Source organism: Anomalospiza imberbis, chromosome 15, assembly GCF_031753505.1.
Source record: "Anomalospiza imberbis isolate Cuckoo-Finch-1a 21T00152 chromosome 15, ASM3175350v1, whole genome shotgun sequence".
Lineage (NCBI taxonomy): Eukaryota > Metazoa > Chordata > Aves > Passeriformes > Viduidae > Anomalospiza > Anomalospiza imberbis.
The window spans coordinates 11,092,273-11,235,746 of record NC_089695.1 but is presented as its reverse complement, the minus strand read 5'-3'; the positions used below and the strand labels follow the sequence as shown (position 1 = coordinate 11,235,746).

At 44.2% G+C, this 143,474-nt stretch overlaps 1 protein-coding gene and 2 long non-coding RNA genes across 5 annotated transcripts in view; all 3 read left to right on the top strand.

Annotated features, from left to right (window-relative positions):
• Nucleotides 1–15,145, top strand: part of LOC137483059 (uncharacterized) — a 24,815-nt gene extending 9,670 nt beyond the window's left edge. Inside the window, exon 2 of the long non-coding RNA XR_011004332.1 lies at nucleotides 13,836–15,145. This is a non-coding gene — a long non-coding RNA (uncharacterized lncRNA). The remainder of the gene's footprint in view (nucleotides 1–13,835) is intronic.
• Nucleotides 15,146–28,772: 13,627 nt separating this feature from the next.
• On the top strand, nucleotides 28,773–30,608 carry LOC137482822 (uncharacterized). The gene is made up of 2 exons (XR_011004232.1): nucleotides 28,773–29,310; nucleotides 30,172–30,608. It is a non-coding gene; the product is annotated as an uncharacterized lncRNA (long non-coding RNA).
• A 39,625-nt stretch (nucleotides 30,609–70,233) lies between these two features.
• RASGEF1C (RasGEF domain family member 1C) lies at nucleotides 70,234–141,273 on the top strand. Of its 3 annotated transcripts, XM_068205838.1 has the most exons (15): nucleotides 73,021–73,130; nucleotides 75,087–75,228; nucleotides 113,260–113,442; nucleotides 115,056–115,178; nucleotides 117,656–117,793; nucleotides 122,219–122,431; nucleotides 124,522–124,596; nucleotides 127,904–127,999; nucleotides 129,075–129,177; nucleotides 129,278–129,357; nucleotides 129,957–130,052; nucleotides 134,515–134,610; nucleotides 134,763–134,886; nucleotides 136,911–136,983; nucleotides 137,379–141,273. In XM_068205838.1, exons 3-15 carry the CDS (start codon nucleotides 113,266–113,268, stop codon nucleotides 137,401–137,403), a joined length of 1,419 nt encoding a protein of 472 aa, XP_068061939.1. In that variant the 5' UTR covers nucleotides 73,021–73,130; nucleotides 75,087–75,228; nucleotides 113,260–113,265; the 3' UTR covers nucleotides 137,404–141,273. The 3 variants fall into 3 exon arrangements, with proteins under 3 accessions (XP_068061937.1, XP_068061938.1, XP_068061939.1); XM_068205836.1 differs by lacking the exons at nucleotides 73,021–73,130; nucleotides 75,087–75,228 and adding an exon at nucleotides 70,234–70,632; XM_068205837.1 differs by lacking the exon at nucleotides 75,087–75,228 and having other exon boundaries at nucleotides 72,936–73,130.
• The last annotated feature ends 2,201 nt before the right edge of the window (nucleotides 141,274–143,474 follow it).

The following is a 143,474-nucleotide window of genomic DNA, read 5'->3' as shown; positions in this document are numbered from 1 at the left end:
TCATGATCCTTACTATTGTCATTTTCACAGGAGATCAGTCTTCTTCTGCTCCTATCCTGAAAAAATTCATTTTACCGACTTGGATGCACTTTGGTTTTCTTACACCTGGTGGGTGGGGCAGGGAACAGAGGAGTTCAGCTGTAGCACCTGGGGCACATATTGGGCATTAGAGGTGTGGGCAGGGACTGGGTTTCTTTGGTTGGATGGGAGAGTCTCATCTCGAGAAACTCTTAGGAGCAGCTGGAAAAATTTAGTCAGAAGGGTTTTCCCTGACTGACAGCCCAAGGAAAGGGTTAGGTCACTTCTCCTGGTCCTTCCCAGAGTTATTTGTCACCAGTGCTGAAGGTCCTGTGCTGTGTCAGGGTGCTGTGTTCCAGACTACTTGTTTTTTGGAGGTTTCCAGAATAAAAGTACTCCTTGCATTTCCTGGAATAAATGGCTTTTGGGAAACATATTTTGTTATGAGGGTCAGAGAGTAACACCCTTCCCAGCATCCATAGCAACCTGCCTTAAGAATCTCTGCTTGGAAATCTTGTAATCTTGCTTGGATGCTTTTTGAACAATTTCCAGGAATGTTCTCTTCTTTCCCATTCACAACTACTAAATATATGCTCTGATTGGACTGCAGACCCTAGTCTATTTTTATACTTATTTCCAGCGTATTTTAATTTTTCTACGCTGGGTAGAACAAGTTGGTCTGTTCTTAAACCCAAGACCTTGCTGCCCCCTCTCCTGCCACTGCCTGATTTTGGCATCACTTACAAGGAGTTTATTATTCTGGGGTACTTCTGTGTGGACAAGGACTGTGCCAGCTTCTGACTGACTGGAGACAGACTTAAAACCAGAAACAAAAATATGGGCAGGAAAAAAAGGAAATCAGTTGTCCCTACACAAATGAGTAAAAAAGAGCACAGAAGTATTTTATCCAGTTTGTAAATGGTTAACTGAGTTTTGGGGCAGAAAACACTGTAATAGAGCAGTGAATTCCTACTTGTGCAGCATTTCTCATTCCTCTGTCTGAAGTGGCCAAAGGTCTTCATGTGTAAGGCAGAAAACAAGTGGCTGCTTCCTTTCTTGTCCTCCCGTGTGCCCATATTTAGCAGGGCTGTACTTATTCGATTAGGTGCAAGGAATATGGGCTCATTGTTTACACTGCATGAACAAGGATGGCAAGAAAATAGATTTTAATCAGTGCTACTCTTGCCTTTGGTTGCTGCCTTGGCCTCTGGATTGTTTATTTCTGCATCTGGTGAAGATTTAAAGGTAGGGAGCATGATTTGAGAAAATATTCTGAGGCATGTGGGTAGTGAAGGACTATTCAATTTGAGCTGTGTCTTGATTAAGCTTATATATCTCCTTGTGACCTTGACATGGAAATTCCCCCTTTAAATAATGTTTATAAGTCTCCAGGGTCAAATCCAGGCTTTTGTGATGCAAAACATGACTAATGAAATGACTGTGTCCTGAGCTGACAACATCTTGCTGGGCCGTAAAAGGCTGAGCCTAAAGCAGTGCCGGGATGTCCCAGCTCTGCTGGGAACCCACCTCCAGCCTTTGGGAAGGGGTTTAAATTCAGAAATAATGATGTTTTTAAGTGTGTGTTGAAGCATTGTGAAGCCTCAGTCCCACAGGGACAGCCATGGTTCTGTCCCATTACTCCTCACTAACACCCACCACAGCAGCTGGCTTGGCTCTGCTTAGTTATTTTTCCTCCAGACAAGGACTGTGACCTTTCATAGTGACAGAGGGAAACTCTCCCAGCAATACTGGTGCTTTAGAAATGAGGGAAAAGGATCCAAGCCCTGAGTCTGTTACTACAGAAACAAAATCCTTAATCCACTAGGGCTGGACGGTGCAGCAGGAATGCTGACTGGAGTTTCCAGGAGAAAGGCAGGTGAAGGGGTTAAAGACAAAGCTGGTACTTGTTCCTCCATGGCATTATCTGTATGATTGCTTTTCATATCTTGTTTATTGTGGTTAGCAGAGCAGCTATAATATAGAGTGCTAGATGCAATAAATCTTGTCATTGCAAACAGCACACTTTTCATCAGAGCTCGAGGAATTGCAAGGTAAGCATTCAAAGGCAATCTATAAATTTAATTATATAGAAAGCCTAACTCCTGTGTAGATCTTAAAATAAATTATAACTCTGAAGACTGGATTATGTTCACTTTTATTTGTATTATGTGTATTATCCTGTTTTAGTTGTTCTGAGGACACAAGGAATGGTGTTGCCAGCACAGCCAGCATCTTCTGTGGTTTTGTATCAGCACTGAACAGCCAAGGATGCTGGTAATTTAAGGGATAAGAGTTTTTCAGCCTTTCTGACAGCTGTGTCTATAAATTCACACTCCTGAGTTTTAAAATCTTCTCAGTGCTAATTGTAGCATCAAGAAATCCCATGGGGTAAAGGAAATCATCTCTGATTTTATTTACTGAACGAGGCCTGTGACCACAAAGCAAAACACTGTGCATCAAAGTGACAGGTCCAAATTGCTCTAATCTCCACACTCCTCTTGGCTCTGGGCTGGTCACAGCCTGTCCCCACCCAAGGGACACTCTGCATGTCACCCTGCCAGGGGCAGGAGTGAGGAGGTGACTTACTCTACCAGCAAAAAACACCCACCCGAGTCCTGGGTGTTTGGAATTATAGCAGTTTCAGCAACTTTCATTTTTTCCTGACTCGTAGAACCCCCAGCCTGGTGGTGCTGACATGTGGGCCTGGGTAGGTTGGTTGGGCTGTGCTGTGGCATCCCAATGTAAGACTTTCCTCCCCCAACAGAAACTTTGTGAAGGCTGCAGGAGTGCAAGGGCTGATGTGGGATGGTTTTGCTGAGACTGGTGTTCTTGGGAGATGCCAGTTCAGTGAACTTAACAAGCTTCTGGGGGCTGAGCTGCTCTGCTTTGGGCAAGGTTCAGTGATGGTTTCCCCAGCTGAGGCCTGAGGGGGGCTGCTCTCCCTAGGAGCAGCAGAAATAGGACTGTTAGAAATGGAGAGGTGGATTTGTCATTGCCAGTCAGCCACGAGACCAAGCTGGGTGAGATCAGCTCTGTGGCAAGCAGCAGGACTTGATCCCTGGCTGGCAGAACCTGCTGTGGCTTTCCCAGCTCAGGAGCAGGGCTGGGGAGCTCCTGGGTGGTAGGGAAATGTGATGTGTCACTGAAGTGTTTCACCTGGACAGCCAGTGGTGCTTTTGGAGCACTCCTACAGACCATGAGTCAGGAGGGGGTTGCCCAACATGCCCTCAGGCTGCACGTTGCTCAGACAGGTTTGTCCAGGAAGGAGCAGCAAAAAATTCCTGCTGGAAAGAGGCAGAGCAGGCAGTGGATGTGCTCCAAATTCTCCACACCTTTCTCAACAGCAGCCCTGAGCGGGACTGGAAGGTGTTTGTGCCCATTTCACTGACTCACTGGTCACCCTGAACTTACGGTCTGCAGATGAAAACTGTAAAATTGCTGCCAGTTTATTTCATTATCTTGGGCTGTGAAGTGTGACTCAGGAGCTGCTTCACAAGGGATTTTGCTATTGGTGACACAAGGAGGCTCAGGAATGGTGCCAGGCAGGAGTGGAGGGGTCCCCACAGTACCAAAAACCAAAACAGAACTAGGTTTTGGTTCTAGTCCTGTTTTTCACTTATGGCACTACCCGAAGTCCCCTGGCTCGGCAAACTGCTGAGTTTGTCCAGTGCTTCTGTTCATTATCCTTTGTTGGACACAAGGATTTCCTCTTTCAGAGTGAGGGCTGAAAGAGAAATAATTGGTAACTGTAAAGGACTCTGTTAAATTATAAGAGCAGTGTAAATATGGCACAAAAACTAAAAAGCACATTTTCTTCCATCTCACTTTGCTGAAGTGAACCACATCTGACTAGAAAATGTCTAAAATCAATAACAGCTAAGCCTCAACAACAAAATACATGTATTTAATTAGGGGCGATGGGATAGGCAGAGCATGGCTCAGTCCCCTCCATGGCAGGAGCAGGGGGGGTCACTGCAAGGGACCACCTCGGTGGGAACTTCTGCAGTCCAGCTCTCTGCTTCCCTTGCTGTGCTTTAACTTCAGGGATTAGTTTTTTCAGCCATATTAGTATACATTTGAGGAGCAGCACCATCCCAAAAAGAAGCTCTTTTGTTTATACACACAGCAGGAGCAGAGATGTGTAATTTGTTTGTGAGGCCTGGGGAAGTCCTGTCCCATGTTGTTTTTAATGAGATGTTCTTAAAGCTGGGTTTTGTGCTGATGACAAACCTGTGATCAGAACTGGTGACAGCACCTGTGCACACAAAGACTTGCGCTTATTAATTCAACACAGGCATGTGATCATGAAGAAAAGTCCCAAAACTCTCACAGGACCTGTCTGTAACCACCTCATAAACTTCTGCAGCTCCTTTTACCTCTCCTGCTCTGGTGGGAAAAGCAAAGCATCTGCTGTGACCTTCCACCTGTCCTGGTTTTTGGCAGAGCAGGAAAATCCCTCCCCTGCAGCTCTGATACAGGTCTGGGTGTTTTCTCCCGTGCAGGATGGATAGCAGTCAGGAGCTGGGGGTTGAGCCCTGTTGCTTGCTTGCACAAACCTGCATTCTTCAAGTCTCCAGAGGAAATCTCAGCCCTCATTCATCCACACATAGATGGGGTGCTGCTGATTTACCCTAATCTCAGTTATCTTTCCAGGGGCTTCTCCAGGGCCTTAGTTTGGGATTAGACCCTGGACTGGCAGTGTCCCCGCTCCCCCTCTGAGCAGGCGTAGGGCTGGTGACAAATGGGCACAATCGTGGCACGTGTCTTGTTTCAGCATGCAGAGCTGGTTTGTAAATGGAGTGTTTTGCTAATGCAAGAGGAAATGGATGGATATTAATTGCTCTCTGGCAGTTTGTCATTTTTCCTGTTGGTTATTGATGAAATAGCAGTGGCCTGAGGGAAAACAGCAGGAGAGACACAAATGTTAGGGACAACCTGAAGTCAGAGGAAAAACCCAATGTTGGCTGGAAGCAGAAGTAGGCTGCATTTTAAACTGAACTCTTTCCAGCAGATTTACCAATATCCAAATATTTCATCAACTCTTGGCCTCACAATGCTGCTGCCTCATACCACTGCTGGAAGAAAAACTTCTTCTGAAGGTAGAAACATCCTTTCAATATTCAAAATGAGCCATTTTGACTACTCCTTCAATCACTTTGCATTCCTTTTATTATGAAAGCCACAAATTCTGGGGGGAGAAACCCCCAAAACCTAAATCCCATCCAGCCCCAGATTGAGAGCAGAGCAATATAACTTTAGTTTAGAAAGAGAGGAATGTTGTGTTGGATTCCTGAAATCCTGAAGTTTTGCAACTTCTCTTTTTTGTCTTTCAGCACATCTGCTTTCTTTTGGGGGATTGCAAATGAACTAAAATAATAATAATCATGCAATTATTTTCTCTGCTGCAGATGAATTCCTGTGTTGCAGTGGAAATGGTGGGTCCAGCAGACCGTGGAGTGGACAGAGCTTAGATGAAAAATGCTGGTGCTTTGGTGTGTGCTGAATCCAACCAAATATCATTGTGATCATCTTGGGCCAGCTCTAGGGAGGGAAATCTTAGTTACCCAGGTTAGGTTTTCATTTGTTAGCTCCTCCAATTTAGCATAATAACCCTGAAGAGGCAATGCTCCTTTGCCAGCAGTGGCACTTTGTGCTACTCCTGGTTCAGAGGGGAGCAATGAGCAGGTACAAATACTCAATGAGATTTATTAATTTCCTATAAACAGCAGAAGAAACCAAATTATTTTGCCCTTTACAGATAGAGTTACAGCTTCTTTAAAGATACAGAGCAACAACATCCCTTGGTTGGAGGAAAGTCTAGGGGAGAACAGAGTGGACTTGAATTGCTTTTGCTGTGAATGCATGGAAAGCCTGAACCAGAAAGGGAATATTAATGCTTTGCTCTGTTTGCTCGTTGCACTGCTCAGTGATGCTGCCTAGCTCTCAGCATGCTATTTCATTTATACACGCATTTCTAATAATCCTCATTCTGTGCTTTAGTCTCTTCTCTTTTTTTCTTTTTTCCCCACAGTCCCCACATTCCTGGCAGTTGGAATAGGCTGGGCTGTCCAAGAGCTGGTAGACAAAACAACACCATCTTCTCATCACCTTTAAACACTGGAAAGATAGAGGCTTGGAGAAAAGGCTTTGCTGTTCTGCATTAAGTAGCATTCCCAAAAATGAGATTCTATCCTTCTCCCTGAGAGCAAGGCTGGGAAAAACCCTAAACAGACACAGAGAAAACAGTCATTGAAATGCTTTTTTTTTTTTTCTTTCTCCTTTTCACTGCTTCCCTACCCCCCACCTCTAATGTAAACTGTTATTTGGCTGACACATGGTGCCTGCCACCTACGTCCTCCATGCCATTAACATCCTTTGCACCCACTGGGCCCCTTATCCCAGGAGGGATGGCTGCTTTGTGTGGCCCAGATATAACTGGGCAGGGGGACATTCAGATTCCCCAAAACCCAGACTAGGAGGGACGAATGGGTGGCATGGGGCTGGTTTTGCACGACCTCAAACTGAAAGTATTCATTGCAGCCAGGATTTTGTGCAGGTGCTGAGACATGGGGGGGTTGTAGGTGATAAGGAAATGCTGGAAAACCTGGAGGAATTTTTTTTTTTTAACTATATGCTTGTGTATGGAAACTGTTTTTCAGACTCTTGGAAAGAGTGGCTGGGCATGTGTGGTGTGATGCCATTAAAGAAAGCCAAGCTCAGCTGGGGTGGTGGCAGGGGCTTCTCAGACAGGGACAGACAAATACCAAAGTGGCCACACAAGTGACATCCTCTCCTTTTGGGGTGTCCTGAGGCAACCCCAGCTCACCTTTCATACCCCAAAGCAGCTGGAGTTTAGGATCTGCCCTGATGTTTCTGCAAACACTCCAGAAAAGCAGTCCAGAGGGATCTCTCCCAACCCCTGGGGTGGGACCAGGAGTCCTGTGGATGTCACTGTCACAGGTGAGAGGCACAGCACAGCCTCAGGAAGGGACCCTGTGTGCAGCCTCTGAGCTGCTGGCATGTTCCTGACTTCAAAGGCAGGAACTGAGAGCTTTCCAGAGCCTCAGCTTTGTTGTTCATCTTCTCCAATGCTCATAAATTATCAACAAACAACCTCAGCTATCAAGTCAGTGAGGAGGACTGGGTAATTATGTTTGTGGTTCAAAATGAGGGTTGTCAATTTTAATTAGGGAAATCTGAGGGCACAGGGAATTTTTAATGTTACTACCTGAACTCTCGAGTGCTGCACAGAAAATAATTGTAAATGAAAAATTAATCAGGGCTTGGTAGGGAGTGCAAGAGGTGCTCCTTTTCCTCCTATTTTATAATTTTGTTTACTTTGAATCAAATTTGGGTCTAGGGTTACAACTGCCATGAAGTTTAATTTTAATTACAATAAGGAAAATGTATAGACATGTGCCAAAGGGTGATTTCAAGGGGAATCAGGTTTTTAGAGCCCAACAATAACTAATATTTGAATATATTTCTCAGGTATGAGTTTCAGAACAAATCCACTACCTGAAGGGAGCTGCTCTCTGGGGTTCTGGTATCAGCAAGACAATTCTGAGCTGGTTCTTATGGCCCTGGCCCTCCCTGCAGGTTTCCCTTGCCCTGGTTCTCTGCCCTGGTACAGGCAGGATTTGGGCTCAGCAGCGTGCCTGGAGGAATCTCAGGACTAAACATCAGCGAGTGTCGCTCCCTGATCCTCCTAAAATCTGGGGAGTTTCATCCTTTAATGTCACCAGCAGCCAGAGGGGCTGTGTCTGTGTGACTGCAGTATCTGAAGAGCAGGCAAATGTCAGCTGATGGTGGGGAGTGTGTGCTAAGTTTTAATCAGCAGGCCAGAATCTTCTCCTAATTTATTTTCCTTCATTTAGACAGGATTTTCTGTACTGCACATGATGCTGTGAATATTTATGATGAGAATTGTTTTTCTCTTACTGTGATTAACTAATTTGGTACTTCCCAAGGAGGAGCACAGTGAAGGTTAAACTGATCAAGACCAATCCTTACCTGGTGTTATCCTCTGAGCATCAGCAGAATGGTTAGGTGTGATTTTGGAACTAAGGGTTGTTTTTCTCAGCCAGATGGCTCTGCCTTGCTTCAGCTATGCTTGGTACCAGCAGAGCTGTGTCCTAAATAGTCTCAAGACAGCAGAAAGAAGAGTTAGTGGGCTTAGATCAGCCCAAAGGGTTTCAAGGTGCCTGCCACATAGGTGGCTAAGGTCAAAAATTAAGGGAGAAAAGGAGGGGTGCTTGTGTTCCCAAACCCTCTGGGGCACTTGCACCTCCCTTGGATGCTCACTCCTTGATTCTGAAAAGCTGGGAAGTGTCTGTGGTCTGGGAGAAGAACTCAGAATATTTTTTTTTTTTTTTTTTTTTTGCCAGTCAGGGTGACCCAAACATCACTGGTGTATCATCCCAAATCATGCTCTGGAGTCAGCTGCCTTGCTGCCTTTCATTAATTTTGACTTCTCTTGCTGCAATTGCTGATTTGCAACCAGGCTTGAGGGATATTTCTATCAAGGAAGGCTGCAGCCAGGTGAGGTTGTTCTCATGGCACTGTACCTACAGTCAGCTCTTTAACTGTTTGATACTTCAGCATTTGGAGGGAAAATATGCACAAGAGAAATACATTCCTGGGAGCCTCCACATTTGGGGTGGTTTCTGCAAATTGCAGCTGATGATGTTTCAGACTTTGCTGTGGTTTGGGGCTGGGAGGTCAAAGTCTGGCAACAAAACAATTTGGCCTAAAGATTTTGGCACATGATTAAGACACTTACTTGGTTCCTATTTATTATCCTTGCTCCATACAACTCTGTATCTGAAGATCTGACCTATTTATGGGTTTCTTATGTCATGAAGAGACAAGCTGGGGGATGCTGTCCTGTAAATTGTTTGGTGCCCTCAATTATATCTCTCCAGGAGCCTTCTTTGTTCAGCTGCTTCCCAGGCGAGTGCCTGGCATTGTCTGGAGGGCAAAAAGTGCCATCGTTCATCTGCACCACGGTGGAGAGCTTGTAAAGTGTCTGGCTGCAAATGGGATAGAGGGTGGTAATTAAAATGTGCTCTCAGAACACAGAAAGAGGTTGCAGACAAGTATTTATCGTCTCCCAGGCCTTCAACGGGCTGGTAAAACATCAGAGCACATTTAAAACAACAGCTTAATTAAATGGTACTATAGTCTTAATCTTGCCTGGGAAAATAATTTGCTTATTTCCTCTAAACTGTGCTTTTAGAGAAAGGGAAGGACAAGAACATGCACAGTCAAAAACTTGCTTGTCAAAAACACCTAAAAATGCAGTCAGGGGATTCAGCATTTGGCTGGGCTTTAGGAGAATGGGACTGGTTCTGCTGATGGCAGCTTCTCTAAGTGCCCCCTGCTCTCTGGGTCTCCTTCACTCTGTCCGTGCAGGGACAAGGCTGGTTTGCAAAGAGCAGAGCTGACACTGCCCTCAGTCCCACCTGGGCAGCACTGCCTGTGCCTCAAGGCTGTGGGATGGGTTGGTCTAAAACAGGCATTATGGGGAATAAATGGCAAATGAGTGAGGCTAAACCTACAGTAAGACAGGGAGAGGGGACACGGTGCTTCAGTGACAGGCTGGTGCCACCCTGGCCTCTCCCCAGAGCCCTGCCAGGTACAATCCAAACTGTGATAAACCAATGGGCAATCACTGCTCTCCTCAGCCCTCCAGACACAGGTGACAGAGGGAAAACACAGCTTTATCAGCTGGATTTTTAAAATGCTAATGAGCTCAAATTGAGCCTGGCTTTTCTCTCTGTGTCCAGAAATGCTTCTTTTTCTCTGAGTGCTGCTCACTAGGTTGCTCTGCAGAACATCACCTTGAGCAGGGAGCTCTGTACAAACAAGTGAAGAGTCTGATCCCAGCTCCTGCAGTCTGATGTGGTTTATTTTTGGAGTTTCACACAAGTGTGGCAGTGGGCTCTGGAGCAGAGCCTGTGATGTGCAAGGAACGTGTGCTGGCCACAAGTGATGCCCAGACAGGAGCACCCCAGCAAGAGCCATGTCTCTGTGCCTGGGTGCAGTGCTTTGAGGGGTTTTGGTGCTTGTTACAAAGCTAATCCCAAAGATGACTGTAAAGAACCACAAGCGCCTTCTTCCCTGTCTGTTTGCATTTGTGGGATCTGACCTACTTCTTATTTGTAACACAAAAGCCTCCCTTGTTTTCTGGCTTGCAGTGAGCTTCTGCAGGAGTGCTCAGTGCCTAAGTCCCAGCAGCTCCAGCAGAGTCCCACTGTCTTGCAGTGCAACGAGCTTCACCTCAGAAAAACCCCTAAGGGAAGGAAGGTGGTTTTATGGGAAGCTGAGTTAAGTGCACAGGTGCTAGGACATGTCCCCAGCCTGGCATCTCTGTCCTGCCTCTCCTTGGACCCGAGCTCAGAGCCAGCCCTCCCACAGTCAGGGCTGTCAGGGTGGGGGGGTTGCTGCCTTTCTGCTCCCAAAACTCAAAAGTGCAAACCCTCAGCAATAAATCCTGCAAAATCGTACTTTGTGTGGCCACAGCCCCTCCCTGTTTCTGCAGGGACAGAGATGGCTAAACCCCCTTAGGGTGGGGGAGCTCTTCAGTCCCTGTGCAGCATCACTTGGCAAGACAGCATTGCCAGGAGGAAGGGCAGGAGTGGCTCCTGTGGCCGTGCCTCAGTGCAGGGCAGCAGCACATGCTGTTTCTGCTTTGCAGCACCAGCATGCCATGGCTCTGTGTGTCCCTGTGTCCCCATGGGGACATCAGCCTTTTTTGTGAGCACATACATTTTGTCTTCCCTGCTGGCCATCCACCAGCCCTCCCAGGCTGCCCTCTCCCTGGGGCAGAAGCAGCTGATATGAGCCAGGGAAGAGGCACACAGGATGCACTGTGGATTTTAGAACTAAGCCTGAGCAGCAAGGAAACATTAATATATGCTCTTTCCCCTTGTAAATATTTCTTCAAAAGACACTACAGATATCTGGGATGCTCCTACACAACAGCAAGTCATAAATGATGGCTTTCTTCAAGGAAAGTAGACTGGAAGTTCAGTTAAATACATCAAATTACCTGTCAAAATAATCTTCCAGGAGTTGATGAGCCCAAAGATTAAATGGCATGTTATTTCTTCCCTCTGCTTTTTTTATCTTAGCAAAAGGGATTTGCAGTATATTTCAGAATCCATATTTTAAATGAATTGCAAATAGTTTCTAGTAGACTTGGCCTATATGAAAAGATTATTACCCAAAACAACCCCTCTGTCAGGGGGAATGTAGGTTAAAGAAAAATAGGAATATAAATAAATGTAAAGCCTTACAGTGAATTCTGCAAGGGGGCATGTTTATTTTCTCATGAATCCCCAAACCTGGCTTCCTATGCAATTAAAGGCTCTAGCTCTTCATTGCAAAACATACCAGCATTTTTGTGTGTGTGTGTGTGTGATCAGTAAATATTTGGGCTGAAACTGTTTAAACATAAGCTTTCAATAATCTTTGTTTTGCTTTTTTCCCCTGTTTGCTGGCTGAGTCTTGGTGTGACTCTCCATAGACTAAAAATACATTATTTTATTGGAAGAGCTTAGGCACCTTTTTCATTTTTAGCTATTACCAGGAAAGTCCTAATCCTCCTTTGACTGATGTTCAGCGTCACGTAGTCAAACAGGGATGTGCAGTTGTTATTCTGAACCACAGTCTTCAGGTACCTGAGCCCACTGCTGACATCATTCATCTACCTCGTATTAAATTGCACCGCCCTAACAAAACCTCCTGCCACAGGCTGAGAGCAAAAATGGTACCAAATAGATGCAAAAAGGTGATAAAAGGCAGCAGTGGCACGGGTACGAGGAGGCACAGGGCACAGAGAGAGATTGGTAGCAGTCAGTCCTGATTTTCAAGGTAACAGCCTGTCTCTGAGGCACTGCTCCCACATTGTTCCTGTGTGAACACTGACAGGGAAGGATGGCATGTGCCCAACCCATGGCTTCAGCCTCAGCTGTGATGCTCATCCCTGTGTTTATGTGGAGCTCTGAATTTCATCTCCCCTTCCAGGATGTTTTATAGGCAGCAGCTAGTGATTTCTTTAATTTATTGAAAGACCTGTAGGGTAAGTAAGCAGGGAGAGGAAAAGAAATCCAAAGCTGCTGGGGGATTTCCCCATTTACTGTGCTCCTGGATGTTCATGTCCAAGTTTAAAAGTAACCTTAATTACAGGCATCTAGAAAGGGCCATAATCATCTGTCACTCGTGGTGACAGGATGACATCTCCTGTTTGGATGTTTCAGCATTACCATTCCCAAGCTCAAGAGCCCAGGCTGTGATGGTAACTATTTCTGACAAGCTCAGCAGATGAGTCGGACATTTTGGATGTGAGTGTGTGCAGGGGAGGTGGTGTGGCAGCACAGGTATGTGTTAGGGCTTTCCACAGACAAAAAGCAAACAGGTATTTTCATTATGAGCAACTTTTCATTTGGATAAAGGGGGAAATAAATACAGAAAAAAGCATGCACTGCTGGGGTCCCTTGTGTGCTCTCCATACAGCTTCTATTGCAGATTCACCACCACATCCAGAGTCCCATTAAGCCAGATGCTGTACCACCCAATGACATTAAACTCTTGCCAACACACAAAGTCTGATACGTTGTTAAAATTTGGAAGCTCAGTTGTGCATTTTATTCTTGCTCAATTTCCACATTTCTCTGGGAGCACATATGAAAACAAAGGCTGTCCTTTCCATGGACCAGGGTCACAGGCTGCCCACTGGCTCAGTGACCTGGCTAGAAGGGACCTCTGTGGAGCTTAACTTCATCCTTTGCTTCTGGAAATCTGATGGATTTTCTTGCTTGCAGTATGAGTTCCAGGAGAAATGCTTGTTTGTAAAAATAAACAAACACGAGTAGCTATTAGGAGTCGGTCTGTTTATTCCGTCCATCTATGGTGTTATGATTGCAGCTGTCATCAAAATCTTGCTTGTGAGTGCCTAAATTGAGTAAATTGGACTGGAGAGCAGCAGGGGCAGGAATACCAGACCCAAATAATGGGTTCAGCATGCTGAGCCTCCCCAGTTCAGGACTGGTGGGCACCCATGTGCAGCTGAACAGATGGCCAGAATCACATCTCTGCAGAGCAGGCCCTCAGAATGGCAGGTCTTTTTTTGTCTGGGTGGGTATTTTCCCTCCTGTCAGATATCAATCTCTTGGAGAGCTGGCATCTCACATTCCTTCCTGGCTTTGGCTTCTCTGTGTGTCTGCATAAAGTGGGTCTGCTGGCTCCTGCTCACTTCAGAGGAGTGTAGGAATTGGGAGACCCTGCCTGCATTGCTGCCTGCCCCACAAAATGTCCCTGTGTGCCCAAAATGCCACCTGTGTGCTGCTGTGGCTGATCCCTGCAGTGCACTGCAGATAGTTCTCAAGCCTGGGGTTGGTCACGTAGCTCAAGTGTGTGAGGGGTGCAGCATCTTCATCACTCTTGATTAATAATGTGTCAAGAGAGACAAGAGTCACTTACCTGTGAAATTCACTAATGATGTGTTGTATTAATAACAGCACAAATGAAGAATAAAGAACAAAACAAAAAAAAAATATCCCTGTCCAAATCCAAGTTAAATAATGGAAGGAGTGTCTCCTGTGATCATCTCACTGTAGATTAGATCAGTAACAACCTCTGGATAAAGTCATGAGGGTGGCTCTGAGCCCAGAGCTCTGCAGCACTGGCAGTATTCTCAGCCCTTATCGTGGTTTACTACAGAAATGTTTTCCCTGTGCATCACGAGGTTCCCTGGCTGGGTAATACACAGCCATTGTTGAAATAAATATTTCGCTAATTTTTTCTTGTTGGAGGAGAGATCAAGCAGTAATTCTTCACTGCCACCTGGAAAGAATATGCAAAGCCAATTCTTCAAAAGGTCAGACACTGAATATAGATTGAAAAGTAAATCAGTGCTCATTCTCCCTTTGGGTGGATGCTTGACATCACAAAGTTTGGTGTGCAAAGTATTTTTTTTATACTTATGGAATGAAATTTTTAACCTGAACTGTTGAGAAAGCTTGCAAGAACCTCTGCTGGGTCTCGACATGGCATTTCTAACTAACATGATGAATGCCTTTGTTTGCTGTGTTTATTTTCCTCCCTCAAGTGAACCAGTCTCGTAGTGTTTATTGTGTAGTTCATTATTTATACCGCAGCATTCAGCTGCCCTCATCGGATCAGCTCCCTCCGTGCAAACGCACAGTGGGAAAGTCCCTCCTCTAAAGAGCTTTAGCCATCGGTGCTAATTAGAAGACAAAGGTGCCTGCTGCTCTCCCGGACTTTGTTCTCGCTCACAATAACAGGCAGTTTGTTTTCCCTGATGTCCCAGGAGACAATGGGATTGTGCCTCCCACGGGTCCCTTGGCAGGAGTCACCGCCCCAAGGGTGCAGGTTCAGCCGTGGAGGATTTACCCATCCTGTGAACAGATGAGCATTTGCAACACACTCCTCGCCTGTAGGATGCTGACGTTCTGGCATGTCTTTGGGGGTTTTTTAACATGAAATAAAAATCCCAGCCGTGGGAGGTTATTATTCAGGTGCCTTTCTGTTAGGCAACCAGAGAAACCTGGCTTTTCCTGACAGGAATGTGGCAGAAGGTGAGGCCATGATAACACCCTCCAAACACTCTGCTTCATTTCAAGGACTCAAAAGGATTTGAGCTGCAACTTCTTCTATCTTTCTTTATCTTCAACATTTCCAGTCTCTGTTTGGGAAGATATGAAGGAATGGTTTCCCACGTTTCTGATTATTACACAAGGGGAGTGGAACATACAATGAGAGTTAAAATGATTTATAATGTAGAATGCTCCAAAAGATACACAACACAGAGAATGAGAGAACTGCTGGAACACAATCTTCTGGCAGTGCATGAAAGCCCAGTAATGATCTTGGAAATGTATTGATTCAGGGATTAGCATGAAAGGCATCCAGCAAGGGTGCTTTGTTCTGTTTTGGGTGGCATCACTGGAGACCTTGAGGAAGGTCAGCAGATCACACTGACTCTCAGTCATTCCAGCTGGAAGTTGGGCAAGAAGCAAAGACTTCATGGAGGACCAGATGCTGTATGCACACTCACTGTTCCAGGATAAATAAAATAAGAAAATGCTTTTCATTTGTTTGAGCAGCTGTTGTTCTCCAGTGAATCTTCCTCTCCATCATTTTCAAATGCAAATTGGCTAACTGTATATATTTCAAATGACAAAGATGAGAAAAAAATTTAAACACATAATTCTATTACCATTGAAATGGCATCAACCACATTTTGATACTGTAGTCAGAAGGGTTACAAGTGTAGTGACACAGAGAAGGCCAGTTGTGTTAGCCAGGCACGTCTCCTGACTGCATTACACAAGGATTTTGAGAGAGGACAGAAAAGTAACACCATGAAATAAGACCTGGAGGATCTGAAATGGTTTTCATTTTAAAGTACAGCTGCTGTGTCATTTGCATCCCCATCTCCCTCCCAGCTATTTCTGCAGTGGTGGCCACTAGATGTGGCCAGAAATGCAGACTTGGCAGCACAGATTGGGTGCAGAGTCCTCTGTATCTTAGAAGAAGATACAGCCATGCCAAGCTAGAAGCAGAAAGCTGATCTGCTGCAGTGTAACTGTCCTCTGAGCCCTGCACAGCCTCGTGGGATGGGATGGGTGATCCAGTCCTGTGGGCAGTCCTGGACAGGACACTCCTGCCTGGCAGCAGCCCTGGTCAGGACACTCCTGCCTGGCAGCAGCCCTGGACAGGACACTCCTGCCTGGCAGCAGCCCTGGACAGGACACTCCTGCCTGGCAGCAGCCCTGGTCAGGACACTCCTGCCTGGCAGCAGCCCTGGACAGGACACTCCTGCCTGGCAGCAGCCCTGGTCAGGACGCTCCTGCCTGGCAGCAGCCCTGCCCTCACCCCTGAGCTGCTCCGAGCTCAGGCTCCTGCACCTCGAGCACGAGGAGCTGCACATCCAGCACTGCTCACCTGGGGACAGCCCCGTGGGGACACCTCTGCAACTGGAGCAGCTCAGCCACTGATTTTTAGGCAGTTTTCACAATACACAAAGTCTGACTGCAAACTGTACAGCTCCTTAATTAATGACTTGCTGGCTTCCTTCCCAACTCACAGCTTCTCTATTTAGATTATTCCAGTCACATACACTCTCAAAGCAGCTTTGGCTTTTACAAAGGCAATCCAACAGATGAATAAATAACAATAATCTCCAGCTGAATGCATCCAGGAAACTTTTGATAGGAACTAATTTATTTTACTTTATTATTTAGCAAGCCAATATATAAAATTACCTATCACAACAGCAGATGAGCTGATGCACTCACTTTCTTTTAGCTTTTGGTTGCTGCTATTGAAAGGTTCAAATATATTTTTTGCAAGGCAGTTATGTAAGAAAGAGCTTTTTTAAAAAAGGCAAGATATTTCCAGTGTTTCCTGACTACTGAAATAGCCCTGCATCATCAAGCCTTTGAAGTATCTAAGCTTCATCTTGAAAAGCTTACACCCTCGACTGGTTTTAAGGAAGACATCACTGAAAACCCTTCCATAAAGATTACAGCTGACACCACCTGTCCTCAGGCAGTGTCAAACATCCCACCACATGGGTGAAGTGTTCCCAGGGGATGGCTGTGCCCCTGGGAATGGAGCACCAGCTTAGATCTCCCTGCCACAGCTCTGGAAGCAGAGCTCATTGCACTGACTCGTCTCCTCTAACATGAAAAGGCAGCAGCACGCACAGCAAGAGTGAAACCCCAAATTAAATACTACAAAAGCAAAATAGTCCTTGCACATACAGTCCTTCACTTGGGAAGATAATAGAGTGTGCATTATCTCTGCTAGCCGTGCTATCCTTGAAGGGCACTGGTGTTCCAGGCAGTTTCTGGGCTTCTCCCTCCTGCCAGAGGCTGTGGCATCGTGTTCAGGTTTGTGCGACAGAAAAACTCATCACAGACATGTGGGTAATCCTGGAAAGCAGGGGGACTAAAATGAATCTCCAGTAGCTTGGCTGTCCATGCACCACACTGACCCTGCTCTGACAACACAGTGTGGACAGACTCCCTGGAGTCAGAGGAAAACCAGACAGGGCAGTAGAAAGAGCAGCCAAATATATTCCCCTGGCTGTAAATAGCTGCTACTACATAAAACATTTTGGTGGATACAGTGAGTTTGTATTCCTGGAAAATACAGTTATAATGGTAAGGGTGAAAACTGGAAGAACAGGGAACTCATTGGTTTTGAATCCCCAAGATGTCCAGTAAAGGAAAGCAAAACCCTTCAATAATTCCAAATGTGGTAGAGGGTTTTTTTTCATCTTTAGACTTTTTCTATTGTATTCTGATCTCTCTGCTAGTCAAAAGAAACAGCTTGAAATACTTAGGCCCCATTCCTGAAAATGAGAATCAGTTAAAGGCCTCAGTACCTGAAGAAATGTGTGAGTCTTTGTAAAAGCCATAACTATATTTCTATATGGTCATATTCTCTGAAAATCTTGTTTTGTAGAAACAAAAAATCCTGAGCATGGGTAACTCTGAAAATTTTATGGTGGGTCCAGACAGTAAAGAATTATTAATGGAAATCTGTCTATGGCATACCAGGAGATACTGAAAGTTGAGTGTGTCACACGCTTGAGCTGCTTTATTTGTACAGTCATTTATTCAGCAGTCACCCTGGTAGTTTTTCTACCCCTTCAACTTTGTGAAAATGTAGAACATGACACAGTTTCTTTATAAAGCTTTGTGTGGTTATATAGAAATTAAACTCATCGTTACTTTAAAAGGCCACAATATACATGGAATTTGTTGGTATGTTTAAGAATTGGAATGACATTCTGTTCAATTTTAGAGTATTTAGCAATTAGTTCATCAAGAGATGTGTCTAATAAGTCAGTAACCAGAAGCTGAGGGTTTGTTAAAAAAAGGCAAATATACAATTCTTGGAAAGAAAATAAATTGAGAAGAAATCAAGAGCTTAGTAAAAGAAATCCATAATGGTGTATTTCCTTCTAATGTATTTAAGAAGGTGCTTAAATGGCTAAGACTTGGCAATGTGTAAAAAGGAAAGTACTCAGATATAGACGAGTCAATTTTAAGACAGGGTAGGTTAAGTGATTTTGTGTACTAACAATGTCCCCAGGGTTCAAGGGGATAAAAAGAAGAGAGAAGCATATTCAAAGTAAATAGAATATTGATTGTACTAGAAAGAGCTACCACCAATTAATTTCTGGGTTTAATGGTAATGCAGAGCAGTGTGATATGCGTCTGGGAGAACCTGTGGAAGAGAAGAATGTTTGGCAGAGAAGGGTAGTGGGGAAAAAATTCTCCTCCTCAAATGCTTGTCCATCTCTCCACATCCTTCCTAGCTCCCAAAGGCACAAATGCCAATCTGTGCCTGGCTGTCAAACTGCCTGAGTAACCAAGCAACTCCATATATATATATCTACACACACACACACACACACACATATTAAATGTCTTCCTTTCCCTCCCATATATAAATATAGGCAACAGTACCCTGGCTCGGATTCTTAAAGTGGTTTCCCATTTCCATGATTCTCTCCCTGAATATAAGCTGGATTTTTTTTTTTTTTTGTCAGTTACCAAAAAATATTTTGCTACCTTTTGTGAACAACTTTCTGTGTATTTTAGTTCTGGCCCTTGACACCATGAGCACCCCACAAGCCCTTCTTGCCACCCCAGCAAAGCCAGGCTGTAACTGAGGTGTGTCTCCTGCTCTTCAGCACAGCATATGCACTTGCAGTGACAATTCCCAAGACAATTTAGCTGTGCTTTGAGGAATTAGTTAAACCTCCAGCTCTACCTAGAGCTGAGGAGTTTGTGGGGGTGGGGATGCTGCATGAAAAGTAGGCAGCATGAGACAGATATAGAAGCTGTCAAGGGAAGCTTATTTCAAGCCTGTCCCCCAAACCCACCAGTCTATTATTCCAACCATAAATTTGTCCTTCAGTGTTTGTTTTTCTTGTCTTAAAGTCTGAAAGGCCTATTTCTAACATTGTGAAGCCTCAGCTGTCATATCTGCTTTCCTCTTATTGCAAGCTATGCGCTGAAGCACCGTGCCCTTTCATATCAAATGCATCATTAAAATAGAGCCTTTTCCCATCACAAGGAAGCTCTGGGTACAGCTATTCAAGCATTTTCTCTTGCAGCTGAGCCAATCTAAGACATTCCCACCTTCCTGACCTGTTTCTGCCCACAGGTACCGTTTTCATCCCCTCACATGTACCTCGGGGGAGGGAGTGAAGGGGGGTCCCCGTGAATATGATCCTTGTGGATTAAACCCAGTGCTCTGAAAACACATGTCTCAGCACATCAGAAGGGGGCATTGACCCCTACCATGGAGATGGGGAGTGTGTCCTTGTAACCACATCTTCAGACACAGCTAAAGGCTGTTTCTGCTGCTTACAGCAAAGCCTGAAAGCAGTGGAAAACCTGACCTGAAACCTTCATACAATTCTCCAGCAGCCAGCTAGAGACCAGAACCATTTATTTATCTTTAATGGCACTCTCTTTAGGCATTTCCCCAAACAAAATTAACACCCTTAAATCCTCAAATCAATTCATCTTGTACATTTTGCTATGATTAAGCAGCATGCTGTTATTTATTTAATCCTCTTTAGAAACAGTGGAGTTGCTGTGAAAAGAAGAGCCATATTTATTTTCAGGCATTTTAAATTCATTACAACCCTGTACTCGTAGATACATCTGAAGATTTATATCCAAACCACAATCCAGGGTGAGTCTCCAAAGCTGCACCGCAGTCTCGTATCCTCCTTGCAAACACAAACCTCCCAAAAGACTACAGCCCCCAGCATGCACCAAATCCAATGGCATTTCTGGAACCTGGGTGACAGCTTGCATGAAGAAGCAATTAACCTGCCTTGGCAAAACAGGGGGGAGTGGGAAGAATCATGGCCACAGCTGCTCCGTATTCCTGAAAATTCAGTGCAGCTGCCAGCTTGCAAGACAACCCTGCACTTTCAGCTTGTGAAAATTTGCAAGCTGTTTGATGTGCTGGTTGTCAGGAGGAAAAGGGATGCTAAAAATGACTGGTGGAGGGCTCGGTAAATGCTGTGATATCCCAGGAAGGTACTCAAAATGAAAAAAAAAGCACCTCTGTGAGCTAATGCTAGTGCTTTGGAGAAAATGCTTTAAGTTGAACTTGCAAAGGAGCAGAACAAAATCTGAACTGTGTCACAATGGGTGTTGGCATCCAGAGTGCACTAATGAGCTGTTCCACCTAATGAATGAACCCGTGTTCGGTGTTTTGGGGACAATGCCAACAAGCTGCAGCTCTGTGACACACGTGCTGACCTCCCCAAAGGGGTTTTGTGCTGCTGCCAAGCTCGGGGCCAGCCTTGCCAGCCAGCTGCCACCACAGGGCACAGTGAGTACCCCGGGAGGGAACAGGCACCTTGCCCGTCAGTTCCACACTCCTGTGGAGCTGGGTGACATCTAAGTGTGTGTGAAAGTTTAGCTTTTTGCAAACCTGAGAGTTTGGGAAGAGAAACAGCCTTGCCAGTGCTCATCCCCTCAGCAGAGGAGAGCTGGGTTAATTAGATTTGCATCACCAGTTGCATCTGCTAAATCAAGTCTTTTTAAGCCATTCCTGTTCTTTTCCCTGGGGTGAAGATGCTGGAAGAGAGGTAACTTAGCTAGGGATAAGAAATCATCTTTATTTTCACATTTTTGCAAAATCTTAAAAAATAGAAGTACCCAATTGTTTTTTCTCTAGTCCTGTTAAAGACCTGGGTGTGTATTTGTACAAGATAGATGTGTATGTCTATAAAAATCTTCACCTCCTCTTCTGCTCCCCCACACATACGGACTCACTGCGGCACTTGAAATTCTTCAGTTGCTTGCTAAAAAATGCTCTGAAGAGTGATCAAAGGTTAATGAAAAGTTCAGCCAAGGAGCAGACCCCAGCAGAGACAGCAGTTCTTTAAAGCTTTCAAACAGCTGACAAGAAACCATCAATAAGTATTTGTGGTCAGGGATAAAGAGAAACATCTTTTTGAACATATCCAAGCATGAAACCTCCATGGTAGTTACCTTATAATATTGTCCCTACATGTCAACCATGTCATTTTTATGAAGAAGACTGATTTATATATGACAGCAGCAACTTTTTGCAGCCCTCAGGCACTGTGACTTCAATAGCTAAGATCCAAGTAGTAGTAGAACTGTAGTCTACTACTCCCATACCAAATTGCAGTGGGAGGAAGATGATTGTTGTGTTTTCAATCCTGTTACCAGACTTTAAAAAATATTGCCTGCAAGTGCAGTCAATTTGCTTTCAGGGCTCAATGAAATGGATTTCATGGAGAAATTTTTTTTTTCTGTGTTTCTCATGTTTTAAAATAGAACTGTCTTAACAGTAAGTTTTTGCTTAGATGCCTGGGAAATTTTTAAGGACATTTATTTATGTTTTGCAAATGTTCATGTTATAAATGAGTGCACTTGTGTTGTTTGTGTTCCTTGAGCACTGGGAGCTCCACTCACGTGCACTGGGGTACCTCAGTGTTCTCAACAGAAAGTCACAGGAAAGAATCATCACCTCACGGGGGCTTTGGTGTGTGTTGGAACACCCTGCTCAGAGGGTGGGGGCTCAGGATGGGGGGAAGATCTTAGAGAACATGTCCTGGAGGAAAAGATTGATTCACAGTCTCTGGGGTTAATTATATGGTGGATGCTGATGGACTGGACAGAGACCTTAATATCTGTAAGGTATTTGTAATGGGAGTTTATCATTATCCTATCCTGTTATTGATTGAAATGGTAGTGACAAGACATCCAAATCCTACTGATTAATTTAGATATGTTAATTGAGTGTGTGTTCTAAACAGTGTTTGATGCACTAGTGCACTTTTTCCTTGAGTTTATTTTCCTGTCACCATGGTGCTGTATATGTAAACACTCCTTTAAAAATATCAAGTATGAAAGCAGATTCAAAGCATTTTAGAGCGTAAGTGCTGGGATCATAAAAACATGTGTGGTGTTTTGACATGAGCTGAAAATATATCCAAAGACTCCTTTCCAGCATGCTGACAAAATATATGAATTAGCCTGGCAAAGGTCTGGCTCCCACCAGAGCTCCCAGCTCCATGCAGAGCCCTGATCTAGCGGAGCAGCCAAAGCCACTGGTACGTGGTGAATAATCATTTTTCTAGCAAAGATTGTACCTGTGCTTGTCACAATAAGGACCACAGGGAAGGCAGCAGCTCACTGCCCCTAAATTCGGTGATAAATTAGGATTGCTGTGTGCCTGGCTGCTACAGGGGTGGCTGAGAAACCCCCACAGTGGCCTTGGCTATTTCACCAGTGGGAAGAGAGGGAGCAGAGTCACACCTCAGAGAGGAGCAGGGAAAGAGAGCACGTTCCAGGGAGGAGCCCTGAGCACCACATCTCATATGCACCAGCACTTCCCTCTTAAGGAGCCATTCAGTGTTTCTAATTTTAGGCCCAGCTTTACCAGCACTGAGAACCCTGGCCCTGATTACACCAAGGTCACACAAGCACCACAAGAAGGAAGTTAACATTAGGAGTGTAGTTCCTTTTAGACCATTACAGATTCTGTAATTTACACTAGTAATTCCTACAGATACTCTGCAAAAGGCCTCTTACAAGTGTTTCTCGAGCATGCTAGGACTGCTGGTGGGAAGTTCAAATTTAAAGGTAAAAATGGGTCATGTGGTCTTTAAAAGTAATTTGAAAAAAGAAAACTTCCCCTAGAGAGATCAGCTTGTTTCTCCCAGGAATTCTCTGCTCCCAGGCAGATCTGTAGTATTGATGGGACACTCATTCACATTCACATCTTGTCTGTTCTGATAGAGGCTGAAGGAAAATCTCCCAAGGGAATGTGTGTGACTGCTCTAGTTCTTGTGTTTCATCACTGCACCTGGTCTGTGCTGTCCTGCAGCCCAGGCTGGTGCACTGCTGGCAATAAAATACCAAAGATCAAGCTGGAAATCAGGTCAGCCACCGTGTCTCAGTTTCAGCTGCTCTAATTGCTGCATAGGACAGGCAGGCACAGAGACCCCCAGAAGGTTCACTTTGCCTTGAGCCCCCCTCTCCACGTTGCTGGATCTAAAGAGGGGTTACATTTTGCCTCTGAGAGCTATTAATTGGTGAATTATTCCAGGTGTGAACAATCCCTCACCTGGGTCACTCCATCTCCCTCCCAGCAGCTGGGGGTGCAGGGGGAACATCTTTTAGCTGATGAGGAGCCCTGAATCACTGCCAGCTGTGCACTGTCCCCATCCTGCCACACACCTGTCCCAGATGCTTTATAGCTTTAGTGGCCTTGCGGTTAAGGGGATGTAGCTGCTCTAATGTGTGTCTGAGGGGGATTTCTCCCCTTATTACTGCACTGTGCACTTTGTGAAGCTCTCTTACAGCATGTGTGGCTCTTCAGTCACAGGTAAGCAGCAGTTCTTGGGTTAATTTGGTGCTGAGAGCTTTCACTGAGTGTTTCACTTCTGTGAGTTTTGAAGGGGGTGAGGTCAAGTGGGTTGTTTTCCCACAGTTTGCTCCTAGGCTCATGTGAGGTCTCTGTGGCCATCTGCCAGGGAAGCATGTCTGTGTCCCAGGAAAGGTAAAAGTGGGATGGAGTTCTTCATAGATGGCTAAAAACCATGAGACTTGTGGTTACTGTTTGCTATGGTTGTATATTATCTACTGTAAAACTAAAAGCAGTTACTGTTTGTGGGTTACTTGGGCATACAATAAAGCTTAGTGACGTATGGTCAAATTAATTCATGTATTACTGGAATTTTCTTTGTCATGCTTCTACTGGCTTCTTGCCCACGATCATTGTATTTGAACTTTGATACAGTGCCTATAAAATAACGATCACTTGGGAAGTGGGTGAAGTTATGAAAGTACTTAGCAGCTCTTGGGGGGCAGGTACCTAGTGATTTTCTAGAAGTGCTCAACATCTACTGCACTGATAGATCTGAAAATACAAAATATTGAGCTGATGAAGAAAGATGTTTGATCCTGAGGTAGGGCAGTACTTGACCTTTTGTGTCTGCTGCACCCTCCTGTCACTCTGGGCTGTCTCTTGCTGCTGTAGGATGCATGAGACATTTACAAAGGACCTGTTTTACACCTGAAATAAGAAAGAGGGGTTTTGTGGCTTCTTTCCTAATATTCTGAATTTCTAAGCTATTCAGGTCTTCATTTTATTTATAACTGTTTTCTCTTGGTGGAGTTCATAGCAGTTTGTGGTAGTTTTTCCTCGAACAGACAACTTATATAGGACCAAGATGTTGGGAAAAAAAAATATTTGGAGAAGAAGCAAATCTTCACCTGCTTTGTTGTGACTCTGAGTTTCTTGTGGGGGGTCAGGGTGGGGTGTGTGGAATTGGCAGTGAAGTGTTTCTTGGTCTATAACTAGTGACTAAGGGGTGACCTGAATATTTGCTGTAGCTCTCCTTGCCTTGGGGAGGACCTCTGGCTCACAGCAGAGCTTCTCCAAGCCCCAGAGCAAAGCACTCAGTGTCTCACTGCATAGAAATTACTTTCTTCCCAGTGTCTTATCTGCATATTTCAGGTGTGGGGCAGCCAGGCAGGGGCTGCCTGGGCTCTGTGCCCGGCAACCCTGGGATTCTCACAAAGGTGGAGGACTGTCACTTAACTAACCTTAATGAAATGACATCAGAAAGTAAAAATGGAGGTCTTTGCCTAGAACCTCAAAGTTCCTTGTTTTGGTGCTAGGAATGGACCTCACTGAGATGTTCAGGCAATTCCTCTACTCGGGACAGCAGAAATCTGTGTTTGAACAACAAAGCAATATGTGATACGCACTGAAATTATTGGCCAGAAAAACACAAGTAATCCATCAGAATCAGGTACTTTGTGAGAATTCTGGACCTCAGTTAGATATGTGCATATCAAAATTCCAGCTGGCTGGTAAGGACTGTGGGAGCATCCAAAAATTTTGCCTCTTGAAACACTTGCTTTATATCAGCCTAATCTCTCTGGACAGTAAATATCTGGTGTATTCTCTGCTCTCATAATCATGTGGCTTTACCTTGGTGAAACTGAGAAGACAATCCAACCTTTGTTTCTGATGGTTACTTTTCATAAAAGATCATCTATCTTCAGCTAAACCAATTATATTCTTCCATATTACATTTCCAGTCATTTCACAGTTGTCTTTTGTACCGTGTAAATGGAGCAGAAAGCCTGTAGTGAGTGCCAATCCTGGTAAAGTGAGTCCTGTTTCAGTATATTATGGTTGATTTGCAGTGTTTCTTGCTGTTATTATACATTTCTGTCAAGGAGGAGGAGGTGGATGCTGTGTATCCAACTACTGAGCAGTTACACAGGTTTAGCATTGTTGTTTCCACTGATAGCAAATGTTGTCGTCAGGGATGCAAAATGGCTTCCATCATAAAATTCTGACTCGGTGTTCTCATCGTTAGCCTTGGGAAGAAAGTTGTTTCCAAACAGAATGAAAGCAATTATATCAAGAAAATTAATTATTTTCCCTACCACCATAATAATTAATAATATCACAAAAATTAAGACACTTCACTTTACAAATCTTCCTTGTTAACTCTACTTCCCAGTGTAGGGACCAACAGCTGAGAGAGCAGCTCTGGAGGCAGAGGTCCTGCTCCCTGCCTTCCTTCAGCTCTGAATTCATTGGAACCTGTGCTGAGCCAACTCTGGGACAATTCTGCCAAAACCAAACCAAGCAAACTAAAAACCAAACCAAAGACCACTTTTTTTTTTTTTTTTTTTTTTTTTTTTTTTTTTTTTTTTTTGAGGGGAGGTTAATTTTCACTTGGATTAACAAAAAGATTCAGCTCCAGGCAGTATCCAGAAGGCATCAGATCCAGCTCAGCACAGGTAGAGAGAGCAGGAGGGAACAGGGCACAGACCAAGCAGTCCTTTCCTGTTTGGCATCAGTGGGTTAGACTCATTATATTGTGAAATTTGCTTCAAGTCCTCTGCCCAGTTATTGAAACCTTAACTTTTCATAAACATGGGGAACTGCAACGAGATACTCTGCAAGCAGCAGAACTAAAACAGAGCAGCTTTTCACCAGTGAGCAGGAGTGACCGAGCTGCTCTGAGCCAGCATGGTCCTGCGAAGCCATCAGTATTGTCATATTCCAACTCTGCTGTACCTCTGCTAATGAGCCCCAGCAGATTCAGGCTGGCTCCACATCTGGGCCCTGGATGTCCTGGGGGTCCTTAAGGCACCCAGGACAGCAGTGTTGAAACACTGTATGGCAGCTACAGCAGCCCATACAGGGTTAGGAACCTGCAAGAGATGTGACTGAGAAGGGTGTACTTGAAAAACAGATCTCTGGCACAGGTGAACTTCTTTCAGTCCTGGGCTTCTTGATAAGATCAGGGTTTACTAGGAATGGAGCATTCCCCTTCACTATTCCCTTTGTAAAGAAGAAAGGAACCAATTTTGTTGCCCAGGGCTGCTTGGTCCCATTGGAATGGTTGCCCTGCTGAGCTGGTTGTGGGTAGTAGAAGAAGTGGTTGGATGCTTCCACACTGCTTGGTTGATGTGCCAGTTTTCATTCTATTTCTAGGGCAGCTTCCTTCACATCAGGATCTTGTTTTCACTACAGCAATCCAGAGATCAATGTTGTCTTCCCAGAGTCAAGGGCAGGGCAGAGGTAACTGAAGCAGCAGGGAGATAATTCTTAAGCAGGGGTTTGAGGGCAATGAGAGGATGAGAGTGTGGTCTGCTGCAATAGCAGGGATCAGGGTCTGTTCCTATTCTCACTGACCTGCTTTAACCCTGGGAAACTTGAGCTGCTTCAGTCCCCAATTGTAGGGAAATGCAAACATTCCTTCATCTTCACCAGTGTAGCAAATATAATAGCCCTTATCGAAGGGATTTTCTTCAATAATTCTTCTTATCCTCTTTCCTTTCAGCTCTGGCTGCACAGGCAGGCTTAAAGGAGGGAGGGGATCATCCTTGCTCCCTTCTTCCCTCTTAGTGCACCTTACCAAAGAGAGGAATCACTTTCATGAAGGCAAGGAGCTGCTGTACTGCTCTGAACGTGCTTGATCCAGAAGGGGCTTTGTTAGCTGACTCAGCTTCAGCAGCACTGAAATGAAATTAGCAGGTGTTAAGCCTGTTTTGAAATGCTGCATCACTATGACCCAATCAATAACAGCCTAACTCTTTTAAGCTGCCTCTTTGGCCTTCTTTGATTAAAATTTTGCCAATACATCATGTTGTTCCCTTGGTTTTTCTTATGCCAAAATGAAATTCACTTTATTGCATTAGCCTTGGTGGCTGGAGGATGCTTGTTATTGCAGGCAGTCAGAAATCTCTCGTCCTGGTCCTGCAGAGAGCAGAGTGTGCAGTTCCTGATGGAGCTCCATGGGTACCAGCCAGGGCTGCCCCACAGCCAGGGATGTGCAGAGCTTTGCCTTCCCCATGGCAGGAACTGACCAGTGCTAGGAACTTTATCTGGATGGTTTTGTTTGAGACTCCAGACTCAAAGCTTGTAGTACTTTCCTGGCCTGTTAAAACTGCTCCTGTTTGGAAATCAGTGCTTTGCTTGCCTCTCGTGCCTTCTGACTGACTGTGGAGGTACAGAGACCCACGAGCTCCGCTGAGCACTGTTGTGGCAAGTAGCAAACAACGCTGCATTTTTATTTTGGTTTTAATGCTCAGGGTGCCAACCTCTCATGCATTGCTCATGTAGTCTGTGTGATGCAGACTCCTGTCCATTTCTTGGCTGCAGATGCTGTTGGTAAAGCAGCTTCTGAGGAAACTACTGGATGCAACGAATTGGGACACCTATCTCAGAAGATAAGAATGGTGTCACTCCTCTTGTAACCTTCACCTTCCTGGGCTCCTATTTTCCTGCCTCAATTTGTTTATTTAGCCTGTATGTTTCCAGGGCAGGGCATGGCTTGTTTCTTCCAAGCTGCATTCGGCAGAGCTCTGATCCTCTGATAATGCAGCAATAAATCTCCTGGAGAGTTTCCTGACTTGACAATTGCATGCTGGGTCCCATCTTCAGACATTCAGGAACCCAACAGGCTCAAGTATCTTGGATGTAACCAGCAAGACAAGAATGAAAACCAGGTCAGCTTTTTGGGAACTAGTGTTTTGATACTCTGTCATCCTGCAATTACAGGAAACGAGATAACCAAATTTTCAAAATCTAGTATACTGATACTGCTGATAATCTGCCTGTTGCTTTTGCTGACCAAGTGAGGACTGACTCTCCTCACACGGTCAGGTTCCTACTTGAGTTCTGAGGTTGACTCCAGCATCTGATGTCAACAGAGATGATATTCATCCTTCTGCAGAAGGCCTATATGTCACCAGAACTGAGTTTTAATATGGTGACTGAACTTTGTCCTGTTCATTACTGCCATCTAAGCAAGCTCCTTATCCCCACATGCTTCTGAAAAATGCTATGAATCTCTGGATGGCTGAGTTGTTGAAGGGACATATCGTTTCTCTCTTTGCTAACACAGCTGGTCAGTGCAGTGCACAGACCCACAAACATGAGGAAGTCACAGCTCTGCCATATCCAGTGTGAGGGCACGCTCTGTTAGATTAAAACTGATCTAATCCCATTAAAACCCCCAAGCTGTGCAAGTTCAGACAGCCTCACTCTCTTTGGAGTTCCTGAGTACATCTCTGAACACAGGAGAAAAAAAGGCAGATATTAATTACTGACTTAAAGCACAGACTATGACGAAACTAAGATTGCACTAGAAATGTTTGTGAAGAGATTTTTTTTTCAGTAAGGAATTTCTTTGGCTTGCTGTGATTTCCTTGTTTGTGCTATTTTCATGCAGATACAAGGATTTGTTGTATAACCAGTGTTTGCACAGGTCCTGTATTTTGATACAAATTGTCTAGCACCAGAGCTATCCTAAATGGTCATCGCAGTAAACAAAGCCCAGCCAGTGTGTGTTGGGTGAAAAGAGCAGATTTGTAGTAGAACAGCTGACAGGGGAAGAGACAGTGTGAGACTGCAGCCCTGAATCATGTCACTGACTTGAGGCAATGCAGATCAGCAGGAGACAGGACTGCAGCAGATGGTCTGGGTTTGATTAATCAAATGTCCTGAATTAAAGCCTGATTGTTTTTCTTTAAAAAAAGTAGGTTAAAAAAATAAAAGCAAGCTGACTATGTAAATGCATGCACTGTCTATTGCTGTTATTAACTGCAAATAACTGAAGGCTGAAGGAATCCTTGTTTTCCTGACAGATCTCAGCACATGGAACATCAGAGTGTTTAAAGAGATTTAAAACATTGTGGAGCTTAAGCATAGGTACAGCAAATTCTGCATCCTCTGGAAAGGTTGAGTGTGATGGGCTGGGAACCTGGTACAGGACAGGCAGGACTGTGCTAAAATACACAGTCTTGGGAGCTGCTCTGGGCCTCAAAACCCTGTTCAGCCCCAGATATTCACCACCCTGTGCTTGAATTCAATGTATTTGAGGGGCTGAGCCTTCCAGTGTGACTTCCAGAGAAGAAATCCAGACCTCAGTTCCCCATGGCTGAGATTGCATGTTTATTTTTTGCTTCTAAATAATGCACATTTCATTATAATTAATCATCATAACCCAAGAAAGGGGAGAAATTACAGAAGTGGTGAAAATCATATTCAGCTGTGATTTTCTGTCTCTAAAGCAGCAAAAGCCACCCAACATTTTAGGAGTGCAGAATTGAATTAAAACTATAGATTGATCATAAGTCCTCTCGGCTCCAAGCCAAGAATGGAGCTATTAATTCGACGCAAATTAATCTATGCAAATTTGCACACTGATTTAATGAAGAGACAGACATGCAATCATTTCATTACTTCTCAGATTTTCAATTAGATTGAATTCAGTAGCTGGCCACCATCATAGTCGCAGAGTTTTGCTAAAAGGTTATTTGATGAATATTTATGAATTTGTGACTCTGCTACAGCTGGGCTTAATCGCAAGTATCATACTTTCTGAGTACATGCAAACGATTCTTCAAATATCCTAATGCAGTGATTGATTTACCTTTTTTTTGTCTTGACTGCTCTATCTTTAATGCTGGTTATTACTCTGGTGTTCTGCTTGGAGACAAATGACTAGCTTAGGGGTAAGTGACTGTTTTAAATTATTACAAACACTGTCTTGTATCATGGCCATTTCAGTGTGAGACGTGATGTTCTGAACAGCTGGAAACGTGACAAATCACACTCAGAGTGCAAACAGATAAAAATTGAGACAACCCATAATACTGCCCTGGGCAAAAAAGGTGTCATTTCTACAGATGTCTGAGATTAGAGGGATGGATTCCCTTCTCATGGAGTTCCATAATGATATTCAGCTTGCAATCACACCTAAGGATGTGTTCAGCTGGAAGTCTGAGGCTGCCCACTCCAGTGAAGCCGGTACCTGCTTAGGCATTGTCCCAGTTTGGACTGATGCTTCTGAACCTTGTCAAGCTTTTGCTGAACTTAAAAGAGATAGGAAAAAAAATCAGTGACTGGGAATAGGAGCAAGTCCAACATGTCCTATTCCTGCTTTTCATTGTTTCAAGTTCTCAATTGTTGTAAGGATCCAGATTAAAAACTGAATGCACAATGCACTCGTGTACTGCAGGACCATTTTCGAGCTAGTGGTTGTTTGGGGAACAAACCAGGTGAGGAAGCTAAAGATTTAGTGTACACATGCATTACTCCCTCAGGAGTTCAGAAATGTTCTTCTCTGGACTCATTTAAGGCCACAGATGATCTCTAGCTTTAAATCTGAAGGTCCAGACACTTAGTTCCTCCAGGCAGCTACTTATATTTTTGATAGGCTTTGGTTTTTTTCCTTTCCTTCTTTCAACCTGCCTGTTTACAAGACATTAGCTTGGAGTTGGACCAGATCTCTTCTGGAGACAGCCAGAATCAGCAAAACTTATGCAAAAATACTGACTGCTCTGAGGTGGCTTTTACATCCCAAACGATAGACAGCATGTCAGAAACTTAGAGTAGAAAACATTTCATTTGGTGACAAGTTAAACAGGGACATGAGGAAAAAGGGATTGCATCATTATGAGCACTCTGAATCTCTGTTTTTCTATGTTTATCCATGTAGGCTCTTACAAAACCTCCAAAACCAGTGTCAGAGCATCTTCCTGTAACCACTGGTGTGCAGTTTAGCATCTGGCATGAGGGACTCCGTGTGTCTCTCTGTATCTCTTCTCAGTTGTGCTGTAAATGGGATTTGCTTTGGCTGTTCCTGAAGTCAGCCTGGAGAACACACAGCTGGTAGTTTGGATATGAGATGGGGAGGTTGTGATGCTCTTTAGATCCCAAAGAAAACAATTCTGATGTCTGAGGTCAGCATCTTCCTGTTTATCACAAACATCAAACTTTGCCTTGGACTTTAGCCCTTTACTGGTGCAATGCAAGTGAAAGCACAGGTATGAAAGGAAAATGGCTGTAATTTGTGAGCTTTACAAAATGAGATCTTGAACTGCACAAGGCAACATGGAAATAAGCCCTATATTTTATCCATTCAGAACTGGAAAGAGCAGGCTAGCAGGAGTGAAAACATAGAGATGTCTTAGTGAACTGTGATGGAGGTGACAATGGTAACTTCACAACTAAGCCAAAACTGGTGTCACTAGCACCTTCTGCCAGACTCTGTGGTGTGCCAGTTAAACCAGTTCTGTTGTCCTTTGGTTGACACCCACATGTATTATAATTACTCCCACATAACTACAACAGTGTGTCATTTTACCTGAGCAAGAGTATTTTCTCTGTGAGGAGCCAGAAGAGCAGGATGTATCTAGAAAGACAAGAAGTGGTGATAAGGAAGCGCTGACTGAAGGAGGCTGTGCCTCCTTTTAGATTTCACTCTCCACTGGAGCCAGGGAGTTAAGTTTATTCCTACTGTAATATGTGCCATGTTATATCTTCCCACTGACCTCTGTGTGCTATCCAGGCTATGAATTAAATCTTCTTTGTGTTGGAGGTGTTTAGCTGTGAAAATGGAAGAGCAGCAGACTTCAGAGGGTTAGGAGGTTACCAGGACAAGGAAGGCATATTCCCATTCTGCTGAGAGGGAGTCCTGTTCTCTTTCAGTGGCAAGGAGATTGGTCACTATTCACTAATAGGTCCTGAAATAAAGAATATTTATAAATTTTTGCAATCCCTTTACTCAGGAAGGTCAAAAGGGTGCTGCTTTCATTGCAGCCTGTTTCATGCACTATATAAACACCTGCAGGTCATGTCAGGCAGGACTCAGCTGCTCTGTGAGGGAATGCTGCATGATTTCAACACAGACCTGGACTGCCTGGGAAGAAGAGCTTATTCAATATAGGCTTAGGGAAAGCTTGTAGCAAATGTCAGTGGCAGGGTTTGTCTATCAGTTATGTAAATTGGAGTACATGGAAAGGAGGATTATCAAACTGGTAAAGCAATACTATCACCAGGATGGGATCTAAGGCTGAACCATTACAGGGAGGCTGGGCTGAGATGGGGCTGCAAAATTTGACTCTATTAAGGGGTTTCTGATTTCCACACCAATTTATTTGCATGATGTCTGTGAGTGTCTAATCCTTTCCTGCTTATTTATATTTTTCCCTGCTCTGGAGAATATCTTCCCTGAGCTTCCTCTTTAATGTAACAAAAGGAGGTTTCATCACTAGCCAGAGACGTGACCATACAACTTGGAGAGGTGTTGCTGCTTTTACAGCTCTGTTATTTGACAGTGCATGATGTTTCCACACTTTACTGGAGAGCTTGTCAAATGCCTCATTGCCCTCCTGAAAATCCCCTTTCTTCTGAGCAGTGGTGACAAATGACCATCACAGGGCCCATGGAGCAAGAGGGAAACTGTAAAGCTCAGTAGAAATTAATTTCCTGAAGCAACAGACTAAACCCCACGTTTGCACAGCCCCTGGCAGCATTTCTGCCTCCCTGTGGGAGCAATTGAAGTGTGTCTCCTGTGCTGATCTTGGAGCTGGTTTTGGCTTTTGTGGCTCACTGAAAGCACGTGGCATGTCCATCTTGGCACAGCCAGGTGCCTTTTCCAAACCCTTCTTCCAGGACTGAGCAAACTACAAACACCACAGGCCTGGTTTCCCTTTAAAAAGGAGGGATGTACAAGAAGCAGGACCACCCAGTCTAAGGGACAGGGAAGGTTTTGTCCCCAGTCTTTTTACTGGTCCATGCTGGTGTTTTTTTATTACTTATAATTATTATTATTTATTATTACCACAGCTGCCTCAGGAGGAAAGCACTGGTGCACTCCAGTAAAGGAAAGCAGAGGTAAGGAACATTTAAAAGGTACTTTTGCTGCCCAGGGCACAGTGCTGAGGGGCTGTCTCTGGGGGACTATCCCGTGGCTGTCCCCTCTGCCTGGGGGCCAGGAGGAGACCCCTCCCCTGTGCCAGATCCCTTGGGCAGGGTTAGGTGCCCTCTGCTGCCCTTGTCCCTCGCTGAGGCTCTGAGCAGGGCTGGCTGGGCTGTGCCAGCAGCAGCTGCTGGAGCAGTCACGGAGAAGCTCTTCCCATGAGGCAAACGTAACAAGGGAAATACCTTGTTTAAAAAGTAAAGAAAAAGTTGCCTTGTTTCCTGTGCCCGTTGCTGCATGGAGGGGCTTCTACTGCAGGGTCTAATCTTCTGCTGCTCCTGGCACTTGTCTGGATTTTGGGGGTGTTTCTCTCATGCCTGGGCTGCAGGTAACACTGTGCCTGCTTTGTTGTGCTTCACTTGCACCCATGGCAACCCTCTCCAAACTGCCCCTGAGTGGAGAGATGGCTCAATTTATTGTCTTGTAATATTAGGTCTCTCAGCCATACTGCAAATAAACCTCAGAGAGAAATCAATATATCCCACCCTTAGCACATTGATTTACACCACCTTTCCAATGATGGCTCTTGTAACAAATGCAAAAGGGCTTTTAAAGACTTATCTGAATGCAAATGTCTTCCATGTACAAAACACAGCAGTGTGGGGTGGTGAGGAATGTGTGGTCCTGAAACAACTTGCGCAGGGTCATGCAGGCTCATGCAGGGTTGGCTTCTGTGCATGTGAGTGCATGTTTGAGAGATGCAGCCCACAGTCTGGGAGCAAGCAGTAAAACAGTAGGATGCTGCCTCAGCATGTGGGCTATAATGGAACTAGGATGGTGACAATACATGACGACAATAAAAAAAAAAATATAAATGCAGTGACAAGGTTTGAACCTGGAAGCACTTTGTGTCAAGAGAAGAGCAGAGCTGAACACAAAGAAGCAGCACATGCCATGCCGTGCTTTTGAGCTGCCTGTGTTTTGGTGCCAGGCAGCTGAGTGCCTCAAATTTTTGTGCGTGAGAGCCTCAGTCAGATGGTTGCAATGCCAAAATATTGGCCTTTAGCTAACAGTGAAACTCCCTGTTCTAGGTCAGGCAGGGCAAGGGGAGAGGCTTTAGATGCAGCTGGGATTGATCAGGGGCTGCTGTATCAGACCAATGTTCTCCACACTTGCTCACACCCCAAAGTGACCTGAAAGCCACCCAGGATTGTGTCTCTGCCTGTTCTTTCAATCTGCTGTGTAGAAGGTATAATCTGTATTGCTATGTGTTGTGTGAAATCCAGGCACTGCTTAGTCACAGCAAGCCTTTGTGCCGAGCTGCGTTTTGGGGAAGTACAGCAGCACCAGTACCTGGTGTCCCCTTCCATATGGCAGAGCACCCCCCACATTCACCAGCTGAAGTTGCCTCTCAGAGGAGCTGCAGCAGCTTCACGAGGTGCTGTTCTGTGCTCTGGCAGAGCAGCATCAGATCGCGTGTGTGAGCAGCCAGAGACAAGCACTGGCAGCACAGCCTTGAGAAAATGCTGAATGCAGCTTTTTGCTGGCTAAAAAAGGACTTGGAGCTCTCTCCTGCTGCTTCACTCCCGGTGTGTGAAGCGAAACGAGGCTTTGTACATAATTTGAAAGCAAACAGGATTGTGTCAAAGATATCAGAATTTACTATTAATTATTTCTGCAGACTGGAATGGCCCATGGGAGTCAGATATTTTAGCCAGCTCCTCTGGGCAGACAGAAAACACAATGAAGTGTTCTTATCTGATGGAAGTGGGCATCACCCCCTAAATGGTGCACAGATACACCCCAGCAAAGAAGCTGACAAAAATAAAAAGAAACAAATTCTGTTAGATTTGGGGCTGAGCAGCACATGAATTTAAATAGCTACTTTCAGTTGGCTATTTGGTATATTAAGTACATAATTTTCCTGCACCATTACTCCACTGTAAAACAATCACTAATGAAGATGGAATTAAGAGTTTGAAAAAAATGCTTTCAAATAGTTTGCAGTTTGACTCGGTGTTCCTTGTCTGAAAGGGTAGATCTGATCGTTCCTAGAGCTGCAGGTATTGCTGATATGCACTATATAGTTGCTTTAAAGGTGTCAGCATTTCAGAGCTGTTGGGCTGTACATCTGCATTGCTGCAGCCTATGAGTTCCCATTAGGGCAGTTTCCAGTATTTTGCAAGCTTCATCTCCAGTAAAATTGCAGGTGCTTGAGGAAGAAGGCACAGAGGAGAATACTTTCTTATGTGTTTATGCAGTATCTACCACAATAAGACTCCAGTCCTAACTGAAGTCTTTGGGTACTGCCACAGTATAAACAATCTTCCAAATGAGAAATGTCTTCCAAACACTGTTTAAGGGCCCTTTAGGAGGCTGTGTAGCATGTCTGAGTCCTACTGTACTCGTTCCCTGGACCAGGGATTTACTGTTGGTGTTACCTAAACACATCCTTCAGCTCTAAGGCTGTGTTTGTTTGTGTAACTTTGTTGGGTCCTCAGATGTCCTTAGAAATGTGACCTGCTGGGGTCTGAGCACCTCCTTGGGTCCAGCAGGAGCAGAGGGTTAGGCTAGCTTAGGATCTTGTTCACAGGCAGACTCACCAATGCATTTTAATGCTGCTGGTTCAATATGTAGAATGCTTGTTTCTTGAAGGAAAAAAAAAAAAGTCTCTCTTAGAAACAGGATTTGTAATAATTTTTCGTAATTTGGATAAAATTGGCACCTTTCACTTGAGTGATCCTCTATGCAGAGATTATTTCACTCACTGAACATCATGATTTCCCATCAATTGCCAGGAAAAGCACTGCTCAATGAAGGCACCTCTGCCTGCATGGCAGAACAGTGCTGCAGCAGTGGTACTTTGCATGGTCAGTGAGCTGTGCTTATGGTGTACATTTGATGTTCCAGCCATAGTCCCATAGCATACATAAAACAACATGGGTTTTCCCAGCAAGGAGCTCTGCTGTACCTCAGATCTGCTGTGCAGCTGCCTCTGTTCCCCCAGCTCATCTCTCAGTCCCAGCAACACCTCAGAAACTGCAATACTTTAAATAGAATTGTTGTATGTGCATCAGCCCAGACTCATTGTATTCATACACTGCCACTGCTCTGGGCATGCACAGGACAGGCATGGCACCAAAAAATGGAACAAAAAGCCACAGAGGCGTTTTCCAAACACTTCAGCTGTAACTTGGATATTGGGAAATGCACTTCATAGGACAATGCACCACCTCTGCACTGAGACCCATTTGCATGATTTGTCTCTTCTGTATTCATTAACAACTCTCTCATTATGGCTATTTCTCACATTTATTTTATTTCTAATTACAGTGATTTATGATTGGGTTTTAATTAACTTCTCTTGTTTGGATCCTACCTATATACTTAATTGAGCCTTGCAATCTAGGCTTCACACTGGTGGAAGTTGTACAGGGAAATACCCTTGTAGCTTTAAATTAATCTAAGATTAGATTCTGGAATGGAGCACCTACTGAAGATTATCTCAGCTTTTGTGGTACAGAGGAGGTGAATAACTTGTTCAAGGTCTCTTCTGGGCCCTGGTCTCCCAACACCAAGTTCATGCTCAGTGGTCCTCAGGCTTCCATTCCATGAGTTGCGTGTCCTATGCCTGGGGACACACCCTGTTATCCTGGAAGGCTGGCTTTGTGGATGCTGTCTTTCACCTTCATGGCACTCAGCAGCTCTAGTGAGACCTCAGCTGTGACTTTGGAGGGTGCTGGGACCCCACGGCAAGACAGGAGGACAGCAGACTGCTGACAGTGTTGTGGTGTTGATTCCCTGCGGGGCTGCCACACGTTCCAGTCTGGGAGAGCCACCTTGCAGTGCAGCCCTGGCTGCAGGGACAGAGTGCCATGACATAGCTTTAATGTGACATCAGACTTTCAGTTTAGTATGACAGTCCCACAATTTTCCAATAAATTTGGGTCAATGTTGGTCGTTTGTGGGATAATTAAGGTTGATCCGTTCTGCAGGGCAAGCAGGAAGAAAATTCATTACTGTAAGAGGAGGTCAAAGAGGGCCAAAGTGGAGAATATCTGTGTTCCAAGCACTGCTGTTTAGTGCTGCATCCTCATTGATCAGTGAACCATGTAAATGCTGAACAGGTCAGGCTCTGCATTTTATAAAGTGTCAGAATTTTTGAGGCTTGCTTTGAAAAGTTACCTTGCTGTGCTGCGTGCTGCCGAGAGAATAGGAAAATGGAATCTTTAACAATTGTTCGTTTTTAATTCATGGCAAGTTCTTCTTATGATCTTTACACTGTGCTTGGCCTGCTGAGCCTAGTGATTGTCCCTGTAAACAAAATATTCACAACACAAATACAACAACAAACATTCTCCAACCCTTCTCACCTCCTTCCCCCTCGTGCTGGGTGCTGAGCAAAGCCATGGCAGAGCAGCATTTGTTTCCTATGACTGCAAATGATCAAGCTGCTTTGTAGTAATATTTATTCGTTGGTTTTGGGGCCAGGCAAATTCTGGAGCTAAAATCAAAGCCCAATGAGGCCACTGTTTCACACTCCCTTGGGTGTCGACTTCCTTTCCTTGTTTTTCTAAGAACAGAAACCTGATCCCAAAGACAGTCTCCATCTTGCTTCTACCTGGGCTCCAGGATTCTGGGTAGAATATTGCCATGAGCACCATGCCCCGAACAGAAGAAAACGGGAGCATCTCACAGCAGAGCTGGGTCCTTGTATGGCACTTCTAAGCTGGAATTCCAACACTGGGAGGAGGAGATTTGCTGTAAATACAGGCCTTTGTTTGCAGAGCTTTGACTTGCAGGACTGTGCTCATGTCCCATAGCCTGAGCACTCTGCTAGAACAAATTGCTTTGAGAGATCTCAGTGTTTTTCATTTTACTATGACTGGAGGAATGCCAAGTTCTTTTCATTCACTTACAGCAACAAAACTTGCCTGACCTTAGGGCATTACAAAGTGCAATGAGTTAGAATTATCCAGGAATGAGAATTTCCTATGAAGCAAGCTGCATATTCATTTTTACAAGTGGTGCAGGAACAGAATTCCTACTTGTTTCATTAATCACTTTTGTGACAGGCCCTTCACCACTCCTTCCTATCAATGCTAAAGCTGGGAAACATTGTTTTTCACAATGAGAGAGGCAAGAAGTGGATCCCTAATTATGAATACTATTACAGAACAGAAGCAAATCACTCAAGGCTGTTTTAAGTATCATGCAATGGAAATCATCACTCACGCTCAGACAACACGCATCTGTTACTGATATTAGAATTGTTAATGTGAGTATGTCATGGTTTTCCTTTGTGATAAGACTGTGCAAATAAAACAAAAAGAAATAAATTCAGAGGATGCTTGAAATTCTGGCTCCTCCAGGCAGAATTCCTCTGGTGGGCACTGGCCTGTTCACTGTTTGAAAGAGTAGAATGGAGGACTTGCATCCCAGTCTGGGACAGGTAGGCTGTATGGGATGGTCTTGTTATGAAGAACAAGGAATTTCTAATCCTGACAGAGGGAGGTTGCGGCTTTCACAGAAGAAACAGCTTTTACTGCTTTGTGAAGTGAGAGCTGAAGAAAGAATGTGCTTGTTGACTATAAATTGAAGAGGAATAGATAGCAGGAAGGAGAGGAACTCTGTTGTTAGCCTGTGTATCTGTCAGTTGGCCCAGTGCCTTCCCATTGCATGAATGGATTATTGAAGGATGTTACTTCTCCTAGAAGACTCTGGTTTTCTTGTAGTCTTGGACCATAGCAGCTGTGGTACTCCTATGCTTGGCACTAGAGTGGAACACTTACAGTCAAGTTGAGATAAATTTAGTTTCAGTGTGAGGAGGATTCTGAATATGAGAGCTGCAGGGATCTGGGAAAGGCTCACAGTATTCAGGCAAAGCACCTGAAATAGCCATAAATTGGCTTTTGATTAATATCTGAAGGATTGGATGACGTGAGAGCATGTGATAGCTGAATTGTGATGGCCCAAAATCCTCTGTATTCCTAAGGGAATGCGAGCTGAAATAAAGAGACTGTGTAACATCAGTGAAGTGGGGAAAAATCTACATGAGGAACATCAGATTTACTAGCCAATGGTTTCTATTTAATTATTGATAGTGATCCAAGTAGTTCTTACTCTGTCTTGTACTATTTTACAGTGTTTTCCTCTGTGTATTGAATGTCTGATTTACTGAGGAACTATATGCCTTGGAGTTGTGTAAGAACAACGAATGTATTCATCAGCTTTCATATAAAGCAGCTGTAAGATCTCACTGAGGAGGGCTTCTGCAGAGTTAAGCTGTGGGATGAAGGGAAATGTAATAGAATTATACATAAGATTGGCACATCTATCTAATGTGCTACATGGGCTGTGTCATAAGGTTGGTTGTTTTGTTCTCCCTCTGTTCTTAGAACTTACAAAAGCATTTCAGAAATTCAGCATCAATATCTAGGGTAAGACTTTAGCTCCCACTTAGGCCCTGTACAAAGGAGCCAGGGTCTCAAATGGAGGGCTGTACTCAGCACTTTCCCCTTGGCTCTGCCATGGGGAAACGCTGCTCATCACACTCAGCCAAGAGGAACGGGACACAGATCAGTGCCCTGGCCTTCCAGGCTCCCAGTGCCTGCACTGAGGGGGCTGGCTACAGGCATTTTGGGGAGTTACAGGACAAAGAGAGTGCAATGTTTTGAATTCTGCAGCAATTTCTTCAATACAGCTGGTGTGGGATGGCACAGACCAGGGCAACTTTGCATGAAAAAATTTAACTGAGTGAATTGCCAACTTTTGTCCAGGATAAACCAGGAAACATCAGATTGTTTCGGTATGTTAACCCCTGCCAGTGGACTCAGTGAAGGTACCAGGAAAAACTCTCATCCTTCCTCAGCACTGCATTGTATCCTTGCTTTGTATTGGTAAGATGGAGATTTCCTCGTCCGGAGCCTTGATGGTTCATTGTGCTACAAAAGACCTCATGCACAAGTTTAACTGAAAGGAGGTTGCAGTGAGGTGGGGGTTGGTCTCTTCTTCCATGTAACAAGTGATAGGACAAGAGCAAACAGCTTCAAGTTGTGCCAGGGGAGGTTTAGATTGGATAATAAGAAAAATTTCTTCACTGAAAGTGTGGTCAGGCAGCGGAACAGGATGTGCAAGGAAGTGGTGGAATCCATGTCTCTGGAAGTGTTCTAGAAATGTGTAGATGTAGAGACACGGCTTAGTGGTGTGCTTAGCATTGCTGGTTTAATGGATGGACTTGATGATCTTAGACGTCTTTTCCAACCTTAATGATTCTATGATATCATAAAATTGCCTGTCTAGATTGTTCTTTGATATTCCACTGAAAGGGAGTGGGAAAGCCCATGATGGAGGGCTGATATTATATGATGGAAGACTTCACTGGGCCTTCCTGGAGGAATGTGTGGACTCAGGAGAACAAGTAAAAACACTTCCCACATTCTGTCTGAGCCTGTACTCTGAACTTGGGCTGCTGCTCTTGACAGCTTGAGTGGGTTTGGATCAACCCTTGGAAATGGGAATGTGTTCCCAGAAATGACACAGCAACAGTCATGAGGTGCTACTCACCCAGACTAGTTAGGAGCCACTGCAAACAACTGGATGCACATGGGCTGATGTTTTACACTGTCCTCAGCTATCATCCCTTTCCTGCTGTAAATGCATCTGAAGGGTGTGATTCCCACTTAGAGTACATTACAGAACCAGGTCAAACATGAGGAATTTGGTTTTTACCTGCCTGCTAACCTGACAGACCACATAGTTTGATCTTTGTGAAATTATCTGACTAGACATGGCACTCTTCAAAAGTAGAGGATTGGGAACTATTTAGACAAAGGAGAAGACAGGTGTATTAAAACACAGTCATGAAAGTTGCTTACCCTAGATTTACAGGGAAAATTAAATTAAAGAGGAAACTGTTACTTATTTGACACTGAATGTGGGAATTATTGGGGAAAGTGTTACTTATTTGACTGTGAATGTGGGAATTACTACTAATTGCAAGAGTAATTTCTTGAAAATGATGCTGTAATGATTCTTCTATTACAAGTGGTAATGCTGTCATTACTACATTATTCAAACTCAGATCCATGGGGGAGATCTGTAGGGTGAGCAGTGATTGAACGTTCAACATTAAAATAACTACACTCAGTCTTAAATTTAGAATATGTGATCTGTATCTAATGTTCTCTAGATTTCTTACGGTTCCTCTTCCACAAAGATGCTTCTCTTGTCTGCACTGTGGACTGGCTAATTTGTTCTTTTTATACTAATTAGTTGTTCAGGACATGTTTAATTATAATATTCAGAAATGAAAGAGTTTTAGCGTTGGTGAAAAATCAAGAAATGAACAGCTTCTTTCTTGTTTATAATGCTGTGTGGAAAAAAATTTATCAGTCCTATCCAGAGCTTTCCTGTTTTTGCTGCCTCTTTGAGATAGGATTTAAGCATCTCAGTGGAAACATCCTGTGGCAGTGTGAGAAATATGACAGAGGCAGGTGCAACAAATGCTACTCCAGGTCTCATTTTGATTCTGTAAGCCCTGGTGAAGTGAGCAGGGTGTGTGAATGATCAAGACGGGCCCTTCTGATTAGAGTAAAAGAGAGTTATGAAGCTGGGCTTCTACTAAGTGTCTGTCTCACTGACCCAAGGGCCCCCCCAGAATTTCCTAAGGAAGGCAGGGGAAGCCCTTCCTTCTCCTGGGAAATACTGTTAATTCACTTCTCCCAGAGGTGAGGAGCCTGCTTGATCTGGAATTTTAACCAGTTGCTTAAGAGTCAATTCTTTGACAGCCAGATGGAGGCATGTGGCTGTTGTGTACAGACACACCTTGGCCTGGCAGAGACCAGGGAACACCTCTGACATGCAGGGAGAAACAAGGTGCTCTCCTCTCCTTGCTTTGCTACTGGGTGTTCCTGGGTGCAGCTGGGAGCTGAGCCACTGCTGTGCCCTGCCCTTGGCTTGGCTTTCAGTGGAAGGCTGTGCTCACCTAAGTGTTAAATGTTATTGTAGGAACAGGTTTGAAGGAGAGTTTTATTCTGGCTTCTCTGCACCAAATGATGGGGAAGGAAACCCTCAGAATAATTTTTGGATAAGTTAACTGGATGGAAATTAGGTCCTCGTAGAAATACAGAACCCACTTCCACTAGAAGGTGAAGGGGCTGTGGGAGGTGGACTCTCTGCTCTTGCAGAGCTGCTGCTCTCTGTTTCTTCACAAGATCCTGAGCAGGGGCTGCTGGCTGGGACTGCTGAGGGGACTTGGCTCCCACATGAGGATGGTGCCTGGCCCAGTGTGGGCACTGGGGGCTTTTCCCTGATCTCACTGCTCTTCGCTTCAGTGATGATCTTGCTTCCTTACTGAACTTGGACCAATTAACTATAGCTGGGGATTTGTCAGGATCCTCCTCTGGCAGAGACATTTTAGTCTTTGCTCTTCAAACATATTCTCCTTTGTAAAAGCGTTCAGAATGTGTTCTTTTTTAAGTGTAATTTTTACACATTAATGATATTGGCAATTACTCAAAGAAAAACATGTAATCAATGAATGCTTGCTGGTCTGTGGGGTGATAAATTTTAGAAATACAGTCTATGCTTGCCTGGAATTCATTGCTTCAGGCAAGGTGATGGCTGCAGCAGTGCCATTTCCAAAGACTGTGCTGTGCATTTATTTTCTCATTAGCATCTAGTTTCTATTGTCTATTTTGAACAAAGGTAACCTTGGAGTAAGAACACATTCCTTTCTGTCAGGAAGAACTTGTGATGCCGTTTCAAAGGTGCATGCATGATTGAGCAGCAATACATCACAAGAAGCTCTGCAAAGAAGATAATTCTCCATGGGCTGTAGTTGAAGAAAAGAAAAGAAAAATCCATTTTTTTAGATTACCGTACTTTGTGTGGGGGGGAGGGTTAATTTATGTGTGTTGTGACAAGCTCTCTCAGATGGTGAGTAGACTGTTTGTCAACTCACAACTATCATTCTCCAAAATAGCAACGATTCATTGATTTGCATTTTAGTAAGTTTTGATAAAAATCTATATTCCTTTTTATAGGAAGGAAGCTGTTGTCAGTGAAAATTCTTTAAAAAGCAGAAATTCAGAGGGATTTTTATAGCTCAGGAGAGGAATTTGAAGCAGTGACTCTAAACTTTGACTGCAGCATCCACTGCAGAGTATAAAGCCCTTGGTTTATTGCTGTCATTCAATGCCTGTGATGCAGACAGACTACACCGAGCTGGAAGTTCACAGGAGCTGCATTTCTGAGGATGGAGAAGAAGATGTGGTGGGGAAGTGAGGAGGGGCAGTCCTGTGGCAAAGCACTGGGCTGTGTCCTGGAGGAAGAGAAGGCCCATGGTGATGGTGTTTGTGACCAAGAACACCAAATGTCATTTCCAGGGAGCCCTGGAAATGGAGCTCAGGTGCTCCTGTTTTGGAAGCACCTGCATGCCAGAAACATCAGACCCAGCCCAAGAAGGTAACTAGGAGTGGTCCTTCCTGTAGCTTGGACCAGAACTGGGATAATAATCACTGCCCAGCACAGGAAAGACCCCTTCACATCCCCCAGAAACCACAGGGCATAGTTAGAGCAGGAAAAACACTGGCAGCAGAGCCAGGTAGCAACCAGGATGCTGATCCCAGTACTCTCATTTTACAAAGGACAAGCTGAGACATTTTACAGCTCTGCTTAACCTCAGTGTGGTCTGCTCCAGCAGAAATGTGCCCCCACATCTGAGGTGAGCACAGATGCAGGGGAGTGGCTTCTGCTAAAATCCCACCATGGGATTTTAAAAACCTCTTTTGAAACCTCTGGTATCTGGAAAGTCCATCAGTGCAGGGGCAGCTGGCTCAAATGCTGCCAGGATTTTGATTTTATGTGCCCCTGGAGCAGCTCCCAGTGCCACCAGCACTCTGGGTGCACCCTCAGGCTTGAGCTGAGCTGTCCCAGGAAAACTGAAGCACAGATAATGAGCTGTGGAAGGAAAGTGGTATGAGAGCACAAGGAGTGTTCCCTGCTGCTGTGGGTGCGTTTTATCCCAGCTGAGCTGGCTCTGTGCTGGGGACGCTGTGTGCTGAGTGTGGGGCTGAGTACAAACAAGGCTCATCCCTCTCCAAGGAGAGAGCAGTGCCTGGGGAATTCCAGAGATGCTGAAGGGCTGCACCAGCCAAAGCAGCTGGATTGTGGCTTTCAACTCTCAGTTCCAGTGAGCTGTGGTGTTGGCCCTTGCTCTTGTGCATTTATGATGATGGGGATGGAACTGGCATCCTGGAGTTTCTTGTTTTCAGGATTTTTTCTGTGATGGCAAGTTTGACTCCTCAGCTTTCCTAGGACACAAGGGTCCCAGGAACTTGCTTCAGGGGAAAATGGGGCTGGTCAGTTCTGTGCCAGATTGATCCTAAAGGTGAAACCCCATCAGAGGAGTGAGGGGTTTAAGGATAAACTTGTGGTGAGAGGCACTGTGTAATCACAACATGGGAAGATGGCTCTTGGCTTGACAAGCTTTAGCTCTGCAGTCAGCCACAGCTGTGCTGGCTCAAAAGATCACATTAAATCTATGCCTGTTCCTATTCATAAAACTTGATGGGTTTTGAACATAACAAACTTTAATGTGTTTGAAAGTGCCTTAAGTTGGTAATGATGATGAAACACAAAGAACCATCCAAATTTCTTCTGTTTACTTCTATAGTATAAACAGCTTTATTCAGCAGTTACTACATGGGGTATTCAAGATTTTTAACTGACAACAGAAATCCACATATGGCTCAGAAAAGTGTTGGCATCCTCTTGTGTGAAGTTTGTTAAAATTGTATGATAGACATCTTGTTATTTAAAAATCCTTTTCCTTTCAAACAAATTTATTCAGTGGTTTAAAAACTGTGTTTTAAAAGCTAATTGGACAAGGCCAAGGTTATAATTAGATTTATACTCATGCAGAGTAGTCTCCTAGGACTATTTTGTAGCTTCATGTCTGAAACTGAAGTTTGTCAGGGTGTCAAAATTTATTTTAAAAAATTGTCATCTGCTGTAAGTGACAATTGCAGTTGTACCAGGAATTTTTGAGTATCAAAGACAGAGATGATCTCAGATGGGGAGGGATCTGCCATTATTTGCCATCTACCTTGTCAAGCTGGTTTCCTCCCTTCTCTCCTGGAGGTGATGCTGATGGCCAAAACTGCTGCTGGTGGTTTCTGTAGGATTAAGAAGGTTAAACCATCATGAGGTCACTCGCGGAAGGCTGATTCATTGCTGTTAACAAGTGCATTCAGTAATCATAGTCTTTCTCCCAAAGCAATCATATCTTTAAGAGGAACAGAAAATAATTTATTTAGGACATAAGAATCTTCACAAGCAGCCTAAACTTTATTTTATTTTTTTAATGATAATTTAAATTCTCTCTTTTTCTTACACAGAAAAGTGTGCCTTTATTTGCATCATTTCATGGCTGAGAGGTGTCTGGGCTCTCTTAGAAAAGCACAAACATTTTCATTCAACTTACCCTGGGCTTGTAACAGCCTTTCCCACCCATACTAAAACTTTGTTAGTTTTCCCCTTGTGCTTTTGCCTGCTGTTATCACACATCAGAGAAACATGCTGGGTCCTGGCTGAGCACAAGGGGTGCTCCAGGTCCTGGCTGAGCACAAGGGGTGCCCCAGGTCCTGGCTGAGCACAAGGGGTGCTCCAGGTCCTGGCTGAGCACAAGGGGTGCTCCAGGTCCTGGCTGAGCACAAGGGGTGCTCCAGGTCCTGGCTGAGCACAAGGGGTGCCCCAGGTCCTGGTTGAGCACAAGGCTGCTCCAGTGGGTTCTCTGTGGAGAAGTTCTGCCCTCAGCCTCGTGTGACCCTGCTCTGCTGTGGCAGGTGCTGTGTGCACGGGCACCTGGGGGAGAGGATCAGCTTACCTGTGCTTTGCCTCCTCTCCCTCCTGATTACTAGAGGAAGCAGCAGCTTTGACAGTGTAAATGAGAGGCTGCTGCCAACATGTTCCTCCTGATTCCATAGTGCAAATCGTGCATGTTGAAGAAGCTGTTCTTCATTAGACACACGCTATCATTTAGCACATGGAGGTATCAACAAAAGGCAGGTATTCCTGTGCTAAGAGCTACACATTTGGGTCGTCAGAGCTCATCTCTGTCCTGAAGAACTTGCAGCATGAGCTTGTGCACAAGACTCACAGGGAGCTTCTTGAATGGGGAATTTTCCAGTTGTCAGACCTGAGTGGTTTTGTGGAAATGACCTGACTTCCCAGACCTCTGACAGGTACATCCATGTCTGAATGGCCACTGTTTCCTGCTCTCCTAGAAGCCCCAGCCCTTCCAAAATCCCATACAAATTGAATAAATAGTAAAGGCTCTAAATTGCATTAAAAGGCTGGGGGACTTGGACAAAAATGATCCTGGAAATTTTTGTTGTTGTTTTTTGCTTTGTTTGTTAAAGTCTTGTTTTCTGATAAGCTCTATTTATCACCTAATAGAAAAGGTGGAGGAAATGTGCCTTTGAGAACAAACCCATTAAATGACTTCCCCAGGGTCTCACATGTACTCCAGAAGCAGAATTGAACTTACAGCTCCTGAGTATTAGTAAGGCCTTAACTGCAGAATGATCTCAGTCTTGTTATGTGAACATAATCTCAGCTATATGCTGGCTGACTTAAACCTCTAAAAATAAAAGCAAAGCTCTAGCTCAAAAATGAAATAAAATGCTGGAATCCCTTCAGTACTAGTGAATTATTAATATTAAGCATTTAAAGAGAAATGTTGCTGTTGTAGAGGACTAGCCTTTTTTAAAAAGTGTTTTCAAAGGACAAATGTTTGTATTCAATAACCAGACTGCAGGGAATCATCTCTGAGAAAGCTGCTTTGAGTCTTTACCCATAATTTGCTAATGAATTTCATCTTAAGTGCAGTTGAAATGTAAGAGTTTGACTAGGGATTGGATTGAAAATCATAATTTTTCTTCTTCCTGTTTTCTCTCTAGGCACTTGTTAAGAAATGTTTGAACGCAATGAAGTGTTAAGAGACTGAGAGCTTGTTAAAATAGCAGAGGGGCAGCTGTTGGAGGGGAGGCAAAGAAGAAAGTAAGTAATGCATCTGAAGAATCTTTCTTTCCAAGGAAGATTAAAAGCACTTCAATTTGAGGAAAAATAAATGTCCTTTCAGATCTTCCTGTTACACACTCTAAAATCAAATGAGGCAGAAAATTTGTTTGGCTGCTTCTATGAGCATCAGTCTTTCATGTCTGCATTGGAGCACTGGACCTGGTGTGCACATGCCCAGGTTAATTGCACTGGTAATGGTCTCATGCAGCAACTGGATCCAAAATTGGATGGATATTTAAGAATAATGGATGTACTCATAGTAACTGGGATTGCTAAAACCTGGATAATGTGCTCAAATATCTAGGTTGCAGTGGGTGATACATTCAATTTTGATAAGGACATTTTGCATTAAAAAGGCTTCTCTATCTCAATAATTAATCAACTTCTATATTTATTGCTCAATAGCCATCACTCAGCTCTGGTTAGGCATCTTCAGAGATGGCTTCTCCCAGTGCTTCTGCATTCCCTGCAGCCATCCCAAATGGTGGAACCAATGGGAGCACATCAGCTTCAACTATGAGGGACAAACCCAGCAGCTCTAAAGCAGAGAAATGTCTGTCTGTCCTGGTGTGGGCTGGGCTGGGGAAGGGCTGAGTTCAGGCTGTGTCTGTCTGTGAGAGCACCCAGCCAGGCTCTGCAGGGCACAGTCTCAGGATGAGAGTGCAGCTGGTCAGAGCCTGGTGCTGACAACACCAAGGTGGTGGGTGAAATCCCCACATGGCCACTCACTGAGGAGTTGGACTGGATGGTCCTTGTGGGTCCCTTCCAGCTCAGAACATTGTGTGATAAGGATCTGTGACAAGAAAGCTGCAGCTGGATGCTCACAGGAGCTGTGGGGCTGAGCACAGCCAGCAGCTGCAATTGTTCACTGCAGGTCCTCTCAAATAAGACCCAGTCCATGTTTGTGTACCAAGCCTGGCACAAGGGAAGTGCCTGGCATGTCTCTCTTTGTATTTACCACGTACTAAAGGAAGGGGCAGGCTCTCCATGAGTCCAACCCACTGGTGCCAAACAGGAAAGGACTGCTTGGTCTGTGCCCTGTTCCCTCCTGCTCTCTCTACCTGTGCTGAGCTGGATCTGATGCTTTTTGGATGCTGCCTGGAGCTGAATGAATCTTTTTGTTAATCCAAGTGAAAATTAACCTCCCCTCAAAGAAAAAAAAAAAAAAAAAAAAAAAAAAAGAAAAAAAAAAAAAAAGTGGTCTTTGGTTTGGTTTTTAGTTTGCTTGGTTTGGTTTTGGCAGAATTGCCCCGGAGTTGGCTCAGCACAGGTTCCAATGAATTCAGAGCTGAAGGAAGGCAGGGAGCAGGACCTCTGCCTCCAGAGCTGCTCTCTCAGCTGTTGATCCCTACACTGGGAAGTAGAGTTAACAAGGAAGATTTGTAAAGTGAAGTGTCTTAATTTTTGTGATATTAATTACAAGTTTGTGGAGTGGATATCCTGCCCTAGGAGCAGATCTGAGCTGACTCTCTGGAAAGGTGGCAATACACGTTTGCTTTTGAAAAACAGTGCTGATGTGTGTGCAACCTTTGCTTGTTTCATGATTTACAGGCACAGATATTGAAACAATTCAATTAGATTGCATGTGATTAAAGACACTTCTGCTCTTAATCAGTGTGGATTAGGAGAATAGGTTTAAGAGTTTGAAGGGGGAGCTGAAAATATGGAAGGGGATTTATTAATATTTGAAGTGCAGACTGTCATTCATTCAGCTGTAAGGCTTTGGGATCCCTAGAAGTCCCTGTTTCATTTCCCAGCAGCATACAGATGGGAAAGTCCGTTGACAGATGCATCATATTCTGTGGGAGACTTAGTGGGAATGTTTGCCGTGGACTTATAGTATTATTCATATATAGTTTTTTTTTTTAGAGTGGATTTTAAGCAAGAAATCTGCCTCCATTCCAGTCTAGTTTGCATTTCAGGGCTTACTTGTGCACGTGCCACAACAGGCTGAGCTAATGTCACTGAAGCCCTGAGTGGGATGTGGGGATGGAGCAGGCACAGGGACTGAGCTGAGCTCCTGTCCCACCCCAGCTGCTCCGAGCCCACAGGCTCAGATCACCAGACTGTGCTGGGACAGCCCACTGCTCTGACCCTGTCACACCAGGGAGTCAGAGGACACATCTGGCAACGACTTTATAACCAGACCCTCAAATTAAGGTACACTGAACTCTGAAACTCTGCAAAACCCCCAAAGATTGCTTGGCCGATACGGCAGATACAGATATCCAGGCAACTAAAGAATATCCTGGCATGTATTTGTCTTGCTGGCTTTGAAAATTATAATGGTATATTCTAGGGACTGAATTAAGCCATTTAAATCATCCAGGCTGACTTCTGTAACATCAGAGTTCTTCCTTACATTCTAATTGAGAAAAAAAAATATATTTACCTGTAAAGACCAGTCTGTCATATCCCCCAATAGGGCTGTTCACCTACAAATTGTCCTTGATCTTAGAAGTGCATTTTGTTGGGCTGATGCCTTTCAGTTGAGTAGGCAAGTCCATAAAACTGGCTTTGATGTTCAGCCTAATGTGCTAAATTGAGCCTGGATACTGAAGACATTGCCCAAGAAGGGCACAGAGGTGACGTGGCTTAAAATCTGGCTTGTCTTCACCTTAAAAGAAAAAAAAGAAAAAAAAAAAAAAAACAAACAAAAAAAAAAAAAACCAAACAAACAAAAAAACCTAAAAACCCAAACCAGACAAATAAAAAGTCCCAAGCAGAGAAAAAACACGCACAGAAATTATTGCCATCTACTTTACACATGATCACAGCCAGTCCCTGTATAGTTGCTCTAGTGTTGCTACCACTAGGGGATCAGGACTACTGCTACTCCTTTCTGCTTGAGCAATAAAATAATCCATGTTAGGGTATGAGTAGTAATTTTCTGCTTTTCTGGTTGAGCAACCAAATAATCCTTGCTGGTGTACGAGCAAGTACTTTTCAGCACACAACTGAAAATGGCTTTATCAAAATCCTCAATTAAAACAAACCCTCCCCTGGCCTCAAATATGAAATCCTATTCATTGGCAAAACTGGTTAGCTTGTCAGTTTGTTAAATATTGAGGACTAAACTCACACTGCCAAAAAGGATAACGCAAAATGCAGAGTTTTAACAAAGCCGTAAGAGGGATGGAAGCTTTTCTTTCTCCTGCTAATGTATTTCCAGCACTGTTTTGCATCCTTATAACTCTGGGGAGCCCAGGCTGTGGAGCACACGATTAAGCATTATCACTGTGATTTCAGAGCCATCCTGTTACCCTGAGTAATAACTCATTTTCCACCATTGTGCACACCAATATTGCTGTCAGGGCTGAGAGCCTGACCCTGGCACTGGCACTACAGGGGAAGGGGAGCCTGCATACACCAGCAATAACCATTGTGAGCACTTTTGCACTTGGTAAAGCCAAACAAGCCCATGGAGCAGAACTGCAGGCCTGCCATAGGCTTGTCAGGCTGGGCTAAATGAGGCTGTTCTGTTACTCCATGGCATTTTGGGTTATGGTTGTAGTTTTCTGTGGGTTTATAAGACAGTCTTATGTTTTCCTGGAGGCACTGTTTTCATTTTGAGGGCAAATCATGACTAGTGTTGGATTCGTCTGTTTAATGAGATCGCTCCAGGTAGAAGTTGCTCTCTGTTAATTAAACCATTCACTTGAACTCAAACCTGAAATACTGTTTGGAAGCAGGAGAGCAGCAGCTGCTGGGTGGGGATGTGAGAGGGAGGCTGAGGTTGGTGGGAAGATGCAGCTTTGGGGCAGAAAGAAGTACAAGAGCCTTTACTCTTTAAATCCCTGCTCTTTCAGTCTCCCTGTTGGGCCACCTCACATGCAATGAAATGATGGCTGAGATGTCAATTGATAGAGTATCACAAGGGGCTCTTGCTGCTTATAATCCCTAGACACAGAACTGGAGACCTAGTCCCCATTTCCCAAACAGGCAGGAATGTTTTCATTACTATGTTAATTCAATCTCTCCTAGAACAGTGATACTTTAATTGCTCCTCTGTTTTCCTCAGACATAATCCAATTCCCTTTGGCCTCCTAGTTTATCCACACATTAATTGGGTTATTGCCTTGTAAAACAGAAGGGCAAATATATAGCTTAAATTTTATAACAGACAGTTAATAGGCATGATTGAGATTTTTCAAGTGCCCTAATGCAATTACATGCCAGGCTCCCTGGAATTTCAGTGGGATCTGGGTGCCTTCCTGCCTCACACTTCTTGGAAATTCCCATCCCAAATATGTAAGGATGACTGTATTTCTTTCCTGTACATTGAGTATATCAGAGTTTCTCCTTTTCAACCTGAAGTCTTGATCCTACAGTCTTTAATCCTGTAAATCTGCTTTTGATTTAATCTAGTAAAATTCCTTTTTTTATTTCCTTGATAAAGGGATTGTGGGGTCAAATGCCTTTGAAGTACAGGTGAAGGCTTTGAAGTATAAAAGAGACAGACCCAGGGCTTGGGGGACTGGAAAATGGACACCCAGGTTCTCACATTCAGGACTGCAGTCCCTGTCAAAGGTGACTCTGTGCTTCCCCAAGCTTGTGGCTGCAGGACCAATGTCCATCCCCTGAAATCTGAGGGAGCTGATGAGCAACAGCCTTGTTCAGCACACACAGAAAGCTCTGAAGCTTCCCCATCTCCCCACACCTCCTTGCTGTGGGAAGGAGCTTACTCTGTCACAGCCAGGTCTGTGCTGGTTATCCAACCAGCAGCTGTCTCTGAACCCCCCTGTCTCCTGGGCACTTTTGTCCTGTGAGCTTCTGTTAACTGTGTCAAGAAGCACTGGACCAGGAGAGCAGCAATGAAAATTATTAGGAAAAAAAAAAAAAAACAGAGGCTGTCTAGGATGGCCTTAATTCATTTTGACTTGAACAGTGCAGTGGAACACCAGGACTGAGCACACTGTGAAGATCTTCCCCGCTTGGCTGTTTCAAGCACCACTTGCGACAGCAGGATCAGAAATAACCTTCACTCATAATCAAACACATCCTGCAACTCCTTCAGCTGCCTGGTCTGGGAGGCAACAGCTTGCAGCAGAAGGGGAGATGGCTGCTGCACCCTCCCATGAGTTCCAAGTGACACCAGGCTTGGGACACCCTGAGCAAAGAGCCACCACTGTGACAAAGCCTTCATCAAGGAAAAGTTGGGCTCTTTCATGTCACTGACCTGGAGTTTGAATCAAACAGCTAAAAGGCAATAGGGAATGATCAAAGGGTGAATACTAATGATAAGAGCATTACATTAATTAATTTAATACCTGCCATGCCCTACCCATAGCACACCTGTGGAGTGGCAGGGATCGATTTTCTTCAAACTGGGAAGGGAGAAATAAGAATTGCCAAAGCAATACACACTTTGACCTCTCTATTCCTTTAAAATATGGAGTAGATAAAACTGACAGGGGTCGTTTTGCTTTGATTGGTTTTTAGCTAAAAACACTTTCTATCCTACCTTACAAAGTGTAGGTGTTATAATGGCCAGGGAAAACCAGACATTTCACAGAGCATTATAGGAGTTGCTGAAAATCAGAACTAGAAATAAGTCGATAAGTTGCAAGTGCTGGGAGAGAGCTGGGGGCAGGTGCTCCTCCAGTTCAAGCAGGGACTGAAGGCCCAGAGCTGAGCTGAGCTGGAACCTCTGAGTCCTGGTGAATGCAAAGCAAGACGTGTTTTGGTAAAAAATTATTTTCTTTATTGGAATCTTTCTTGTTTAAAGTAATTTATGGATTTAGAATCAGTCTCAAGTAACTTTCACTGACATGTGAACTGGGGTTTTTCAGGAAGTGATATGTTCCTAACCTCAATGGCCAGAGTGACAATGAACATCCTGGTTCACTTGGGTGTGCCGTGGAGCTAGGCACAATGTTTGCTTTTGCTTCTGACTCTTCCATGGGGGAAGTCAGCCCCTATGGCTGGCTGGGCTTCCAAGTGCCTGTTGATAAAAAATTACTTCTATCTGGAAAGTGTCCCATGTAGGAATATAGAGATATGCTATCCTAGGGGTCTGATAAAAGTCTCTGGAGGAGCTGGATTCTCCATCAATTACAGACAAATTCAGAATATTTTAAAGGTACAGTTGTCCAAACAAGCTGAGAGCTTTATGTGGAGTGTTTCTGGTCTGTTACACTACATTGGCTATGACTGTCATAAGTATCATCTTAAAACCTACAAACAAATCTTGTGCTGTGTCTTTCATTTCCAGGAAACACCTCTAATTTAAATAGAAAAAGTCTGGGTAATTAAGGCAAGCAAAATGCTGTAGTGAGGAATGTGCCATCCAGCTGTCATTGTGCTAAGTACCAATGATTCCTTTCTCCCTTTCCAAGAAATTAAAGGAGTTAGTCTCGTTTCAACTGGGTTCCAGCTCCCAAAGCTCACTTTGCCCATTTCCCAGCGGGGCTGCTGTGGCTGGAGGCGTTCAGCTGTGTGTTTATAGAGAGGGAAGGGTTCCCTTACTGGGCTGGATCCACAGACAGCTCTGGGAGCACCTGAGCCGTTCTGGCCCAGCACAACACCAGGCGAGGGGAGCTGTGCCAGGGCTGAGCCTTCCACGGGCACTGCTGCTCCTGCTGGAGCCTCCGCCGTGGTTTTACCCCTCCTCAGCTCAGGCAGCAGGACCAAGAGGTGAGTTCTCCCTTGGGGAAACTTCCCTGTGTTTCATTTGGGAAATAATAAAAATGAAACATGGAGGTTTCCCCTGCAGTGTGGTGGACTTGGAAAAGACAGAAATGACTGCAGCAGTGCTCTGTTAAATGCTCACTGCCACAGGGGAAGAGATGCTGTGGCTGCTAAATTTGGGGTGGATTAAAACTCCCTTGTAATGTAGGGCAGAATATTTTCATTTGGAGCTTGGAGTCCATCCAAAACAGAAATGCAGAAATACAGAACAAGCTGTGATTCTGACAACTGCTCAATCCTGTCCTTCTACCCCTTCTCCCTGTGCAGAAAAACAACACAAGTTTTCATCTCAAGCCCTTGGTCTTTCTTTCCTTTTCAGCTGAGCACTCATTTCAGTGCTGAAGTTCTGTTTCTTGAAAACCAAGTTTTATTTCTTGAAAACCCAGAAGCCCACAGATTCTTTTTAGGAGATTCTTTTCTTCATTGCAGGCTTCAGAGTTTACATGAGGGGGGCCAGGATATACTTGTTGGGTTTTTTAGTTACAAAATATCTTAAATAATGTCTTTTCTGGTGTCATAATCTATATTTGTTGTTGGTCTTTTCTAATACCTTTCAGGATTTATTAGCTGTGTATATAGAAAACACCCTAAAATACTTTTACTTAGGCTGTTGAGTTGATTGCACCTTATGAGACTCGGTGACATCTTAAGTACTTCATTGAAACTACAGCTATAAGATGATTATTGCTAGGTTATTGGCATTAAATACAACAGTAGCCACAAGGGTTTAAAACTGTTGCATGCATTAGAAAGGGGATAAAATATATTGATTACACTGGGATTTATTCTCAGGTCTTTAAGACAGTGCCCACATGAACCAGGAAAATGCTGACCTTGCTGATAGAAGCTGAGCTCCCATCAGTTCTGCACCAACAGAATCAGGCTCACAGAAAAAGCCTGAGATGGGAGAATCAAAATACCACTGAAGCTGCTGCTGCTGTCTCTCTTACCTACGTGGGATGTGGGCTCCAAATTCAAAGTAGAAGGAAGTACAGCACTGATTTCCTCAAACTGATTCCCAAATAGCAAGCAAGTCATGGGGAAATTGGGTGTTTTCCCCCAGTGAATTTCCTGATTTATCTTTGAGATATATTGTCTTGGCCCCATTCTCTATAGAAGAGCTGCATGGATTGAATGGTCTAAAATCTTTAAGATCAACAAGAAATTGGCCAGCACAGATGGGAACTTCAATCCTGTCTCTAACTTTGAACAGGCAGTGTAAGATCTCAGGGATAAATGAGCGGGCTTAAGGGAAATGTCATGCTTAAAGTACTTTATTACTTACATTCTGTAGCACTGATTTTGATTAATAGCTCTCTCATGCTGGAAGCATCATATCCAGATCAGAGGGAGCTCCACACAAACTACACAGAGACCCCAGAGCTCACTCTAAGGGGCACAATCATAAAACAATTTGTTTGGTTGGAAAAATCTAAGATGGTAGAAATGGGAAAGGGGGCAAAGGTGTTAAAAATGCAGCTATGGATTATCTTTTAGCTCCATTTCAGTGAGGCTCAGCTGTGGTGCATGCTGTGTGTTCAGAGGTGCCAGTCTGGGTTGTTAACCTGGGACTTGGAATGGAGTTGCATCTGGGATGCTGAAAACCATGATGTGATACAGATTGTACCACAGCTTTGTGTGCCATGACACAATTTCCCTGGCCCAGAAGGACCGTCCAAGGCTGAGAGGTCATTTGACTCCCAGGGATGCACAGACTGTAACTTTGCCATCTACAAGTGCTCTGTCACTCTGAAAAATCAGCCCTGGGCCTGGCATAAGATCTGAATTCCCCCTTTGTGCCAGCTGGTGCAGTGCAAGTCTCAGGTCTGTTCTAATTGCAGAAATCTGTGAAGGTGGCAGTAGCAGTTGAAGCTTTATCAGTTTTTTCAAATGTGTAGGTAAAGGAAACGACTCTGTGACCTTGAACTGAACACGACCAGTCTCTTTACAGCCTCAGCATAAACCTTATCAGGACCATGTGAAAAAAGCATTATCACCTTTTGGAACTGAGTGGGCTGAGGACCATGATCCTGAGCTGTCCTGAAAGCCAAATCCAGCTCTGCTTTCCCTGGCCACAGCCAGACCAACTCCCAAGAGATTAATGAGCCAAATTCTGATCTCAGTTATATTTGTGGACTTGTCCCATATCCATCCTATATAAATCAGTCTTACCCTGCTCAGGAAAGCCAGCTGGGTTTTGGTCCCAATTAAGTCAATGGGAATGCTGCCATTGACTGCAGTGAGTTTGAGTTTCACTTGGGGTTGAGAGCTTTTGGTCTCATTTCACTGTTTTTCCTACTGGAAAAGGCAGTATTGTCCCACAGCTGAAATAAGTATTTGGCATCCTCTAAGCAAGGCAGCTCTCATGTAAAGGTGCTTTGCATTTCCCATAAAAACTGCTGCAGTGTTTGGTTGGCCAGGATGCTTCCCTTTCATGCTGAATCAAGGGCTCTAATAAGCATGATGACAAAATATGAGGAATTCTGTGTAATTATGGCAATGGCACCACCTGCCTCTAATTAAGCTGCCAAAACATTTGGTCTAAAATGATGCAATGAATAAAAAAAAATATATATCCAATATTTTGGCAATGCAACAAGAAGCTGGCTTTCCTCACATAATTAGTTTTAACAAAGTGTTGTTAATCTGATTTTTTATTAATAGACTATTTAATCTTATAGCAGGCTGTCAAGACTCTGATCTGCCCCTGGTTTAAGTTTTTTCCACCAAAAAGGCTAAGATTTTTAAGAGTTTTAAGAGATACACTTGTATAAGAAACATTAGATTTTCTTATTATTTTCATTGTTCTTCATGAGAGCCCCGAAGGTTACATTCTCTGAATTCACTGAACTTTTAATCCTTTCATTAAATTGGAAGCCAGAGGAAAAGCTCTTTTTTTTTTCCCCTCTTCCTAATTCCTTGTACAGAGAAGTCACTGGTATGACTAATTGGGGGGAGGAGGGGTGCCCAGAAACCTGACAAGCTCTGCACATTTTAGAGCTGCTGGTCGGCTGGCAGAAAGTATCAGCTTTGTGGACTGCTGTGATGCCCTGGGGTGTTTGGTGGCTAATGGTCTGTCCCCCTAGAAGTGCTTCTCTGGTTGGATTTAGTGACAATGAGGAGGGGAATATAATGTGTAACAACAGCAAAGCAGCCCAACCGCTTTTCCAGGACTTGTGTGGCCATTTGGGTTTCAGAGCTGTTAATGTAACCTGGCATGTTAAATCAGACATGATCAACACTGTAAAAGAGCCAAGCATACCGACAGTACAGATGGGTGGCAGATAATGAAAGCAGCCATGGCTGAGCAGTGTAAAACTGCTGATCGAACCATGTTAATATGTGGATCTTATAATTGTGAAAATCAGCGTTTGAGTATAGCAGGATGCAAACAGGTAACAGCGTATTCCCTGTAGGCACCCTCTGTAAAAAACATGATTTTTAGCAACTTGCTTGTCTCTTGCCCTAGGTGCCTTAAATGCATGATTTTTTCCAGTACCTTGTGCCCCCTGTGGCAATGGGTGACTCCATGAGGTGGGTGGAAATAGTTTCTGTTAGCTGCAGTTTGTTGTCTCACCCTGTTGAGTTTCTTTCCCATAGCAGTATCTGGGCTGGATTATCTACTCCCACTCCAGATGCAAAGTCCTGATGAGCTTTAAAAATCAGAAGAGTTTTAAGAAAATCCAAGAACTTGACTGCTCTGGGCTATTTAAAGAGTTGAGTGTTAATTCAAAAGATTTGTTTCACTTTTCTCATCCTGAAGTAATGATAATGGCACTGTTCTTGTATCTGGTATATTGCTAGGCCAGTGTTGAGATTTCAGCATTGGAGAAAAGGTTTTCTGGTGCAGTTCCCCGCTCTGACAGCAGAGATTTGATGACATGAGTGATACTCCCTTTAGAGGTCAGACAGCCTTTATGTCTGTGTGCTCACACACCCTTCAGAGCTGGGTGCAGAAGTCCATTTGTTACCTCCAGGCTGCCTTTGTACAAGTAGTAGGTTGAAACCTTAGCAGATTTGCTAAATAAAAACTGAGTTGATGTGTGGTACCCTGGTCCTCCCGGTGTGAGGCTGCAGCATGAAACCACCTCCAGATTCCACCTCCTGCCAGCACTGGAGGTGTGGAGCATCCTCAGAAATGCTTCCTGTACAGCTGCTGATAAGGGGAGACAAAGAGGGCCAAAGGTCTCTTTGAATGCTGATGGAGTGTGTGAGCCAAGCCAAAACCCTGATGGGTGAGTGTCCCACACGATCTGCTGAAGCAGCAGGAATTTGAGGTTACTCACTGTTCACTGGCACACCAGACAATAATAAAAGCCAGATCTCCATTGATTCCCAGATCTTGCCAATAGACTGCCCTGCTCCTCCTAAACAACAGCAACAACCCTTAGGTGGCCACCTCACCTCTGTTACATCTCTATTGGACTGGCAGATTAAATGCTTATGACCTTTTTTCCCCCTCCACTCTCTATCTTATTTATCAAATAAGTTTTCAGACACAGATTTGGGAATACCCTGTGTTTACTTTTAAATGCAATTGGTAACATTTGTTTTCTTAAAAGCTTATCCAATGACTGAACAAATGGGCTCCTGAGCCAGTCTATAGAAGGAGGTGGCTAGGGTCAGTTTAATATTTGCCATGATTAAAGTACACACTGCTGAGTAAATACAGAGAGGAATTATATGTTATTTGACTAGCGGCTAATTACGGTGAGCTCTTCCTGACTCTGCTTCCTTTTTAAAAGATGAAACTCAGATCCCTCAAGATTCTCATATTTAGTTCCTTTGGAAAAAAATGGTCTGGTAAATAAAACAAGTATTACTGCTCTAGTTTGTATCATGCTTCTTTTGCATGCTAATCTGAAGTTCCCCTGAGATAATTTGACAAGAAGGCCATTAATGCAAATTTAAGCGTGACCTAGAAAGGACTTATTTTTCATGTACCACATTGACTCTCTGCTATTGTTATTTGTTCTTCCTTGTTTTAAAGTGCCTGGTGTTTTGGAGTTGCCTTTCCTTCTTTTTATTTCCCATTTTTCCCCTCATGATTAAATTAGTACAACTCAGAAGAAATACATCACTTTCAAATAAAATGCTGGAGTCAGATATGAAAGTGTTGCACATAAAGAGCAGAATTTATCTGGCAAACACTAGATATAGTTTGGGAAGACTGTTTTTGTAGGCAATTAACAAAAGTTGATTTTAATTTCTTTCATTTTACTGGAGAACTTGTGTGTAAATGTGCATTACAGATACCTGAGCTTTCCTAGCCGGTGTGGTCTCAAAGCCCTTCATTGTCCAACCATGGCAACTGGCCAGCAGAATGAACTAAATGCTAACAAATCAAAACTATTGCAGATGTAAGGATTAAACATTGTCTTTTCTTCAATGGTTTGTTTCAGTAATTTCAAGGCATAACATAATTTTTGGGAACTCTGGTTCTGGCATTCATGTAAGTTAACTATTGGAGAAGAAAGCAAGGAACAGTCCCAAACACTCCAGGATGTCAATGCTTCTGGGTTGGGTTGTACCTTCTAAGGAATAAAAAGGTCAGAGCTACCGGCTTCCCTTTACCCCTTTAAAGGTCACTTCAGGGGTCTTACTATGAATAGAATAGAATAGAATAGAATAGAATAGAATAGAATAGAATAGAAATTGAAATAAAGTATGTAACATTTCCCAAAGAGATCTCAAAGCTCTGTGCCATCTTCTTTCACTAAGTCCTTGAAAAATACACATTTGCTTGCAGTTAGGAAAAGTAGATCTAGCTCGTTTCCAGATAAAATGTGGCTTGTTGGTCTGTAGTAGTAGAAACCTCTCTGTCTGAGTCAGTAGGGTTTTCCTGCTTTGGACTGGTAATGGCAGCAGGAGAACCTTTCCTTTCCCTATAGCTCCCGACTGCGCTGGGAGGGCATTGCTGGTGCTGGCACCGCGCACACAGCTCGCTCCCGGGTTAGTTCATATTTCTGCTTTCCAGGTCCATGCATCTGCTTAATATTCGGCTGGAGAGAATGCAAAACACTTCCTCGTGTGGCGCAATGGGGACAGCGCTCAGTCCTGAGGCGGAGGGAAGTTCAGTGCCTCGGGGTTACGGGGTGACTGAAGCGGAGGCTGGAGGTGCGAGTCCCGCTGGAGCCGGGGCAGCGCCGCCCTGCCCTGCCCTGCCCTGCCCTGCCCTGCCCTGCCCTGCCCCGGGCGCGGTGCCAGGCAGCGACACCGCTGACACCGCGCCAGCTTCTGCTGCCGGAGAGCGCATCCAGTGTCCAGCCCGCTCGACCCCCCGTCTGAGCAACTTGTTTTGCCATTTGTCACTGCCAAATGTTTCTTTATTCTGCCTCAGTCACTTGGTTTGCCACTCATTTGACTCCCTGCATAATTAACTTTGCCAGCCAATTGACTCGCTGTGTAATTATCTTTGCCAGTCGCTCTGGTCTCTGCATATTAATCACGGTGTGTAATGTGCCTCGGGGCAGGCTGCAGCTCGGTGGGGCTGGCAGCAGGTGCTGGCCAGCCCTCGCACCCAGCGGCGCTGCCTGGTGCAGGCAGAGAGCCCAAGGGCTGCCGGCGCAGACGGGACCTGGCGGGGCAGGGACAGCTGCGGAGACATGCTGCCACTTGCTGCTTCTCTTCCCTGACCCGAATTTAACTCCGCTTCCCAGCAGTGCCCCCCTCCAGCCCTGCCCCTCCTCGTTTAACTGCTCTCATTTGGTATCTCATGCGCCCGCCTCTGTCGGAGTCCCTGCCACACTTCCCCATCTGCTTTATCACACTCTGCTTGTGCAGCCAGAGCCCTTCGCTCCCCGAACAACCTGCAAGGCGTCCACAAATTCTTTGTTCAGCTTCAGGTGGGGGGCTGTTTCGGCAGGAGGCTTTGGAAAAATCATCTGACTTAGAGTGACAAGTGTGAAGAGCAGTTGCAGACAGTTTATACATCCTCCTCGGGGAAAATAAACCTGTTAGTGTGCACCATATGCTACAAAGAAGTGGCTCTTGGCCACGCAGCTGAAACACTGGAGCCCTTCCTTGACTCTATGTCTGCTTGTCTATTTGTCTTCAAAGCAGGACCCCCTTACAGCTGACACTTCTTAAGTCCTGTTTACCAAATAGCTGTGGACTTTGTAAATAATTCAGCTAAAAGTTTTGGATGATGTTGGGAATAAATAACATCATGTCTAGATTAATAGCAGGATAATGTACTTTGAAAAACTATCTTGCCTGCTCACCTTTCAGAGAGGGTTGTTTTTCTCCATTGGTGCAGTTTGCCTTTAAAATCTCTCTAGCCTGTGCTTAGCTCTGCCCCTTCTTCTGTCCAGCTTCAGTCTCACCCCTGTATTACTTGATTAAATTTCATACAACTTCATTCCCTTCTGGATATGCTTTAGCTCTAAAAACATGATTCAGCACCAAAACCAAAGACTTCCAATCTAATTTTTCCTGACGGTGTTTTCTAGTTTGCCTGGATGAATAAAAATCCATTGCTAGGATTTTGGCCTCTCTGCATCCTTTGGTAGTGACTGGTTATTTCATAGTCCAGTTATCCTCCTTGCTTAGTGGACCTGTAACAAATTCCTGTAAAGAGCTTTTTTAAATCTTTTCCCATAACTCAATGTTTTGCATCTGTATGTAACCAACAATGTCACGCAGGGCTTATTTTCCTGAAGTGTCAAGAAATATAAACTCCTAAATGCATTTCTGAGATACAAAGGCACAGGTCCCTGTAGTGCAATCAAGAATGGTGTTGTTATTTCACCTGATTTTAGTTGAGCTCTCCAACAGGAGCTTTCCAGGTGCTGGGGTTAGTACAGCTCTGTCCTGAGGTGCTTTAGCCCCTCTGCCCAGCCCCGTGCAGCCTTGCTCAGAGGTTTCTCATGGACCTGGACACACTGCCCTGTGGGGTGAGTTGATGTGACTGTTTTGCTCATGTCAAAGGGAGGAAAGTATTCCTCCTCCTCCCAGCTTGTCTTTCGGTCTCCAGCCTTTACATTCCCTGGCATATTCCTTGGAGAGTCTGAATTATTGTTAGTGGTTTTGTTTTGCAAGAGGACGAGTTCCTTGGCTGACTAATGCACCAGCAAATCATCTCTCCTGGCTTGGTCTTCCCTGAACTTCCACATAACAAAAGGAGAAGGAGCAATCCCATCTCAGCTGTCCTGGGCTCTCATGCCTGCGTTTCAGTCTGGGGCAAGATGAAGGAACTCTACTGGGAAGAGATCTGAAGTTCACAATCTGGAGTCTTTATTCTGGGGCTTAGCAAGCTTTTTTTCTTTTTCAGAAAAAATAATGAGTTCATGTGTGAAGTATGACTGCTGTTCATTACTATTTTTTTTTCCTGAAGTGTCTCTGCTCTGCCTCTCCCGACAGCTTTGAGCTGCAATAAACCCACTCAGAACTGCACCAAGAGCCAGTTCTGACTGGTGCAGACAGTGAGGCTGCTGAAATTCGATTTCAGCACAGGAAGTGACATGGCTAGGGCAAATTCCTCAGCTTGATATTTAGGAGCAAATATAGCATCATTGGTGGTTTGGCTGGGGCTGCTCTTGTTTTGGACTAGGCTTGGGTCAGTGGGAAACACAATGACAGAGAGCACGTGCTGAGGCAGCCCCACGTTACCTGCTCAGGGACAATCTGGGGGACAAGGGCACAGCTTTGCATTTTCCCCAGGTCAGTCTCTGCCTGTATGGATGTACAAACTCAGGGCTCCGTGCACAAGGAACTCCAGCAGAAAGGAGGAAAGAAACACACACCTTCCACTGAGCTCTGGCTAAAGATTAACCTTGCTGACTAATGGAATGCTGGGTATGAAAATGTTAAAACTAATAGACTAAAAAAAAAACAGGCTGTATTTTTCCTCTCCACTGGCTGATGGAGGGCAGTGTTGCCACCTGTTTGGGCCAATATTTTTAGATAATAAATAAACCTGGTCTCCTTCTGTGATACAGTACTGAGAAGCTAATTCAGGTCTATTAGAAAAGTCTAGAGCACAAAATGAGCTAATAACAGCTTTGAGTATGTCCTTAAGGCTATGCTTCACACCCACCCAGAACACAGAGATAACAGTGTTTACTATCACTTTGTAACTCTGGATGACTAAATCAAAAAGTAATGAAATTGGGCTGCCTGCTGTGTTCCTCTTTCCTCTTTCATTTATTCATCTTTCTTTAAAAGAGCCCAGAGTCTGTGATCCCCTCCTCTAGAAAAAGCAGGAATAGGTTCCCCTCTGGTGAAAGCCTGGCTGCATTTGGGGAGATGTGGAGGCACAGCATGCCTGCTTCTGGAGGATTTCAGCTTTGCTGACAGAGTGGGCTTTGCTCGGGACTTTGAGTCTAGCCTCCCCACTGAATAATCCTGCCACCCTCCAAAGCCAGTGCAATATCCCTCTCTCTACCACTACTGACAACAGATTGTCAGAGCGAGAGAGGAAAAAGAGACAACAGCAGAGGAAGGAAACAAGGATGCTGTTGGAAATCATTGGCCTTTGAAGACCTTTTTTTAAGTCTCTCTATTATTGTAAAGATGAGCTTGCTATAAACTCCCGAATGGTCAGAGCCTGATGTGCAAGAGAATGGGCCTGAGACAGTTTTCTATTATCTGGGAGATTTCTGTCTTAATAGAAGCTTTCAGAGCCAGCATGAGAGTTGAGCTCTAAAATTATGCCCCCACAGGAACATAGTGTGTTCTGATGGAAAAAGTAAATAAATTGTGTTTTATGATATTGGACACACACAGTATTATTCTGCTGGTTCTCAAGTCACGCAGACTCCATCGTAGACATCGAGCCTAAATGTCTTCTGTGGCAAAAATCAAAATCACTTTCTCTTCTCACTGAGAAAATGGGGCAATACCTGGTGAAGGTGCCTGCAGAGCTCTCAGAATCTCGCAGATCTCTTCAGAATTTTCTTCTCCTCTCTGCTGCTCAGCCCTTTCTACTCTTATGCACTCATTTTTCTTTTAATTTTTCTTTTGACAGTATCTACTTGCTCAACCTGTAAGTGTGAAAATCAATGTTTACATAATTTGAACCAGTTAAAACTAATTAAAGCAAACCATCACCTTCCAGGCTGGGTTGAAGTGGAGAATAGTCTTTGCCCCAATGCACACACACCCCTTCAGTCCCCTGCCTGTCACACAGCAGGAGAAAATGGTAAAAATTTCAGAATCAAATCAGAATGTCAGCTTAGAGAAAGTTCTGCTACCACACTGCTACGCTGTTGCTGTGATTTCATCCATCAGAACAGAACTCTCTCCACATTCAAACCTGTGGTTTACGAAATAGATTTTGTACTTCCAGCCTTGCCACTACTTTATTTACTTTACTTCTTTCTTGCCACTTGTGGGTGGTGCCTCCTTTGGTAATGCTGGCCATAGCTTCCATTACTGGCTGCACTATTTATCATAATTCCACATTATTTTATTTTCTGCCAATGGCAATCATATTATAGCAATGGATTATTTACCTCCTTTCAGCTTAAACATGATCTATATATTTCAGCCCAGCTTAGTAGCTCTTATATTTACAATGCATTTTTTTAAGATTTAAATCAGATGTATGCTCCAATAATCCCTACAACAATATTTATTTTTCTAGCAAAACCCAAGATTCAATAAAGAGGCTGCCTTCATGTTTTACAGGTTTTTAAAAGAAAAGAATCTCATGAGCAATTTTTGGTGTTACACTTTTTTTTTTTTTAATCTGCAATTAAGAGAATATAATTACTTTTCACCTTGTGTTCTGTTTGCTTTTTGCATTCCACTTCTGTGCTTGGGGTATGAATCATGTTTTATTTCATAGTTGGAAAGCAGGCATGGGTGTGCTGCTGATTCCATGTCTGGGCTGTATTTTTGGTAGAAACACTCAGCTGCTACAAATCAACAAAGGAGTCACTGAAGCCAAGTTGGTTTAGATGAGCAAAGGATGTAACCTTTGATCTTCTGCAAGAAAAAGCCCTTGACCCTACTCCTTTGAAAAATGTAATTTCAAACAAAAAAGTACATGACTGTCAATCAAACACATACTATTGTCTGGGTGAGGGTTTGCCCTTGAAGGCTTTTTTCCTCCTCCAAGGAATGCAGTCGACAGAATTCAGATAAAAACCTGATAGCTAAGAAAGACCCTTCAGCAAAATGTTTGTCCAGCAGTGTTAGAACTTGCCCCTGGATGATGAGTTAGATCCACCTTTGTCATTCCTTCAACTCTCACGCAATTAGGCAGCTGATTCCAGCACTCCTTGGAGCTCACCGAGAGTTTCCAGCCTGGATCTGCTCCTGCTGACAATCAGTTTGACACTGCTGGAGCAGAGTGGGCATGGGCCATCTCTCCCAGGTTACCTGCCTGTGCTCTGTTCTGCTTTCCAAACTTCAGGCTGTGTCACTGATGCAATAACTCTGGAGGCTCAGCCGAGCTTTCCCTTGAACCTGCTCTGTAATTAACTCTGTTTCAGGTTCTTATCAGCAGATTAACGTACTGCAGAAACATTCTGCATTTCCATAGCTTCCAAGCCACAGAGGAACTTGGCCACAGCCTTGGCATTACTCAATATGTCAGCTGGAGTCTTAGAAGTTTTCCAGACCTTTTAATCTTTACTCCTCACATAATATTGTTCCCTTCAAATAGATGTCATTCCACCCACAGACACTTTGCCTCGTGGGGATCTAAAGCAAACTGGTTTGAGTAAAGACCTATTTCACACATGGAGGGAAACACAAGAAAGATAAGGCCTCTAAATATAAACTTCCATTTAGGAGCACAATAAAGACCATGCTTAAATCCATTCCTGTTGTAATTATTGGTGTTATGAGAGCTATAGAAACTACAGCCCTATTTGTATTTGATGTTTGATGTGTATATAATGAGGAAGAAGTGGTGTGTCCTGAAAGACTGCCTGACAATGTAAGGATAAAGGCAGCAGTGAAATCCAAGCAACAGACAGGAGCACGGGAAAGTTGACAAAACTTTTATCTACAGAGGGATTCACTGGCCAAAACAAATTACCTGTTGAACAGCACTGTGATCTCTGTGGGTATTGTGGCATATCCTCAGCCCTAAGCATGTATTTAAGTCTAATTGAAGAAATTAAAGTTTAGCATGTGCTTCAGTGCTTTGCTGAATCAGGGCCATAATGCTGCCACCAGCCACTTTAACGCTGGACAGAGAGGAGCTAAGGACTGTGTGATATCAGAGACATTCCTCTGCAGCTCCCAAATTAGGGACGTTGTGTCCAGGCAGGAGAACTGAAGCCCCTTTCTGTGCTGTGATTTTCAAGTCTGATTAAACCATCTCAATATACATTCCCGAGGCCACTGATGTAATAGATTCCTTCCAGAGAATAAACTGGTCCAGCAATGCTGCCAGGAAACAGGAGCCCTCACACTTGGTGCCTGTATTTATTGTAAATATCCTGACTGAAGTCTTTTGTGTGATAGTTTGAGAAGCAGCTTGTTGTTGTCACCCTCTTCAACTGCACCATTGTCCAAGTCTGAAAAGAAATTGGGATCTCATCTGTGGCGAAAAAAATCCATCTTAGAAAAGGAGATGAAATGCAGTAAAGATAAAAATAGCCTGAAAATGGGTTTTCAGTGGGAAAACTGAAAGGGGAAGGTTTCCTGGAGTTCTTGTCAAAATAATCTTCATCAACAAAGAGTTCTTAAATGCTATGGGATTTTCAGTTTTTTTTTCCTGTAACAGATTCAATACATGAATGCTCATTCCCAAAAGTGGTGCTCTCCCTGACCATATGGTCACAACATGACCCCCAGTCCCTCGCTGCAAACAAATTCAGCAGCTTGGCAGCCTTCTATGCAAGGAGCCAGCTCACCTTACCCTTAGTCAGTTCCCAGAACCAGCAAAATGGAAGGGGAGTTTTGCAGCTGTGGAGGATAAAACCCTGGAGTGTTTGTGTTGGGTACTCTACTGTGCCCGTAGCAAAGGCTTGAGAGCTCTTCTGCTGGAGTCAACAAGCCCCTTGTCCCAGTACTCCAAATGTGCAAGGCTCCTTTATGTATTTAAGCAGCTAAAATGTAGACAAAAGAAGCAGCCAGGTTTTTTGCCATATTAATAGTATTAAATGTCATTATACTGTTAAAGATCAAAGGCACTGAACTTGGAGCAGAGTTCTCTCTTGCTGAAACCAGTCAGTGACTGCAGGCTATGGCATCTGGGCGGGCCAGCAGTAACCAGAGGGGCACATCTGCTGGCTGTGCCTGGCTGGGAGTCCTCAGCCACAGAATCAGCATCCACAGCTGCTTTCCAGCTACTGCTGAAACTTGTGGGCTTTCCCATAGCCCTGACCACTTGCCAGATCCTCATTAAGGTGTCAGAGCTAAAGATGAGGAAAGTCAGGTAAAATGTAGGGCAAGGATAGGGCTTAGTCACCACGAGGTGCTCCAGACTTTGACCCTGGGGGCACGTGGGACTCTGCTCCAGGGATGATAACTGCTGTGGTGGCTGTGGACAGCCACACCGCCCTGTGGCTGCTGATGGGCCTCACCTGGTAAAAATTATCACAGCACTTACAAAAGAGCACAGTAATTACCAAAATTGAGAGGGGAATGTCTTAGTGAAACCACACAGCTCACTGGGTGTGCCTTCAGTTTATGGTAAATCCCTCAGTGGAAACAACATCAATCTGCCACCACAGGTACCTTTCTAATTAAAGTGGCAACATCCCACATACATTTCTCAATGTCCAGTGTTCTTTCTCCATTTGCAGTGCTGGTTTTGATCTAGGAGCTCCTCATGTGATTTGGTTAAAGGCTGCCTTGGAGTGTGCTCCTTCTCCCTCCAGCCACCACAGCAGCAGAGACCAGGGATGCTGTGACAGGGACTTGCTGAAGCCAAACTGCTGATAGAGTTTTGGGCAGCTCTGTCTTACTGGAATTGATTCCCCTGTTGAGTCAATAACATCTGGATGTTGAAGTTAGCACAGGGTGTAACACTGGGCCATGTGAGTGAGAACTGAGAAGATTTCTGAGCTGAGGAAACCATGCTGGTGACTGTCAGAGGACACATTTTTCCTTTCACAAAAAAGCATGCAATGAATCAGCTGCTGATGAAGAAAATATACCTCTTTGCCACCATATTTCTTTTTATCTGAGAGTCACATCTGCATGGCCAATGATGATGATCAAGAACCCCACCCTTCCTTCAGAACCCTGCACTTCCATCTGCAGTCTACTGGCAGCAGAGGAGATGTGGCTCAGCTGTCTAGAGAGACAGCAGTGATGAAGATGTAGAGCATCTGAAGACCAGAGACTTCTCTCTGGATTGTTTCCATGGTGTTTTGTAGATTCTACCTCCATCCTCCCTCGCCTGTGGGAGAAGGTTGTGATGTGCAATGCTGTCACACAGCTGGGTGAAGCTGCACCTTTATGTGCTAGTACCAAAAAGTCCTTTTGTAGGAAGGTAGAAATAAGGAGAGATTGGGAGACCAATTCAAAGGTATTCTGGGATTTTTGTGTTTTTGTGATGTTTCTTCACTCTCCCAGGTGTCTCATTAAAAATGAATTAAAATGAGACAATTAGCTGCTACAGAGAATTTACAATGCTGCTGCATCAAAGTACTTTGGAGTACTCACTAAATAAGAGCCAAGTAATTGGTACCTATCTCTACTGCCTGTCATAAAAACAATGGACATGGCGAGGGTCCTGGAGAGATGTGGTCTTTATTGAAGAAAGAAAATGAATGCTTAAAAATACTAATTATAAACTACATATATAAATTAATATGATTAGCAGTAGCATGGCTGGCTTTTTCTTTAATTTCTCTTTTTTTTTTTTTCCCTGCTTCCTTCCACACATTTTGTTCTGGTTGGCTGTAGAATGGGGTTCCTGGTGAACAAATAAGGAAAGGCAGAAATAATATTACTTTCACAAACCTGTGGTCGAAATGCCCTTGTGCCTTAAAAATGGAAGCAGGTCAGCTGGAACCCACTTCCTGACAGCGCCTGCAGGACAGCTGCAGCTTCTTCTGTCAGTCCTCTCTAACCTTGCTGCTTCTCTGGCTAGTTCCTGAGCAGAATTCAGGTCTTGATTACCATCAGGACCAAAATCAAGGCCAAGATTTCCCATGTCAAATGTGCTGTGAGTGCAGCAGCAGTCCCTGTGTGTGTGGGGCAGGTCCCCCTCTGGCACAGGCATGTTTGATCCCTGCAGGCAGAGCCACCAGCCTGGACTGAGGGATCCTGCCAACCCTCTGCTGTGAGCCAGGATTTACTGCTTTTCCACATCTTCACAATGGTCTGGCTGCTTCTGCCTCCCCAGCTCTCTACTCTGCAGGATTTCACCCCAGCAAGAGGAGGAAAGAAACAGAAAAAGCAATAAGGCAGGGGAGTGGCAGGAGAGAATTTCTGATTAACTCGTTTTCACAAGCTCCATTTTTATTTGAGACTATACCAATTCCACTTTTCATAACAATGCATTTTCCTTTGACAAGTGCTTATTTCATTTCCTATAGTTGTCTAAATAGTTATCACACTGCTAATGTTTCCAGCCAGAAATTATTCCCCAGTGTGCCAGATCCAGACCTTCCAGTAATTTGTGTATGTAAATTTAGATTATTATTATTATTATTATTATGTTCACATGTAATACTACAGGTAACAAAATGAAAGAGCAGGTACAAATTATCTGCATATAAATCTGCATAAAATAGTCACATAGAGAAACCTAATTTTTCTTGTTTGTAGAAATGTCTGAACATGTGAGATCTATTAATCAATCTCACTAGCATCCATACAGCTCATATTTATTGTGTGAATCCTAACACCATCTTCCAGTAGTTCATAAAATATGATCACTGCGAGGAGCTGAGCAGAATTCAGAACAGAATTCAGATTATTTGGTTACTACTCTGGGTCTAAAATGTCTTTTTATTTCCTCATTTGACAGCCAGCTCAACTATAGTGATCTGGGATTTAGCAGCTGATGACTGTTCAGCACTGCAGGATGCTTAATGCAATTAGCAAAGTTAATAAAATGTTGGACAGGTGCCTTGTACTGGGGGAAAAGGCATTGTTCTTATTTGCTTAGGATCAAACAGTTATGTTACCTTGTTCCTTTTAAGAAAGTACTTATTCCAAAAATGGGATGAAATAAAGAACAGAATCAATGACTGACTTGTTACTGGTTGAATTTTACAGTAAGTTTCCCTGTCTTCTGCTTCCAGGAAAATACAAGCACAATACTTTCAGGAAACAACACCTACCTATTTGCAGAGGGGCACAGAAACAAAAAGTACACTGAAAAGGGCAAAGCCTGAATAAAATTACCCTGGAATATCTGAGGAACAAGGTGGAGCCAGCTCTGAACCGTCTACCTTTAATAATGGGTGGAGGACAAGAAATATGAAAGAGGTTAGAGAGGAATAAATCCACTGTTCCTCCTCTCTTTGACAGAGTTGATCCCTGGAAATCACACACTTATCAGCTTAACACCTGGAAACACAGCAGAGAAACTCAGTCAGTGAGAGAGAGCTGGAAAGTATCTGTAGAACTGGGGGGAGCAGAAAGCTCCTGCTGAGAGGTCGGCCATGAAGCATAAGAAAAGCAAGGATAAGGTAAGTGTGAGAGTTTGCTTGTACCTTCTCTGGAGAGCTCCTCTGTTTAAGGTGAATGCTCTCCTGCATCTGCCCTTGAGGGAAGGCTAAACTAGGTAGTTCTCTGTGAAGTAATTTCTGTGTTGGTGTTAAAGGAAGATTGGGAAGTCTAAGTGAGAGCCTGTAATTATGATGGGCTGGTTTTTAAAATGAAAAAAAAATCCAAAAACATTTAAAGAAAAGAGCTTGAATGAGAAATTGCAGAGTCAGTCTGTCAGGTTGCTTGTCCTCTGTTTCAAGTCATGTTGTTCCAGGTTGTATTGCTTTTGTGCTTCCCTCACCTTTTCTATATTTATATCCTTCTAAGAAAAGATTCTACTATAGCTGAAGGGAAAATTGAGGAAAAGATAACCTTAGTTTCTTTGTTCCCATCTTGCCTCCTAAGCCATCCACTGCAGAGGCATCTGCTCTCAGGGAACAGACACAGCTGCCTCTGACACTACACCTTCTCCATGCCTTCACCTCTGGGACCAGAACTGAATCAAGAACAAAAAGCAGACATCAAAAATAGTGTCTGGGAGACCAGCATCACTTATATCTCTGTGACTGTGTTGGATTCCCTGTCTCCTGAGCAGCCATGGGCGTATTCCAGGGTGAGCAAAACCCCAAAGAGGCCCAGCTGAAGGCAAACCAAGGATGCTCCATGTCCTGCCCAGCTTGTGAAACCCTCTGTCTGTTTTGGTCCCTCAGAAATCTGCAGAGCACAGGTGTGAAAACAAGGAGCATTTTAATGTTCCTGCTGAGGCCAAGGCAGAGCTTCTTGTGCTGAGACCAGAATTAACTCTGATGTAGCTCCAGACTTTGCCTAGAGCCACCCCTTTACCCTTTCCATAGGTCCAAAATACTTCTCTGTTCACAGGTGTCACCTAGGTACTGGTAAATATAAAATGGGAGCGTGTCTATCGTTGTGGGCTCAGGCTGAGAAGTTTGTAATTGCTGGAAAGAACTGTAGTCTTTTGCCTTCACTTAAATTGATAAGAGCTGGTGGTCAAGACCCTGGACTGGGCAGGACAGAATCTCTTTTGGGGATGGGGGAGCTAACTTCCAACCTACAATTTGTGTTAACAAGCAGGACTGTCCATCCCTTGGACACTGCCCAAGCTGACAGAAGTAAAGATGTGTCAGCTGTCTGCAGCTCCCCTCTGCAACCCTGGGCTAAAAGAATTCCCTAATCCTGCTTATCTGAAGTATTTACACACCTTGTAGTGTCCAGGTGTCAGCAGGAATGGCATGGCTGGGTTTCAGCTTTGAGTCATCAGGTGAAAGCAGTGTGGTCTGGGGCCTGTAGTGACTAGAAATCATTACCTTGTGTTGGCTGCTTGTCCTCTGCAAGATGAATTTGTGGGTTTGATCCATTTTCCTCACATAGATGCATAAAACGCCCACACATCTGACTTGCATTAGCGTGTCCTCATTGGCAATTTCCCTAAAGACAAACCATCTCCCCAAGCTGGGGAGAACCGGGGTGTTTTAACCATCTGCAGCTTACCTGGCCCGTTGAGAGCACAGGTACGTTGAGGGAGCTGCACAGGGGGTGCTGGTCCTGCCCAACCGGTCAGGACATCCTCTGCTGCCGAGCTCCTGTTCAATAACAAGGTCCTTCCTTCCCCAGTGAGTGCAATAACCTTCCCGTCCTACAACCGCGGTGTTTCATCCTCCCTGGCTACGGGCAGCCCAGTTAAGCCCATGCTCTCTGAGGACACACACTTGAAGAAATAAGTAAATAAGCGTTGTCCCTCATCTTCACCTGCTCTGAGCCAAAAAAACCGCAGGTTTCTGAACGCGGGTTCTCGGGAGCAGGGCCCTGGCCCTGCGGGGTCCCCAGGGCAGTGCCCGGGCGCGGTGTCGGGGGCGGCCCCGGCTCTGCGGTGCCGGCGGGGGGAGCGCACGGCAGCCGCGCGGGGGGATTCGATCAGCGCGGCTGCCAAAGCCAATTATCGGGGAGAGGACGATATAATTATATTAGGGAACATCTGTACTTCATTAAAAGCCCTCGCGGGGCGGATTCGCGCCTGGCCACGTTACACACAGGCGCTTCCAGACGCTCCTCGCCCCCGTTCCGCGCACGGCCGCCGCCAGCCCCGCTCCGGCAGCTGCGCCGCCCCGGGGCCGCGCCCGGCTCCGGCTCCGCGCCGCCCCCCGCCCCGGGCGGCTGCACCTGCCCCCGCGGCCGGGCCCCCCCGCGCCCGCCGGGAGCCCATCCCATCCCATCCGAGCCCATCCCATCCCATCCCGGCGCGGCGGGCAGGCGGCGCTCTGCGGCCGGGCTGTGCGGGGCTCCGGGGCGGCGCGCTCCGCTCTTCCTCCTCCTCCTCCTCCTCCTCATCCTCCTCCTTCGCGGCGGCGGATCGCCGGGCAGATGCGGCGGATCGCGGGGCGGCTGTGGCCCGCAGCGGGCTCCCGTCCCCCCGCCGCCCGCATGGACGACAGCGGGGGCAGCAGCAGCCGCGCGTAGCTCGGTGAGTGCCGGTCCCGTCCCCTCCGCCGCGCCCTGCCCGCACCGCGCTGCCGCAGCCGCGGGTGCTGCTCCTCTGCTGCGCTCCTCCGTCTCCTTCTCTCCGACAAAAAACCACCCCCGGCCCGGCGCCCCACGCGTGCTGGCGGCGGGGTCCCCCGGCTGGCGGCGGCGCCGGGGCTGTGCTGCGGGGACCGGCTGTGCCACCTGCTCCCTGCGGCGGCCCCGGCTCCGGCTCCCCTCGGGGCTGCGGGAGCGCCGCCGGCTGCTCCCTCCCGCCGGGACCGGGCTTGCGGAGCGCTCCCCGCTCGTGCCGCGCCAGCGTCCTGCCTTCCTCTATCGGGAGTCCCGGGCTGGGGTTGCAGTTTGGCTCCCGAACATTTGTTTCAGGGTAGGACTTTACCGGTATCAATTTTGGAGTTATTTTGTTTCAGTTAAATTTGTTTTAAATTGACCCAGCGTCTGTGAGAAGCTGAGAGGAGAATGTCAGTTTGAGGATTTATTTTCTTTACCTTACATTTAAAGATCTCTCCCTGTATATTCGGTAATGATTTCTTTTGCAAAATAATTTTGTTGTGCTTTATTAACTCCTGGAGTTTAGCAGTCCTCCAAGACAGGCAGGCTTGTTAGAGGCTGAAATAATCCGCTCCAAGGCATAGACAGTGCCCTTGGTCGTAACAGGTGCAGCGTGCATATTCTTATGAACAATGAATTGGTTTCAGCATTCAGGTTTATTTGTATGCTCTGCATTTCTGTAGCTCTGGAAAAATTGTCATGCTGTGTTATGTCAAAGATGTGCTTACGGCGTGAGCGTGTCCACAGTACCCAATTAGCAGGACAGGGGAGCAGCTGCACAGAGCTCCTCAGCCTGTGGTGGCTTTAATGCCCACGGTATTCCTGGGTGACATTGCATAGCCTTGGGTGTTTTGGTGGCTATTTGAGGACCCACACTGGGCACTGTTCCCTCTGGCATATCATTAAACACTGGGAGATGACGAGGGAAAAGAGAAGTGCAGAGGAACCATTTATGTTTTGATTGTATTCTCTAGACTTGATGGTCTCTGCCCATGTGTTGAGTAGGGTGGTGATGGCACATCACATGATGTTACTGACACCTGAAATACTGACATTTGTATTCCACAGGAGAAATTTCTGGACATGTATTTTCCAGATAAAAAGATAGTTATTGTTTTAGTGGCTTCCTGGGCTCCTTATTTAGGGTAAGCACCCAGAATGATACCACAGTTGGGAATTGGCTTAATAGGAGTCACTAAGGAGTTAGAGCTGTAGATCAGGAGGAAATTAGACTGGAATTTAATCATTGTTCTCAAGCCAGTGTATCTGAAAAGGTGTATCCCGCAGCCCTTGCCCAGGTTCAGCTCTTGCTGTGGGATACCTGTGCTCTGTGGTGCAGCCAGTGGCACCTCGTGTCTGGAGGAGTGTCTGCCCTTCTGAGCACTGAAAGATGTCCCTTGTTGGTGCTCTGTCTCCCAGGACTCTTTTAATCTCACTGTTTTGTTAGAGGTGGGCTGCCTTTGAGGGATGGGGAGGATGGCTTGGTACAGGGGTGAGGATGGGGAGTGCATTTCTTTGTTACACTCTGGCTCTTTGTGTACTTCAATGAAGAAGTGGTAGAGCAAAGGAAGAGCCAGGGGAAAGTGCCTGGTAATGAAGTCCTGGCTGATACTGATGGAGGCTCTGAACAAAGCAAAGGCACCAGAGATGTCTGAGAGGTCTGAGCTTATCGTGGGAGATGCCCTACACTGCACAGGCTTGGAGTTATGCCTGGTAGCTTACCCCATCATAGGAGACATTGCTTCCTCCTCCAGGAAATTGTGAAAGAAAGTCATGGAGGTGTCCTCTGGGGCTTTCAGCCCGCTCCAGAGGGCTTCCCCAGTGGTGGGGTCTGTCAGATCATGCTGATAACTGCAACAGCAGTGAACTTTGTGTTGCTTTGTAGTGTCTGCAAACCTTGGGACAGCAAAATGTCTTGCAAAAGAGGTGGAGAAATATAACCAGGATTCCTTGTGGTGTCTTAACTTCCCTTGGACTTCTTACAGCCTCACCCAGCATTCTAATTCCATCCCTCACGGCAGGTGAAGGTAGGGATTTGTTCTGCTTCCTTTGAGTCAGGGCATTTTGTGTAGTTCTAATTCAGTCACACAAGGAAGATAAACACCTTGTTAACCATTTGTAAGGTGTGACTAGTACAGCTCCCTCTGGTATATTCAGGTAAAAGTGCTGTGTACTGTTAAACTACAACACGCTTCTCAAAAAGCCTTTACTTAAGAAAATGGTTCTTTTATACCATCAAGTCAATTTCATCTAATGATGTTTGGTTGAAAATATTTATAGCATTTTTAAATCAAATTTAAGGGCAGTAATCTTGAAGGATTCTTTTAAAATCCTTAGAAATAATTAGCAGCCTTATTTAACTTCTTGGAAAATTTATGCTGGCGAGAGAGTGATTTGTCCTTTTCACATCGCTGGCAAAACGTGATGTTGCTGTGACTAATGGATGACTGGATAATGTTTATGGGTCTGCTACAGCAGTGAAGCTCTGCATAGTGGCCCTTTGGTTGCCTGAGGCTTTTCTTGCTATACATGCTTGTTTAGCAGGGTTTTGAAAATCATCTCTGGAAGCCAGCTATATGTTTATGCTGCAGATGCTCGTCTGGCCGGGGCTGTGTCCAGGCTGCAGCTGTGGTTGTGGCTGGAAGTGCTCTGCTCTGCAGGAGTGCCTGACTGCGTGGAGCTCGCTGCATCCTAACGCTGCAGGTCCCTGCTCTTGCTCTGCCGAGCTCACCTGCACCAGAGGAGCTCTGTCCTCTCTCCACAGAGCTGATCCATCTGCAGGAAAGGGCTCAGGATGACCGGGTCAGGGTGGGGTTGGTGCAAGAGCAGAGACTCCTGGACACTCTGGCCAAACGATTTAGCAGACTGGTAGCCCCAAGCCATTAGCTAGCCCAGGAGTTTAGCAGGATGTAAATTGAGTTAGATGCTTCAGATAGTGAGGATGAGAGAGCAGCATGTGCTGAAAATGAACAGGCTTCATGGGGGTTCCATTCCTTTTGCTCTGTATTGTTCCTTTCTGACACAGTTATGAGAAGATGCTTTCTAGGTGCTGCTGAAGGCATATGGAATTTGTGAGGACTGGGTGGCAGTGCCTGTCCTCTGAGTAAAGCCTCTTCTCTTATAGTAGGTAGTTAATAAATTAATGCATTATTTTGCAACTATAAATTCCTAGTCAGAAGTTCAAAATTATGTGGTAAATTTCTTAATTAATTTCATTTATTCTGTTTTCTGATTTCCTTGCTCAAAGACTGCTCTGTGTGTGTAAGAATAGTAGGTCACATGCTCTGGGATGCTCCTTTCAAATATCACCATGCTGGTTATTTTAGAAAGGTTTTGTCTAAGCAAATTCACTCTGGACACTTTTCCCACCTGCAGGTTTCCTGAGGGATGCAAAAGCTTAGCAGGTGTATACTGAAGGCTTTTCCTTTGCTGGCCAAATGTTTGCTCATGTCCTAAATATAACTTCTGGGAATTCGTGTTTGTTTTGGAGCTGGGGAACACTTTTCTCTTTTACTCTCTTTATAGATTCAGAGAATTTAAGCACATGATTAACATTAAACATGTGAATATTCTCTGCGGACTCATTTTTTGGATCAAAGGCAGAGTGCTCAGTCTGTTGAGAGGATGGAGCCCACAACCACTAAATGCAGGGAGCTGATCTGCTGCTATGCTTGTCTGAAAGAAGTATATGATATGAGTGCTTTGGATTTATGTCTGTCTGTGCCCCAAATCCCTCTGCTAACTGCGGTCTTGATGTTGCTTATCTACAAAGTGCTTATAAGCATTAACAAACCTTTGAGATGCTGCTGAGACATGTTGTTATCCCCCTTTTCCTCAAGGGGATGCTGAGAGAGTTTGGTGATCTCCTGAGACCACTGTGGGTTATGGACAAAGCTGGGCATTGAACATGGGGCTTTGAATTCCCAGCCTGGAAGAGGCAGCAGCACAGCTCTCTGGCAGTACTGGGTCCAACATTGCCATCTCTCACACTGCCAGAATGCTCCCCAGATTTCCATCCCGACACAGAAACTTCTCATATCAGCTTCTGGATCAGGCTGCAATACAAAATACAGCCTGTCTGCAGGAGTGAGCAGTGGCCTGTTAAGGGAAGGAATCTCAGAGTGAATTGTGTGTCCGTGCTGGCTCTCAGCCTTGCTGGATGCTACAGGCAGAGCTGATGCGTCAAGAGTCCTCTAATCTGAGCTTAGAGAAAAGGGATTTTTTCCATCTTCTCTAAGTACAGTGATTCTTGATTTCTTGATGATTTAAAAATACTCATAGTGCCTCTACCAAGCAGGGAGCCCGAGTCCAAGCATATAAATATAGACACACTAGGTGTGTGTGCCTATGAGCTGGCAAATGAATCAGTTTCCAAATCTGAACTTGGCATGGTGTCACTTTTGGCTCCGAGGTGGTTGTTTTTCATCTTCCTGGTTTTATTGTGTTTCACTTGCTTAAATTAGAAGAATTTCTTGAAAGAGAATGGGAAAACTTTAAGCATGGAAGGACAGGCTTTGCACTGGTCTCGCTGTGCTTGTTCAGAGGTGAGAGGCCAGTGCCCGACTCCCTCCTTTGCCCCTGGTCCATGAGACCCTCCTGGACCACTGCAGGGTTCCGGGACACTGGGAAACTGTGGTGGCCAGGCAGGCTGGGTCCAATAATACGGCTTTGCTGTGACAAAGGCAAGGTTCTGTGTTTATTGAATTTTTCCTTTAGGAAATGCGATTCACCAAAATCCACTGTTCTGTAATATAAGACTGGTGACAAATTTGCGCTGATTCTCAAGTTTTCCTTAAGACAGCCATCTGCTGTACCTGCACAGAAACATGTGAAGAACAGACAAGCCCTAATTGGGAATTTACTACCTATATGTGCTGGGTGAATGAGCCATCCTGAGCTTTTGCATGTGTATAATGGCATCTTTTCTTCTTTCCTTTTATCCTCTGTAGGGAGCCTGTGTTCTTCTGAACTAATGTTCCCTTCCATAAATGACCCAATCAGCCTTCATCACTGCTCGTTAGATCAGAAACTTATTAGTTAATAGCAGTGCTGTTCTTCCTTTTAGTTCCTTCTACGGCTAAGCTCATGGCATTTACAGACAGACTTGTTAGTCATTAATATTCTTTGTATTCTTCATCTTTGGCTTCAGAAGAGAAGGCCTTTCATCTTTTGCCTTGCTTTGTTTTTTAGAAGAAGCCCAGTTTGACTAGAGGAAAAAAGAAACCAAAAAAACATTTCTCTATTGCTTTCTTCCAAGCTTCCAAGCAGTCTCCCCTGCTGACTTTGTACTTTTGCAGTAGACAAACATTGACTTTGTTTTCACAGAATATAGCTGATTTTTTTTTTTTTCTAGTTTGCCTTTTTGGTTATGCCTCAGTAGCTTGACAGGACAGGATTAATTAGTCAATGACTGCGTCTTTTGCTGAAATTCTCATTCGTTATTCAGTTTTTCCATCAGGTTTATTGTACCTGAAATCAAGTTGGTGTAGAGAGAACGTAAGCGTGTGTCTAAATTTAGCAAAATTGTGAAGGGTTTCCCTGGTTTGGAGACTAAAAGATTACTGAGATTGATCTGTGGATTCTTGTTCTTTTCTTTAAAAGAAACCCAAATGCTGATACCCAGGAATGTGTTTTAGGTCTGTGCACTGGGGGTGACATGTGCGTGGGCAGGTACGATAGCAAATTGTGTTTCTCATATGGGAAAGGCTTTGTTAACATCACTGAATTCTCACTACTTGTGAGTGGTCAAATCCTTTGCCAATCTGCAGTGCTAACTAAAATGAAAATACAGAGAGCAGCATTTGTTGTCTGTGATCACATGAAATCTCACACTTCATTTCTGAAGAGCAGGATCAAAAGATAAAAAACTTGGTGCCTGAGTTACGTGTTTTGTTCTTGAGGTTCGTCAGATGCTTTTTTGAGTGTGCCAGTAGTTAATATCCATTCTGCTCAGGTTTCCTCACTCCCAGCTCTGATGTGGTGCACATCACAGTGTGATCATTAAGTGTGATTACTGCATTTTTGACCTATTTAAAAGTGTCTGGCTGTGAAATTCCAAAGATTCTAATTTAAGCTATAAAACAGATTATTGATGTGCTGCAGCTGACACATTTCATGGCTCATTTCCTGATTACCGCAGTTTTGAATGTGTACGTGTAGGCTGTTCCAATGCATGTGTATAAACATCCTACACCATGTTCAGCCTGGTCACCTGGCTTGGGGATCACGTTCCACCTACCTTCCACAGCTTAAAAACAAATAGAAGAGAAAGCCACAAGTGCAGGAAGTTGGGATGTTCCACATCGGTGCTGTCAAAAGGCCTGAGGCTTTCTGCGGGGCTGGAGCTCAGGACAGGGTGTAGGAATGGGGATCCTGCAGGGGTATGGAAGCTGGGCGAGGAATGTCTTCAGACAGTCCCCTGCTGTGCCCTGTGGACTGGAGAAGGTGCCCTCTGAAAGCATCAGGGATCCATGGCTGTCCCTGGATTGCTGCCAGGAGACTTCAGCTGTACTGAAACTGGAACACAGACAAGATGCTGAGTGTAGTCAGTGGATCTGCAGAGAGAAAAGATGACTGTTGAGATCTTCAGTCTTTTCCATTGCTTCATTCAAATTTGTCAGCTTGTTCATGGAACTGAAACTCTGCAGACCCTCCCTATCCGGGTGCAGAAAGAGTTTGGGGTTACAGTTACATGGGTCACTTATGATTCAGCCAGCATGGAATAATTCACCAAGGTTACAGGTGCAACTGCAAACAGTGGCTCCAATAGAGAAATTCAGGTAGGAAAATCAAGAGCAGGTGAAAGTGTTGCAGAAAATATCCTGTGAGACACTTCTGTGCAGTTACATTGAGTCTTCTCCTGGTGAGGACGTAATGAAAAGATTGTCTTGCTGTGTTTTGTAGGATCAATTACGTGCTGAAAACTGCACCTGGAGATTTCTCTCTGGGCTGGGAACATGTGTAAAGCTAGGTGTCAGACTGGCTGAGTTTGGTGCTTTGTTCCAGAAGGGCTGAACCTGGTCCTACGTGAGCTGCCAGATACGGATATCTCCTCTGTGTGAGATTAGCAGTGATTTTATACAAGTTTTGGCTGCAGGATCAAAGCAAGGTCTGGAGCAGGTGTGATGCTCTGTATCAGGGGTGGGATTTGTGCTTCTGCTCCTGGTATGTGCACACACTAAACGGCGTTTCAGTGTGTATTGCTTCAGAACCTTATGAAGGCAGAGTTGCTGCCATTTATTACTCAGTTGCTGGAACTGATTTGGATCCTTTAGATCCTTCTGTCTTTCTCCCAACTGGAAGGTTGGTAGCAAGGCTGGCTGAGCCCTGGTGGAAGGTATCATTGCACGGTGTACACAGCTGGCAGAGCAGCAGCTTGTCGTTTGCAGTTGTCTTATTTCTTAATGTGGTGTAGTAAATTATAAATGTACACAAACACCTACGGAGTGTTTCATTCATGAGCTGCCAGACTGCAGTGTGCTTTTTGAAAGTGCTGGTTTGGGGGTTGTTTTTGTTTTGTAAGATAATTTCATTATCTGATAGCAGGCATTTCCTAAAAGTAAATGAATCACATGAGGACTCTGTGTCCATTAGTGATTCTGCTAATAAAAATTTGGGGTTTTTTTGTTTTTCATTCCATAGAAGACCTTCTGTACCACAGCCTTTTTATGCTTTGTGGCAGTTATTAGCTGCTATCACGTCATTTTAGGAAGGTCATTATTTGCTAATGGGTGTAAACGGAAAGTATTTAAAAGTATAGATTGTTAGGAAAATGTGCAGGAGGGTTGTATAAATAGGGATGGTTACAGCGAGTCCTCTTGCGGCATTACTCACATTCCCCTCTTCTGGGCTGCAGCAGTGCTAACAACGATCCCATCTGTGTATTAAAGCAAGGATCTTCTGAAGTGGAACCACAAATGACAGCAGACTTAGGATTAAAGGGTGGTCAGTACTGACGGCAAGCCCAACGTAACATACAAGCCTGGCTGCGGTTAGGAGAATGTGCCCATCTAATAAGCAGCTTAACGTGGTGTATTACTGTGAAATAGAAAGAACCATGGAATATGTGATGTGAATAGTAGGCTGGATTTCCCTGTCACTTCCTATTTATGTTCCTGGAGCTGCCCTGGTTTCACCAGGGTTACATCTGAATTGCACCCAAGGGATTGAGAGGTGGATTTCCACTTATCAACACCTTTCTTTTTAATCTGGAAACTGTACTGTAATTTCTTTGGTTTAGCCCTAGATTTGAATTTTTCATATCAGATAAAATGTGTGCTAAATATCTTAGCAGTAAAACTAATTGGTCCAAATGTTTTATTTTTCCAGTTCAGCTGCTGATACAACTTCATCCAAATCCGTCGAAGGAAAAGGGGATTGTCCCTTTCTCACTAATAGTAGTTGAATCGGGCCATTAAAGGCCAATTCCAGGAGAGATATTAGCAAATACCAAGGCTTGATCCACAGCACTTTGCAGTCAATAAATCAGCAATTGCTGTCTGCACAATAGCAGGTCTAGCAGGGCATGAGTGTCTTTGAGATTGAGAGCCCTCGTCTTGAGTATTGCTTAAGTTTCCTGAAATCAGTTAAATTGAGATAAAGCCACAGGCTTCTTCATGTCTGTTAGAGCTGCTCAAAATTTATGTTCCTCACTGAGAACAGGCTTTGCTCTGCTGTGGGCTGGGAGAAGTGGAAACTTTTTCCCTTGAACTGTAAATAGACTGCTGAATGTTTGTATTCTAAAGGTGTTCAACCAGCCACTGAAACGATACTTCCAAATTACCTTCAATCACTTCCTGATGGTTTCTGTTACAGGTATCCAGGTTATATTTTTTTGTAAGCTTTTACATGTGTGAAGTTTCCTTATAAGGTTGTTGTGTCTCCCTTCCCTCCCGTCAGGATTCTTCTTTACAACCACATCTCAGGGGTATGTTGTGGAGAGAAAAGCCTGTTGGTACCAGGCTGTGTGTTTGGGTGTTTCAGTAAAGACCAGAAGAAACCAGAGGTTCTCTCCTGCACACCTTCCATCTTGATGTTTTGACAAGCCCCATTAAAAAGCTCTTGTGGCAAGTGATTTTTATGATCACGTGTGGAGGGGAATGTGCAAAGTGCTTGAGATGGTAGGGACTGGAAGAAGCATGACAACTGCTTTGTGTAAGCTGATCTGTGTTCGGTGAACAAATGGTGCACTGAGATGACAAATGGAGCACCAGAGGTGCAGCTGGGCAGTTCCTTAGCAGGGGCACCGCCAGGCAGCTCCATGGAAGGAGTTTGCGGTCGATAGAAATAATTTCCTATTAGCTTTGAGCTTTCTGATGAATTAATTATATAATTCTCATTGATTTAATTAAATCAGATTCCAGGGGCTTGATTTGCAGAGTTTTCTGGTAGTAGTGTCTGGTGATAATGATTGCATTTATCAAAGTGTCCTTCCATGTTGGAGACAGGCTGGTTTCCACCTGTAACAGGGACAGTGAGATTCCGACACTCGTCCAGTGGCTGCTGTGTGATGGGTCAGAGCACAAGAGTTAAATGCTGGCACCCTAAAAGCCAGACTGGCCCCATGAGTTGTGCATTTGACATCCTTTGGGCCACACTGTGCCTTTGTCCTTCCTGGGGAGGGCAAACAAACCCCACACAGACCTGGAGCTGCTCTCTGCCCCAGAGCATTACTGCTGGCACCAGTTAAAGCTCCAGTGCTAAGACTTGAGGTTTCCATACCATCCCAGCTTGGCTTTTCACCTGGTGAAGTAATGTGCAATGTCACATTGCTCTAATTGGTTTTGGTTTCTCTCACACGAGTTTGAATGTGTATTGGCTTTTGTCAGGAGATCAGGAAAGAATTAAAGCTGCATTCTACTTAATTGTTCCTCAGTATTTCAATCATGACAAAATTGCTCCACCCCAACTAGTAAAATAACACTTAAGAAGACTTAATTAGAGTCAATGTCTGAATTTTATTTATATGTATCTTTTTATTTCTACTAATTACTGTGTTGAGTAACACGTTTACTAAGACCAGTTTGTAAGATGAATGACAATAAAAACAGGGGAAGAAGAGAATGCTTGGGTTTTTCCCTGTAACAGGACTGGAGGAATTTGTACCCATGGGTTAGACTTGCAGAGCCTCCAACTCTCCCCTATGTTTTTTTTTCCCCTAAAAACAAAGATGCTGTCAGCACAAGTCACCACGTCTCTAAGAGGGTCTTTTACCTTTCATAAAAAATAATAAAGGCCTGTATAAATACTCCCCATATGCTGCTGCTGGATTGTATTAGTGAAATATGTCAGTGTTTGTGGCGTGTGCAGCCCCATGTTTCATGGCACCGCTTGAAAAATGAAAGACATTCATGTGAGTTATTTGGAAGACAGTGACAAACCTATTTGGCCAAGCAGTGTCCTGCAGGGAGCGTTTCCAGGCTCCCAGCAGAGGCAGACGTGTGTGACCAGGCGTCCCCAGCACTGGGGCAGTTTCAGCCCACGTTTCCAGTTGGCTGGGTTTTCCCAGTGTGACCTGTGGGACCATGTTACAGGCACCAAGCCTGTAACTGGTGGCCATGAAGATCATTTCTGCGTGGCTTCCAGAAGTTTGAAAGCAGGGTGGTTGTTTTGGGTTTTTGTTTTTTTTTTTTTTTTTTTTTTTTTTTTTTTTTTTTTTTTTTTTTTTTTTTGACAGTTTATGTGCTGTTGGGTCTCTGCTATACCTTGGCATTTCTTAGCTATGTTTTACTGAGCTTCTTGGATAATCTGTGTGTTGCCAAGATGTGCTGCAGAGCTCAGCAGACACAGCAGAACCCAAGGTTGTGGTCAACCCCTAAAGCAATATTGATTTCCAGCTGACAGTGCTGGCTGGAGCAGGTTGCACCCCTGTACATCTGGTGCCTCATTCTGCTAGATGCAGATGTTTGCATTGGTGACCAGAGTTGGTTTTTTGAGCCAGAAGAACAGGGGTGCTCAGGGACAAGCTGGGTTTGGATTTGGGCAGCCAAGGAGAAGGTTACCCCAGCCACCCCTCCTGCTGAAGCTGTTGTGCTCTGCCTTCCCCATCCAATACAACAGGGACAAGTGGTAGTAAAGAGCAAGCAAGAAGCAGCTTTTGCCTGCATCTTTTATGATTTTATCTAGTCCCTGAGCCTTCACTGTATTATCTCCTTAAATCTCTGTGTCTGACACTTTTGCTTTAGCACAGTTGAATGTATTACCGTCCTGGGCTGTAAAAGAAAAGTGTGTGCTTGCAAGCTTCCAGAGGCTTCCTGGGAGGGTTTGGAGTAAATCTCCCAAGGTGCAGCTGCCCACTTCAATTCTCCCTTTTCATGTAGCCTCTTTTTTGAGCAGTGAACTATTGTGAGGATAAGTTGCTATATGCAAATTGAGATTAAAGCTTTTATGTTTCCAGCATTTTCTGTTTGAGTTGCTCAAAGAGTCGTTGCAGGTTCCCAGCTTTGGGCTCTGGGTGTGCTAATGCCCCAGCTGAGGGCTGGGAGTGTTGCTGCATTCGAGGCTCAGGTTCCTGGGACAGTGAGTGACAGGATTGATAAAACCTGTGGGTGGGTGATTTGTACTGCAGCCAGCAGCAGCACAAAGTGGGGGCTCTTTTGGTTAATGAATACTGAACTTCTCCTGTCTAACAGCAAGTTGTCGTGCCCTGCAAATGAGCATCTTTGCAAGAGGCTGAGCTGCAGGCAGGGGGGGCTGCTTGGGAATTAATTAATTCCTGTCTGGGTGATGAGTGTGCTCCAAACTGGGCTCTGCTGGTCCCTCAGCAGTTGGTGCCATGCAAGATGACTTTTTCTTTTTTCAGTTGTTCAGTTCTAATTATTTTCTTCTCAAAAATCTTTACTTGGAGTTGGATGCTTTTCTCCGGATGCTTTTCTCTAGCTGCCCACGTTGCATTTCCTACATGACAATGTCCTTGAAGAATTGGTGTTACAAAATTTTTGCACTCAGCAGTCCCTAAATTCAGCTCTATTTGTGGCAGGAGTTCCAAAGGGCGAATGCATCTCGGAAGCATTGTGGCTGTTGCATGAAATGGTAATTGTAATGCATATGGAAGATCAGCTGCTGATTTATTTTTATTAGGGCAGATGAAAATTGCTATGTGTTTCAAGTAGGGCGTAAAATAATATCTTTCATCTCATTCCAGTAGGAATATTAACTTCACATTTTGTATTTCTTTTCTTTCCCAAACCACTGAAAAATGCTTAGTATGTGACTGGAGTGTCTGTTCTATCATGTTTATGTAGGAAGGTTTCTCTTTCTTTTCATGCTCATAATAGGAAAAGTATTTTGATTTGTCATGTTTTATGTAGTATAGAAGTTCCAGTTCCTTTGATCAGAAAAGTCTGTTTTTAAGCAGAAATGTGCAGAGACAAAAGCACATTAGGGAATACTTTCCCAAACAGGTCACTGCAGGTGAACTTCAATTTAAAATCCACCTGGAGTCAAACATTTGCTATCAGGAGGAACACCTGGGCAGCCACAGCTTGTGGGAGGGACAGTTTCTTCTCTTGGTTTCCTACAGGTGAGAACCAATTTGCTCCTGGAGACTTCGTAGATACACAAGTAGTTCCCTGGAAGGCTGACTGTAAACTGAGGTTCTGAGCAATGTCTGCATGCTTGAGTCTCCACTTGTGGAGTTTCCCCAGCTGTCTTGGCATGAGCTGCAGGGAGGAGAGGCCCTTTGTAGACTTCAGCTGTGTCCTGTCTGTGGCAGGTTAATCTGCTGCCCATGTCCATGCCTCGGGGTGGTTGGCAGCATGAAACCAGCCCTGGAATTGGAAAGTAGTGCTCTTTCCTGCTGGCACGTTTGGAGAGGTGAGGGGCACGATGTGTCCCAGCTGCTCTAGCACCCCTGCACGCTGTGCTGCTGCTGCTGCACAGCCCAGGTCATTCTGTGAGTGTCATCTGATGGCACTGGCTGTACCAGACATCCCTGGAGAAAGAATGATGGTTCTGCCAGCATGACTCAGTACTCTTGCTCTGATCTACCAAAACAGAGGAGGGTGGGCAGAGCTGTGAATAACTAAGGATTTTCATCCCTAGATAAGTTAAAAAAACATGGTTGTGGGCAAGCCAGGACTTCACACCTGCATGTGAGGACGTGAATGCGTGTTTCTGTCACATTGTCCTGTCTCTGAGTGCTGCTGTAAGAGCATTAGGTAGCAGTGGAGTTTCAGGGGGGTTAATTGCTAGTCTAAATAGCATTGTGGGGAAAATTGTAAAAGGCCTTGAAGAGAATATTAAAGGATTCAAGTATTGCTTTAAGCATTAACAGAAGATGCACATGTAGGTGTGTGCATGCATGTGTGTAATTGACAAAGCAAAGCCTTTGAATTGGAAATCATTGGCACAGAAATACAGTTAAGGGTTTAGAATGGACTTAGTTCAAACAGCCATAGGGAGAAGTCAGCAGTAAAAAGATATATGGCAAGGCATTCACTTCTCTATCAATATATTGATTATACTGAAGGTGGAGTGTGTGCAGAGATGGGTCTTCTGGTAGGAAAGGAAAATGTATTTTAGGAAGTAGGAAAAATCACTGAAAGTGCTGTAAGATAGTCTTAATAAATCTTTCTAAAAGTCTGGAGAGGGTCCTTGTGAGTTTTGCTCTGTGTTCCAGGAAGCTGAGGACTGTCCTCTGTCTGGGAAAAGCTTTGCACAGGTGAAGAAATTGGTGTGGTCTAAGACTCCACAGGTATAACAGAAGGAAAATAATGATATGAAAATATTTATAGTGACAAGAAATTGTACACTGCTGAAGTGACACTTCTGCTGTGAATAATTTTCCATAATGAAAGTCAAGAGTTGGGCATCCTGGTGAGTTGACTTTGATTCTTTGTAGTGAGAGTGCTCAGAGATGTTCCTGAGGAGGCCAGGTTGGTGCTTATTATTCCACAGAACAACTCAAATAGTCTTCCTCTATCAGTAGCACATAGTCTGATAAGGGTTACAACCAGCTAGCCTGGGGAGTGAACACCTGGAGTTGTGTGGTCAAGGTGTTTTCTGTCCCAAACGTCTTGGAGCCCTCTGTGTGCAGCACTGTGAGCATCCCCTCATCTGGGCTGAGCACTCTGTGGCTGTAAAGCTTTTTGTAGGCAAACTTTTGGGAGGAATTTGGAGGAAGTGGCTTTGGGAGTGTTACAGGATGAGCTGGTATCCATTGGTGGGCTCCACCACTTCTGTTTGCTCAAGCCATGCACTCACCCACTTGTTGGTACCCAAGGCCACTGTGGATTTCTGCCCAGTGCTGAGGCTGCTGAGCCTGTCCTGTCCATACCCTGCACTGGGCACACTGCACAGATGCTGTTAATCCCATCCACACCAGCTCACACTGGGGCTCACGTTCACATGAACGTACCCAGGGGCCCCCAGGTACTGACAGTGTGAGATGTGGCATCTGTGCAGTGCAGGGTATGGAGCCAGTTCACTGCTTTATACTGCAGAGCACAAACCTTCTCCAAGAGCCTTCTGGTCACAGGAGGCAGCTCATCCCTGTCTCCTGAGCTTTTGTAAAGCCAATAGGCTGAGCTACTGTGTTTTTTTTTTTTTTTACTACTAAGTGCTAAATCTTTGAATGTACCAGCTCCTGTAGGAGGTATTGGTGTTTTTAAGGATTGCTTGGTTTCCGCTTGCAAATACACTGCTTGTAGTCCTGGATGAAGATATTCTTGGAATACTTTTAGTGTGAACCCTCCAGTGGGCAATCTTTTATTCCAGAATAATGGGCCTTTGTCCAATTTAACATAATGTACTTTGGAAGTGGAAGCCTGTAGTTTGTGGCGCAGGAAATGCATTCATTTACCAAATCTCATTAATTAACTGGCACCTATTTAAGGGAAGTCTCTTCACTCATGTGGTGTTTAAAACCTCATCTATCATAAAAGTAGCTCTTTAGTTTTTTAGATTTCATATTTGATTTTACAAATTATTCCTTCTGCATATTAAAAGTAATTTTTCTGCTGGTTCTTGTTATGAAAAAGGGACTTCTGCTTTGAGAATTACAGTTTAAGCTGCTCAGAGTTGTGTGGCAGCTCTGTGCTTGCTGCCAGAAGCTGGGACTGTGCTCAGGACACTGCGTCTCTGCCGTTTGACATAATATTCTACGTGATGAAAAACTAAAGTAGCTATTTTTTTATTCTGTGTGTAGCCCCCACCACTTCTGAAAGGTACAGGATTAATCTTCTGGCTGCCAATCTGCAGAGCTTTGCCCACAGCAGAGACATCCAGCAGCGCCTGCACTGCACCAACTGTGTCAGACAAACCTCGTCGCCTCTCCTCAGCGGGCTCTGTAGAAATAACTGTGCAGATGCTTCTCCTCAGCCACCTCGTCTTTGCTCCTTCCCTTGCTTCACTTTGTCATTTCCAGGTCACTTCCCTTGCCTTTGTCAGCATGTTTAGCATTGCTCCGTGTAGGCACTGCCCCCAGGAGCACTGTCATGCATACTAAATCCACGTCTGGGGCCACGGTGTGGAGTGGCCCATCCACTTGGGAGTGAAATACAGCCATAGGGAAGAACAGGCAAGCTGCTGACCTTCTGGAGGTCAGCTCTGGGCAGCCACACAGGCACCTTCTCCTGTCATCCCAGAGTCAGGGCGCCAGGGTGGCCCTTGTGCAGGTGGGTGCACTGCTTCTGCCACCGCTGGCTGCTCTGACTTATCTTCAGTGGTGCCTGAGCCAATCTACTTCAGTAATGCAATTATTCACATTGAGCTTAATCAATGAGCCACAGAGCAATCTGCTGGTGCCTCCAATCAGTGGAATTACTCGGAAGGATCAAGATGAGCTGCTCTTTCTGAAAATGAAGCTGTCGTTCACACAGAAATGAGTTCAAGGGAACCCTGTTCTTTATGAAGGGCATGCTGTGACTCAGAGTACCTGGCCATGGAAGTCCTTGCCTTGCTTTAATGTAGGAGTAGGGGTCCGTGCATGTTTGGGAGGATGAGGATTCCAAAGCAGAAGGGCCAGGGTGATAACCTTACTGAGAGAGTAGGAATAAAGGGCTGCAGAGAATCCTGCAGTTTGCTGTCTGCCTGCCAGCAGCACCAGTGCAGTGGATAAAAGATTGTTTCAGTGGGGCCCAGCTGAGTGTCTCGAGGCCAGTGTGGCACAGCCCAGACTGTGGCCACCGCCTGAGGTGGAAGTTAGTGCAGCTGTGAGCTGCTGTGTCTGGTGCCTGCTGGCATGAGCCTGCTGTCCCTATGCAGATGTCCCTTAGACCTTCAGCACCAACCACTGAACACTCAGCATGTGGGCAGCTCCTCCTGCCTCTCTCACATGTGCTCGTCCTTCCAAATGACAAGAAGACATGGAGGATTTCAGCGAGTGGGGAGGGATTTGGTGTGGAAGCTGGCACTCCTCTGTGCTTGGCAGGGCTTTGTCCAGGCCCACAGCTGTACGAGGGGAGGCCAAATGTGCACCCCTGTCTGAGCGTGCCTCGGCACAGCTGTGGGGAGCAATCCCGCAGACTGCCGGCCTCGTGCTGTGATTTTTATGTGCACATCTCTGCCTGCACTGGTTATGGGTTACTCTGCAAACCTGCCTGTGTCTGCTGGCTAGACCCGAATTCCCACAGCGCTGTCTCCTCCTCCACATGTGCTGGATGCCACTTGCTCTCTGAGAGCGTGGCTTGAAGGTTTTACCCTGCCCATGAACTGATGCCAAAAGGGAGTCTCTTCCCTCTTTTGGAGCTGTCAATCTCCTCCCTCTCCCTTGCCTCATGTTTGCAGGTTGTGGGACTGGCAGCAGCGGGCTCCCTGGGCTCATTCTGTGGTCAATGTTTGCTTTTGCTAAGGGGCAGGGCGGTCCTTGGAGGGGTTTTCACCTCTCACTGTTTTCATTCTCTTCTAGATCAGCAGATTGAACAGCCCCATCCCACTTTCTGCCAGTTTCTGTCTGTTGCAAGGAAAGCAACAGGCAGCAGTGGGAGAGCAGGACCTCTCCTTCACTCTCTGCACAGTCACACCACATTATGTTTAACATCCAAATGCTGTCTTGCCTACTTCTTACCTTGGATGTGACTGCAAGTGGAAACTGCTGAGCTTTTATATGATTAATTATGAGTTCTGAGTATAAAAGTGCAGCCACAAATAGCCGTTTGGTTCTATAAAGCTAAAATGTTGGGTGCATGTAGTGATTATTTATTGTCAGACTGGAGTAAGTGAGAAGCTGATGGTGAGATCCAAATACTTCCATGCTTTCAGAGACCTCAGTTCCCAAGTTGGAGATTAGGCCCAGATATTCATGATGATCCTTCCCAAAATGCTTAATCCCAAGAGGCATAACACTCCCTGCCCATCACTGGGCCTTCAGCTCAAGTTCTTGAGTTCAGTTCCTGTCCCTGGTCATCCCATGCTGTCCTGCAGAGGTAAGGGGGAGACAAATCTGAAGGCATTTTGAATTGCCAGAGCCATTTGTATCTTGTTTATTTGAAATCTAGCTGGGGAGGAGGGCTTGTTCTACACTACATCACTGTTATTTTATGGTATTGGTTTGGGTGTTTGGACAGTTTTCGTGCTTTATTTGTAATCTTCTCTATAGATGTTTATGTGATACTGAAAACCTAGTCTAGGATTCCTGCTGCTCAGTGAAAATAAAGGCATAATTGAAAAACGTCCAATTGGATCCAGCTTTTCAACTCAGTTCAGATCCCTGATTAGGGAACCCAAAATGTGGATGAGAAAGCCAAAGTGTACAAGTAACAATGTCTCCAGGACACCAGGCTGTCTCAGAGCACGTCTCTGGCATTGCTGTTTCCCTTGATTTATAGGAGTAGTAAGCTTGGTAACATTGTGATACGTGTTGGCAAAATGGTAACTTCTCGTGGCAGCCTCTGCAGGCTTCAGGCATCAGTTCAGCAAAACACAGAACCATCTGAGCAACTCCATCTCTGCTGGATGGGACGTCTATATGTTTACTAAATTTTGAGCACATGAGTAGCTTTGTTGGCTGTTGCATTTTGAAGCACACATTTAAATGATTTACTGACCTGAGGCCTACATGCAGATGTGAATATTAAAAATTAAAACTAAAGCATCCAGTCCAGATTGTAGGTCTGAAATACATATTTTCAAGACAGTATTGAGGATTTAAGCAAACATTTTCCATTAAGTTTAATGGAAGATACGTGCCTTAACTCCTGTAGACTGCTTTGAAGAGCATCAAGTGTTGCAATGTGCAGCCCTAAATGCTGGTTGTCTTTGCATTGCAGGTTCTCATCTCTGAGGATCTTGTAACATCTCCTGGTCACTGTTTTGCATTAGGACTCTCACTGTCCTTGTCATACTGTGTTGCCAGCCCCTGCAATTTTATCTTTAGCTTTATGGTACTTAGTTAGTTTTATCTTAAATTAACAATTCCTCATCCTGAACGGTACAGTTTCAGTTTCTAGTCTTATTTCTGCTTAGCATGTGTTGCAGGGGGAGATGAACATTTACAGCCTTTAAATTCCTGAGGGAAGCACTTGAAACACTTGACAGCATTAACCATAAGCACTCTTATGGTTAGGGAATAGGAATTTGACAGACTTGTGCATGTGTTTTTAAATCTCGAGGCTTTAACATCAGTCTCCTGACCTGTTGCATTGCTGGGGGAGTATTTTATGCCAACCTGGCACATGCAGCTTCACAACCTCCCACGTGGGCATCAGCCAGACATGTGCACTGGGAGACTGGGTTTGTCCTGCTGTGTTTTTAGCATGAAGCTCAGCTGGATGACTCTCCTACCTGTCTTTCTGGAAAGCACTTACAGCTGTCCCAGCTTCTCACATTTCTCGATGCTCTGCCTTCTTTATAGTGGTGCTCCAGGGATTCCAGATTGGTGCAGCAAATGTAATTTCTGTGTGCTGTTTGTAGAACTGCTTTGGTTTTTTGGAGGTAAAACTGTTTTCCTTCAACTCTGCCTTTTGTTCATAGGCACAGTGCTTGAGGCAGAGCGTTTCATTAAAGATTTATGTAAAGCAGGGGCTGGTCTCTGAAGCAGGAGGATAAAGCTGTGCTTCAGAATGCTAATGCAGAGCTGGAGCAGTTTGAGATGTGCATAATGCAGCACCGGTTGGCACGAGCTGATGTCTCATCCAGGAGAGGGAAACTTGCACCATGTTGATCTTTGCCACCCTGTAACTTGGAGGATGGTTCACACTGCAGTGTAGATGAGGAAACAGAAACATCCTGCAGGCCCTGCCAGGAGCCCAGAGAGGGCACAGGCTGGGAGGAGTGACGGGGGTTTGGCCCCAGAGCAGCCACTGCACTGAGCTCCATTTGTTGGAAGGCAACCTGACTCATGTGATTTTTGTTCCCTCTCTGCCCGATCCTCCCTTTTCCAGCTGGCATGAGCAGAATGTGGAGGTGAAGCTTGGCTTACGTTTCCTTCACTGAAATCTCTCTGATAACTTCTGCAGTGGCTGAAATGTGTGGAGAGTCACCTTTCTTCTGTCCCTGGTTCCCCAGTGCAGTCGAGGTAGGGAATCCAGGGAGTCTGTCAAACATTGAGACACTTGTGAAAATTTACAAGTGCACCCAGAAGCACGGGTGTGAGGGGCTTCAGTGAGTACCTGGCAGCTGCTGCAGTGCTGCTGGAAACCTGCCTTGTGGGAGAGCACGTGTGTTCCTACGGAGCTGGGAGCAGGGACTGCCCCAGCCCCATCCCCAGCAGCTTGTGCAGAGCCAAGCAGCCTCTGTCTGACAGCACTAACCAGCTATCCCAGAGCATATGGAGCTTCCCCTGGGCTCCACAGCTGTGCACAGGAACCCACAGTACTCTTTCACAACAGTGTTGCTTACTGTCATGGCAGGTGCAGCTCCTGTTCCCCACTCTGCAGGCAAAGCTCCTTCCTGTCAGGAGGCACCCAAAGCTCCCAGGGACTTGCCAGCCTTCAGCCATGCATTAATGTATTGCTGAGCTGTTTCTTTGGATGTAAAGGCATGACAGGAAATGGGGCTTGTATTCATGGAAATGTAATTATGTATGTTGTGTAAACTAACTAGTAAAAGTAATTCTGGAACTCATAACAGGACAACATTTGAATACTTATTAATGAAAACAGTGTCAGTTGCCGTGTAGGTTGGAATAAACATCTTTATCCCATAGGAAAGGCTGTGTTGTCCCATCCTCCTTTATAGCCCTGGCAGCTGGAAATGACCATCCTGCAGGCCTTGTGTAGGAGGCTTTGGCAAATGTGGTTCTGGATTGTCTCTGCTCTGTGGAGATCCTGCAAGTTACAGGATAAAAGACTGGATGGAACAAGCTTGCCTGCACAGGCAGTGCCCTTCCAGCTAGTCTCCTGAAGATAGGATCTATATATCCCTTCAAAGTCATTCATGGAGAGCCATGATAACGTGGAAATCTCTTGGGCTGTCTCCTTCTGCCAGCAGCTCCAGCCAGGCTCACAGGCCAGACTGCTGCATTGAACATGTGAGAAGCAAATGCTGCTGGAGGACTCTGGGCATGCAGAGGGTGCTGGTGGTGAACAGCCTTGTCGAGGGATGAACAGGGAAGGGTTTGACTTGAGGCTAAAATTTCAGCCAGAACAGCTCAAGTATGAAACATCTTGAAGTTGGAGAGCCCAAAGGTGTGGTTGCAGATGGTACTTGTGGTGTGAGCTCCCAGCTTACATCATCTGTATGAAACAGTTGCACTGCCTGTCACTGACCTGTCAGACCCAGGACTGATTAGTTTCACTAATTTCACCATGTACCTGAATTAATATAGCAGACTGTGACACTCTCATTTGCAGTTTGTTTTGAGGTAGGGCTGTTGCAAATTGGAAAGTCCAGTCCCAGTCCTCTTCACATCAATCAGCTGCATGGAGGTCACCAGCCAAGCGTGTATTTTAACAAGAACACACCTGGTGGTTTTTGCTCTGCATTTGCCAGGGGCAGGTAATGCCAGCTAATAGCTTTTATAAGGGAAAGTTCTGAGAAACTCAAGTTACTCTGGTGCAAATCAACTTGGTTGCAATGTGAGTAGAACTAGAGATAAAGATTGGCCAATGTTGTTAATCCTAAGCAAGGGGTAGTTTTCTAGTTCTCCTAAACTGGGGAATACAAATTGAAAAAAACTCCAAATCTATTTCTTCATTTTTGTGTTCTCCATTTTTGGGCAGTGCCTGTGATGTAGGACAGCTAAATGTCACCCGGCTTACCTATTGTGTCTTCAGCAATGAATGTAGGCAGCCATCAGCTTCCAGTGACTTCCAGCATCTCTGCAAACAAGCACTGAAAATGGCTTTGCTGATGTACAGACCATGTCAGATCTAGAAATAACAGGTTGGCAGTGTCAAGTTGTTGTTTCCCAGCAGCTTTGGAGGACAGGGTATACTTGAAATAAATCTATCAGGTAGGATTTCAAATTGGCCAGGGCTGTAAGTAAGAGTTTATTGAGCTTATTTATGATGTAGCACCTAGAAAATGAAATGGAGAAATGTCAAGTGCTTTCACCACCAGCCAGCACAGTTTAATGCCCCCTCCCCCTTGCTTGGAAGCTCTGTCTTGGCTTCATGCCGGAAGCATATTATTGTAATAAAACACATTCACATTCTAGGTGGTAAATGGAATTTACCCAATAATTAAAACTAGAAATAAAATAAATTCATTCATCATCTCCATTCCCAGCATAGCTGACATTCTTGCCACTATATATGGTATATATATATGCCACTATATATGGTATATATGGTATATATGGTATAAAAATGTGCACCTTGGGTCTTTTAGCTGTTCATGGAGTAATGACCAAATCCATCTGTGAGAGTCTTGGGAATTGAAGCTGAAGCAAAACCACACAAAAGCTAGATCTGAGCAGTTCCCATAAAGGATGTTTTCACCGTCTCTTCTCCTGAATTTGGACTTTGGCCCAGGCTGAAGCCCATCTTCCTTCCAGACTGCTGGTTTTTACCATTGTACGAAGACAGAACAGCCTCAACTTCCTCAGCTGAGTAACCATCTGTCTGCCTTCCCACGCAGACACCTGAAGATGAGATAATGTTGAAAAGAAAACAAATATTTTAAGTAATTTTAAAGCCTCAAATGCATCTTTCTGCAATCTTTAAAATTTCCATGTATTTTTTAATGCGTTAATAGGGTGACATGTTCTTAGAGGTTAAGCTTGCTTGTTACATTAGAATAGTGCATTCAGTTTGATAGAGTTGTTTCATAATTGTGCAAAAGGTCTATGCAAGTGCACAAATGAGTTGGATTCAGTCCTGAGGGCCAGCAGCCCTTCTGCAAACCTGGGGCCTGGGAAGAGTGACATGAGCCCTGCAGTCTGCTTTGCAAGCTTTGTCTCTTTGTGCAGTCTTACTTAGTAAAGCCTTAGTAAGCAGTCAAATAATCCAGTACAAGCAGCACAACAGAGCGCAGCAATTTCTTTTCAGAGGAGTGCTTGCTAATATTAGGATAAACTTACACAAAATAGAAAAATTAAAGACAACTTTGAAATGAATCCTGAAATGCAGCTAGAGGGATCTTGGATTAAAAACCTCTTGTGTGCTGCTTTATGAACAAACAACTTCATCCGTGATAGATTGCGAGCCCTGAGCATACATAACAAGGCAATTAAGAGAAAACACAGTCAATGGAATAACATTGCATTATCTTTTTGTTTCACATAAGTCCTGTATCTCCTTTCCACTGCCAGTTTGCTGTAAATTGCACCTTGTCATTAATAGGATTATCGATAACTCTGCCAAACAGAGCTTCTGCAGAATTTACTGTTTGCTAAAATGCCTCCTTCACCATTTAAAAGTGTTACTAATATGCTTTAAGCATAAATCTTGTACTGTTAATACTCTAGGTTACAGCCAGCAGCAAGCAGAGCTCCGTGGATCACTAAAGCTGGAAGACAGGGACGCATTCCTGTTGTGGGATGCAGTGGGTCCAGCTGCTGGAATTTTTTTTCAAGTCTCTAAATGCTTAAAAGTGAATTTGCCCTTCTCCCATGGGGCAAATTCAGGGGTGAATTCCACCCTGGATAAATTGTCTTGTGCCATGATCAAATGTTCACCAGACAAGTGGTATTTTCCTTTGCTTTCACCCTCTCCTGCAGCTTCCTTGGAGGCAGCAGCTGTGGTGCAGGTGGCCTCAGGTTGTGCTGCCGGTGTTGGCTCTGTGGGTGGCTTGTGCTGGCCTTGGCCACAGGGACACAGTGGTACACACGTTCAAAGTCTGATGGCCTCTGGGTCAGCTGAAGGACATAAGTTCATGTCCAGCAACACAAAGCTCTTAATCTCCTGCCAGCAAGGCTGTCAGGAGTGGGGCTGCATGTCACACATGTCACACGCTGTCCCTCTGCTTGGACTCAGGGTGGATGGCTGCAGGCCATGGGCTCATTTGGGGATAAAAGACAGAATTGTGGCTGGAAATTTGTCCAAACCACTCTTCTTTGCAGAGTAGCATCAGATTCTGCAGCTTGGGTCTGGGTTTCTGCCAGCAGCTTCCTCTCTTTGTCATCCTGTCCTGTGTGGGTCATCCTGGTGGCACCTGTAGTGTGGCTGGGCAGGGAAAAGGGTCAGTGGCACTGGGTCTCCTCTGCCCTTTGACAGCTCCCCAAATCCTCCCTGCCTGATGTGGTCCCACAGGTGCTGAGTGGGATTCCAAAGCAGGGCTAGTAAGCAAAGGTGCCATTGCCCATCACTGGATTTATTAGCAAGAGTTACATTGCAGGATTATCCTGGACCACTTTGCTCCTGCTGCGAAGTGCTTTACTACTGACAGGTCCAAAAGCTGCAGAGGATTTGTAGAAATGAAAATAAATTACTTTCCCATCTGTGTAAGAGGCAGAGATCATCTGTCACTGCTCCTGGTGTCCCACCTCCAGCTTCAATCCAGGTTGTTGTCTGGACCACGAGCTCATTCAGGTGACCATTGCTGCACCCAGTGTACCCTGTCTCTGTGTAGTATTCTCTAGTGCACAGTCCAGCTCAGACTGAAATAACACAAATTGATTTAATTGTTATTTGTTGGAGCTGTGCGATATCAATCTGACACTGTAACAAGACACAGACGTGCCGTGGTACCATCCTGATGTTTTCAGGACAGAGACCAAATTCAGGCCAAGTAAAGATGGTGCAGAGCATTTCCTTGAGATTTCCATTACCAGTGTGGTGGTGTTCAGATATTGTTGAAGGCCGTGGCCTGCGTGGAGTGGAGCAGTGACCGCTGCGTGCTCCTGCGGTGCCTTCTCTAGCCTGTGTAAAGCAGCGATTGAGGCCTCCTGCTCAGTCATTTAGAAGATGGTTGTTCTCTCAAAGCAGCAGTTTGTCAGACTGTAATTTTAAAATTACATTGTGTTTTTCTAGGACTTGGCAGGACTTTTCCAAGACTTTTAAAGTAGTGCTCCAGAAAAGCTCATTCCTGGTGCAATTAAAAATGAAAAGAAGGAGGAAGAGTGGTTTGAAAAGAACTGTTTGTTTGGGAGCTGGGTTTTAGTTTCAGTTTTTTCTAAGAGAATGGTGCCTGAAACTTTTGCTTTTGAAGATGTATTCCCACGCTGAGTCACATGCAGGGTTCCTGCAGAACAGCCTGGCTGGTGTTTTAGAGGTCGATATTTGTCGACTATTTCAGTGATGTTGCCAGTGCACAGCAGCGGTGTCTCGCAGAGGAGGGCTGCAGGCATGCCCTGAGATAAATTGATTCAAAAGGTAGGCACTGCCTCTTGGCTTCTTTAATTTTCCTCCTGCCAGGTTCACTGTGCTGGTGTGATTGCAGCACACACCAGGCTGGAGTTGCCATCTTTCACTGGGTGACAAGGACAAACATTTCTGCCTTCAGAGAGAATGAAGGTTTCTCTATTGTGTGTCACTGTGTCTGGGGAGCATGTAACTGCCTGTCACCTGTGACAAACGCAGCGTTAGAAATAAGTCTGCTGTGGGTTAAGAGCCTCCATCTGGAGGTTATGTGGCTGTTATGCTACTAAATGTCACTTTAACTTACAGAGTCTCACTCCAGCCTTATTTCTCAGTGCTTCGGTTGGTGAGCGCGTGGTTTTGTTGCTGCTCCTCATGAAGTGCATAACTCAGTGTGAGTTAAGACACCCATCTGAAACCATAATGTACAACTACATTAAGCCCCATTAGTTAAGACTCAGACTGGTGACAAATGAGGGTAAAATGGCCATTTCATTGCTGCATGTGTCTCTTCTGTGTGTTTAATTCTTTGGACAAAGGGTGGGGAATTACGGAACACCTCTGTGATACATTTGGTGCCATTTTGAGCCAGCCCAAGTCTGGGAGAGCAATCGTATTTTCGTCATCTCTGTGAGTCATCACAAAAAGTGCCAGCTCAGGTTTGATTGCTGAGATTGCATTGTTGCTGAAGTGCGAGACGTGGAGTAGAAGGAACACAACGTGGTATTTAGCTGAAAGACTGAGCTCAAGATGCTGACAATTTGAAAAAACTCATTTTTGACTTTGTGTGCCAGACAAATTTACTGTCGGAAGAACACGCTGGCCACGCGATGATGTCATTTGCATAGAGTCACCTTACAGGTGGTGCCTACAGCTCAGCAGAAGGCTTGGTCTGAATACAAAGACCTCTTCAGGGTTCTTCTAAGTCTCCTGGTTGGAAGAAAGCCAGTACTGATGTGATACTGAAATGCCTGCCTGAACTCACTCACAAATCAAAAGTGTCATTGAACTGCCTAGAGAAGGTGAAAATTATCAAAGATTTGCAGATGTTAGAGAGAAGGAAAAAAATATGAGGATTCTACAGAGGATGGAGACATGGTGCTGGACCAAACTCTTTCTTTGTGGAAGGGTCGTTTGGAACTTGGAAACTCCTGGAGTCTTTTGTAGAAATGAGTGTTGAATAATGATGGACTGAGCTCCACAATAACCTCTTGACTCTGGCTTCTCATGGTGTGTGGTGTGGCAGTGAAGTGGAATGAAGAGCTGGTGTAACATGAAAAGCTTTAAAAGTGGAGGATTTGGGGAATTTTTGAAATGGAGTTCTCACAGAGAAGTCACTCAGCTGGCAAAATGGACTACAGCCCTGAAAAATGGTGGTGGATTGTACCATATATGGGATGGAACTTTTTTTGCCCCCAGGTAATTGTGGTAGCCATCTAACTGCTCTCTATGTTAATACAGATTTTAAACAAGAAAGCAATTATGTATTTATGAATGGCAGGCACACACTAAAAAATGCCCTGGACAATCAAGAAGAATGTTGGTCATTAGTGTGGTAAAAGATGTATAATAGGCTAAATCACTTAATTTCCCACACATTTCTGGATTTGGCCAGTGGGAAAGATTTCACTGAAACGTTCACAAAACAGACTGGGATAATCTTGGCCAATATCCTCCTTTTTGACAAAATAGATTCTAATAATAAAATCCTGCGTTTGATCACTTATCCCAGTGAAAGGCTTTTCGTGGTCCTTCCTTTTCATGGTGTTTAATAGGCTCTAGCAGCACTGCCAACCAGCCCGGAGCAGGAAGGGAAGGAGGGCTTTGTGCTGGCCTTGGCAGGAAGGTCAGGGCCCAGATCTGGCCAGAGTGCAGTGGCATTTGCAGGGACCAGCTGGGAGCTTTATTAAATGTCTGGGGTGAAAGTGAATGGGAGCATTGGTGTGAAGGGGGGAATCTTCACAGATACTTCTATTTACAAGATAGCTCTTGAACAAAATGCTTGTAACAGTATGAAGGATATTCAGATGAGGGTGAATTCCTTCTATTTCCCAAAGGGACTCCCATGCCAGGACTGATGGGGTCTCTTGGCCCCACTGAGATACACAGAGCTCTCCAGGTGAGGTGATGTGACTCCAGGTGTGCACTGCTGAGCAGATAAATAATACATCTCTGCTCCTGGACAGTGCAGCTTCTTTGGAGTTTAATCTGCTAAAACTCTTTGAAGAACTTAAATATGCAGAGCTCTGTCTAAAACTGAATTATGTCTTGTCTTGTTCATGTAGCACAGTGTGGTGTTTTCAAGCAATCTCTGAGTTGCTGGGTTGGGTTTTTTTTTTTTTTTTTTTTTTCCCACTGACTATTAAAAGGCACCCAATTCTACCATGTTGTTTTAAAGCTGGAGTATTTCAATTTTGTGGATATTTTAAGCTGGCATCCTTGAAATCCCTAAGAAACCAGCCTGTTTCTCTGAGTCCCAGGCATGTCTTCTGAAAACACTGTAAATGTCATAAGAAGTGATTTCACTGCACGGCTGCCCAGAGCAGACATATTGATGTTATTTAGCCTTCACTTGCCAAGCTGAGTGTTAGGATTGGGTTTTCACATGCGAGGCAGCTATCGGCTTTACTGATAGCCATATTTTCATAAGCTGCATTTGGCTGTCACACCTTCTCCTGTAATTTCTTGATATGCAAACAAGTCTCAGTTATATATGCTCCTGGCGTAGAAACTGATATCCCTGAAGAGTTCTTGATTATCCTTCCATTAACTTTTACTCTCCTCTGTCTCCCTTGGGGAGGTAACAAGTAGTCTTTCCTCCATCATGGATTTCCAGCTGGTTACCTTCCCGCTTCCCTCCTAAATAGATTCTTTCAGAAGGGAAGTACAGTCTGTGAAATTTCAATGCCATCCAGAAGTACAGCAGGGACTGCTGAAATGGGAATTTGAAAATTTGAAATTCAAGGAGGGCATCCTGGATCTGAAAGTGCCCTCCCAAAGAACAGAATAATCGTATACGTCTAAATGCAGAGTTGTAGTGAAGCCAGGAGCAGGGGCTTTGCTGTTTGTACGTGGTGTTTCAGCTCCTCAGCTGTACTGCTGGAAACTTTAATGGAGGCTTGTGTGAGCCTTTGCCATTCTTACATTTTCTGGTCTAATTAGTGTCATTTACAAACCAACATTCAGCCTCACTTCTTCACTCAACACTGCACACTTCACAACATTCCTCACTTCCACGGTTTTCTCCTTATGGAGTTCACATTGGTTTTTAATCAGATTCCCATGCCCCATGTCCATCATAGCTGCAGCTGGGACATCCTAGCAAAGCATTCAGCAATGAAATCTTCCCTTGTGCTTGTCCATCCTCCTGCAAACTCATGCAATGTTTGTGTGAGTGCAGCCTCAGTCCTATTCCCAAAGACTGGGTCCGTGGAGGGTGTGTTGCACTGGGAACCCACCCATGCAGGTTTTTGCACATGCTGCTGGCTTGACCCCTATGATTATTTAAGTTCTAAGTGTTCTTAAAGCAGTCCTTGGGGCCACTCTGTGCTATCACATATTCCTACTTGGATTATATCCAGTTGACGAAGGCTCTGTGTATCTTCTAGTTACTGCCTTACACTGAGCATAAAGCAGGATTTGAGTCAATATTCTTTGTTTGCAGCAGGATGCTGGCTCAGATTCTTTAGAATTATTCAAACTTAAATAATTATTTACTTGAATAAACATTTCAAGACAAGTTGCACATTTCTGCTTTTGGTATCAGCACTCCTAGAAAGTTTGCAAATACCAGAGACTGGGTTTTTAAATGTGATCTCCAACCTTGTTGCTGTAAATATTGACGTGAGCCTTCAGTTGTATTTGGGGAGCAAAGGTGACTCCCCTTACCCACATGAGCAGAAGCATACTTCTGGAATACTCACACTGATTTCAAGAGTTTTTTGAGGCTACAGAACAGAATTAAGATGGCAAGGATATGGCCCCAGCTATGAGCTGATGGCAGACCTAATTTGAGCATGTGATTCATCCGATTTCCCATGCGGAGTGGAAAGTCAAGGGTTTTCTTCAATTGCATGTATAAATCCACAGGCTTGAGAGATTACAGGTGACATTAGACTCTTCCTTTTGCAAATACTCCGTGTTTGCATATCTGTAGATGCATAGTTTACCAGAAATTCCCCTGTGGAATTTAAAGTCCTGTGTCTGTCTGTGCAGGTCTGGAGCCTGAGAAGATTAAGTAAGGGTGAGACATTTAGCCACAGGGTAACAACTCTGGTGTACATTCAAATTTTGTATCAGCCAGTTTGTTATATTATTAAAATAGTGCAACTTCATAACAGTGAGAGTTGCTGCTTTTAAAACCTCACTGTTGCTCAAACAATACCAAAATGAAGGAATGAATATAGTTTTTGTATGTTGGGTGCTATCTGTAGACACAAATTGGGATTTTCACAGTCCTTGTACAGCATATCCTTTTCCAAGCATTCCAGAGGGGTGTCTATGTCCCCATATGGGCTGCCTAAACCTTAGGCAAGCTGCTACCCTGCAGTCTTGAGGCTGGGGGGAAGAAAACCCATGTGTGTTGTTTAGGGCTTCTCAAAGCACCAAAATGATGAGTGATTAAAGCTCTGTGCCTTCTGACGGGTCACATATCTTTTTGATCTACAGGATTTGCACCCTTGACACCATCTTTTGAGGAGCACTTCCAAAAAGTATGGAATGAATGTAGGTTGTGTGGGAAATATCTCAGTAGTGTGCTCACACAGCTCGAGTCAGCACAGTCTCCCGCTGTTAACTGGACATGTCCTTTTTGGAAATTGGCTTTGTAGCCCACATTTCAACTGCTAAGAGTTATGAGGTCAGCAAGTGCAGTTCAGAATTTAGCTAATTTTGTGTATATCTTGGACCATGTTCACCCCTGGGTTTTATACCACAAAAATCAGTGGAATGATGCCAAGAAAAAATTCATCTCCTAATATTTTGAATCAGCTCCTCTGACAGGGGTGTATTTCACTGAGCTCCCTGCCATAGCTCTAGGAAGGGTTGTGGTCCTGGTTCCTGAGGGTTATAATTTCTGCATGGACACTGAGAATCACTAACAAGAGCAGGTTTTGGATGGATATTAAATCTCATGCTTCAGGGTACGAACTGTTCTCCTATCTCAGGAGCAGAAAGAGGCTGCTGTAGTGGGCTAAGTGTTGTATTTCTGCCCCTGCAGTGCTCTTGCCTAAGATGCACCCAGTGGGTGGTGGCCAGCGTGAGAGGCAGGTGGTGAGCTGGATGGACCACAGGCAATTCCCATGTTTCTCTGACAGCAGATTGTTGATCCTAAAGCCAGGGAATCACATTGCTGGTGCTTTGATTGGAAGCTAAGAACTAATGTCCGCAGTCCTTTTTAATGACAGACTTCTAGCAGTGATCACAGAATTGTCTTGCAGAGTTAATTTCAGCTAATGAGCAATTAGTCAGCTCAGCAGTGACTCTCCCTTGCCCATGGCCCCTGCGGAAGGGGTGGTCAGGGCTCAGCATGATGCTTCCCTGAGCTCTTGGGAGCCCCAGCATGTGGGCCCAGCATCCTCACCTGCGCTGCTGCTTGGGCTGCACTGCAGCTCAGATTTCCTCCTTCTGAAGCAGAGGGATTTATTTTCCAGCTACAGACTTGCAGTGTTATACTAAATGTCAGCAGTCTCTTCTTTCTTTTTTTTTTTTTTTTTTTAATACTTAATGCAGCCAGAGAAAATCTGTCAACCGAAGACTCCTTGCCTGCCCAAATGAAGGTTGAACTTGTATGTGTTTGAGCTTATTCCAGCATGGATGTGTTTAAATTTGGGACAGCCAAGGATGCTGCTGCTGCTTCCAGGGCCCGTGCGGGGCTGCCTTGGGTCATGCTGCAGCAGCGGGTGCTGGGACTGGGAGCGGGCACAGATGGTGCTCCAGAAGGGGAAATCCAGAAGATCACGAGCTCATTTCTTTTAGGGAGACGTGTCCATATGTCACCCATAGAGGATGAGAGCCTGCTCATCAGTCTGGAGCACTCTGAGGCTGCTGGGATGAAATAACCTGAATCTAGGTCTAAGCTGGAGCCTGGTGCTGGCTGTGCTGATGGAGCCCCTGTGCTCTGTCCACCCTCCCTGCCAGGGAGGGAAGTCCTGAATGTCTGAGTGTTCAGTGCCTCTCCTGCCCAGGGCTGAGAGGGGGGACTTTGCTAGGGAGCCTGCATGGCTGGATCCATCACTGGCAGGCTCAGCTCTGACCTCTCAGTTTTCCTGCCCACAGTCCTGTGCACAGCTCCTGGAGGTGAGCTGAGGCTCGGGGATGGGAGCACCACAAATCAGGTGCTTGGTTGTCTATCCCCTCAGTCAGGCACTGCATACTGGAGCATGGAGATACTCCATACAAAGGATGCCTTGCAGATGGACATAAATCTCAGGGATGCCTCCAGACCCTGGCAACTGGCACAAATGTCACTTAAATTTTTGCTCCTAATCTGGTAACTGAGCATTACTTGAACACGCTGTAATGAACAGTGGTGATAATTGACATTGGTGGCAGTCACAACTTGTGCTGCTCTTCAGAATGTGTTGATGTTTTCTGAGATAAAAATGAGACCCTCTTCCATTTAATATTTTAGCAAATGTGGGGAAGAAAATAGGTCAACAGAAATATTGTCCCACTCAAACTGGAGCAGTGGTAAGGAAGTTACTTGAATTTCTGTATTTACATATTGAGGAGGAGGAGTGCACTTACATGAATGTGTGTGTCTCTATATAACTGCATTTACGTACATAACACCCAAAATACATCATTATGCATTCATATTCACATGTGGTGTCTGAGGATGTATGCGTAAAAATACGATGTATAGGTTTTTAAACCTTCCTGACAGATTCCAGGAGACCAATTTCTAAATGTATGCCACAATTTCTGACTAAGAGACAGGTAGCAGTAGGTGCTAATAAAGGAAAGAACTGCAAGTAAAATGTTGTGACATCCACCTCTCTGAGCAACCTGCAGAGCGCTGGCAGAATCATCAAACCGAGCTGAGAGTAATCAGCAGGGACTGATAAAGCTGCTCTTGTAATTATTTGTTTGATATACAGCTTTCCTTCTTCCTTCTGCATAAATAGCAGAATTGCTTTGCTTAGTGTGGGAGGTTTTCTTATTCCTGTCAGGGCTTGTTCTCACCAAGATGTCATGAGAGGAGGACTGAGATCTGCATTTTTGTTTTATTTACGGGCTTTCCGTTGTAATTCTGACAGCATGCGGTGGAGACAGCATTCCTTTAGCTGGGGAGAGGCAGCCTTGCTCCTGCAAAGCTGTCGGTGTTGCGGGGGCCAGACTCTGCCAGGCTGCTTTTAAGCCTCTCTGATTCCTCCAGGCTTGGCCTGGCAGAAGCTGTTCCTGGGAGGAGGCGGCTGCTGAGGTCTGAAGGCATTTGCGATGTCGCGCTCGCGTATTTGGACGTTAAATACGATTACCACAGCGTCTTTCTTGATTTTAGGTGTGAGTCTGATGATGCCACAGCCCAGGCTGCCCAACAAAACCACACAGCCCTGCAGGTTGACAAGTGTTAGTTATCCTTAAATAACTTCCTCTCCTCACCACTTCCACTGCTGAAGCAAGAAGATCCAAGCATTGACTAATTTCAGGCAGTCACAGTGGTGGCCCGTCAGCGACGACTGACCTGAGCCAAAAGGCTCCTGTTGATGTCAGTGGTTTCTGGGAATGCTGCCTGCATGGTTTTGTTCCGGGATTTCCCTCTCTGTCCAAGCCTGGTTGAGCTCTGACTTCACTCAGGGCAAAGTTCGCAATTTTGTGTTTAACAAAAGGTGCAGTAAATCATTTCCACCCTAAGCACTCTCATTTTCCTTTTCCCATTTATGTACTATTTAGCCTCTTTCTTTCCTTAAAAAGGGGAGGAAAAGGATAATGGATCATTTCTGAGCAGATAAAGAAAAGATAACTTCTACTTTAAAAAAAATTCTATGCACCAGAATAGTTTTTTATATTGTCTAAGGGTTTTACCAGAATACCAGGAACTCTGGAAGAAGGGGAGGCATAAGGGGAGAAAGAGCAGAAAATAGATTTCCTAGCCTAAAGAGAGAAATCCAGACTGCTGCCTTTGGCATGCATTTGAATATTGTCAAGGGCATCTGGAATATGTTGATAGCTGTTCTCCTTCTAATAATTCTAAAAATCTGCTAATGATGAGGCACAGATTTGCCACAGGCCGTGTCTGCCACGTGCACACACAGCCTTGGGAAGGGGTCTGAGACATCAGAGGCTGTGTTCCTCTCCTGGCAGGGTCAGCACCAACTCCCTGTTACTCAGGAGAAATTCTTCAGACTTGAACCAGATTAATGAAAAGAGAAATTGCTCTGAGACTAAGAAAAAAAGCTTTACACCCATTGCAGTGCTGTGGGGGGTTGTTCGTGAGCAATTACAGCTCATCCTTTCAATGCCTTCTGATTCCAGGCAATGATGGCATTTTAAGATAAATAAAGTGTTCATAGTTCTGCTTGTTATTGAAGGACTTTTATTATTGCTGATGTTACATGAAAAAGAAAGTTATTAAAAAAATGTGGCACTAACAAATTGAAGCCCCCAGGGAACTGTTGCCTGAATGGGATTTTGATTGGAGTTCAATTTAATTGGCTGTAAATCTTCTCTTTCCTGATTTACATTCTACTTCAGACCAGTCTACCAAATTCATGATAATCAGGTTTTCATTTTTCTCTATTGAGCAAAATACTCTGACATGAGCAAAAACAGAAATATTCCTTCAGCAAGGTGACCTTGTTCTTGCTTGCACTGTGCTGGTAATTGATTTAATGCCTCCTTACCTATAAATTGGGCCTCTTTCTGAGGCATGTCCATCAGATTTTGAGGTAATTGGTTAGCATGGTTGTTTTTCTGACTGCAAGATATTTCTCATAAACCTCTAGTACAAGATCATTTTACCTCTAGGATCATTTTACTGACATTATGGAATGAATTCAGCAGGCAGACATACGCTGGCTCTGCTGCAGCTTTGAATGCACCTATGTGCATTTCTTGGACAATTACAAAAGGTCTTGTTCTAGCCTGGTGTAAATCTGTGGAGTTGTAGAGCCCAGTAATTTCTGTGGAGTTCAATTTTGCGGAAGAAAAGGAAGCAAAATTTTCCAGGTACCTTGAGGCTCCTGGCCCACATCCCCTACTCTGAGTGCTGTGTACCACAACACATCATAGAGCTGTGCTGTCCTGTCCTCTCTGCTACTCAGCTCTCCTTCCTTTACCCAAGGTTGCTTTCTGTGATTGCTGGTTTAGATTTGTGAGGAGTTTTCCTTCCCCTCCTCTCTAAGAAGGCTTCACCGGGTAAACTCTTTAGGGAAGTGATACGTGTGGGTGGATGAGTAAGAGGTGAGAACCAGGTGGGATCAAAGGAAACAAAATTGTCATCTAATTCTGATTAGGTATCCAAATCCATAAATTCACTTGCTGCTCTTGCAGTCTCATTCATGGGAATCTCAGTGAAGTCCTCAGCTGCTGCAAGGAGTGGGTAGGAACGGGGAGGGAACCTGCATTGAGATGTAATCATCATTATTGAGATTGGAGAATATTGGAGTTAAATGTTTTTCCCCACTGCTCTTACCCTTGTGCTTCCTTTGTGTTTCTAACTCATGTAGAGACATCATTATATTGCTCATTTAACCACTTCCAGCAGTACTGGGATTGACAGGTTGAGTTTTCAGCAATCTCACAACTTCATGGGCTGTAAATTGAATGTTTTAGGGTCTGGTGAAAAGGTGATAAGAAAGTTACATCTGCTACCACTTTCCTAATTACATCATCATCAAATACATTGAGTTTGTTAATGCTAGGTACTCTTGCTGAAAATACGTTTATAACCATGGCCTTGGTGACTGGAAGCAATTACTTTGCAGTGGTTTTCCTTTTGTATTCTGAAACACCAGAATTCTTTTCTCTTCTTTCCTCTGCTTCCCTCCCTACAAAAGAAGCAGAGAAAAATCTGAATTTTAACTTGTTATGATTATCTTCCGATTTTTTTTTTTTGTCAGCAAAGATGAATAGCTGGAAAATTACTGAAAGTAATGTAAAGAAAAATGAACATCTGCTACTGAAGTTTCTGCTGAGCTCAGTGCTATTTGGGGCTTGTGTGACAGTGGCAGGCAGGTACTGAGGCTGATGAGACCTCGGTGTGTCTTGTGCTGTTCTGACAGGGGCTGTGGACAGGGTTTGCTCCCCATATAGTGATGGTTTGATAGTAGACCTGGTTACAAAAACTGGTCAAGATGTTTTCCCAAAAGGTTTTATTGCGAGCCATCTTCCTTTAGTTAGGGTTTTGGGGACTGCTTGATCAGAAAAGACTTTTGCATGATTGAGATAAGATGGGAGATGTCTCCTGTCTTGATTCCCAACTCAATCTGGATTAGGTATGTTTGTTAAAGTCTGTGCCTTGCCGAATTAATGCTTGACTTGGGTCTCCCATACCCTTGGTTTGTCCCCTGCCCATGCTCCCTGAATGCTGACTTGCTTGAGTGACACTGGAGCCTCCCTCACGGCACAGATGGATACCCCAGCCTCCACACCTTCCCTTACCACTGTCTCTAGCTCCTGTAATTCTGCTGGGAGATTGTCAGAAGCTTGTGCCTTTCATCCCTGAAGTGGGAAGTCTTTTATTTATTTGGTTAATCCAAAAGTTAAGTGGGTGGGAAGATAAGTTGGCAGCCCCGTTCCTTTTGTCACATGGTACCAACTCTTGTTTCCCCTTGAGAGAGGCAGAGCAGATGGAAGGCAGAGATGAAATGAAGATCAAAAGTAAACAGTGTGATTAGGTTTTTGATAAAGGATAAAACACTTATCACATCAAAGGCGCTGAAAACCACATTAAATGTTTCCTGAACATCTCGTGTCCACGTAAGCATTAACTGTGCTTGCCATGGGGACACTTGTAACAGCAAGTGGTGGAGCTGGGGGATGCAGGTGGGTGTTTACCCTCGTGGCTGTGCTGCAGGTCACCTGGCTGGCCCAGGAAGGCAGAGCTGGCAGCCTGCAGCTGTCCTCTGGCACCTTGAACCTCTCTTGCTGCAGATCAGCAGGCCCACGTGCATGCTTAGGACTCCTTTAAGCCTCCTCAGTCTTCCAGGTCTGGGCACTGGTTTTCCACAGATTTCAAGGTACTTGCAGATGTAGATAGGTGTGGAGTTTGTGGGTAACTTTTCTCCCAAGCACTGGTGATCCTTTGGTTCCATGATTTAGCTCAGTGAATCGAGTCCTGAAATACTTTGTGTAAGCAACATCATTTGTAATGAGAATTGTCTATGTCTTTTTTTATCACTGTGTTGAAATACTGGGCGGTGCTGGCCAGTGAAGGAAGATAAAAAGGTGTATGTTGCCATTATTTTTAAAGTGGTGCTGCTGATTGCTCTGGCCACTGCTGGTGGACATGACATTTGGGTAAAATTAACACAAAATGTTACCAGCCCAGCCCAACAGCATTTAGTATTCCTTTTTCCAGGTAATGCTGAATCCAATCTGCCTTTGCTTCCAATGTATCACCTTATTTTCTGTAGGCAATGAAGGAGGCCCATGCCCTGCCTACTGCCACATGGGAGGTTCTGTGTAACAGAGACCAGTCCCAGAAACAGTCTGCCCCTGGATTTTCTTTTTGTTTTTTTTTTAGCCGGTGTAGAAACATTTTCCTATCTCCTGGTCTCAGCCCTTCAGAGCACAGAGGTAGTTTAAATGCCTTGTGTGTGCAGCCACATGTATCATCAGTCATTTTGCATGCTGGGGGTGGAAGTTCGCCCTTCACTAACATCTCACCATCTCACTTCCTCCAGAGCACCATTTATCAACTGAAATTGGCATCAGATTTGCTTCTGAAATGAGAGGAACAGCAAAACATTGTGTGTTGAATTGGATGAAAGTTCATGGAAGCACCTGCTGAATGCTCACATGCTTAAATGTCATTAACTTCAGGTTGAGTCCAAGAGGTTTTCAAGTGAGGTTTTTAGTCATTTTTACCACATTTGATCTGTTGTTTCCAGAAAAAGTGGAAAAACCTTTTCCTGCCAAGATGGACTTCTTTACAAATACCTAATATTCTGGACTCAATTTTTACTGGCCAGGGTTTATATTAAAAAGCTCAGAAATGGGGCAATACTTGAATGGAAATGTGTCAGAGTCACAGAGAAGCTAATCAGAAACGACCTCTTGCACTCATTAGTCCAAGCTCCCACTTGAAGCTGGGCTTGAAGTTTGCTCAGAGTCTTGTCTAGCTGAGTTTTGAAAACCTTTCAAGGTGGAAATTGAACATCCTTTCCAGGTCCCTCTTCCACAGTGCTCAGGGGATGATTTTCTCTTCAGCAGGAATTTCTCTGCTGCAGCCTGGCAGTGCTGCCTCTCATCCTGTCCCTGTGCTCTTCAGGGAAGGGTCTGCCTCTGTCTGTGCTGCCTTTTCCATCATCCAAAGAGTTCAATAAGACAAATCTCCTTGGTTGTTTGCTTGTTTGTTTTCCTCTCAGTGCTTCCCTTGTTTCTGTATTCTGTGAGTGATTGACAGCACAACCTTAACTGTGTATTTGGGCTCTTTCAAAGAAAGATCTTGTTTCTATTTAGTACTCTTGAAAGGAGAACTCTGGAAATGTATGAACAGAGAAAGGAATTAGGCGGTGTGAGCAGAGAAGTCCCTGTCCTGAATTCATGTCTGCCAAATGCTAATGTTAGTTATTTTTGAGCTTAGAAGTGCAAGAGGCTTTTATCCTTTGTACAGCTGGCCTCATCCTGCTGTGAATGTAACATAAAAGGGAGCAAAAGACATCTGTTAAAACCTTCAGGTCTTCTTTGGTGGCAAGTAATGTAGCAATCATGCACCAGGTCAGATATGACACAGGCCTTGCCTGAAAACTTGAGGTTAGACCAGGAACTTCATAATAAAAAAGTCAAATTTAATTTCTTGACAATACCAGAGACAGATGTCTCAGTGACAGTCGTACAGCTGTTTTATTTTCTTTTTAAAAATGTGCTTTTTCTTAAAAAGCATTACCATGTATTTCAGCAAGATTTCTCAGTTCATAAGATGCAAAAGTTCAGGCAATATCCTGTTTAGATGATTTCTATCTGATAATAAAAATGGCATTGACAGTGAAAGATTGCACCGAATAAATCATTAGTTGTGAGTTCTGTTTTATGCTGCAGCCAGGATGTGTCCTGTAAGTTCACAGCTGTTCTAACTTTTTCTTTTCCTCATCTAGACAGCTGTATGTCCATGCGATTTATTTCTTGATCTGTGTGGACATGAAATCCTTCTTGGGATTATTGCCATAGAAACAAGGCATAACATAGAGCGTGTTAGAAGTAACAAATGGGATTTGGCAGTCCTTCCCATTTACTACACAGAGTCTGAGCTTTGTGCTACAAAAAGCAGCAATTACTTGCTCTCAGAGCTTTATTAACAGGCACATCTGCACATTCATTAGAACTAGATGCTTCAACTTCCATTCTGACTGGGATGGCATTTACATATTCTGGTCCTTAAACTAAAACCTAGCATCTGGTTTATTTTCCAGTCAAGGTAGGAATTGGTCAGGTTTGACATTTTGGTTCCTTTTTGTTGGTTGCAAATCCCAGAGGCAGCCCGTGTGAGCCTCCCAGAAGGAGATAAGGGATGGAACTGCTGGCTCCAGGGAACGCTCCCTCCTTTGAAGGATGAAGTCACCCAAGTTTTGCTTGTAAAGCCTGATCTCCCACGGAGCTGGCACTCAGCTCCCAGCCTCTCCCAGGGCTTCACACCCTGCCTAGCTTGCAGGAATGATTCCCTTCTCCTCAGTGGCCCAGGGTGGCTCTGAGCTGGGGGAGTAGATGGGCTGTACCAGGCAGGGAAGGGTTTTTTGCAGGAGTGAGCCTAACAAGCTGTACCTGGAGCTGAGGCTGAGCTGACTGCCTGGGTCACAGCACAGCTGCTGATAGACATGGGAGAGACAGGCAAACTCCAAATTCTAAGCCAAATCCATGGGTCAGCTTTTGAATGGTATGGGATGGTAAAGAGGCAGAAAAGCAGAGGGAACATAATACAGAAAAGGGCAGAGGAATGTATTAAACCCCAAGGCGTGTCTGCTGGCTGTGTGTGCCCAGCAGCCCCAGCAGCGCTGTCACCGTGGCCCTGGGCCTTCTGCCATGGGAGGTCAGTGCTGGCTCAGCAGGGCACAGGGTGCAGATCTTGCCTGGCTCTGGTGCTCTTCTCTTATATCTTTCCTATCCTCCCTTTTATGAGGTAAAACCAAACATGAAAACAAATAGTCAGGTCACAGAGGGGTCCCTTGCTCTGGATGATGCATTTGCAGACCTGGAAGGGAGCACACACTGTTCTTTTCCCGTCCATGTCCTATAATGCTGCCTCTAGCTGAGAGAGGAGCAGCTTCCAGGGGGGATTTCAGAGGCAGCTGGAGATGCTTTAAAGCTCTCAGGGCAAAATCTCTCATCCCTCTACAGCAATTCAAAAGCAAAACAACTTTGCTCAACAAGAGAAACATTTAAAGCTGATTGTAAACCACAAAATCAAGATGAAACCTAGAATGCAACCTGAAAAACCCAGATAATTGAAATACAGGGATTTGAATCTGGGCTATGTGCTCAGAGTCTGCCTGGCCTCCTTTTCAGAAGTGCTGAGGACTGAGCAGAGCTAGTGAATGTGATGAGTGCTCAGGATTTCTTTGAAACATTTATTTAGTACCTAAGTATAGATCTAGGACTGACTAACTTCAGGCTCCAAATATAGTTCAGGTGTCTGCCTTCTCACTCTTCCTCATTTCTCTTTTCCTTGCTATTTAATCTCTTCATCAGCTTCCACATTCTCTGTTTCCTCCAACTCCCTTAACTTTTCCATCCTCCCCCAGTTGACTTCTGCTCCTATGTCCTCACTCTGACACCTCTGCTGTCCCATGAGAGCCACAGGGCATTCTCCAAGGTCCATCCCAAGCAAGCTCTAGGTGACACCCCTTTTCTCTCCCTCACACCCTAAATTCTCCCTGCCTCATTCTCAGGAGGGCAGAGGTTCAAACAAACTGCTTCATCCTGTTCAGGAACCTGCTGAGGTTTAAGTCCCAAGTATCTCTCCTCTCCTGTGTGGGCCTCACCAGAGATGGCCCAGAGTGAAAAGGGAATCATCACAGACACTCTTGATTGGGGGAGAGCCCAAAGTGGCTGCCATCATTTTCTGTCCCAAAAGCATAAATCAAAATGTTCCATTTTCTGTGCTCTGCCCATTGCAGGCATGATCTGCCAGCGCCAGCAATGAAAGAGACACGGAGGTTATCAAGAAGGGATTATGTTAATTTTGTGAACAGGAAGCTCTCATTAGGGGCTGTGTTGTTCAAATCAGCCAGAAGACAGATGTGGCTGTGGATCTGATGGATCTTGTCCCTGTCTCTGTTGCAGGAAGGCATGCCCCAAACGCTGAGTTCTACCAGTATGTTTACCCCATGTGGCTTCAGCCCTCATCTACATACTTCAAAAGAAGGTGAACAAGGAGGACTGATCTTCCAGGATGGAAACCTTACCTCAGCATCTCTGGATGCTCTAATCCAGCATCTGATACCTACCACTGATTACTACCCTGAAGTAAGCAATTCACAGTATAATAAATGGTTTAATTTTGATGAATTGGGGCAGCACTTTATGCAAAAGTGCAAATGTGTTAAATTTTGAATTAAGAGGGCTCATTTAAAAGCTGCATACAATTAAAGCTTGGTAAATTGATGCATTGCTTTAAATACTGTTTCACTGCTCTATAATTGTTCCCATGAAAAAACAGATCCCAAAGATGAGACTGCCTTTAAATAAGAGAACAGGGTAGCGGGGGGAGCTGTTGTGGTGATGAATTAGTGATGTAGCAGTTGGAGCTTTTCAAAAATAGCCATGCTTCCCAGAGAGGTCTAGAGGAAAACTGAAGCCAAAAGCTCCCAAGTCTGAACTGGACTAAATTAGCTGAATTTCAGTGCCTGCTGAAGTCATCCAGGTTTGCCTGTATGTACAGAGCATTCCCTTGGTGATGACAGAGATGCTTCTTCTGGTGGGTTTATAATTTACCTGGCATTGTATTCACAACTTTGCAGTCACTGGACAGCATAGTCCAGACCCTAATCCTTGCTCCATCAGTGGAAATTAAGTGTTTCCTCACCAAGAGTGTGAGGATCTAAACTGAAAGCAGGTTTATGGTCCTGCAAGCTATTGACTTCCCTGGATTTTGCACATCCTCCGTGGAATTCAGACAGAGTTTGACTGGAAGACTTTTAAGTGCTAATATAGCTCCATGGCTTGTATTTCAAAGCACAGAGGAGCATTGACTTCTGGGTACTTGAGGAGACTGGGGAAGTTATCAATGCAGAGCAGGCAGCATGTTTTAAATTACCCGGAGCTCAGTTTCTGATCAGCTAAAAATAAGTAATAAAGAAGCATCTCAATTAAAAAAAAAAAAAAGGAACAGAAAGGCAATAAAAATAGGTAATGGACAGATCAAGCTGTGAGATTTTCATTATAATGTATGATATGTAATATTATACCTGCTGCTTGGGAGCATGGCTAGGGCTGGGGGAAAGGAGATAATTCAAGTGCAAGGATGCAAGGAGGGGTCAGGATGCAACAACTGAGACTTCATGCATGTATTTTAAATTCACTGCTGGAATAATTTGAATAATCCAAGGATTTATCCAACAGACCTGCTTCCCACAGCTTCACAGATGTGGAACTGCATATGATATGACTTGGCTGATAGAAATGAAATTTGGGGAGTTAATAGAAAAAATGAAATATTGCTTAAACTAGGCTGGGTGATATCTGCAGGGCAATAGCAAGATGTGGCTGATTTGGGGGTGTCTGCAGCTCCCAACCCAGTACAACACAGAGATTCCTGCCCATTTAGCTTTACTGTCTCCAGCATCCTGGTTGTGCTGTCTCCTGTACCTGGGCTTGCTCCTGCTCACTCTCTACACTGGATGCTTGCCCAGGGTTTAGGCAACCAAGGGCTGGACGTGGATGCTGTGGAGGAAGGAGATGCTGCTGCCTCCTGTGCCCAGTGTAACCAGTTCCATATTCAGGGTCAGGAATTGTTATGTCTTTTAGATAAAAAGGTCTTGCCAAGTAGAAATGAAAAACTGTGAAGTTTAGGGCTTTTACAGTCAATATCACCCACTGTGTGGATGCTTACAGTAGGTCTACTTGTCTTTCTCCTGCAGAAAGCCTATATCTTTACATTCCTGCTGAGTTCCAGACTCTTCATCGAACCCCATGAGCTTTTGTCCCGAGTTTGTCACAAGTGCATTGAGCAGCAGCGGCTGGATGACCCCGTGCTGGACAAGGTTAGTTTATATTTACAGCAGAAAAATGTGAAGTATTGTCAATGAGTAGAGGATTCTGGGGCTCTGGTGTGTGTCCCTTGCCTCTCTTTAGATTGAATGAATCTTTCTCATAAAAGATTTGCCACTGAGATCCTGCCATTGAGGCATCCTGGTGTCCATGTCTGAGAGCAATGCTTCAGGCAGTAGTCACTTCAAATCTTCTAATTTTCCCTTTCCCCCTGTCTCAGTCTTCCCAGGTGACTTTCCTTCTTTAAGGCTCTGGGGAAGCCTGCAGGATGCAAGGAGGTAGGACATGACCCTCACACACTGTCAAGTGCAGATGTCCACACACCACTCTCTCTCTCATTTTTACTTAATGTCTCTGCCCCTTTGCTTTCTTGCTCCTGGTACAGTAATATTTCCTCTTGGCCTTTCCTGTCACTTTGAGCACCATATAACAAGGGCCAGGTGCCCATCACCTTCCTGCCTTTTGCCCTCGGAGCAGCACCAATGGAGCACCAGGAATGGGCAGGAGCAGCAGTGGGGCCCTGATAGGTGAACCGAATGAGAAAATCCAAGCTGTTCCTGCCTCAGCACTCTTCCCACTTTGCCCCAGGGACTGTGCAGCCTGGTACAGTGTATAGCAACACATGTGCATCCTCTGACAGTGCCACAGACAGTGCAGGGGTGATGGATGCTCTCAGTGTTGGGTTCTGCCCAAGCTCTCCTTGCTGCATTGATGAGCACTTGTTTGGTATGTTATCTGGAGCAGGAGATGCACCTTCAAAGCAGTGTAGGGGAATAGAACATGCATTTGTTGGAAATCTCCAGAAACCCTAAAATTCTGAAATGGTTTTCAAGATCAGGCTTTCCAGCTTTGAAACTGTGAGTTTGGCATCAAATACTGAGTCACCAACATCTGACCATGTGCTTGTTTTTGCACAGGCAGCTGGTTCCATGAGTAGCAGGAGCTCTGCCTTGACTGTGAAGAGCCATTCTCCAGAATGCTCAGCAATCCCAGACTGGGGTTACCCATACAGTCAGTGTTAATAGAAGTATCTGTATGTGGTGAACCAAGCAAGACAAGTTTTCTAAGGTGTGAGGTTCTGTTCTCCAATTCTATGACAGATACAAGTTTGGGAGGATTAATTTTGAGCATTGAAAAGTTTTGCTGCTCATTAAACTTTTAAGAAATTAAAAACACTGTCTTACTATGAAGAATTCTTATCTGCCTGAAGTTCACCTGGGTGTTGTAGCAATACAGGAGTGGTGGAACACAGCTGATTTGTGTTCCCCAGAGTGGGGCTGATTTTGAAACTTTGTACACAAGCAACCTGCCATCCCATGTCCTGTGACTTGCACAAAGTCCTCTCCATCAATTCATAATGCAGTTTACACAGCTGGAGCAAATGTCTCCCCAGACCTTTGTAGTTTCCAATAAAGCTTTCCCTTTAGCAGCCACCTGCTGGTCTTTGAGCCTGTGCTTAATGCTAGCTGACAGCAGTTATTTTTAGAGATGTGGTTCATTGAAACCTGTTGTTGGTGGAAAGCTGAAATATGCATTTTGACCACCTTGGTTGAAAAACAAAGAGCCAGGGAGCTTAAGAGTATAATTTTTCCTGATTACAGGGTACACTTCAGCTGCAGTGCGTGGGGATGCAGAAGAAGGCTGTTTGTTTCGGTCTATGTTTTCTGTAAATAAAAATGCAGGTTTTTTTTTTTAACACCATTTCCTTTTCACATAACAGAGGATAAAAGCTTTGGGAGCAGCCGCACTGGCTGTCTTTTGAGATAACACTAATGCACCAGTTGTGCCATTCCCTGCATTTCCCTCCGTGCCCCATCCCGACTCTTTCCACTGCCACATCCTCAGATAAATCTCCACCAGAAGTGGGCATCAGCTGTATGCTGAGTGTCTTTGTCCCATCGTGACCTTGAGCCTATGTGGGAAGAGAGCAACATTACCAGCAGCCCAGGTAAAGTTACAAAAGTGCTGCTGTTTTGTTCATCTTTTTCTTCATTGTGCATCTGCCACTGGCCACTAAGCAGTTTTTTTCACACAGCCAGAAAGCAAAGGAGCAAAAAACCTCTTTGATGGTCAAGAAATTCATTGCAGTTTTTCAGAGAAGGATGAAAATATAGAAGGGTTGTAACTACAGAAGGGAAGAACAAAAGGCCAGATGTTTTAAAAAAAGGTATAAAGGTTGCACCAACAAAATGTCCTTCCAACCATAAACAGGCCAATTGCATGTGCAGAATACTTAAGTCTGCATGTAAAACAGGCAGTTGTGCATGCACCTGAGTTCTGGTACATTTTGCATGCCAAAATGTATTATTTGTGCACCACACTCTTTGTATGCATGTGTGCAGGTTTTGCAGGTGCAACACAAATGCCTTCTTTGAAAACCTGGCCCCACATTCAGTGACACACACAGTGAGAGACTTTATGAGTAAACATGTTTCAGTCCCTGAGCATCATTCAATGGTTTGCATTTCAGGCTCGAATCAGAAAATTTGGACCCAAAATCTTACAGTTGCTGACAGAGTGGACAGAGACATTCCCATATGACTTTCAGGAAGAGCGGATGATTGGCCATCTCAAAGACATGATTCACAGGATAGCTCCATGTGATGAGGTGAGGATGCCTGACTTGGGATGTTCTGCTGATACATTAAGTTCATTTTCCCACTTGGTTCTTCCTTTTCCTCTTTTTTTTTGCATTCTGCTCCATGCCTTTTCCTGGATACTCCCAGAGTTTTTTTCTCCAATAATGTAAAAACCTGTAGTATCTTCCCTGAAAGCCACATCTCTCTATAGGTGCTCCTGGAGCAGTGAGCATTGGAATTTATCTTCTGCACATTGAATTGTAGGATAACAACATTCCCATTTTGTAGAAGGAATATGTGAAGGCATAGCATAGACTGATTGTGCTGGTGACAACTCAAATTGCAGCAGAGCTGTGATCTCCCAAGTTACAATCACAGAATCACAGACTGCTTTGGTTGGAAGGGACCTTAAAGACCATCTTGTTCCACATCCCTGCCATGGGCAGGGACACCTTCCTCTAGACCAGGTTGCTTCAAGCCCTGTTCAACCTGGCCTTGAACACCTCCAAGAGTGGGGCATCCACAGCTTCTCTGGATACAAATTCCTATATTTAAAGAAAATTCTAATATTAGTGGACATGTAGCTTGTCTGGGAGCAGGGAGGTGGCAGAAGACAGCAGTGTGTGGCCTGCTGAGCACAGAATCAGGCTAGAGGTCTGTATGGTCCTGGTGTTCAAATATGTGAGCTCTGTGTGTGGCACAGTGGGTCACAGTGAATGGAGCCTCTGGGAGACCTGCTTGCAAATTCAGGTGGGTGAACCCCATAAATTAATTCGGAAACATTAAAAAGACCACAAAATTCATGAAAGTAATAAGCAAATAGTACACTGAGAGTCTCTAATTACTTCTAGGTTAACCGTGGGATGTGGAAAAATTCAGTTCCACTGGCTACATGAAGGCCTGGCCTTGAGCCACAGAGGGGTGCAGTCCAGTAGAACAACAAGAACATACCCATGAGGATGAGAGAGAGAAGAGTGGAGAGAGGACAGAAGGAATTAGCAGGGCTGCAGCACAACAAAAATGAAATTGGGCTCTCCTATGCACATGAAATATGTCATAAATGGAAACAGCTGCTCTTGGGCTGGGCTGGCATCATGTCTGGCACTTCCAGGGAGCTGTAGGCTGGCATGGATTGACTGCCTGGGCTGGGCAGCCCGTGGGAGAGAAGAGGTAGGACGGGGAGGTGAAGACAACAAAAAAACTCAGAAAGAGCCAAAGTGGCTTTAGTTCCATTTACCAGAGTAGTAGTACAATTCCCTCAAGGAAGAGAGGCAATGGACTTGCTCCTGGCCAGCCACAGCAAAAGACTCCTGGCAGCCCTTCCACATCAGAAGTGAGGGAAACCCATGCAGACCCACCAGAATTGTGTCCACTGGAGAGAAGGAACCAAAGGGAGGAGAACAGGGACTTAGCATGTGCTCTTTAACAGCAGCAGTTGCCCTGGTGAAGAATCATAAATGCTAAAAATCAACTTTCTGCACGCAAAGCAGTGGTTTATGTGCCTAACCTGAGCAAGCACTGCACACCTTTGCTCTGGAGTGTGCAGCTGTGCCTACAAATCCTTGTGGGTGCCCTGGGGGGCCTCAGACTACATTAGTTTCAAATCACTGTTTTTCAGATATTACTAGGTACTGTAATTGCAAGTGATTATGCCTGAGCAAAATCAATAATTAATTTAAGAAACAGCTCATATCCTCCGAATGCAAATTTCCTTTTTTTAAGGGACAGCACAGAAGAGTGATGGTGACCATTAGTTTTTTGGAAGAAACTTGTTCCCATTGTGAACCACAGAAGTTAAAGACTGAAAGATTTGTGATGTCATCCAGTCCATGTAGGTCAGTGCAGGATTTTCCCCTGCAGTGTCTGCTCCTGTTCTTTGCAGAGTCCACTTTCTAAAGGCTGTGATGTGCTTATAAAGGTGTCCATGCTGAGAAGCATTTCTTAGTAAGTGCTGTGATTTGCATTTAGAGTTAGAAATTTTAATTAAAATTTGAGCTCCTAAGCCACCTGCTGAGGCCTGCTGTCTTCAGAGGAACTTTCCTAGTTAAGAATGAAACATTTTCTTTAAATATTAAACAGTAGTGTGCTTCTTTTGACTGTTAATGTGGCAGTGAAGTGAAATTGGTTGATAAGTCCAGCATGCAGCCCCTGTACAGTAGGGGGTCATTTTGTGGCAAGATAATTACCAGCACGTTGAAGGTAATGAACAATGTTGTTTTCAGCTAGTGGATGTAGTTTAAAGAAGGCAGGAAAGGCTTTTAGAAGGGCAAAAGCAGGATTTTTTATTTTTGTTGAATTCTCTCTCAATGTGCACAGAAAAGCTTTCTAGGCAAGGGTGCACCCAACTGATTTCCATTGAGTCTCTTCAAGAGCTCTGATTTCTGTGTAATTGTTTGTGTCCTTTAAGTGTGTCTCTTTTTTTTTTTTCATTATTTATTAGGTGGTTGGCTTACCAGAGTTTTTGTTTACTGTTGTCTATATCTATTTTTTGTGCCATATTCCCTACAAAATGAGTTGAAACTAGATCTCTTGGTAAAGATTTATTGAAAGACTGGCTAATATGCATGTCTTTCAAGCAATTTTATGCAACTTTTTGACTTTTTGTCCAAACTATGAAGAATTTGATACTGCATAGACATGGCTGGTCCAAGATTTTTCATCCAAACTCCTTTTAGAAAGAAGAGCTGGGTTTCCAGCCAAGGAAGGCTTGGCTTTCAGTGCTGTCCCCCCACCCCAAAGAACTGAGTTTCCCATTTACAAAATAAGTTCACAAAATGCGAAATACATCACTATTTGAGTTTTCACTAAAAAATCACACTGTGTTCACAGAGCTTCATAAGCTGTGTTGAGATTTGCAAACACACCTGGATATAAAACAGAGAAATATTTAGATGGTGGTCAGTAGTTTGGGTCCAGAACAGTCTTTGTTAATCAAAAGTGTGACCATCTGTTGAGGATTTACATGAAGAATGCCTTTCTTGGAGCTAATATACATCAGTAACAAATAAAAACTGAAGGAGTGGGGTTTTCCTCTGTCAATTTTCACTCCATCTTTGGGATTTGATTCCAAATACATTGTGTGTTGTCATTCTCCAAGACACATCCCTCCTGCCTTCTCTGTGGTACTTGCTTCATTTCAGACTTAACAGCTCTGTTTTACAAAAAAGAGCCTGACTTATCCTGCTTATCTGGTACATGTTCTAGCCCAGCTCAAGAGAGCATCTTCCTTAAGTGAAAGGAGAGCAATGTGAGTCCAAGAGAGCAATGTGAAATCTTTTATTAGAAAAGCTGCATCAAAGTTATAAAGTGTTGTGGCAAAAGTTGAAGCACTTGGGATGTTCTAAAGGTCTCCAGCCTTTTGTACCCTGTAATGAAGACAGACTAGATGTGAGAAGTTATTCTTCACTGTGAAGTAGGAGCAGGTGCTATCTCCACTGTGCAGATTGGATTCTGTGCAGCTGAGAAGAGCACTGACTCTGGTTTCTGGTTCCTTAAACACTTAAAGCATGAATGCTGTCAATGCCTAGCACTGAACACTATCCATAGCCTACAAAACTCTGAAGACAAGGCTGGATCTAAACTATGGGATTACTCCCCAGAGGCTCACTTGAGCTGCATCTAGCTTGGGACATGACACAGGTGTGCTGTTCTTTGTAGTGAGCCACAGTCTAGCCAAGGACATTTCCAATTAATCTTATCCTTAGAACCCATCCACCAGTTCTATTATCTCAGTTTTGTGATGTCTGCATCTGTCAGTCATGAACAGTTGAAGTAATTTCTTTCTGCCCATCCTCCATGGTCAGAGAATCCACTCATTGTCTGTAAAGAGTTGCTCCAGCTCTGAGAACAACCTGGGCAAGCTGGTAATGATGATCCTGCTGAGCACATGGCTGTGCTTGGAATACAATATGAGCTTCCATCAGCAGCAATTAACATTTGGATATTAAATACTCAAAGCTCCAGCCACTCCAGCTGGGTAGCAAGCAGCTGCAAGCTTCTTCTGCATTCAGGTCAAAAGGATGGAGAAATAACATCAGAAACATTTCTTACTCCTAATAAATAAGAGTTGACAAAGCAGCGTTGACAGGTAGAGTTCTCAGCCAAAATGTAGCTGACATAAAAGATAGGTACCAAAAGCTGCTGTGCTCCAGAAAGCTGCAGTAACTCATGTGGTAGCATTGCCTCTCCTTTGAACCTGATGTTGGCAGGAATGTGGAGTATCAGTGCCAGCCCAACCCACCAGTCCTGCCTGCCTCTTCTCTTTACTGCAGTCTCTGTGTCCAGAGCACAGAATTGTAATTAAGCCAACTGGTTATTCTGAAATAGGCTTGTTGGAGATAAAATAACCTGTTTCTGGCTTAGGAGTATTTTGCAGAAAGCAAAATTCAGCACAAAAAAGCCAATCCTGTGTCAACTTTTCTGGGTGGCTTATGTTTCTCTCCCTACCTCTCCAGGCTTACTGGAAAAAGATGAATCAGCTTTTGCAAGCCCTGAATCAGAAGCTTGCAACCCTCAGCCATGGGCAAGAAGGGATTGTCAAGATCAGTACTGCTGTCTCTGATAAGCTGGTTGCCTTTAAAACGAAACCTCCATCAATTCAGAGAGAAATCCTGAGCGTCTGCAGTGACCCTTACACCCTGGCTCAGCAGCTGACACATGTGGAGCTGGTAAGTGGGAATGGTTCCCAACTTCTGCAGCCAGAGATGTTATTTTAAGCCATCAGCTGCTAAGTATTCCAGACATAACCAAAAAATGTCTGCACTGCTGCAGCATATCCCATGCTGTATCAGCACTGCAGCAGGAGGCAGGGTTTGACAGGTTAAGAGATGTTTGGGAAGCAAACTATATATCAGAGTGTCCCTGTGCAGCTTGGAGCAGGTCACTGTACTTCAGCTTGCTTATTTGTGAAATGAGAATCCTATCCCAGCAAAGTCAAGTCCTGGGAATGTCACTTCTATAAGGTGCTCAGAGCCCCACAAGCTCTGCAGGTGCTATTGAAATGGCTGGTCATTAACCCTTTTATAAATTTGAAAGAAATTTTAGCAGTTCAAATCCATTTCTGCAGCACACAAAGCAGTGGGTTGTCTGATGTGCCTTTCATTCTTCCCTTTGAGACTTTGTGCATGGACATATAAGGGTGTGCAGATACCACCCCCACAAATTCCTGCTGTTCCCCCTGTGCTGGACTGCAGTCTGCTCCCAAACAGGCTCTTGTGTGAAAAATTGCAGTGCTGAAGCCTTGGATGTGCTGTTGTGCTGCACACCCTTCTCCCAGGGTCAGGTCCTCCCCACGGACCTCCTGGGTGTGCACAGAGAACAGAAAACATTGCTGCCATCTGCAGACCTCTTGTTGCTCTGGTGCCCTGCTGCCTGTCCTCCTGTGGACTCTGCTCATCCTCCAGGGGAAGGATGGAAAAACAAGACATGAAAAGCACTGTGGATTGGAGTGAGCATTAGGAAATCAGCCTTTGGATTTGTGAAGATAGTTCATATTCCATTTGTCAGAAGTGGAATGGATAGTTTTCAGAACATGCTGCTTTGGCTCTCTTTGCTTTATATAACTTAAGCCAGAGAGTAGAAAACCTTTTGCGTGGAGATTTTTCTTGCTTTTGTTTTTTTCCTTTTCCACAGCACAGCTGTCTTCCAAGGGGAAATTCCCTGTAACTGAGGCATCACTGCCTTTTTAAAACAGAAGCAGCTAGAGATTTAAATTCCACTGTACTGTAATCAATTCTCTTTACCTTCTCTTTCATTGCCATGTCTGATACATCAAATTCTCTGCACTGAAACTGTCTGATGCTTATTTGTTAGTAAGAATTATTTGATACTTATTTAAAACAGTTATTGATTAGTAAGAGCCCTATACAGTTATCAGTGTTAAGGTGAGAGGCCCAGAGAAAAAAGCATTGGACTAGACATAAAATTTTGCCTTGACCAGAATGACTATTCATTTTATTGTTGTTTGAGTATTCTAAGTTTGGACTGTAGGAATTCCAAAATACCTCCTCTGAAATACCTTTGTGGCCTACAACCTACTGACAATATTTATTTTTCTAATAAACATGTTTAAGGAGAGTGAAAAGCCTAGCAGGAAAGTCAGTGTGTTGTTGGAGCTGCCACGTTTTTTCAGGAGCTGCTGGAGGTGGCCTCTCTTTTACTTAGAGAGATTTGGATACTTTATTCTTGTTTTGCTTAGTGCCTGGGATACTCTCCAGTGTAAGCAAAGCCTTTAATGTGTCACGTGCATCCTCAGTGCCTTCCTTAGCCAGTGACCCAGAGCCATCACCCCGGGGCAGCACCTGGGGGTCAGTGAGCAGGGAGCCAGGGCAGAGCCCTGTGTTGGCAGCTGAGCAGAGGGATGCTGTGAACTCCAGATGACAGCATTACTGCCATTGTAGCACCTGGGAAACAATTTCGCTTTTGAGTGATGCTGGACCACAGCAGGTCTGAGGGAGCACCAAATACAACTGATGTCTGCTGGCTCCCAGATGAAGCCCTGTGCATCCAGTGCAGTGGAGGGGACTCTTCCTGCAGCTTGTCAGTAATGAGACGTATTTATTCTAATTTTCATCTTTCTGCTGACATAGTTCTAATTGTTGTTATGAATTTTAATGTTCAGTTAGTTGGCTGTCTACCAGTTTAGTGACACCACTCAGAGCTGACAGAAAATGATGCTGTTTTATCAAGAGAAACAGAAGATATTCTGGAGTGCTTTCTTATTTTTCCTTCTCTCTTCCCACTCCCCTACCCTCAACAGGAAAGACTAAGTCACATTGGACCTGAGGAGTTTGTGCAGGCATTTGTACATAAGGACCCTCTGGACAGCACCAAGGTATGGTTTCTCCACATACAAAGTGTCTCCTGTGACCACAGTTTGTCCAGTTGTGACGAGGTCCCCAGGACAGGGCCTGAGTCACAAGCTGACATGGGCCACGCCAACTGGTGACCTGTGTTGTCATGGCAAGGATGGGAACCTGTTGGCAGAGCTCACACTGGCAGGTCACTGCCATTCCTCCCTGGTGACAAACTGGCCACCACCCTGGTGTGCTTTTGGGCTTGTTCCTCCCAGGCTGCTTTGACTGGGAAGGATGGTTGTGGCTGTACACAGCCAGGGAATGTCTGCTGCTCTGGTGAAGGACTAAAGGCTCGGGATGTGATGTAATGGCCTCAGTGTGTGCCCAGACACCACAGCAATGAGTCAGTGCGTCATGAATCAACTCTTCTCTCTCTACACAATAACCCAAAGCGCCACAGGGAACAGAGTGCCTGATCAGGGCTTCATCCAAAGGCTGTGAAAGCCACTTGGAGTCTTTCCACTGATTCCCCTGAGGTTTGAAGTAACATTTCAGTGAGTGCCTCAAAAAGGAAAGATGCTTCCTAGCTGGAGAGGGAGAGTCAGAGATTTCACATGCTGTCTGAAAAGAAAGGGTGGAAAATTCTTGCCCTGAACTGCGTATACATTCCCACTGAGATCACACATCAATGGCTGAATTTCCTCACTGGATGCCAAAGGTACCAGGAAGACCTGTGTTTGTAGTGCTGCACAAAGAGCACAAAATAGCTTGTAATGGTGAAAAGGTGGATGGATGGATGGATGGATGGATGGATGGATGGATGGATGGATGGAACGAACATGCAACATTGGGCCCTTTCCTCTCCTTGGACTTGTGGAGATTCTGCAGTTTGTTTCAGCATGAGGGAAATTGGCAGAGATGGAGTTCCAGGTGTTCTGGGCACTGATCACATTCCTTAGAAAGGAACTCAAAGGCAGAAAATGTGTCAGAAACACAAGATACCAAACCAGCCACAGTGAGATTTCAGCCACCTGGCCTTCAAGTCAGCAAGGCTGATCACAGTGGGGATAGTCTGGAGCTTTTCTTCATGCTTTATGTGGTACATTTAGAAAAGCTTCTGTGCCAAGATATAGCCCAGGGGGAGAGCATTGCACACAGAGTCACAGAATAGTTTAGGTTGGAAAAGACCTCCAAGATCATTGACTCCAACCCTTAACCCAGCACTGCCAAGGCCACTACTAAACTATGTCCCCAGGTGCCACATCCATACATTTTTTGAACACTTCCAGGGATGGTGATTCCACCTCTTTCCTGGACAGCCTGTTCCAATGCCCAACTACCCTTTCAGTGAATAAATTTTTCTAAACCTCTTCTGGCACAACTTGAGGGCATTTCCTTTTGTCTTGCTGCTTGTTACTTGGGAGAAGAGGCCAACTCCCCCCTGCCCTACAATCTCCTTCCATGGAGCTGTGGAGAGCAAGAAGGTTCCCCCTCTTTGTCTCCAAGCTGAGCTACCTCAGCTGCTGCTCCTCAGATCTGTGCCCCATATCCTTCCCCAGTTCCTTTGCCCTTCTCTGGACACGTCTTTGGACAAAGTAGCACAAACCTTATGTGGAGTCATATTCCCTGACCCATGAAGAATATCCCTGTCAAACACAGGGAGTTGGCTCAGGTCTGAATTCCCTCCAGCTGGAGATCATATTAAACATCTTTCTTGCGTGAGGGCTTCAAAAGGCTTCACTTATGAATGTTTATCAAGCATTCTGAGCTGCAGATGGAAGATGCTTGGGAGGTGCTAAATATTGCTGCCATTTATAAAGCTTAACCTTTAAAAAGCAGTCTGTCTCCACTTTACTGTTGCACATTTTTCACAAGTTTTGCGTTATTAGCTGTGGCTCTTATGCCCTGGCACAGGACAACAGTTCTGAGATGGAAATACTATTTTCAGACCAAAACCTGGGTTTTGTGTACTTTTTGTTGCAATGGAGCACATGAAAAGCAGCTGCTATGGTTAGACTGGGGCTGATTTGGGTTCCCTTTGGGTTTTTGATATTTACATGCTTCTTGCTAACATTTACTTTTCAGATGCTTTAAAAATACACTCTTATCGTGTTTTTAGTCTATTCATAAAGCGGCTCAGAATTTCAGTCCTGTTAGGCTTTGCTCCTCCATAACATGGTACTGTGATTTCTGTTCCTAAACACGTCTGTATACAGAATCACAGATGAATATTTTCTTACTTTGAGTTACCTTGGGAATCATATTAAGCCACATTTCCAAAGGGGTTCTTAGTCACTGGTTTACCTTACATAATATGGGTGATCCCATTAATGGATTATGCATTATGATTTTCCTCTTAGTGGCGTGTGTTTATGGTACCTCTGGGAAATGATCGTCCTAATAGAACAAAAATCAGTGTTCTCTGGTACCCTCTAGTGGATGATACTGAATGTTCAGACAAATCTCTGGAACTTCAGAGAGCTGAGTATCCTAGATGGATTGTCTAAGAGTTTAAAGCTGGGCAAAGCACTTGAATTCTTACAATCCCAAGCAACATATTCAGGCTGTGTGAACTGCCCTATCACTCACTCCTCTGAAGTCAAATTTTCTGCTGATGACAAAGGAACTGGAAGAATTCAGCCAAGTGTCTGCTCACATAAGCCTGTATCAGCTATGGGAATTTATGTTAAGTTTTATATAAATAAGTGAAAAATATGCTTCTTGCAACGACTCTTATCAGTGAAGTGCCTCTGGCATGTAAGTGACCTGTTCAAGCACAGCCATCCAGGCAGAGCTGGTTGCTAAGAACCTGTTTTTCTGAAAACTCACTAAGGAAAATAGTGGGGTTTTTTTCCACAAAAAATCATCCAGAACTGTGTTTTCCCTTGTTTATCTCTTGTACACTTCACTAAATTCTGGTCCCTCCCCTCCAGAAAAGGGCTGTGGGTGATTTTATTTGCTGAGGTGGAGGAAATCCTGAAATCAAAGTCACAAACTGAGCCTGCTGTGGAAGACTGTGCCTGTCTTATTTTGTCTGCATGTCTTTGCTGATGTCAGAATCCTGCAATGCCTCAGCTGTTCATATCCCAGTGAACAAGGGTCAGAGCAGACTCTCAGGGAACACTTGCTGCAGGCAAAATGGGGCTGTTTTCTGGACACCAGTGTGAATTGTGCAGTGTGACACACCCAGGTATTCACAGGATTTTTAGAAGGGGCCCTTAAACGCACAGTCTTCCATGAGCAAGAGAGAGATGTGGCCAGTAATTACCTTTGTGCAGTATTTATCTTACTGATCAGGTCACTGACTGAACACAGTTATATTTTTCTGTGCTTTTTTTCCCCCAGACTTGTTTCAGTGAACAGAAGAAGACAAGTAACCTTGAGGCCTATGTGAAATGGTTCAATAGACTCTGCTATCTCGTAGCAACAGAAATTTGCATGGTAAGTTACAAGTATGTGCCACGTTTTACCACATACCTGAAGTACCACTCTGAGATTTTATATTAATAAGCAATCCTGGGGATTTATTTCTTATGACCCAGATAAGCATCTGATGGTAAGTTTTAGTAGTGTTGCTCTTGCAGAAGAGACCTGATAAATGACAAACATATTGCAAAACAGAGGTGGTGGCACACAGGGGAATGCACTGTTCTCTTGATGTAGTAGAAGCACAGTGTGGAATAATGAACCCTGCAGGGAAAAAGAGAGGAAAAAATGCCTTGAGTTATCCTGTGAGATTTCTGCCAGCAAAGCTGTATTTGCTATCTGTCATCCTAAAGATTTGCTTTGTGTGTGAATTCCCATTGCATGGCTCTCTGTCCTGCTGCCCATTAGTGTAGTTGTGGCTGTTGTTCCTTAACTTGTGGTTTTAGTTTGTTTAACTTGTTCCCATCAAAATGAAATTAATGTTTTCCTCTTTGGAAAAGGTATGGAAGGGAGGAATACTAATAGTTTTAAGAGCCAGTATAGCCCGTGACACGTAAGGATTGCCATTTGAAGATCATCTTTGTAAAAGATAGGGTGATTCCAGTCCAATTAAAATGAGTTTTTAAAATGCTGTCATTTGGTCTGGCTGTGTTGCTAAAGGGATAGAAGAGGGGAAAGGGATTAATGCAATGACACAAGCTCTTTCTGAGACAAAGGTGCTGCTGTTACAGGGGTGTGGAATCCTGCCCTTAGGGAAGTCTGTGCTGATGAGCCCACTGACTCGAGGGAGGCCAGCAGGGAGCTGAGGCTCTGCTTCAGGGCTGCTTGGGCTGCCTGTTCCAGCACTGAGACAGTCACTGGGGCTGGGAATTGCCATGGATTTCTCCGGTGTCACTGCAGTGAAAGCTTTGATTTCAGAGGCTGCCAGTCACCAGCATCCGCTGGATTGCTGGAACAGAATTAGGGCCAGTGACTGAAAGCAGATGGCCCAAGCTGTGCATGAAGCCACACTATGCATGGAACAAATGCTTAGGATGACCTCCAGTTCTGCATATGCTCATTACAGATCCTCATTTATTTTAATTTACAGCCTGCAAAAAAGAAACAGCGAGCACAAGTCATCGAATTCTTCATTGACGTTGCCCGAGAGTGCTTTAACATAGGGAATTTTAATTCACTGATGGCAATCATTTGTAAGTACAGCTTCTAACCGGGTCTTCCATCAGCTGCCACTGATGAAAAAGGAAACCCAGTTCTTATCAATGGCTCTGTTTTTTTCTCTCTCACTTATAGCTGGAATGAATATGAGTCCAGTTTCCAGGCTAAAGAAGACTTGGTCTAAAGTGAAAACAGCCAAATTTTTCATTCTGGAGGTAAAAAAAAAATAAATAAATCCTGATGCACTGCTTGAATTATATTCAGGATATTTTTGTTTGGGAATTTACATTATTATTCAGGTGTGAGATGTCTGGAGACACATTTCACAGGCAGAGAGCCTGATTTTAAGCTGAAATATGCCAGGTGTAGTGAGGAAGTTGTAAAGCTGATGATATGCAGAGGGAATTCAGAGTACTCAAATAAATAAGAGGAATTTAAAAAACCCCAAAGTATGAACCTATATGCACACCACAGTGCTTCTACTGATGCATGTTTTGTTTGGCCATGGGCGCAATGCTGAATGTAAAGCTCCCAGTCTGTACCTGGGAGGTTGAGTGAAGACCCAAGGCTGTATTTTGTATTGAGAATTCCAGGATTTGGCGCACATAGAATGTGCAGTGCTTATTGTTCACATAAAAGCTCAGTAAGCTGTCAGTAGAAATATCAAAGTTATAAACAGCCATGGGCTGTAGACCTCTCATTGCATCCTTGGTGCATGGGGTTCTGCAGGCATCGGATTTTGAAGATGGAGGCTCTGCTCTGTTCATGGGCCCAAGCTACTTTCTAACCAATGTGTGTTGTTTTGTGCATGTAGCACCAGATGGACCCTACTGGCAACTTCTACAACTACCGGACAGCGCTGCGGGGGGCTGCCCACAGGTCCCTCACCGCGCACAGCAACAGGGAGAAGGTGGGTGTGAGCACAGCCCATCCACCTCCACATGGGCAGGTGCATTTCTGCTGGGAGTCAGTGGCTCCAGCACTTGATGCAGATGCTCTCCTCCCTTCCATGGGTCACCAGTGCAAGGCCTGTGTGCTTCAAGATGGAACTGGAAATGTAAAATGTGAAAAAAGAAAAAAAAGTGATTGAAAGAGTCTGGATAGGATCAAAGCAAATCTTTGTGGACTTGCTGTCAGACATTGGGAGGTTTAGAGAGGGCAGGACACACAGCATGGAGAGCTTTGGTGCAAGTGTCTCTACATCCTTGGGAAATTCACATTGTTGAGACTGATAAACCTGATGGAACAGGTATTCCAGACTGAAAAGACTTTTATTTTGGTGATGGAGCATGATCCTGGCAGACGAAGGTGGAGCTGTGCTTTGTTACAGCTGTGCCCCAGGCTCTGGCACAGAAGCCCCTATTGTGTGATGTGTGAGGTGAGATGGAGAGCAAAGGGCACAGCAATGGAGGCAAGGTGGATCTCCAGTTACATTAAGGAAAGATGATTTACCACAAGTCCTGCAAGGGAGTCTAGTCTAAATCCATTGCAGCAAATTTGGGGTGATATTCTCTCCTTGTGAATTTTCGTTTCATTTGGTTGTTGCTGCCATCTCAGTGAGCAAGAACTGAAGTGTTTTATCAGTGTTCATGGCAGATGTGGAGCTTTCTGACATGTCACTGATGCTGCAAAAATCAGATTGACAAGATGTTAGAGTGTAGGATCCTCCTGGTTTGTGCCCCAATGTGTTTCTTGTTAATTTTCTTATTCCTCCATTCAATTCTTTATTTTTTGGTTTGTGAAAAAAGGTTTGTGTTTTACACTGCAATTGCCCATAGTCATAAATGGGTAATCTCTGCTCTAAGCATGGCAGAGCTAAAGTAGATGCTGCATGAACAAGCACAATATGGAATTTAGTATTCATTCACTAGAGGAGCCAGGCCAGATGCTAATCTCACACCCCTGTAAATTTGATGTAAATCTGCTGAAGCTAATGGAATCTCAAAGCATTTACAGTGAAATGAGATCAGCATCTGGTGGCAGGCTGACTCAGCTGCAATGGGAGTACACTGAGTTGTTCTGAAAAGCAATTCTCTATGCAAAGGAGAGATCATTTGGATGTGTGTGACTGGAAAAGCAATTCTTTCAACTCTCACACACTGCAGTGAGGACCTGTCAGTCTGAGATGCTTTTGCAGTTTAGCTCTTCTGCAACCATCACAGATATTCAAACCAGTTGCTTTATTGTTTGGCTTAATTTCCTGTGAAGTTAGCAATCTCTGTCATATCTCTACCCCCAGCTGGTTAATACTGATGGCAGAGAGGTTATTAGACTGAAAGGAATCTATTTTACATCAGAAAAAGCCCACATTCTGTTTTCCTTGTGTAGAGAACATTAGTTCAGGAAAATGCTCCAGGATATGATTTGGTAGCTACTCATACTGGGTATTTTACAGTGTCAGATACAGCAGATCATGTAATGCTTTCTGTAGGATTAAGGAATTTTGTTTCTTTTTATAGGCAAGATTATAATTTATTTGTTTTAATGAACTTTGAACACATCCAAAAGAACATGATCACTTCTTTTGGACATAAGATGTTACATTATTTCTTGGCAAACTCATAGCAAAGCTTGCTCTGAAGAAAATTTTTATCTTCAAACTGAATTATGCTTGCAGAGGGGTGTACTGGTCAGTAAGCAAGTCTGGTTTTGTCTGTGCAGTCAAATGACCTGTGACAGCTCCAAAATGAAGTCATTCCACTGGGAAACTCTGCATTGTACTCATGGCATAGCTCTGGCTTTGAAATGTTGGGAGTGTGTACAGTGCCGTGTGTTGTTGCTGTCTGATACTGTGGAGCAAGAACAAGTCAGATCTCATTAACTTTCTTCTTTCTGCAGGAGGCAATTGTCCTTCGGCATGTAGATGGGTTGGATGGCATGGGAGGGGGATAAAAATGGAGAGAAATATGAGTTTCTGGCACTAACCCAGGTTTTATGCTACCAAAGTGCCTGGAATGAAGCCATTATTAGAGTATAATCGTAACCACTTTTGTTGGTTTTCCTACAGAAATTTGGAAAGCAAAACATACAGGGTAATATATTTTTATTGGGAAAATAAATGGTGAGCAGAATACAGCAATTGCATGGAAATATGTAGAGAATCAGTGTCCTTGGATATGTCTTTTCAGCACCTTTTGGATGAGATGAGAATGAGCTCTGCCATGTTCAGAGCTTACTGGGGGCTCTGTAGCTGTATTACCCTGGCATCCAGCCCACATTTGTGTAGCTTTCCTCTCAGCAAGGCTTTTCCTTCATGTTTAGCACCACTAATGGTGCTGACCTTTCTCCTAGGCAGTGGAGCAGGACAGAACAATCTCACATCTGTCTGCAAAAAAAAAAAAAAAAGAAGACAGAACCTGGCAGTGATTTCTAGCTGGGGATCAGTGTCTGGCTCCAGCTCCCTGTACCTTCCCACCTTTTGAGTTCACACTGGTTACAGAGTCATCATCATTTTTGGTAGAAAACAAACCACATAGAGTGAGTTGTATTCTTTACTACAGGTTGACTGATCTAGTTTGGGTAATATGAAAATAAATCCTAAAACACACTTAGCTCAGTTTGACTAGAAATTGTTCCACCTGATCCTAATAGGAGGGCTCAGCATTTTGGGAGGATAAAGCTCTGCTTTGTTTTCATTCCTGAGTTTTATCAGTGAAATGTATCAGGATAAGTATCCAGTGGCTCTTGGGGCATCAGTCCAGGCTTTTTTATGGCTGTTTGCAGTGACATTACAGAGTTTATCTGTGGCTGTCCCATAAGAAAGGCAGCAGACATGCAGATCTGTAAAAGTTTACCGGGTGTGGTAATTTAGCTGGAACAGAAATTGGCTTCCATTTTCACAACACACACTGGCAGTAGCTTGTGGACTCCTTGCCTCAGTGTTTTCACCTCTATGGCTTGTTCACCCTCATTGGAGCATCACAGCATTGTAGCATCCACGTAGACTGGAAAGTAACAGCTGCCAATCCTGTTCTGGGTCCATTTCATATCCTGTTACAGCTGATGTACAGCATGAGATGGAATAACATTAAATACTTAACTAAAGGATTGCTCTCTTGGCTTTTCTTGCTTGCCAATGAGGGCTCTTTAGCTTTGGTGCTGCTTAATAAGCTCCAGTTCAGTTAATATACAATCAGACCAGTGGAAACATTTGGCCACTGCCATGCAGTGTGTTTTCTTTTATGTTCATGGTGGTTAAATTTGTACTTGGTGGTTTAAAAGACAGACATTGCTGCCACAGGAAAATTCTCACAGGGGCACACAGGGGCAGCTGCTGACCTTCAGCTCAAACCCCCCAAGCAGCCTTTTGCTGTCACAGTGTCACTGCTGGAGAGGTGGGCAGACTGAGGTTTGACTGTCAGCTTTCACAGACTGGTCCTTTGTGTTATGTTTCTTTTCCATTTGAGCTGTGAGACAAAGGACCCTGAGAGAATCTGCTTCACTCTGGATCTCTGCTGAGGTTGAGGATGCACTTCAGGAGTGCTGAAGTGCATCCTACTGCTGTTCTACTGCTTTCTGCTGTAGAACATCTGGCATAAAATTTATTTATTCCTGCTTGTAATTCCATCCATTTCAAGAGTCCTATCCAGACTTCTTTTATAGCAAATTATGACCCAACTCTGATGAGTTAGAAGGAAGGCTTGGATTGCTGCTATAGGCCACTCTGCCCTGGATGATGGCCAGGGCTAGTTTTGAGAACTACAGTGGTCTCTCTGGCTACTGTTAGCAGTTTCCTGTCAACCAGCTTAATATTTTCAATCTTGTTGTCTACAGGTTAATTTGGATAAGCAGGTTGTACTAATCAGGCACTAGGAAGGAAATTAGATGCCTCAAGAGGTAGCTGTGCATGGAGCTGTTGAAAATGAAACAGCTCCTGATTAACTCTTTGTAGACAAGTCCTTGGTCATCAAATTTTATGCTGTCTTTCCTTGTCCAGGGACAGTATTGGTTCTTTGGTTCCCCCCTGTGTTTAAATTGCTCAATTTGTGTGTTCAGCATCTCTGTTTATAAGGACACAACAGGAAAGGGAAGAGTTCTGCAATGTTATTTTGCTCTTCGCTGTCTGATGTTGTCATCAGACAGTGATGTTGTTGATAATAAACTGGGCTTTTAGCACTTTCTTAGTCATGTTATTGTGCTCAGTGAACATTGTGTACAGTTCACTTTCATCTCAGCATACATTCTTCTGGCAGCTGAAGATCTCTCTAGACACTACTGCCCTTTTTCTGGCCTGTAGCTGTACTGCTTTTCAAGTGCACAGCACATTGAAAAGTTAATACTTCTTTATTCTCATCTCTCCCAACTGAGTTGTTCTTTCATGCAGAGAAAATACTGAACTGAAAAGATAATGGTTGTGTCATTTCTCTCCACAGATTGTGATCCCCTTCTTCAGCCTATTGATCAAAGACATTTATTTTTTGAATGAGGGATGTGCTAATCGCCTTCCAAATGGACACGTCAACTTTGAAGTAAGATCTGAAAAATGTTTTTACCTATCCCATTCTGATAGCCAAGGGATTATCTGAGACTATTACCCTGAGACTATTTTCAGTGCAGACCATCAAACACTGAATATGAGGTAATATTATTATATCTGAGTGGAATGATTTTATGTTTACAGAAATTCCTGGAACTGGCTAAGCAAGTAGGAGAGTTTATAACATGGAAACAAGTGGAGTGTCCATTTGAGCAAGACCCTAACATCATCCACTACTTGCACACTGCTCCCATTTTTACTGAAGATGGTAAGACTGTACAATCACTCATCACTGAAAAGGTCTCTCTTCATCACTACTAATTAACACCCTGATCCATGCTTTGGTGATCTCTCTCACTGACCAGTCCCAGCTGTTTCCTGCCTTTCCTGCCAAACAGCTTGTTTATGCCCAGTCTATCAATGTGTTTTTGCAAATACAGCCTTCTAGCACATGAAGCTGCTGCCTGATGGCTTTTCTCTTGTCTGAAGCTTCTCTATAAGGCACTGTCTAGGAAGCTGCCATTGTGGCCCTATTGTTTTAATCAAGATTTGAGGCCACACAAGCATGTCACAGGCTCCTGTGAATGTCAGCTGTCCCTTAGCCACTCATTCTGTGATTGATGGAGCCAGAGCCAATCTCTCTCACAAACGAGTGCTGTCATCTCTTCAGTAAACACAGCTCAGGGTGATGGAGTCCAGCTGACCTCCTCCTCTACAGCAATGACATGTTATGTAAAGAAAATAATTTTTAAGGAAACCTTTTCTATTCATTTCAACTGTAGCTATTAAAGCCCTGCTCTGAAATTATTTCTCTGATTGTCTTTTTATACTTTTCTGTCCTCGTCAGTTTGGTATCCAGCATGTCAGTTTGTGTCACTTCATGCTGGTTTGTGTCAGCTGCCTCTCCATACATTGTCATGCACAGAATTGTCTATAGCAGCCTTCCCGTAAGCTGTTCTGCTGGTGGGTTTATTTTTTCTTCATTCCATAGGCAGTTTTCTGTACTAATCCAAGGTAATCAGACCAGACAGTTTTTAATTCACAGACTACTTCAGAAAGCAAAGTGCTGCTTCTAAAATCCTTCCCAAATTTTAAGAATGACTGCCAAAATAGAATAATTAATATGATTAAAGTAATATGTATCAAAAGGAGATAAGATGAAGGGATTTCTTCTTGTTTTAGGCTCTAAAGGGACAGAAAATGAAAATCAGGGTAAGAATACAGTTTTCAGGCTACTGGACTAAAAAAGAGTGACCTCAACCCATTAATTGTATGCAGATTTTCTCCCTCGTGTCCTCCCCAGTATTCATGCTGCTTTTGTGAAATGCCCTTTGCAGAAGTCCTAGGAAACCTCCCCCATTAGCCAGGGGTAGTGCAGAGTAGAAAGAACTGCCCTGAATGAAAGGTGGGAGGATATCTGAAAGAAATTCAGCAGTGGCATGTGCAATGCAGCTGTACTGTGCTTGTCACAATGTGGAGGAATGGTGGCCAACACTTGAATATTAAAAGACAATGCTTTTGTAGCACAGACTTGAATGGTGAGATGGTTCCAGTATTAAAGAATAAAAGCATCATGAAACAGTCAAATGAGGAAATGTGTGTGAACACAAATTACAGCCTGTGATTCCGTGAAGACAGTGAGATATTAATGCACTGCCAGCTTTTGAAGAGGAGACTCTGCAATCTAGATTCATTTTGGTGTAATAAAATGCATCCTACAGTGTAAAGATTTGCAGGGGGAAAAAAGGACAGATTAATTTTCTTCCACTGCATTCCTTCTCTGGTTTCTGTAACTCACTCTTACCTTAATGGTATTTTGTATCCATTTAAGATACCATGTTCCCATAAGCTTTAAGAAGCTTGAAGAACATAAAGTTGTGTTATGTGATGAGAATATCCTTAGTTTTTAAAAGCTTATGTGTTTAGGTGTCAGCTCTCACTGTCTCTTTTTAAAAGTTCATATAACTCCTGAGTAGCAGTGCTGTGATGGAGGAAATGGGCCCAGATCTCTATGCAAAACCAGAGACCATTCAGCTGCTTAATATTGTAATGAGGAGGTCATGCTAACATATTTTAACTCTGGGCTCCTCTACTGTTCCATCAAAATTAACGTAACAGCTTTCCAAGGTAGACATGTGAGCTAAATATCAGCGTCCCACTGATTACCAGCTGCTTGAGGGACCATGAAATTTTACAATTTCTCTTTCTGTGTGGTACAAAAGGACATACAAGAATGCAGAGGGATGGGGGTTACCAATGCTGTTGGTAATAACACATATTTACTGTTTCCAGGTTTGTATCTGGCTTCCTATGAAAGTGAAAGTCCAGAAAACCAGACAGAAAAAGACAGGTGGAAATCCTTAAGGTAACCTCTCATTTTATCAGCTCATTTCTAAAGTACCTCCAAACAGCTGCTCTGATACCAAAGCTTGTGAAGTGCAGGTATTTAAGCTGTGACCCCTGAGAGGGGTCTCTTCCATTTAAAACTAATGTGCAGAGCTAAGGCTGCACTGATAAAAGCTCATTTTAATCTCAAATTATCCTCCCTGTAAAGAATACCCTCAGCTTGCTGTACCCATGCATAAGCCCAATGCAGATGAAGAATGCCCCAGGTCAATTGGATCTTCCAATGGTTTACAGCTCTTCTAAGAGATGTGAAATGGTTTGGTATAAGTGAGAATATGAGGAGAGTGATTAAAACATCTCAGACCTTTAAACTTGCTTTTTTTAAAAAACTGTCCTTATGTTTTACATTTACAGATCCACTATTTTAGGGAAGACTTGAAGATTGAGAGATTATTGCAGTAGGTCAAGGAAAAGAAATCCGCAAACATTTTGCACTACTGATTCCAAAGATGCCTGTTTGGGATTTAGACAATTTCTTTTGTTTGAATTTTTTTGTTGGGTTTTTTTGACTGCCTAACATGATGGATGAACTGGATTCATCCACTGAAATCAACAGAACTGTGTGCACAATGATGCTTTTCTAACTATGAGACAGAGAGAGGAAGGACAAACAGACTATTTGTGGCTGTGCCCAAACTGCGTCAGGATCGCTATAATTTCGCCTCTGAAGGAAAATGCAAGAAAACCAGGAGCAGGGAGAATCATGGAACTGCAACAGAGAATGGAAAAGTATAAAAAAAGAAAGCAAAAATACACAAGAGTATTTCAGAAGCAGGTGCTTCAGACAGCAGTTCTTTAAACCTTTGAGGATTGTAAAATCAAATCAAAGACAGACAACAGCAATCTGGTTCATTGCTGAATGAAGAAAAAAGAACTTAACCTTGCATTAGCAGTCCCCCAGCCTTGTTGAACAAAGCACTGACTGCTGCAGGTTGGAGCTTGCAGGGATGAGGACTGACACCGCTCACAAACACGTCTGTCACATATAGGCCATGTCAGCATGGGAACATTGTCCTGACCCCACAGATCTTTACTGAGAACATTCTGGAGTGTGACTCTTGCTTAGTTAATCTTCCCACCGCTGTTGTTGCTTTCCTTACTGTGAATCTGGGCCAGTCTGAGGAGGGCACAGAGGGCTGATGGTGCTGCTTAAAGACACCCCCACCACTTCTGAGGTTGAATGAAGAAGCAAATGACTCTGGACTCAACTTACCTCTATTTAATGTATGTAGTGTATTCCCTAAATTTATTGATGCTGAGTTGCATCTTTTAAGGGGTTTTATCACACTCAAAGAAAAAAAGTACTGCATTACCATTTCTATCAGGTTCCAATTAACACAGTACTGCTTATTTTGTAACATGATACTTAGGAGGATGGTGGGTAATTGCTCTGAACTTGGGAACTACATGGTATGCTTTAAGAAGACAAAGGGTTTCAGACTGGAATGAATGCACTAAAGAATTTGTCATTCATGAACAGATAACCATTTTTGTCTTTTTTACTTTTAGGCTGTAAAGTTCACAGTTTCCTTACAGATAACATGAAATAGGGACTATGTCTTGTGTTTAAAGTTGTACAATAATCAAGGTGCTAGATACATTAAATGATAAAGAACTATATTAGATTCAAAACTAAGCCCTAACAGTAGACTTATTGTTTGTGTGTGGAAGGAATGTTCCTAACTGCCCCAGAAAATATCTCAAAAAGCTTAAATGAAACCTAAACGTCACATCATACTGAACTTTGCATTTTTATTACTGACTTGGTGCTACCTTTTCAGATGTTCCAGTCCTTCTCTCCCTACAACAGAAGGATGCAACCCTTTCTTTGAAATCACTAATAATTTTATTTCAGCACAGAGTGATTCCAAGTGGCTGTGGTGTTTTGAAAAATTAGGATAATCACAAAACCTGGCTGTGTCTGCCTATTCAGCCAGAAAACTGGAACTGTTCCTGCCCTCTGCCAGGCCTCAAAGTTGTCCGTGCCTGAGTGAGCTGTTGATCTGGAGGCATGGGCAGGCTGGTGTTTGAGGGCAGCAACCTGGGAATGCCCTGTGTAGTGCTCTCCAGCTTTGATGTGTCTGCAGAGCAGTTCTGTGTTGGGTTATGGCCTGTGGGAGCCCAGTCTGACTCACTGAATCCACTTGTGAACTGAGCAGGATGGATTCTTCTGGATTTGCAAACAGGGCTTGAGGCAGAACTTCAGGTCTCCTTTCCCTGTAGATCTATCAGCACGTGAATTCAGACAGGGGGGACATAAAACTCAAATGTGTTTATTCAAGCTTTGTATGGAAGAACTAAGTGTAAGGATGGTACAGCATCATTGCAGTCATGGAATGATGACTGTTCTGCTGATACCGTGAATCTGCTCTTTGTTAATTTTTGTACATGAGCTGAGAGTTGCACAGAGAAACTGCACAGATAGCTGTTCCTTCAGGCAGAACCATTTCCAAAATGAAGCCATTAAAAGCCTGTTAAATTTCAGATGCATCCAGAGCAATAACCATAAACGTATCTACAACAATACTAATGTTTAAATGTGTTTCCTAAATGGTAATTTTTTATTGCTATCTGTATATTTTTAACAGGCACAGTGTGACTTCACAGTGGAAATATGGGGGTTTTGCTAACCTGAAACCCAGTGCAGGTGGATGGGCCCTTTCTTAAAACTTGCTTTTTAAAATTGAAATCCTCACTCTTTTTCTAATGAGCTAGTAGAGGTTGGTACAGATGAGATTATAAAACTGTGACAATTAATTAAAATATGGTTTCTCATTATAACTCCTTATATTTTGGGGCACTTTCCATGAATTTGGGCAATTTTGTAAGTACAAGTTAAATTAGATCTAAAGTTTATCACTGTTGCAAACGAAACCACTTTCGTAGTCCAAAACTTTCGGACCTCAGTGCTTAAAATGGAAGCATAAAGGTCAGATTTAGGTGGGTATTAAGGGCTTAGTGGGACTGTCAGAAGCACTAAATTATTCTTAAGCCTTTATGTAGTCACACATTTAAAAGGTCTTTTTTCAGAGGTGCTAAACATCCTCATCTCTTGGGGAGCAGTGAAGCAATTATTGCTTTATAGAGGTGCATGGCACATTAATCTGTAGTGTCTGATCTCCAGAGACATTCACTGCTCTTTGCAAAATGACTTGGAGATGAGAGTGCAAAACAACTTAAAATGAGAAGAGAGTGCTTTTAAAAAACAGACTTCAGGAGACGTAGCTTGTCTTCACAGAATTTTGTAGCTAAATCCTATTTAAAGAGAAACAAAGTAAGCCTTAAGTTGCATCTGTCAGTTGAGTTTCTAATCGATCTGTGGTCTAACCAGTGTGAACAGCTCCTGGCAGGAGCAGGGTTGGAGCCTTGCTTCACCAACAAGCACCTGAAAACAAAGAATGACAACTGAAAACAAAGAATGACAACTTGGGCAATAAATTTCTTCTAAAAATGTATTTATATTACATGAAAAGTAGAATATATACATGTCCAGTGATCTATTTTTCTTGCTATAAAGGCATAAAGAACTCCTGCCATGATGAAAAGAAAGGATCGCTTCCCACCAAGCACTAGACCACTGTAAACTGTGCAGTCATTAGACCAACATCTAGACAAGTTACTTGTAGTAATGTTGTGGATTTCTAATTCTGCGTCTTTGAGTGGATTCACTCCCTGGCGGCTCCTTGAACTAATGCTGCACAGAGAACAGAGCAAAGCTAGACCTGTAGGTCTGCAGTGTTGGTATCAAACCCCTAAGCTGGTAAGATGTGAATATGACACAGCCTTGCAGAAGCATTAACTTAGTTTCTGGTATACAGCAGTATTTTAAAAGACCCAAATACATGAAATCACTTCTGCACCTCCTCCAGTGTATTCAGAATGGTAGCAAAAGTCCCATTTTTCCATTTCTTGAGTGTGCTGTCCTGCAGTGTGGGGATAGGTATAAAGGTCAGTGGAAAGCAAGGAGGGAATTGTGTGCCTTCAGCTTGTGTGAAGTCAGTAGATGAATTTGTTCAATGCCTTTCAGAAGACAAGTAATAGTACAATGTTGCTCTCAATTTCACATCCGCACTGATCACGTTACCGAATTACAGGTGCATGGATATAGGACAGCTGGGCACAACTAAATTTTCAGGGCAGAAACTTGAAATGAGTCAAGCACTCAAGCATCCTGTGCACCAGAGTACCCTGATCAGACTGTCGTTATTCCCCCTCTTAGGCAATGAACACAATCCTGTTGCACATCTCTGGAAGCTCCCCATGTGGATAGAGCAAACTGCGATCTCAGCTTCTGCTGAGGTGTCACTTGAAAAAAGTGTGGACAGCTGCTAAAGCACTTCAAATAAGAAACAATTTAAATGTAGAGATATTTTTCTGAGCTCAAGAATATTTTATGATGTGGTCAGTGGTGATAAGATAATCACTCAATCAAAATTAAGCCTGTCCCTTCCTGATATCTTGGTTATTTCATCACGTTTTATTGCAATAGTATAATGCACCTTGTTTTTAAAGCACATGAGCACTGGTTTGCACATGACTGTAAATCCAGTTTAGAAAGAGCTCAGATCACTGAATATGTAATTGGAATTATCAACTAAAAAGACATGTTAGTAGAAAAAATAGATATGCATATCAATGTAAAAATGTTACACAGTTAACAGTCTCTGGCCTAGCAATGACTGTGTTCCATGGAATGAGATTGATTCCAAGCACAGCAATGTGCCAGAGGAAAAACTCCAGTTAATTTTGATGGGCTTTGGAGCAGTCTTGCAATTATTAACTGTAGTACAGCTTTTAGTTATTCATAGGTATTAATCTGTATTGCCAGATGCAACTCTCTTTGCAATGTAGTGTAGTCTTTGTGCCAGGTGCAACTCTCAGATGGGAGATGCACTTAATAGGGTGAAAGTCCAGCCTTAGCAAAAGTTTTCTTTGACATTGTTGAAGTTTCAGCAGCAAATTCAAGGACTAAAACTGATCCAACGAATTAATTCGTGTCTGAGAGCAAAATTTGACTTTCTGGCTTTAAGAACCTTTTTCTCTTTTTATACTGGTAGAAATTAGCCATACTGTCTCAAAGTACTCTCTCATTGGAAATTAAACCCCTTTGATTGTGAACTGATTATTTCCATTGTTGTAGTTGCAGAATGGGGTTAGGGAGTGACAAAGAAACATGGAAAAGCCCCCTTGTTACTGCTCAGAGACTCAACTGTGGGCCAAAGCTGTCTTTTCTTTTGTCCTTTCTAACATCACCTTTCGAGTGGAATTCCCTCTGTAGGTGGTGCGGGGCATTCCTGAACTGTGGGATGACAACACAGGCACCACCAGGGGATGATCTCAAAGCTCAGTGCACATTCACATCTGAGCCTGCACTCTGCTTTCTGATGCTGGGACACATCCCTTTTGAAGGAGAGAAAGTTCTTGGAAGTTCACCTGAGGCAAAGCCTACTATACTTCCTTACCCACCCAACAGACTGATTGCAAGAAGATTCTTTGAACTAAAAGAAGTTTTCTCTAGTGGACTTAAAACAGTCAAGAATTTGTTACTTAGTTGACAGTGATTTTAAGATCTAAGAAAAATAAGTATTTTAAAAATTATTAGAAATACGTTGATGGTTGTTATCTTTCATATTTCACTGCATGGTGGCAGAGTGGAACAAAATATCTTCTATTAATACTAATGGCAGCTGGGCAGGTGAAGGAAGGAGAGAATACAGTGAAATACTGGTGCAGAAAATGTTACCAATAATTTTATTTTAATATTGGCTAGAGTGTTTCCTGTCCCCTGAAACCACTGCTCCCTGCTCTGTGGAACAGCTGAACCAGTTACCTTTTTAGATGGAACCTGTCTGAAGTTTAATCTGGTTTATATTAATTACTTTTACAATTCTTTCTGCGTATTTTCAGATAGGCAAAAATACTAAAGACACTAAAGCTAATGCTCATCCAAGGCATCACATCCTGCACTGTTACATTATGCAAGTGTAGCTAGCGAGCAGACAGCTTGTATGGCTGGTATTTCACACACTTTGCACGGGTGCAAGACACTGAAACTCAGGCTGCAGCCTCAGCTCAGAAAGAAGCTAAGTATGAGTCACTCCTGCTGAGCTCCCTTGCCTGCTCCGTGGCCAGCACAGACTGGAGTGCTGTAAATTCACAGTGGCTTGGACTGCTCGCTCCTCCCTGGATGCCTTTCCCTCCACAGAAGTGGTATTCTGCTCCATAAACAGCTCTTGCAATATGCCAAAGGAACGTTTTTCTAGCTCTCTGCCATACAAAGGCTCCGTATTCATACTCCAGATCTGTCATAACAGAATAGGAGTCCTTCTCTCTTTTCATCCCCATGGCCTTAAAACTGCCAACCCAGATTAATATTACAGTGTAGCAATGTTTCCAGGCCTCCTAGAATGCAGAAGACTTAGTAGTTCAGAGCTCAGGAGTCCTACAAGT

Excerpts from the sequence above, each read along its gene's own strand:
- RASGEF1C (XM_068205836.1), top strand. The coding sequence starts at position 70,606 with ATGAAGCATAAGAAAAGCAAGGATAAG. Across the intron at positions 117,794-122,218 it reads GGATAGCTCCATGTGATGAG|GCTTACTGGAAAAAGATGAA; the intron begins GTGAGGATGCCT and ends CTACCTCTCCAG. Across the intron at positions 122,432-124,521 it reads AGCTGACACATGTGGAGCTG|GAAAGACTAAGTCACATTGG; the intron begins GTAAGTGGGAAT and ends TACCCTCAACAG.